The sequence below is a fragment of the Kogia breviceps genome, chromosome 1 (genome assembly GCF_026419965.1).
Source record: "Kogia breviceps isolate mKogBre1 chromosome 1, mKogBre1 haplotype 1, whole genome shotgun sequence".
Taxonomy (NCBI): Eukaryota; Metazoa; Chordata; class Mammalia; order Artiodactyla; family Physeteridae; genus Kogia; species Kogia breviceps.
The window spans coordinates 166,971,322-167,108,572 of NC_081310.1; the positions used below are offsets into that span (position 1 = coordinate 166,971,322).

The 137,251-nt window shown below is 51.3% G+C and overlaps 6 protein-coding genes across 22 annotated transcripts in view; 2 read left to right on the plus strand and 4 right to left on the minus strand.

Moving 5' to 3' along the window:
- Positions 1-6,844: 6,844 nt before the first annotated feature.
- Positions 6,845-9,452, plus strand: HYI (hydroxypyruvate isomerase (putative)). Of its 4 annotated transcripts, XM_059063913.2 has the most exons (9): positions 6,855-7,097; positions 7,175-7,254; positions 7,637-7,746; positions 8,215-8,329; positions 8,545-8,623; positions 8,711-8,760; positions 8,873-8,942; positions 9,040-9,174; positions 9,291-9,452. In XM_059063913.2, exons 1-9 carry the CDS (start codon positions 6,899-6,901, stop codon positions 9,362-9,364), a joined length of 912 nt encoding a protein of 303 aa, XP_058919896.1. In that variant the 5' UTR covers positions 6,855-6,898; the 3' UTR covers positions 9,365-9,452. The 4 variants fall into 4 exon arrangements, with proteins under 4 accessions (XP_058919892.1, XP_058919896.1, XP_066865709.1 ...); XM_059063909.2 differs by lacking the exon at positions 7,637-7,746 and having other exon boundaries at positions 6,845-7,097; positions 7,175-7,286; XM_067009608.1 differs by lacking the exon at positions 7,637-7,746 and having other exon boundaries at positions 7,175-7,286; positions 9,051-9,174.
- Positions 9,443-60,386, minus strand: SZT2 (SZT2 subunit of KICSTOR complex). 6 transcript variants are annotated; one of them, XM_067009551.1, is made up of 73 exons: positions 60,257-60,386; positions 58,053-59,979; positions 50,331-50,456; positions 49,845-50,018; positions 49,365-49,535; positions 45,952-46,083; positions 45,033-45,174; positions 44,522-44,628; positions 40,556-40,766; positions 40,161-40,331; positions 39,504-39,738; positions 39,185-39,314; positions 38,297-38,439; positions 37,876-38,028; positions 37,615-37,729; positions 37,183-37,400; positions 36,870-37,085; positions 36,402-36,480; positions 36,058-36,296; positions 35,618-35,786; positions 35,303-35,417; positions 35,077-35,190; positions 34,706-34,876; positions 34,444-34,538; positions 34,077-34,200; positions 33,806-33,970; positions 33,510-33,714; positions 33,090-33,205; positions 32,733-32,979; positions 31,721-31,862; positions 31,482-31,574; positions 31,265-31,343; positions 30,869-31,162; positions 30,566-30,707; positions 30,292-30,387; positions 30,140-30,203; positions 29,722-29,907; positions 29,206-29,373; positions 29,030-29,117; positions 28,859-28,951; positions 28,484-28,685; positions 27,563-27,662; positions 26,716-26,845; positions 24,672-24,824; positions 24,471-24,573; positions 24,276-24,381; positions 24,078-24,189; positions 23,327-23,445; positions 23,053-23,217; positions 22,689-22,773; positions 22,361-22,525; positions 22,105-22,272; positions 21,592-21,743; positions 20,995-21,161; positions 20,802-20,899; positions 20,581-20,713; positions 20,334-20,464; positions 20,102-20,202; positions 19,852-20,028; positions 19,401-19,668; positions 19,219-19,298; positions 19,009-19,134; positions 18,684-18,883; positions 16,426-16,516; positions 16,103-16,183; positions 15,947-16,021; positions 13,474-13,687; positions 12,897-13,050; positions 12,636-12,758; positions 12,122-12,527; positions 11,874-11,990; positions 10,484-10,552; positions 9,443-10,328 (listed from the first exon to the last, which is right to left on the minus strand). In XM_067009551.1, exons 3-73 carry the CDS (start codon positions 50,424-50,426, stop codon positions 10,185-10,187), a joined length of 10,413 nt encoding a protein of 3,470 aa, XP_066865652.1. In that variant the 5' UTR covers positions 50,427-50,456; positions 58,053-59,979; positions 60,257-60,386; the 3' UTR covers positions 9,443-10,184. The 6 variants fall into 6 exon arrangements, with proteins under 6 accessions (XP_066865652.1, XP_058919872.1, XP_058919854.1 ...); XM_059063889.2 differs by lacking the exon at positions 58,053-59,979 and having other exon boundaries at positions 28,859-28,930; positions 36,058-36,152; XM_059063871.2 differs by lacking the exon at positions 58,053-59,979 and having other exon boundaries at positions 36,058-36,152.
- Positions 60,387-60,426: 40 nt separating this feature from the next.
- On the plus strand, positions 60,427-83,609 carry LOC131762720 (very long chain fatty acid elongase 1). Of its 7 annotated transcripts, none has more exons than XM_067009655.1 (15): positions 60,427-60,466; positions 61,702-61,820; positions 62,842-62,986; positions 63,693-63,909; positions 64,026-64,107; positions 64,471-64,719; positions 65,561-65,621; positions 71,571-71,641; positions 81,412-81,471; positions 81,659-81,849; positions 82,027-82,107; positions 82,233-82,289; positions 82,379-82,484; positions 82,568-82,704; positions 82,881-83,609. In XM_067009655.1, exons 4-15 carry the CDS (start codon positions 63,907-63,909, stop codon positions 83,100-83,102), a joined length of 1,320 nt encoding a protein of 439 aa, XP_066865756.1. In that variant the 5' UTR covers positions 60,427-60,466; positions 61,702-61,820; positions 62,842-62,986; positions 63,693-63,906; the 3' UTR covers positions 83,103-83,609. The 7 variants fall into 7 exon arrangements, with proteins under 7 accessions (XP_066865756.1, XP_066865733.1, XP_066865764.1 ...); XM_067009632.1 differs by having other exon boundaries at positions 60,430-60,466; positions 63,693-63,833; XM_067009650.1 differs by lacking the exon at positions 60,427-60,466 and adding an exon at positions 60,478-60,993.
- A 170-nt stretch (positions 83,610-83,779) lies between these two features.
- CDC20 (cell division cycle 20) lies at positions 83,780-89,177 on the minus strand. Its single transcript, XM_059074367.2, has 11 exons — positions 87,898-89,177; positions 87,582-87,791; positions 87,319-87,467; positions 87,135-87,231; positions 86,824-86,952; positions 86,527-86,723; positions 86,313-86,407; positions 85,935-86,163; positions 85,653-85,778; positions 84,398-84,515; positions 83,780-84,028 (listed from the first exon to the last, which is right to left on the minus strand). The coding sequence occupies exons 2-11, from the start codon at positions 87,760-87,762 to the stop codon at positions 83,850-83,852; spliced, it is 1,500 nt and encodes a 499-aa protein (XP_058930350.1). The 5' UTR covers positions 87,763-87,791; positions 87,898-89,177; the 3' UTR covers positions 83,780-83,849.
- Positions 89,178-91,712: 2,535 nt separating this feature from the next.
- MPL (MPL proto-oncogene, thrombopoietin receptor) lies at positions 91,713-106,076 on the minus strand. The gene is made up of 12 exons (XM_059074362.2): positions 105,998-106,076; positions 105,712-105,844; positions 105,194-105,372; positions 104,374-104,672; positions 103,811-103,973; positions 103,428-103,554; positions 99,037-99,218; positions 98,732-98,874; positions 96,688-96,847; positions 96,397-96,493; positions 94,251-94,338; positions 91,713-94,036 (listed from the first exon to the last, which is right to left on the minus strand). Exons 1-12 carry the CDS (start codon positions 106,074-106,076, stop codon positions 93,749-93,751), a joined length of 1,938 nt encoding a protein of 645 aa, XP_058930345.1. The 3' UTR covers positions 91,713-93,748.
- Positions 106,077-117,748: 11,672 nt separating this feature from the next.
- TIE1 (tyrosine kinase with immunoglobulin like and EGF like domains 1) overlaps positions 117,749-137,251 on the minus strand; it is a 19,615-nt gene continuing 112 nt past the window's right edge. Inside the window, exons 1-23 of one of the 3 annotated variants that reach the window (XM_059074315.2) lie at positions 136,961-137,251; positions 133,965-134,282; positions 133,774-133,884; positions 132,136-132,291; positions 131,841-131,972; positions 131,540-131,680; positions 131,192-131,320; positions 130,223-130,368; positions 129,849-129,993; positions 127,627-127,785; positions 127,299-127,436; positions 126,816-127,112; positions 126,011-126,301; positions 125,469-125,659; positions 122,889-123,099; positions 122,617-122,727; positions 122,213-122,403; positions 121,128-121,241; positions 120,948-121,018; positions 119,756-119,796; positions 119,554-119,650; positions 119,371-119,470; positions 117,749-118,197 (exon numbers count right to left, since the gene is read on the minus strand). The exon at positions 136,961-137,251 is cut by the window's right edge and continues 112 nt beyond it. In XM_059074315.2, the coding sequence (XP_058930298.1) occupies positions 118,126-118,197; positions 119,371-119,470; positions 119,554-119,650; positions 119,756-119,796; positions 120,948-121,018; positions 121,128-121,241; positions 122,213-122,403; positions 122,617-122,727; positions 122,889-123,099; positions 125,469-125,659; positions 126,011-126,301; positions 126,816-127,112; positions 127,299-127,436; positions 127,627-127,785; positions 129,849-129,993; positions 130,223-130,368; positions 131,192-131,320; positions 131,540-131,680; positions 131,841-131,972; positions 132,136-132,291; positions 133,774-133,884; positions 133,965-134,282; positions 136,961-137,018 (3,420 nt within the window). In that variant the 5' untranslated portion in view covers positions 137,019-137,251 and the 3' untranslated portion in view covers positions 117,749-118,125. Of the gene's footprint in view, positions 118,198-119,370; positions 119,471-119,553; positions 119,651-119,755; positions 119,797-120,947; positions 121,019-121,127; positions 121,242-122,212; positions 122,404-122,616; positions 122,728-122,888; positions 123,100-125,468; positions 125,660-126,010; positions 126,302-126,815; positions 127,437-127,626; positions 127,786-129,848; positions 129,994-130,222; positions 130,369-131,191; positions 131,321-131,539; positions 131,681-131,840; positions 131,973-132,135; positions 132,292-133,773; positions 133,885-133,964; positions 134,283-136,960 lie in introns of all 3 variants that reach the window. The other 2 variants (XM_059074326.2, XM_059074306.2) reach the window with 2 other exon arrangements.

Consider the following 137,251-nt stretch of genomic DNA (forward strand, 5'->3'; position numbering starts at 1 on the left):
TTGGGCTCTGGTTGGTTTATCTAGTGGGGAGGCCCAGCAGGAGATTACAGGGCAGAAGGAGAGTCAGGTAGGGTATTTATTTCTCAGGTTTCCTCCCTACAGGCTGCCTCAGGCTGCCCGTGTCCTGCAACTGAGGGCTTCGGTTCCTCGTAGGACAGTTATCACTGCACGACTTTCTCCTCCCGGATTTCAGTCCCCGTGCCCCCATCCCCTTCACCCTTTCAGGCTTAGGAGGAGTAACAGCTCTGCTATAACCAGCCCTAGGTTGCTGCACTATCCCATGTATCTCCCCTATGGCCTGCCCACGCCTTTATTCAATCTTCTGAATTATCCTAATTTGAGTGTGCCATCTGTTTTCTGTTTGGACTCAGTGATACAAGAACCTATTAAGAGATAGGCACGGAAGTATGGCAGATGGAGATACAAATGTTACCTTTATTACCACTACAACTGACAATGGACAATATGGCTTAGGTCTGCTAGGCAAGCAGGTTGCTAATATTTCACCCCTGAGGTCAGCCCTGTGAGGGTTTATTCTTGTAAAACTTATGGCAGGGGGGGTAGAGCGCTAAAAAAGAGTGCTTTTGTACAGAGAGAAGGGAGGATGGGACTGAGCTGAGCATTTTGGCTCCTCCTTTCTGCCAAAGGAGTCACTCTCCTTCCCTTGGGGAAGACCGAGAAGGCGGGGCAGGCACCCAGAGATGTCTATAGTGGGCAGACCTCCTTCAAAACGGGAACGCGAAGCCTGGTAGAAAGGTGGCACTCCTCCAACACTCTGAACAGCAAATGATACTTTAAATAAAGTCAAAGGTAAGCAAAAAACAGCCAAAGACTTAATGTCCAGAATTTCTATAAAGAACATCTACAAACTGATTAATTAAAACATTAAGAATCCTACTGAAGAGTGGACAATGTCTACAGATAAGCAATTCACAGGAGAGGGAATGCTAATGGCAAATAGACGTCTGGAAAGATGTTCAACTTCAGTCATAATGAAGGATTTGATTTGTTAAAATGTTTTTTCCCTGCTTCATATTGGCAAGAATCCAGCCTTGATGAAGATGTAGGGAAACAGGCGCTCAGAGGCTGTCAGTACGAATGTAAACTGATAAAGCGTTTTGAAGGGCAATTTGGCAGTGAATTAGAACTTTAAACGTGCATATCCTTTGGCCAAGCAAGTCCACTTTCAGAGATATATACTGGAGAAACACTCATATTTGTATCCACACCCAAAAAGGCATATACAAGGATGTTTATTGTAATAGTGATAAATTGGAAGCGATCTTTTTGTCCATCAGTAGGGGAAGGATAAAATTGTCATAGTCTGGAATAAAATGCAGTTAAAAGAATGGCCAAAGAAAGGGAGAACAGTAAGATAGATTGAGTGTGTGTATATATATATATATATATATATTCCCCCCCAAAGGAAAGACATCCTACAAGACCTCCTATATATAATGCTAAGTGGAAAAAAAAAACAAGTTGCAAAAAATATATACCTAATACCATGGGTAGAATTAAACAAGGGAAGAATAAGATTCTGTAGTTAGGGTTATTGAGATTTTTCAAAATTCTAAACATGAAAAAAACCCCTTTCTGACTATCCACACTTGTACTCTTTGAGTCATACATTCACTGGTTGTATTTAAGTTTAAAGACTGCATGTGGATGGGTATGTAATTAGCTAACACTCCATTAACTAATATGGCCAAGAGACTTCATGTGTTCCTAACATGCATATGTAGGGGAACGGCACAAGAAGAGTTTCTGGATGCAATCCAGCCACCCAGTAATAGAACAGAAACTAAAGATAAGGGCCAGTTATAGGAGCCTCCTTTTAAAGATAAGGATGTATAACATGGAACAGCAAATATTATATTCTTCCAAGAATATAATGATCGCTCATGCAAGCACAAATTTTGTAAAGTGATTCAATGCTGTTTTGTATAATGATGCTATTATTCAATGTGCTGTGTGTGTGAAATGATTCTGTGTAAATTTGCTGAAATTTTAGTTATCCAGTCCTGATGTATAATAGGTGTATTATGGATATTCCTCTATGACATACTTGGATACAGTAGAAACCTATGAAAGAAAAACTTTACCAAAGGTTTAGTTTCCTTTTTGACACAGTTACAAGCTATCATGAATCTGTGTGATATGGACTATTACTGGTAAAATTGAGTAAAGTGGAAAAGTTAAATTCCGAAGCCTTAGAAATGCAGACTCAATGGTTCAAACAAATAATAAAGTGACACTAGATTCTGAACACATGGTTGGATGTGAAAATATATAACATGATATGTGGAGCCTGATTTGAACAGGCTGTATAAAAGTGATAAACAGACTGGGAGCTCAAATAAGAAAGTTAAAATAGAAATGAAGATGCTCTTGCATTAGAGCAAGGTAGGAAAAAGCTTAATGAAGATCTGGTGAAATAAAAATCATCAGCATAAACTCATGACTTTGAAAGATAAAGATTCCCTCATAGACACTGAGATCCCTAAGTTGCTATCAGTCATCCAGTTTACCACTACCAGCTGTATGAAATGACATAAATTCATGAAATGATATAAATACATAGCCCAAGTGCCCAGGGTCCAGGTCTTCAAATTGCTTCTTACCAAAAGCACCAAGCGTTTTTGAAATGTGCACAATGCTTGGTCTTGGGATGGGAAAAGCGAGTTAGTTCTGAGACATCTCTTTTTTGGAAAGAATTAAGATGAAGCAGGAAGGCTAGCTTGATTGATTACCTTACAGATGTTCCAAGCGAATACAACGCCTCTCTCGGTTTTTCTTGCCACGTCTCTCTGTACATCATTTCTATTCTCTCTGGCTGAATGTACCCATAAGGTATGGTTCTATTAAGAAGGAGAAAAGAGGGAACAGATGTGGGGTAGGCAACCTACAATGTCTATAACAGGTACTCTGGTTGGTCCAGCTTGGGTCAGGTGCCCACTCACTGACCATCACTGTGGCTGGAAAGAGAGGATCATATATGAAGATGACAGCACCTATTCACACTTAAGATGAAGAAGTGGTGAAAGTGATAATTCCCCCAAACAAGGGAACAGTTCCCAGAAGAAGAAAGGGAACCTCTACTAGATATCTATTGCTGCTAACAAATTACCCCACAACTCAGTGGCTTAAAATGACAAATGTTTACTATCAAAGAGTTTCTGTAGGTCAGAAATCTGGGCGTGCCTTACTTAGGTGGATGTCTCTGACTCAAACCTTGTCTGTCATGAGGCTGCAGTAAAGGTGCTGGTCAGGATCACAGTCATCTTAAGGCTCAGTGGGAGCAGACCTGCTTCCAAGCTCATTCACAGGCTGCATCAGCCTCTTGACACAGCTCTTTCCATAGGGCAGCTCGCAATATGGCAGCTGGTTTTCCTCAGAGCAAGTGTGTGAAAGAGTGAGAGAGGGCACCCAAGACACAAGCCAAAGCCTTTTTGTAACCTAATCTCTGAGGTGACATTGGACCATTTTTGCTGTATTCTATTTGTTTGAAGTGAATGTAGAGGTCCAGCCCATATTCAAGCAGAGGGGGCATGGAGACCAGAATGTGGAGATCACTGGGGACCATTTCACAGGCTGCCTAGCATAGGTTCTGAGCAGGTAATACAATCAAAGACCACTAGCTTGAGCAGTGACACATTGAATCCAAAAAGTAGTAATTCTAGTCTAATACAAACAAGCTGAGTCTGTAGAAAAACCTTGAGATTCTCATGATACTACAATGAGGATGTTAATAGAAAATGTGCTAACAGGTGGGAATGATGCATACAGAAAGTTTTAAAATTTTGTTCTTATTAAATATGAAACAGATACAAAATGATATTTATAAAATATATGTAAGACATAAAGAGTAGTGATAAAACAAAGATGTGTGATCACACCACACCAGAGAAAGGGGACACCATTACTCTTGAAGTCTCCAATGCCACTCCCTTCCCTCCCACGCCAGAGGTCACTATCATCTTGAATTTTGTGGTCATTATCACTTGCTCTTCTTTATAGTTTCACCACAGATGTTTGTAGCCCTACACAAGATATTGTTTGGTCTTCCCTGCTTTTGACTTCATGTAAATGGAATCATACTGTATATATTTCTCTGTGATTTGCTTCTTTCACTTACGATTATGTTTCTGAGATTTATCCATTCAATGTGTTCATACTGATGCTTTCAATTCGACCCAAACCTCACTAAGCTCTTCATATATCACTCTAATACAGGAGCAAACTCAATTTTACCATTTGAGTCACCAGCTTTTTCTTCACTTTTGTAAACAACGCTGTAGGACTATACAACAACACATCTATACACGCATCAATGGACATTTGAGTTAATTCCTTATTTTTGCTACATAAATAGTGGTGCTATGAACATCACTGAATTATTTCCTGGTACACTCGTGCATAAGGTTCTCCAGAGATAAACCTGGACAAGGAACCACTGGATCAAAGGTATATGAATGTTCAGTTTTAAGAAATAATGCCAAATTATTTTCCAAAGTGGTTGTAGTGATTTATACTCCTATCAGCAGTGAATAAATGTTGCAGTTGTTCCAGATCCCTTCCAATACTTGCTGTCTGACTTTTAAGGATTTTTTTCCCCCAATCTGGAAAGTATAAAATGAAATTTCATTGAGGTTTTGATTTGCATTTCACATATTAGTTGTAATATTTTTTACGACATTGGCAAGTGCAATCCAGTGGTCAAATGCGACTCTGAACTCTACGTGCAAATGTCAGCCATTATCCATGTAATTATTTACAAGTTGTTGTTGTCTTAACTGATCATCAAACTTGTACAAGTTCTTTGATTAAAAGTTAAATGCAAAGAATCAAGATTTGTAATAACTTAGTGTAATGCTTATGTTGCAAAGTGGGTTAAGATATAGACAAATGGTGACTAAAGAAAATAATTGTCATGGGCATTGTACCTCTCTTGTATATATTTTGATACATTATGTAAAGGTGGTTGTAAGGGAATTAAGGGGAAAAGTGAGTCATGCACATCTAGTTTATACATCATCTCTGCTGCCCTACACGGAATACAAGCGAAAAAGGAGTGGAACCATTGGAGGCTGGACAAATTTTGTTTCTGGTATAGACCCCAGCAGATGGTGGTGCTTTGAAAGTCTTAAATAGAATTTGCATACTCAGAGATTTACAGTGAAGTGTTAATAAGGAATTACTTACCTTAGATGTTACTCTGTATTGCCAACAATGGATCATAAACACGCTGAAGTTGGGACTGATTAAAATGTTAAACTTAGTGAGGTCACATCCTGATTGGACAGTACCCAAGAAACACGTTCCAGGAGGAGTCTGAGTTCCAAGTATACTGCCAGCTGCAGGGGGGCAAGAAATCAGGTGCTCTGAGTTGAGCCTGGACCCCAGGTGTCTGGGTGAGCCTGACTTGGGATGCCGGAGAGCAGTGACAGGAAGACAGTGGACGCTGGCTGCTCCTGATGTTGCACTTCAAGCTGCTTTTTGTCAAAGCTAGTACAGGAAGCAGATCAAGATGACGTCTATGAATGTATTGTCCAAGTGTAAACTGACAATATTTTTGAAAAGCCATTTGGCACAGTCGTCAAGAAATTAAGCATGCTCCTATTTTTTCACCCAACTTGGACTCTGCCCATTCAGTTGGTTTAGTGTGGCTGAAATATTGATAAATTCATTCGAATGATCTGAAGAAACATTAAGAGGCTACAGACACAGAAACCCGGGAAAGTCTAAACATCCTGGCCTTGGGAAGCGTAGACCTGGGAGCTGCCGTGGGTTTGGCCAGTCCTGAGAACTCTGCAGCAGCGGTATCTCAACGTGCTACCCCTACTCATAGTGCTCAGTTCCTACCCCCCCCCCCACCCCACCCCCGCTCTAGCTTTGCTTTACCACCTGATTCCTGCTTATTTAGTTTCTACAGCCACAGTCATCTTCTGGCAAACCTACCTCCTACTTGGCTCTCAGTATTTCCTTGTTTGAACTCTCCAAGAGGGAACCTGATTGGACAGACTATCTTTCCAAATTGGACAAATCAAAGGTCTTGGGCTATTCTATGGATTGGCTGCCCTTGGATCAGATGTCTTTCCGTGGTCCAATCAGCCGGGGCTGAGAGGAGACAGCCCGCCCACAGCCGCTCAGTGCGGAGTCCAGGGGTGAGGGCAGTTTTCCTTATAAAGGACTTCGTACTTTGTTCCTACAAAAGGAACCTAAGAAAACGGTTCAGAGATGGGACCAAGAAGTGCATTAAAGTGCTTTTATAGCGCACGCGCACACACACGTTGAAATCCCTAATGACCATCAACAGAGTAGCATAATCAATTCTGGGCTGTCCAGGTGCGGAACAGTGAGCAGCTAATTCAAGTTTTTCACGGGAAATGCTCACGAAACAATATGCCATAAAATCGCATATACACTATGATCAGGGTTTTCTAAGAAAAGACTGCGCGTGTTTAGTTTTTGCTCTGTACGGGAAAGTTAACGGGTGAGTGGTGCGGCACACACTTTCAAATGCTACATAATGAACAGGTACTCTGGTTATAAAGAAGGAAAACACGAAGCGTTTGCTAGCGTCCACACTCCTTCACGTTAACTGGGCCCGCGCCCCCTCCCCGCGCCGCCCTCTCCAGTCAGGGAAAGTGCACTTTTCTTGCCTGTCAGCGGTTTTTACGACGCATGGCTTTCCCAGCCGGAGAGAGCCGGCACCCAGCTCGCGGCGCCAGCGCGCCCCCGCCCGGCGGGGCCAGGTTCCTCCGCCGCCTCGGCGCCCGCCCCGCCCCGCCCCGCCCCCCGCGCGGGCCCTCAATCCCCTCCCCTCCCCGGCCCCGCCCGCGGCTGCCGCCTTCCGGCTGCACGGACTCTGACCCACGCGAGCTCACGGCCGGCCATGGCTCCGCTGCGCTTCTCGGCTAACGTGTCGTGGCTGTTCCCCGAGCTCCCCAGCCTCCCCGCGCGGCTCCGGGCCGCGGGCAGTTCGGGTTTCGAGGCGGCCGAGGTTGGCTGGCCGTACGGGGAGCCGCCGGAGGCGCTGGCGCGCGCGGTGCAGGAAGTGGGGCTACAACTCGTGCTGATCAACACGCCCCCGGGTGCGCCGTGGGGGCCCGGGCCCGGGCGGGGCGAGCTGGGAGCGCAAGCCGGGAACTGAGGCCTATTCTCTCCGCAGGAGACCGAGAGAAAGGGGAGATGGGGCTGGGGGCCGTTCCCGGGAGGCAGGCGGCCTTCCGAGATGGGCTGGAGCAGGCTGTGCTGTACGCCAAGGCTCTGGGCTGTCCCAGGTATCCTCTCTCCAATCCCCCGCCCCCATGACCCACGAGAGAACAGGCCGCCGGGGCTTGAGAGGCTCAGGGGTCCGAGCGCACTGGCCCTTCTTCGCCCCTTCCGTCCGGGTCCCTTGTAAATTGTCTCCTGTATTTCATCTGTTGTGTGTCACTCTCAGTTTGCAAGTCTTTCTTGCTCAACTCATGCTGGGATCCCATGCTGGGAGCTCAGTCTGACCTGGGAGATAGATAGCACAGTAAACAAACGGAGTGATCCATTTGAGGACAGGTCAGTTGAAGGAGGCTGTGGGAGCAGGTAGGCAGTAACTGTCTGGGATCAGAGAAAGCTTCTTACAGGTAGTAAGTAGTGGGTCTCTAGTGGGCACTTGCTTGAGGTAAGGAGCGTTCCAATCAAGGATGCAGGAGCCAAAGGCAAGAGGGGCTTGGTGTGTTCTGCACAGTTTACGAGGCTGGAAATGTAACCTGCCTGCTTTGGAGGTGGCTGAGAAGGATCAGGTGGTGAAGTGAGGGGGACTCAAAGTGGGGCTGATCTCATTAATGTCAAATTCTGCACAGAGCAACCAGGCTGAGAAGGAACTGGCAACAAGGGGTTATTAAGGGGGTGGAGGGGTGTGTGTGCAGAAAACAGATGGGAAGCTAAGAAACAGATGCAAGGAGGAGTGACAAGCAGCGTGGAATTCCTGAGAAGGGTAAGGGTCAAAGTAATTTTTTGAAGGTGAGACTTAATCATGTTTGTAGGCATGAGGCGAAGGGGCATTGGAAAAGGAGAATTTGGAAGTACAGGAGGGGCTGAGAGACCTGGGGAGATGGGAAGCCGGCCTGATCGGAGAGCAGCTGGAAGAGGTGCATCCAGGGAGCGAGGGAGTGAAGGCTCGCGCTTTGAGGATGGACTCCACAGCCCCCTCCAGGCCCATTTTCCCCACAGGATTCACCTGATGGCTGGCCGAGTGCCCCAGGGGGCTGATCGAGCAGCAGTCAGGAGTGAAATGGAGACAGTTTTTCTGGAGAACCTGAGGCACGCAGCTGGGGTTTTGGCTCAGGTGAGACGGTGAAAACACATACAGACACATATGCTTCATGTGTGTGGAGGGGATGCACAGTGGGGAGAGCAGTGAGGCGCAAGGCTAGGCGCAAGGCTGGGCGCCGGTCCAGGCCGGAGGGATTGATGACGGGCTTGATCGGTGACTGACTGGGGGGGGGGGGGTGGTTACAAACCTCAGGGAGAGCTCTACTCACAGATCCCGCCTGGTGCTAGGAGAACCTTGTGGGGCTGCTGGAGCCCATCAACACCCGCATCACGGACCCCCGGTACTTCCTGGATACGCCCCAGCAGGGTAGGACCCCAGCCCTGTGTCTCCTCCTGTCCCTTGATTCTTGCACCCTCCTTGAGTCTCATGGCCCCCTTCCCGGTTTCCCTCCAGCGGCAGCCATCTTAGAGAAAGTTGGAAGACCCAACCTCCAGTTACAGATGGTAAGTGGGAGAGAGGGATTGCTTCTCAGAGGGCCCATGGGCCTGCGTTCTCCAAATCCAGGCAGAATGGTGTGGCCTGCGGGGTCTGTGACTGTCAGAATCTCTACCCCAGGACATATTCCACTGGCAGATCATGGACGGGAACCTGACAGGGAACATCCGGGAGTTCCTGCCCTTTGTTGGTGAGGGCCCCTTTCTTGGCTCCTTCCTAGTCTGCCATGCTGCTTCCTCTGTCCTCCCACTTTCTACCCCCCCACATCTGCCCACATCTGCCCCCAGGGCACGTGCAGGTGGCACAGGTCCCGGGCCGAGGGGAACCCAGCAGCCCTGGAGAGCTGAACTTCCCCTATCTGTTCCAACTGCTGGAAGATGAAGGCTACAAAGGCTTTGTGGGCTGCGAGTACCAGCCTCGAGGTGAGGGTGGGCTGAGCCCCAGGCCTGGCCCTGGGGAAGGGGCTCTGGAGGGACAGGTGGGCAGGGTCTGTTTTCCTGCTCGTGGGTTGAGATGCCTCGGGTCCCTCTCCCCTCAGGAGACACGGTGGAGGGCTTGAGTTGGCTACGTTCATACTGGGATAAGCGGGGCCGCCCACAGGCTGGCCAGTGAGGTCCTGCACTCCAGCCACACACCTCTGGGATGGTGAGCTGCACATCCCGAGTCTCCTCTGAATTAAAGACAACCTGCTGAAGGTTTCCATGTGTGTATGTTATTGGAGGGGGAGGGGGAGGGACACACAGTGCCCTAACTTTTCAGTTTCTTTGGGTCACTTCCTTCCTGCAGAGAAGGGACATACAGCTCACGTTCAAGTCCTCCAGTCTGTGCCAGCGTTGCTGTGGAGATGGGAGAGCTTTCGAGCTCACCACCTCACGTACAGATGAGAAACCAAGGGTCCGAGAGCAAAGGGACTCACCCGTGGTCACAGATGCTTCAAAGGCAGAGCTGGGATTGGAACCCAGGCGTCTTATCTCAGTGGCAATTGTCCAGCAATGATGTCCCAGTGGGAAGTGAAGACCACAGGGCTCAAGATGGGGGTGGGGGAGGCAGGTGGCTGACAGCAAGCCAAGACTCAGAGGCAGGATTCAGGCAGAGGAACTCTAAGGGGTATACGTGCCACCTGATGTGAAGAATTCCCAGACTCCACCAAGTGAGCAGAGAGGAGGAGTCTTCTTCTGGAAGGGCCCAGGGACCTGAGATGGCATGGGCACCTCAGGGAGGTGACCGGACCTTCTGGATCCCTGGGCTGGTCAGTGGTAGCGAGTGTTTAGGGAGGGCAGCTCCTGCTACCAGGTCCCCAAGACACATTCACACAACCTCTGGCATCCCTCAGTGTCCAGTCTTGCCCGGGGGCCCAGAAGGGCTGGTCAGTCCTACTGCAAGTGGGCAATCCTACAGAGCCATAATTCGAGGACATTCAGTGGTCCATCCCTCAGAGGAGGCGGGTCCAGAGGGTGAAGCAGGCTGTGTTGATGACGGACTCCAGGTGGTGGTAAGTAGAGACCAGCTGGGCAGGGGGGCTCTCGCTGTCCTGGGGCTGTACCGGGAAGGGCTCTCGGAAAACCACTGTCAGAGACTGTGGGGAACACGGGGCGGGGGTGGTGAGAGGAGGGCAGGCTGAGCCCAGGGAGCAGGACCCTCCAACGTCAGCAGGCTCTGGGATGGAGCATCTGGGGTACAGCCTCCCACTAGGCTGACACAAAGCCCCTCACCACCCCCTCCCGTTCTCACCGTCTTTCCCAAGTGGGAATCCAGAAACACTAGCACAAAACAGTCAGTGAACTTCTGATTCAGCACAACCTGCAGCAAAAGACAAAATGAGAGGTGGAGTGAGGCACAGACCCTCCTTGAAGGCATCCTGAAAGTGGGACCAGTCTGAGGAAGGCCCACTTCCATCACCACACCTGACCCCACCTACACTGTACGGTCACCCAGGACGTCCTCCAAGCCCAACCCCGGTCCTCATCCTCACTGGCTCCCGGTTAGCCTGTCCAGCCTCATCAGAATGAGCGAGTGGTACTTGACTGGAAGGCCCTGCATAAGCTGACACACTGAAGCCCATCAGCAAAGGAGCGTTCTCTCCCCTTGACATGAGCCCTCCTTTCCTCCTGGGTTTCATGTCTCTGGCCTCCCTGATGCCTGTCCCTGGTGTACAGCTTTGTGATCTCTCCCTGGGAAGTTTCTTCTATGCCCAGCTTCAGTCAACACCTGTTTGTATAAGCGCTGCCTACATCTCTCTCCTGAGCTCCAATCCCCAATGCCCACATACCTTCTAGACTGTGGTCCTCGAAGGTCCTCCTGGGCCTCAGATTCAATTCTTCACCCCTCCCCCAAACCCACTCCCGCTTCGGCGTTCCCGCCACCCACAGGAGCATCCCCATCTGCTCACACCCACCTGCACTACCGCAGCCTTACCCTCGGCTTCTCTGGGTGATGCTTTGTCACACCTTGAAACTAGTCTTCCCCACAAGCACTACGTCGCAGGACCCCTTACCACAGACCAAGTACCTTTTCTTTTGAAATCTTCTCTTGAATGTCTCCTCTCCTGCCCGCTGCTCTCGTTGGGGCCATCCTTTAGGCTCTCAATCCCCAGGCTTGTGCCCACTGCCATAGCTCTCCTCTCTACCTGTCCTTCCCAGCAACCTGTCAACCTCTACTGTGCACACCAATCACGTGCGGATCTGGCTGAAAGGCAGGTTCTGAGCCAGCAGGTCTGGGGTGGGGTCTGAGAGTCTGCACTTCGGTCTGCTCCCAGCTGGTGCTGACACTGCTGGTGTGAGGACCACACTTTGGTAAAAAGGCCTGAAAGCCCAGGAAGTCCTTTCTGGGACTGGAACCTCCAAGAGCAACCACTCACAAGGTTCCAGAGCTTGGCCCTCAGGATCGCTAGCCAAGCTTTGTGCTTTTTGTGAGTCCTGAGGGCACGGCTCTAGGTTATTCTCAGTGACTCACATGCTGTGGCTTGGTGCTTGAAGGGTTTTACATCCATCTACCGGTGTGGTCACTCCATCTCAGCCTCCCTGTTTAGTCAGACTGGGGTTCTTTGAGGGGGACCCTGTCATCTCTCTGATGAGGATTTCTGCTGTGTCTCCCCTTTCAGAGGAAGGTCAAGGAGACTTACCAGGTACTGAGTTCCCAAGTCTGGGCTCTGGAAATGGCGACAGCTCTGGGGAAAGCGGCTTAGGAGAACCTTGATCAGGCTCTGGTACCAGGAGACAGTCATAGACAGGAAGCAGTCCTAGGGGAAGGTCCACAGGCATGGATCTGCTGTTCCAGAACTACCTCTGAGACCCTTGCAACCTCTACCCTGGCTGCCAGTGGAATTCCTAGCATCCATCCCAGCCCCTTCTGGAACCCACAGCTGCTTACCAGCTGGGGGTCGATGTCCCCAATGGATTTGGCATGGACTGCTTCTAGGAGCTCCTCCAGCTCGGCCAGGGCCAGGCGCCCCCCTAGTCGCAGCCGATCAGGTCCTGGTGGTTCCAGCAAGAAGAGGCGCTTCCAAAGGGTGTCCCGACGGCAATGTCCTCCAGCCAGCCGTACCAGCTGAGCCAGCCGTGCCCGTGCCACGCCCACCTCTGCAGCCAGTGGGGGGAAGAGGGGAGCCGGTCCAGGGGCCAAACCAACCCCTGAGGCCTCCCCAGGGCTACCGGCTGAGCTTCCAGGAGCCTCTGGCTCAGGGGGCAGTCTGGGCGGCTTCCGGAACCGGCGCATGTCAGCAGTGAGTCTGGGGAAGAGCTCTCGTTGGCTGGTGAGCACCACGAAGAACTGCAGCCTAGGGTGGGGAGGGGGCAGGAGTGTGACGGTCACAGCAGGAGAGACACAGGGAAACAGCAGGGAGCGGCTGGGCAACGGGCAAGTTCAAGGCGGGAGATCTGCTGACCGCAGAACGTGCCGCTCGGCCTCTCCTTGCTCCTCAAAGGGTGCGGCACAGTGACAAACAAGCAGAGACACGTCGAAGTCGTCCTGGTGACGAAGTCCCTCAGAGTCCAGGTAGGAGCCAGAGCTGTGCGGTGGGGGTTGGGGAGATGTCAAGCCTGAGGTTCTGACGAAGCCAACCCCACCCCTTCTGCCCAAGAAAACGCGGGTCCCCCACGGCAAGGATGGCCCTGACTCCGACTCCAGGCATCCCTTCCCGCCTTACCTGTGCCACGCCGACACCAGGGCGTACTCGTTATGCTCCGGGCCTCCTGGCCGGGCCATCCGCAGTGGCTTCATGTGGTAGGAGCTGGCATGGTCGGCCACGTAGTTGTACAGCTGGTGGGCAGCAATGAGCGGAGTGGGGAGCTCCAGGGTCCCTGAGGGGCGAGTTACAGGAGACACTGGGTATGGGACAGACACAGTCATCTGCTGGGGCCCGAGGATGGGAATCCCTGAGGCTCTGATTGGCAGGCAGGCCGATTCTTTTTGGGGAGCTCCTCAGGGACATGGAGATGGGACAGAAGTGGCTCAGGACACACAGGGGGCAGGGTACACACGACACAGGATCTAAACTTTGCTTGCTATGAAAATTAAACCAAACTTGCTATGAAAACAGACTGGGAAGAACTTAAGACAGAGACATGGGGACAGGGTCCAGGTGACATAAGGCGACCTGACCATATAGGACAGGAGAGGCAGAGATAAGGTCTGGCCCCCGGAAGTGGTCCCCCCGGCCCTGCCCTGAGACACCTGGTGGCCTGTTCTTTTTCGGGTTCACTGGCTTGCCCCTGGGCACCGACCTTGGTAAATGTGATTGCGGCCGAAGTGGGGCCCATCAGGGTGGTGGGCCAGGAAGTGTCGCAGGAATGTGGTGAGGTGGTAACCGTGCCGCAGCACCAGGTGGGCGCCCAGCACGTGCTGGTGCACGAGGCGCAGGTGGAAGTCGTAGCTAAACGAGTGCACATGCATCAGGTCCCGCACCTTGTCACACTCCTCCGTGAACAGCATGGACAGCTGGGGAGGTGAGGGGGCAGGGACCAGGTCAGGAAATGGTGGCAGGCTGCCCGCACATCTCACTTCCCTCCTCTTGCCTGGGAAATGGCAGCTCAAGATTCACCCCGTCGCCGGGGGCCCCCTCTGCCAGAAACACTTCTATGAGAAGCCCTCCTCGTTACATTATACAGTGTTGTAACTCTGTTTACATGAACTGACCATTCTGAGACATGAACCTTTTTGCTCTGTATCCCAGTCTCCACTCAAGCCTGGCACAGATTCACTCATGCAACAAATACTTGTCGAGTGCCTACCATGTGCCTACCTGGTACCGTTCTAGTTGCTGGGGATACAAACCCCTACCCTCAAGGAGCTTACAGTCTAGTAGTGGGGAGATAAGACAGTAAACGTTAGGCAGAGTAAATGAGTAAACAGCATGTTAGTAGATGGTTATGGAAAATCAAGCAGTAAATAAAGCAGGTGTGGTTTTAAACAGGGTGGTCAGGGTAGGCCAGGTGTGTAATTACTTACTATTAGAAAGGTTTTCCTAGTCGCTTCCCATCTCTCCAGCTTTATCTTCTCATCAAATTACTTGCTCTTCCGAAGTATACCACGTATTTTCTCTACACTTTTGTACCTGCCGTTCTCTTTGCCTGAATGCTGCTCCCCCTGATCCCCAAAGCTGGCTAACTCCCACTCATTTGTAAAGCTTCATCTGGGACATCCTGCCAAGGCTAGTCCAGGGCTGGCCTCCTCTAATTCATCTGTGAATGAATGAATGAACGAACGAACCACTGACGGAGGAAGAAAGGAGGGCAGAGACACAGAGGTGGTGCTTCTCTTGGTGTAAATCAGCGTTACTAGGAGTGTGTTAACAGTTGGATAGGTGATGCTAGAATGGCAGAATCTACCTGACCGTGCCCTTGGGGGCACCGGGCATAAAAATTAACAGGAAAGGAAATCAATGACTGTAGAAGCAGCAGTTGCCTAGGAGTCAGAGTAGCTGTATGACCTTGGGTAAGTCACAACCTCTCTGCTTCAGTTTCCTCATTTACCATGGAGATAAAGGAAAGGTCCTCATAAATTTAGAGCTGTGTGATAAACTGCAGTAACCAAGGATGAGCCTCAGAGTCAGAGACCCAGCTTGCAACCCTAGTACTGCCAGCAACTAGCTGTGTGCCCTGGGGCACATCACTTAACCTCCGTGAACCTCAGTTTCCTTATCTGTACAGTAGGAGTAAAATTCTCCTCTTCCCTTAGCATGTATATTAAGCAGTTAATAAATACGTAATAGCTATAATAAAGCAACTTAGAAATCTAAGTAAGGTTAGAGATTAGATATGTAGGTGCAGAGAGAGCCAAACTGGATGGAGATCAGGGGGCAGGGCAGCCAGGACTTCAGGAAGCTCAAGAGAATAATGGGGTGGGTCCTTCCCACCAATACTACAGCAAAGTGTGAAAGAGTACCTGCCTGTCCAATCTCCCTTCTGTGCCCTGGCCCAGGTAGGTTCCTGCACTAAAGTCACGAAGCTTTCCCAGATCTCACTATCCTGTGATGACTAGAACAGGCATCCACACCCAAGTCAAAGGCAACCACCTGTGGGCTGGATCTGAGCTGTCCAGATCGGGGAAGAGTTTGTGCCATCTGTACTGGAGGGCGACAGACCGCACCCAGTCAGACCCTGATGTCTCAGAAACTCAACTCGAGGCACAAGGAAGGCAGAAGCCTAACAACGAAGGGGCCGAACTCACTCAAGGCTGGAGGGCTTCGTGTCTCTGACCACACTCAGTCCTGATTCATTCGTTCTGAGCCTTCTTGAGTGCTCAGAACCTCATGGGGTGCAAAAGCCCTGCCTTCAGGCAGACAAGGACAGAAATAACAACTGAGTGGGGGGCGCTGTGCTGTGTGGGTGGGGACTCCAGTCCACATTCTAAGTGTTACTCACTATATGGACAGTGCCAGGTTGTCCCCAGCCCTAGATTAGGCCAGGACTGCCCATGGCACCGACCAACCCATGTGTCAGGTTACCCGCTCTGCTCAAATGTCCACCCATCTATGGTCAGTGCCAGAATGACCACAGGGCCAGACCGGCCACTGTGCTGCACTGCCTTCTGCCCCCGGTGCCATGGCTGAATACAGCTCTGGACTACCACAGCGTAAGACTGGTGCCCGAGGCAGTCACAGCACTGGAATGGCCCAGATGCTTGCGGCACCAGATGGTCACTGAGGCTGCACTGACTACACCTGAGACCCCACGGCCCTCTGTCCCCACCACATACCTGGGAGTTGACAGCTTGCCCCATGGGGATTCGGGAACATTCCAGGGCAAACTGTTTGACACAGAAGTAACAGCCCTGGAGAGAGGATGAAGATGAGGTCAGGAGGGCAAGAGAGAGGTGGGCCTGGCTCTCGCCAGCAGCGCTCCTCCTGCTCACCTGGAAAGCCAGCTCCATGAGGATGATGCCCCCAGGCAGTGCCCGCTGCAGGTGGTACGTGGTGACTGGAGAGCCAGTGCTCTGCAGACAGGAAAAAGACTGGGGCTCAGGGGCAAGGGCAGGGGGCTCACCAGCCTGGGACCATCGGGGAAAAAGTCCCCCGGGGTCAGTGACTTTAATGGTGTCAGGCTGGGATCAGTGACCTCAGTCATCACCCAGAGCCCCTGGCTTTAGGCCTTGGGCAAATAATTCAGGCTTAGTGATGCTGGTGTCTGAGGTATCACTGATTTCACTCTTGGGGAAGGAACATGACGACGTGTTACCTTGGGGCTCCCTTCAGTCTTGGCTTTCGGGCAGGAGAAGGAGCCCCGGCCTTCTGTTCCAAGGATAGCCATGGCCCGCAGCCGGCTGGTGCTGCAGAAGAGGAAGAGGGACAAGGGGGTGAGGCAGGCCAGTGGGGTGAAGGGTTATGGTTCTCAGACCCAGAACCCATTTCACGTGGAATAGTTCTGCAGGAGAGGAGACAGGCCCAGAGAAGGGAAGAACCTGCCTGCGGACCCACGGTGGGTAAGTGGCAAGGCTAGGCCAGGAGTCCAGGGCTTGATTGTGGGGCGGGGCTCTCTCCACAGCAGCTGCTGCTCTAAGGGGGGAGGTGGAGACCAGGCCCCTCTCTTCCAGTGACAGGGTGAGGGTAGAGCCGCAGAGGCTGCTGTGATTGGGGGGAGACACCTATGAGCGGATGGAGATACCTGCTTACTGTGGACAGCAAGCGAGGGGAGCGGGTGATATGTGTCTAAGATTTCATGGGGAAAGCACAGATGCTTGATGCCCTGGTTAGGGACGTTCCCCTGAGAGGGGAAAATGGGTTCTCTTTTGACCCGGGAAGGGCATTTTCAGTGTTCCACAGGCCTGCTGTTCTTCATTTCTCAACTCAGAGGCAAAGGGAAAAGAGAAATACTGTGAATGAGGACAAAGTAGAAAGGGCCAGTGGGACCCACTCATACTCAGTAGCTATAAACCACTGGAACTCCTGCTGGGGTTCAAAGCCTCTGGTGAGAAATGTCCCACTTAACCCTCAAGGAAATAGGGACCAGACCTAACTAGTAATTGGTGATGGTTAGAGACTAGAGAGGAAGGAAGGCCTGACTTTAAATTTTCCTCTAAAAACATATTTTTAACCGTTTTTTTTTTTTTTTTTTTTTTTTTTTTTTGCGATACGCGGGCCTCTCACTGTTGTGGCCTCTCCCGTTGCGGAGCACAGGCTCCGGAGGCGCAGGCTCAGCGGCCATGGCTCACGGGCCCAGCCGCTCCGCGGCATGTGGGATCTTCCCAGACCAGGGCACGAACCCGTGTCTCCTGCATCGGCAGGCGGATTCTCAACCACTGCGCCACCAGGGAAACCCTAAAAACATATTTTTAATCCTAGTATCTTTGGTTTTAAAAGGGAATTCTGATTTCTGGGAAGAACATAACTGAGTGGGAAGGATGCGAACTCCAGAGAAATCTCTACAGCTGGGAACTGGCTGTGGAGGGCAGTGAGCAGAGAGCTCCTCCTGGGCTCTGTCACTGAGAAATGAGAGGGGCGCTGAATGAAATGTCCCAGAGGCACAGGCCTGTCCTCTCTTCCTAAGGCCTGGAAAAGAGAGGGAGGCCTGGGAGGTAGAGAGCTGGTTACAAAAATGCTAAGGAGTTGGAATTGGCTTTCTGGGCCAAGAGGGCGTCTTGAGTAAGGAAGTACAATTTATATATACTAGTTTGAAAAAGTATCAAACTGAAAGCAGAGGAGGGAGAAAACAAACCCACACATCTGGATACATGAAAGCAACGGCATAACACGAACAGGCATTTTCCCATGCAGCCACCGGGAAGGAGCTGGGAACAGAGAATCTGGAGGCTCAGATGATGAGAGGGGCATAGGGCACGGGCTACAGAAATGGGAATTTGAGACTTGACACAGGATGGGAAAGGCGGTTGCAGACTTTTCACTGCATTCTGGGGAGATGGAAGGTGTTGCCAGAGGAGCTGTCTACTACTTCCCAGGACTCAGACCTCTCACTACTGGCCAGTGAGTGAACATGACCAAGAACAGGCCAGAGGGCAGAGATGCGAGTAGGCCCATTGCAGGGGTCCTTGGTGAGAAAAAAACAAAACAACAAACAAACAAAAAAACATGGTGAGAAAAGAACTTCCTGGGCCAGGAACCATGTAAATCTCTGGAGAGGTCAGGAGGTGATCAGGACAGCAATCATTAAGACCCAGGTCCAAGAGCTGGTACAGGACTGGTGTGTGCGGATGGACACCAGCGTGAAAGCACAGAAGACACACGTGGGCAAGCAGCTCTGTGAAAATGTACCCAGTTTGTGTATGAACGTGGCCACGAGTTCCACGAGATGTGTGAGGCTCACGGAATGTGCTTGAGGGCTGCAGGTAGGTGTCCCAGATCCTCACGTGTGTGTGCGGGCCTGATGAGATGGATGTATGCAAGGCCCAAATTACCCAAATAGGACCCAAGAGGAAGGGTGTGTGGGGCCTCACCTGCTGTGGAGGAGGAGAAGAGGGTGGGGAGACAAGACGCGCTCACCTGCGGGCGGGCGAGGGGGGCCGCAGTGGCACCAGCACAAAGCCCATGCTCTGCAGATACTGCACGTACTGCTGCAGGAAAGCCAAGCTCAGCTCCTTCAGCCAAGGCTCCTCCCGGGCGCCTGGTGGAGGCCCATCCGAGGAGTCGCAGCTGGCGGAGGCCTCTCGGCTCCCAGACCCTGACTCAGGGCGGTGGCGCCGCTGTGGGAGTGGAGATTAAGAAAGGCTCTACCCACCGTCAACCACCCTAGCAGGGGTGGAGGAATGGAGGTCCCCATTGGGTAAAGGGAGGTCCCACAGGAGAAATCCAGAGTCCGGAGCCTCACCTGCCCCTCCGAGGGCCCAGAGGTCTCCGGGGGCCCATGCAGCCAGGCTGCAGGGTCGAAGAGCAAGGCCGTCGCACAGTAATGCACCAGGCGGGATGACTGTTTCAGGGTCTCCAGCTCCCCAGCCTGGGGAAATGGGCAGTGAGCACTGGGGCGGTGGCCAGGGCAGGGTCATGGGATGCTCCCAGAGGACGCAGGTTGGCCACTCACACTGATGGGCATGCTGGCTGGGGCGGAGCGCTGCTGCCACGTTACAAACAGGTTCTCCATCTTCATCTGGCGCTCCAGTTCTGGGGGTCGGAGGCATTAGTAGCGGACCCCAGGAGTGGCCACCCCTCGCCCTGCCAGACTCCACAGATTGCCCTGCCCGCTGCCCGGCTCAGCGCCCTCACCTTTGCGCTCTGCCATCTTGATCTCCAGGAACTGTTGTCCATGGTAGGTGACAGGATCGGGCGGTCTGGGCACAGGGCCGAGGGAGGAGCTGGGGCGGGCGGCCGTGATATCCCTTAGGGCCTCATCGAAGGGGAATGTGTCCAGGGGAAGGGGGCCCCCACCCCGAGAGGACCCACTCAGCCGTCCCTGCTCGCGGCTCAGAGGGGGGCTTGCACTCCGGATGAGGGTCTCTGCTTCCATGGTCGGCAGCAGGAATGGGTTTGGCTCCTAAGAGAGACGGAGCCTCACAATGGGTCCATGGCCTTTGCCCTCAGACCTCCTCTCCCACCGCCCCCGTGGCCTCCTCTCTCAAACTGTCCCTCCCCACTGCCCCTGCCTTCAGCCTGTCCCCGAACTGCTACTTCCTTTAGCTGACCACTCAGGAGAGGAGGGAACCTGAGCAGCAGGCACCTTTTCGTCGCGCACTGGGAAGTCCACCTGGCCGTAGTGGTGGAAGAGCCCAAGCTTCTGGCTGAGGAGGCAGAAGATGAGATGGGCGCGTGCGTTCTGCCACTGCACGAGGCGAACCAGTGCTCGGCCCAGGGCCGCCCCCAGGTCTGGAGCCCAGTTGTAGGTCAGCAGCTGCAGCTGGAAGTCAGGGCTCAGCGTCAGTGGGATCGTGGAGCCCCTCCTCCCAGCCAGCCCCTGGCCCCACGTCTACCTTCTTGTCCATGACCTCCAGCAGCAAGAACCTCTGCCGGGGAGCATTTCGCCCCAAGTTCCCGTCACCTCCTGGCTCGAAGCGCTGTATGGCTTTGGCAGCTACGGGGTCGGGGAGGGGCAAAATGAGGGTCTGGGGGCCGATCCCTCTCGATCCCACCCTGCCTCCCACGGGGTCAGCGGCTCCAGGGTCAGTCACTCTGAGCCCACCCTCCTCCAGGCCATGGCCTCACCCTGCTGGGTGGGTCTCCTCCACTGCGAAAAGTTCCTTCCCAGAAGCAGCAGATGCCGCTCAGCTGCCGGGCGGGGAGTTGGGCCCAGCTGTCCAAGGGAACAAGGACTGAAGATCTCTGGCTCAGAAGCCCTAGTGGGAGGGATGGACAGAAAGCAGACCATCCATGGCCCCATTCCTTGGTTATCTCCTCCTGGGCCCAGGCCCCCACCTCTCCTGCCTCAGCTTCCGTGAGACCCCAAACTCACAAATGCTGCTCAAAGATGCGGACACTGGTGTCTCCAGCCATTGAGGTGACCAGAGTGGTGAACTCAGACAGGACAGATGGGAGCAGGAACCGGGACACCATGTGAGTGGAGCTCCTGGACACCGAGGCACATCCTGGATCCAGGACACAGAAGTCACGGTGGGGCTGTGGCATGGGGACCAGGGCAGGAGCTTAAGGGTGGGAGGGGGGCTGGGGTCTCACCCATCTGAACCATGAACTCCATCCAGCGCTGAGCGACAAGAGCAAACACAGGCTGCAGGGTGCCCGCCTCACCCTCCTCCAGCTGTGTGGTCCTGCGTCTGAAGACACAGCAGGAGTAACAGCCTTGCACCCACATACAAGACAGCTGTGTTTACACGCACTCAACATCCCCTGTGACTTCACACACACACACCTTTGTCTCTGGGCTCCAGACTCCGGGCCTCCTGCCCGCTCAGTCCCACCGGGAGTCCGGACACTCTCTGTTTTGTGACGCCTCCGGCCCCGAGTGTCTTCTGGCCGATCCAGGACAATGTCATCAGTTGTTTTAGGGGAACCCAAGTCCCCACATTCTGTTTTACTCTGGGAACAATGCGGTGAATGAGGAGGGGCTAAAGGGAAGGGGAACGGGGCAGAGGACGGAGGCATCATGGAATGGTAACAAGAGCCTGGAGGATTTGGAGGCCCGGGTTCAGGCCCTGGAGGCTGGCCAAGCAGCCTTGGACAGGCTACTCAACTTTCTGGAGCCTCAGCTGCCTCACTGGTGAAAGGCCTGCTGCAATCATGCAGGCTGTGAGGATCTGACAGGAAAAGTGGAAGTGAAAGCACTTAACAAGCTGAGGCTCTCTCTGTGTCAGTGAGAACTTGCCATGATCTGCACACTCCTATCCAAGGCACAGAGCACTTTTACACAACAGGAGATCTGGGGCAGGGCCTGCAGGGGCGTGTAGGGGTGACAGGAGGCAGACAAGAAGGCAGATGTCAACTTCACCACCTCCCTTTCTCCCATTACCAGCATATCCCAGAAGCTACGTCGGCCAGCTTTGCTTGGCGGTGTCACAGGCTCGCCAGGGCCAGGGCCAGGGCCAGGGCCAGGGCCAGGGGGAAAGATGCTAGCTCGGCCTGCAGGGCTCTTGGTTTCCAATGACCCGCTCTTGAGACTTCCTGTGGGCACCAGACATTACAGACTCCTGTCACTGACCATCAATCCCCATTTCAGACAATCCAGCCCTAAGACTGGTAAGAGAGTGATGTGCCACTTACTCTACCTGTTCCTGAATGGCAGTATATGCAATTGAAGGTGCATGGCTGTGTGTGTTTCTGTGAAGGGAGTTCCTGACCATATATGCCCCCTCTCTGAGTGAGTGACCAGCATGCATACATTTCTACCAAGGCGTATCACCTTGCTGATGCAGGGAAGGTGACAGACAATTGTGAATGTGTATTTCAGATGGGGCCTCTGCGACGTCTCCCCAGACTCTCACGTTTGCACCTAGACCTGTGAGGTTCTCCAGACCCTGCATACCTGGGGACGTGTCCTCTGTACATAGTGAAGCTGGCAGCAGCCGGAGCTCCATGATGGCATCAGCCAGGGCCTGGCGAGCTGCTGCTCGGAGCTTCTCCTCCAGCTGCACGATACTGATGTTCCCCTTTTCCCACACATCCAGTCGAAGCCATGGGGCCCCGTTTGGAGCTGGAGGAGAGAATGGGGGCCACTCGAGTGTGTCCCTGGTTTCTACAGCATTAAATGAACACCCCCTCCTCTGACCAAGCTTCCCTACCTGAAGAATTATCCGGCACGACTGGGCAGCGAGTGACTTGAGTCAGCTGCTCAAATTCCTCCTCCTGCAGTGGGTCTGGGGGCCCCGGAGAAGAGGGGGGCCATGATGCCAGTGAGATGGGAGCTCCCTCCTTATCCACAAAAGCTAGAGTGATGCAGGCGACCCCTGGGTAGAAATCCACAGGAAAGCTCAGGTCTGGGACTTCCAGGCCCTGCCCCACCGCACCCAATACCCCTCAGCTGCAAGGCTGGGAAAGGCCCTCAGCCACAGGACAGGAACAGGCTTTCCCATGCCTGGTGGTGCCACAGGCCCAGGCCCTGCACTGTACCTTTGCCCCCAGTGCCTTGTCCTCCAGGCTTGTTGTACAAGTAGATGTCCAAGTCGGGGAGGCCACCCTGTGGTGGGAGTGGATGCTGGGGAGAGAACGGCCACCGAGCACTAAGACCAGGCAAATGGACAAATGCCATCAGGGAACGGGTAACCACAAGGGGAAGTGGGGGACAGCTACACGTAGAAGCACAGGAAGACACAGATAGATAATAAAGGCCGGGGAAGGGGGTCTGGGTGTACACAGGTCCATGGGCAAAGGTACATTGGCGGGGGGCATCTGTAGCAAAGAGTTACACAGCAAGGGTGTGTGGTGGGTGGAGGGCCTGGTGCACCCGGGTGGGGAGAGATGCGTGCAGTCTCACCTGGAAGTGGTTCTGGCTATTGCTGTCTGTGTACTTGGGTGAGTGCAGGAAGATGAGCAGATTCTGCCGCAGGTACCAGGCCAGGGCAGGAAGCCAGGGCCTGCAGGAGGGTGGCAGCGCCAGATGCAGCACCTCCGAGGGCAGACTTCCTGGGGGCTGGATGAACTGCAGAGAGAGGGAAGGAAGGGGAGTCAGAGATGAAGGAAGAGGTTCCCGCGGAGACCGTCCCTGCGGCTGCGGCGGAGCCATGCAGGGAGCCTGGGAGGGAGCTGACCTCCACATCAGCCGGCGTCAGCTTGCAGTTCCGAACGAGCATGACTGTGATGACATCCAGGGTGGCCTCATCCAGGCGCCGACGCAGAACACGCACCAGCTCATCTGTGATCTCGGGACCTGGACATAGCCACGGTGGCAAGGTGGGGACACGGGCGCGGGATCCAGCTACCCCCATCCCAGCCCTTAACCCCAGACTCAAACAGGCTCCCATGCACCAGAGGCAGCCAGCACCAGGTTCTGGTTCTGCCAAGCTACTCGTCATGTGACCGTGGACAAGTGAGTCTAACCTCTCAAAGCCTCGGTGCCCCCCTCAGTACAATGGGGATAATAATAGCAACTACCTCATATGTCGCAGTCTTAGCCCAAGACTAGTGCACACTTTTGAGCCATAAATAAATTAAATGAGCCAGTTGCCTACTGGATGCCTCAGGCTCAACGTATCCCAAACCGAACCCATCATCTTCACCCCAAACCTGCCCCAGTACCCGGCCAGTGGTACCACCATCTATCCACACAGTCACCCAGGACAGACACCTGGGTGTCAACTTTTATAGCTCCTCTTCCCTAAGCTGCATTTCAGTCAGCGACAGGTCCTACCCCTAAACATCCCAGGAGCCTGTCCTTTCCCACCCAGCTCCTGCTAGAGAGAAGCCCAGAGCACAGCATGAGCTGGCATAAGAAGAAGAGAAGTCCCAGAGGACTTCGGAACCTCATCTGGTCACTCCCCTACCCCTCCTCATGGCCCTCACCTGCCTGCCCTACGCCATGCACCAGCAGCTGGATATGTCTGTCCACTTGGCCCACAGGACGAGCAGCATCTGAACCGCGGCTGGAGGCCATGTCCAGGGGAGAACGAGGACCCTGCAGGGGAACTCTGGTCAGGGCCCGGCTCCAGGGAGCAGAGTATGAGGGAGCACGGGGGCATCAGGGAGTGGGGGGATACATGCCGAGGCTTCCTCAGAGTAGATGGGCTCCTGGCTTCGGGACAGAGCTAGGGACGGGGGCAGGGCATCGCCGTCCCATGGCCGCTCACTGCAGGATGTCTCCAGGAGCCTGGGAAAGAGTGGCAAGGGCTTTGGATATACCTCCTCCTGCGCCAACCTTAACCCATGCTGTAGCCCATCTTCTCAGGGCCCACATACCGCAGATAGTACACAGCCTTCGTTGCTCGCTCCTGATAAACAAACATATTCTTCCGGTTCACCACGGAAAAGGCATTGAGCACAGAGCGCAGGGCCTGGATGGCTGTGGGAGGAACATGGGTTCAGGAAACTCCCTTCTCCAGATCTCCCCCTCACCTCGACCCCCCGAACTCTACCTGCCCTCTCATTGCAATCACATACCCCGAGAGACCCCCATGCTGGGCCCCATTTTGAGGCGTGAGTGGACTCGAATCACGGTTCCCCACACAACGTCACAGGAGAAATGGCCAGGGACAAACTGCATAGTGGCTGCTAGGTACCCTCGGGGTCCACAGGTCTCATCAGCAGTGTAATCTGGGGGAAGGGAGACACTGGATCAGAAATGGGACACAGCCCTCTGCCCTCAGAGACTTCTCACCTGTGAACCGGCCTACCTGTCCTCACTCCCCCTACTCCTCGGGCCTATTACTCTGCAGGGGGGATAGATGGTCATTCTGGGTAATAAGATAGGATCATGCTTTTAGGAAGATAAGTCACAGCACAAAGGTTTTCAGAACGATGTCAGGGAGATGTGGAGAAGGAGCTAAGAAAAGGTGTCAGGCAAGGCAAAGCATTAGAAAATCCTGAAGATAATGCCAGGACACTCTAAGCCTGTCAAAACATATACATATACACACACATATACATATACATATACGGGGTACACAACATACATCCCACTTGTGTACTCATTGGGAGTTGCACCAATAACCCCATTAAAACAAAAAGGGTGTGACTGCTTACACACATGTGCAGCAAAGTGGGGGAAAACTACGTTTTGTGCTTTGGAGGACAGCTATCCCAGAGAACCCAAAGGGCAGTGTGGCTCTACTCAAGAGCCCACGGCCATAGCCCATGGCCTCAATCTACCCTTTTTAGGTTTCCAGGTCGATGAGGAACCTTCCGGTAGGTCAAGGTGGCAATTTGGTTTCCCAGAGAAGCTGCTGTCAGATGTGAGCAGCGTACAGGACACCTGGGAGGCTGCAGAGTCTGGAATGGAATGCTGGTTGCTAAGGGTTTCAGCAAAACCATATGGAGAGACTAATATGAGGAAGGGCTGGGTTTGGATTCTGACTGATCTTACAACCTGGGCTGCTGGGAGCCATTGTGAAGTAAAAGTGCTCGGCTGTCACAGCTCATATTCGATTTGCAGAAGATGCTTCAAAACCCTGGGAAGTCTATCAATTATGGGGATTCTGCTTTGATATGGAATACATCCCAGGATGAGCTGAGAGATGTACTCTCCCGGAGCTGTTAGGAACGTTCGTCCACAGACTTGCTGAGAATGTTAAAGATAAGGAGTGATCTGACTTTTATAACAGAGAGACAATGGCAAAGGAATGGCATGATCCGGCTTTCCTCTGTGAGTTGGGGTGAGAGGTCATGAGGAGTAAGAGAAGGGAGCAGAACTGTGGAGACTTCAATTACCATCTCAAGTAGAGTATCACGTTTCCTAACCACGACCAGAAATCTCAGAAACCCCGAAGGGTTCTGTGCCTGCCTGCCTGTCTGGAGGGACAGCCAATCAGAAGGCAAATCCTTCTACCGGCCCTCAGGCTCTACCCCTCTGTTTTTCTCCCCCGTGAGCTGGCCCACTTGTCCACGATGTCCCTGCCCCCTTCTTCGGCCCTGTCTATTACCCTGCAGGGGAAAGACGGTCATTTTGGAAAACAATGTAGGGCCAGGCAGAGGTGTGCATTTAGGAAGACAGGTCACAGCGGGGGCCTCTTCCGTGTACCTTCTCTCCTGTATTTCTTCACCCTCTGCTGGCTCTTTCCCGTGGAACATAAGGGTGCTCAAGTCTCTACCTTACTTTAAATTCCTGCCTTGCCTCCCACCTTCCTTTAGTTTCTGCCATATCTACTGTCTCCTCCTTCACTGCCAGGCTACTTGAAAGACTAATTAATTAGTCCCAGCTCCTCTTCCCTAACATCCTTTCATGTTTCCATTTCCTCTGGTTTCTACTCCCGTCTCTCCATGGAAAGCATTTTCACTAAAGTCACTGCTGAACTCGCAACAGCCAAACCTGGTGATACTTTTCTGTCCTCTCCTCCGTGCCCTCCCTGTATTACCTGGCACTGAAGGCCAGTTAATGGTGACTCTACCCGCAGCTTCTCAACAGAGTCTTCGATAAAGACAAGGGCAGCAGCATCCCCTGGGGAGGGAGGCTCCTGGGTGGGACCCACCATCACTGGGCAGGACTCACCATCACTGGGCAGTGGTACCCGCTGACGGGAGTGGAAGGGGGTCTCGCTGCGCCATAGATCTTCTTCACTCTCAGCCACCAGAAGAGAGTTACACACGTGACTGTCATGAAGGTCCTGAAGAAGCAGCCGCTGGGAGAAGGAGGAGCAAGGTCTCAGGGAACTGAAATATTCCCCCATACAACGGTGAGGGTGGTGAGGGGTGATCAAAGGCTGGAGAGAACGCCCATTATCACTGGGGCTAAGAAGTCAAAAAGAGCATTTGTAACCACTGGGAGCTCAGAGATGATGTCTGACAGTCACTGGGCTCCGGGCTCGAACATCTGTCCCTCCTCTTTGCCAGAATCTGTTCACCATCTTTCAGGTCTGAGCTTAAAAAAAATCTCTTCTTCCCAGCTTTCCCTGACACTGCAGGTGGTCAGATCCCTGTTATACGCTCTCACACCAGTCTTTGCTTTTCCTCTGTAGAAGCCTTCACAGTTGTAGTGGAAACAGTTAGTGTGTTTTAGCTGTTCCATGTGTATCTCCTCCGCTTGACATAAGCTCCAGAGAGTCAGGGTTTCCCTCTGTCTTGTTCACTATCATGTCCCAAATGGTAGCACAGTGCAATGAGAGGGAGCATCTCACAGTCACTGGGAGGGGACGAGAGAGTAACCCACTCTGGGGGTGGGTTAGGGAGAGCTCCCCAGCTTGTAGGGAGCCTGGGGAGTAATAGCCTCCCAGTAACTAAGGGTCAAAGAAAACATCCAAGATGGATCAACAGCCTCTGAAGGTCAAGTTCCTGGAAACCCCTTCCTCATCTGGGCTGTGCCCCATGCCTGGAAAGCCCTGCCCCTGGCCGCCTCTTACCTGGTTGACCTCCCTGCAGATCTCCCCAACTCGCCTCACCAGGAGCTGCTGCAGGTGGCGACACTCGGTGCCGGGCCCCCCATCCTCCCGAATCAGGCTCCTGGGAAGGATGGATCAGACACAGAATTGTAGTGGGGAGGGAGTGGGGGGAGGGTGTCATGGGAGTTGGCTCCAAGAGGAACCATGAAAAGGGGACAAAGGGAAGTAAACAAGATGGGAACTGGGAAAGATGGAACTCTCGATAGCAATTCTGGAAGCCTGGGTTCCATGCTTGCCTCACCAGCTGCCATACTGAGGCTTCCATCATGCAGCTCACCTTCTCTACCCTCAGATCTTCTTCCTCAGAATGGTGGGTCCTCCCTTCTCTCAACACCCCCACCCTTCTCAAAACTGTGACTAGAGCAGTACTGAACCAGATACCTAGGTATGGATCCTGGCGCTGCCGCTTACTAACTGAGACCTTGGGCAAGTATTTAACTTATCTGTGCTGGAGTTTCTTCATTCAGACCACGAGGATAGTAATAGCTCATAGGGCTGTTACAGATTAAATGAGTTGATCCGTGTAAAAACCTTAGAACGGTGCCTGCCGCATAGCAAGTACTTTTAAAATATTATCTATTATTCCTTATTTTTATATATCTACAGCTCCTGAAGCTGCTGTGAACTACAGATGCTCTTAATGCTCGGCTAGGAACCAAAATCCTCATCAGCTTTTCAACTCCATTAGGAAAGCAGAGTGATGTGCTTTGCTACAATCTGTGGGAAGTGGTCAGGAGCCCCCAACCTTAGAACACAAGTCAGACCCCTACCCAAACCCTCAGTCCCAAGTCTAGCCTTCTAACGACACTGAAGAGGGGAGACGTGGGACCAGGGAGAAGAAGCTAACATCAGAGTTGGGTATAGGGCCCCGCTGCTCCTTACCGCGCGTGTGCGTACACTTCCACACGGTCCTGCAGCACCCGGACGATGAGCCAGAAGTCAGGCAGGCAGGGCCCAGGGAGGCCCGCAAGCGAAGGCTGTGGAGGCGCCGGGCCGGGTGGGGTCCGCAGCGTGAAGGGGGCCTTCTCACCTGGGGTCTCACTGGGACCCTCACTGTCTGAGCCACTGCTGCCACCGTCATAACCTGTGTCAAACGTGAAGTTCAACCCCATCCTGAGGCTCATCTGAGCCCCAAGTGTATCAGCTCAGTGGGCCCCTCCAGTTAGTCCCTTCTGATGGGCCTGCCCACACCTTTCACTGTGCAGCCCTGAGTCCACTTCCCATCAGCTTAGTCTTCCGTGCCCCGCCCCAGCTTACCTAGGTGGTCTGAGTCCACACTGCCCTGACTGGACATGAGGCTGAGTCCCCGGCTGGGCCCAGGCTGGCTCCCTGGGAAGAGAAGGGAAATGCCTGGAGCCTCTCTCAATCCTGCCGAGGATGCCCTCTGAACATGGAAGCAGGGCCAGGGAGGTGCAAGACCTCTCTTACCTCGCTGGGGCAGGCTGGGCAGACTGACGAGCAGGGGGCCCTCAGAATCCTCTGGAGAGCCAGGGGCTTGGGGGCTGGCTGTCAGGGCCTGAGAGGCAGGAGGTCAGGATGGAGTACAGGCCCCACACTTCCACCACCACCCGCTCCGTTCCCAGGTCAGCCCAGGAAAGACTCACCTCCCCTTCGACTCCTTCTGCCCTGTCCTCCTGGCTGTGCCAAGCCCAGGCCGCCGAAGGGGGCTCCCCATGGGACCCACCTGGCTCTTGCCCAACTGCCACAAAGAAGAAGCCACTGTCAGCGTCCTCAAGAAGAACATGCCCAGGGAGGTGGAGGCGGCGGAACTCCTGGGGAGCAGGAGCCAAGGGCATAGATTAGGCAGGAGCAGCCCTCCCTATTCATGGCACCCCACACTTCCTCATCAGATCCTCACAACTACCTGGTGAAGCAGACACTAGTGTCCCTACTGCTGAGTTACGAAAAGGCTCAGTGACTTGCCTAAGGTTCAAGAGGCCCAGTGGCAAGGTTGAGCTGGGTCTCTTCCCACTGAGCTGGGCTGCCAGGCATGGGGTAAAGGTCAGACAATAGGGTGAGGAGGTGAACTCAAACCAAGGGAGAGCCTTCCGGTTCTGTATGTGGAGTCCAGGGACGGACGGGCCCCCAGTTGACCAGGGAACATTCTGAGGGCAGCATACCTCCTTGAATTGTGTGAGGGAACGCTCTGGCCCGAACACAAAGCTCAGTGGCAGGGTTTGGCGAAGGCAGGTGGAACGTCCAAGAGAGCTATGGATGTGGGCAGCTGCACGGTGAAGGGCAGGGCTCTGGGGGAGGCCCCCTCTTCGGAGTGCCCCCACCATCTCATCCTCTAGCAACCAGCGGATCTACAGGCGGAGAGCAATCCAGGAAGTGGTGAAGGGCACCTCCCACGCTGACTGGGACATCACTGCACTCTTAGATTAGGAGATACTGGAAGATACTCCACCTCACAGACTGAGAGAGGCCTCACTTGGACCCCAGCATAAACAGGGTGCCTTACCTCACCATCTGATGGAAAGGGTGTCAGTTACAGTGTTGAGGGGCTGTCACTTAGGTTGGGGGAGGGAAGGCCCTCACCTCACTCATGGTGGTCTCAATAGCCAGTCTGTGGGGTGTGGCCAAATTAGATAGTCCTGGGTGCCTAATTGGAAGAAAGGTTTAGATATTGGTTTCCAGAAAACAAAACCAACAGGGAACAAGGAACTCAGAGATGGAACATAAGGAAGAACCTGTCTTCTCCTGGAGGTGGCAGTGGGGGCCCCAGGCCATCATCGGATGGTTGCCCTGGGGATCGTGGGAAGGATGTACTGCTCTCAGATGTTGACCTGAAACAGGGTAGGAGCAAAGGTCAAAGGTCAGCAGCTATTACCCTCCTAGGGCCTCCTCAGCATTCCTTTCTTGGAATCCTTAAGGTACCTTTAGCCCCCAGGTGCCCACAGATTCCTCAATGGTCCCCCTACTCCAACAAGACCCCAGATCCCCCCACCAAACTTGCTGCCCCACCGATGGTGTTGAGGGTCTGAGGTCGGGGGGAGCTCCACTTCCAGAGGCAAGGTCAGCACAAAGACGTCCAGAGTGACACTGAGGTCCCGCAGAGGAACTCGGCCTCCAATGGGGGGGCCTTCCAGACTAGAAAGCACCTGGCCTGGGAGAGGGGGGAAGTCAGGGGTTACTGCAGCCCTGGGATGAACACAGCTTCCAAGTCTCCAGGGCTAAAAAGTTACACCCGTAGGCTCTCCCCGACCCCCAGGCAGGCAGACAGGCTGTATCGGACCAGTGGCCCTCCCCTAGGTACCCCAAACTCACCCAGGCAGGTGGGCAGGCTGCACACGGGTACTGAGCTGTGCTGGCCGCGTAGCCGCACGGAGCATGTGAGGTGCAGGAAGAGTGGTGGCAGGTCATGTGCCAGGCTCTCGGGCCCCATGGGTGAGTCGCCCCCCAGGATGCTGAAGGAGTCTTCATCGGGGTTCACGGTTTCTGCATCTGACAACGAGGCAGAGTCCAGCCCAGCAGGCCCCAGGTCTGGTTCACGGCTCTCGAGGTATTCCACCTCCAGCTCTGGGTCACTCTCGGTGACCACACAGCAGGCAGATGTGTCTCCTAGAGATACACGTCATGTGGTCAACGGGATAGGTTGGCAGCAAAGGCCCCCAAATCCTGGCTTGAAGCAGCCTCTCCACCTCTACCCGCTTGCCTATATACCTTCTTCTCCCATAAGCTCAGCCTCTGAAAACTCCAAGTCACTGACTTTTCTGTCTCCTGTGTCCCGGGGGCCCTCATCCTGGGCAAAAGAAAGAGACAGTATGATCCAAGGCAGGGCCTCAGGGAACCGAGAGTTAAGAGGATGCGGGTGGGTCAAGCGGGGCCTCTGGGGCTACAGGTTGAGGGCAGGAGGGAGGTAAGGGAGAAAGCCACTCACCTCACGTCTGCTGGATGGAGGGCAATAGAAGAAGTAGTGGGGATTGGAGGGCACTGTGCGGAAGTAGAGACCGCTTATCTCCAGGAACTTCTCCTGTTTGGGGGTTAGAAGGAGGCTACGATGTCAGTCACTGCTCGGCAGGACACTGCTCCCACCCAGAACAGACACCTATACACCCCCAACCCAGGAGGGACCACTGCCCCCCTGTGCAGGCAGGACTCTGCCCTCTCTACCCTCACCTGGATGAGGCTATGAAGGGCATCATGTGCCTCTCCTCTGAGCTGGCAGACTTCTGTCAGAGATATCTCCAGGCCAGGGTCTGGATGGCCAGGGACACGGGTGCTCTGAAACTCGGGCTCGCTTAGGTCCTCGGTCTCTATGCTGAGTGGTCAGAGTGGGGTGGGGGACAGTGAAGTGTTAGGAACCATCAAGGCCTAAATGAGCCTGCTTCCCGAGTGGGAGCAGCACACACCTGTCTGTCTTTGCCTCTAGGAAGGGTGCTTACTAGCACACGACACAGGCAGGAGGAGGCCTGGAGAAGCAACCCACCCGTCTTGGCTCTAACCTCCACATTTCTTAGTGGCTGGACATTTCTGTGAAACAGAGGAATGAGTAAGGCTGACTCCCAGTTTTCTGACTTGGACCAGTGGGTGGAGGGAGAGATCTTTCACCGTGCAGGAGGGACACAGGCGGAGAAGCAAGGGTCGGTGGGAAGAAAGTGCACTCATTGAGGAGGCATGACAGGTGTGGGATCTAGGCCTCTGGAGAGAGAACTGGGCTGGACTTGCGATCTGGGCATCACCAGTGTACTCATCCTTCCGCTCCTTCTGTTTCCCCAGTGCTGATCCACTGCAGACACCAGACACGTAGCCAGCTGTCTGCGTGCCTCTCTCCCTCCCTTCAACAGTTTTTGCCTCTATGAAACTCACAGTTTGGGGGATTATTACTATTATGTGAATGTCCTCAGAACAAACTTCTACTTTCACTGATGGCCACTGACAACTCCCCACCCCTAATCTAGCTCAACACTCCACCCCAGAACAGGAGAGCCAGGAGAACAAGGAGAGTAGGAGAGGAAGACCGCCGTGGGTGCCAAATGGGAGAAAGAAGCCTGGGCAGGAGGGCTAGGAAGCCAGGACAAAGCACGGCTGGGGACTACCGTGCACAGCCACTCCCCCAGGTCAGAAGGCCCCTGCTTACAGGGGCTTTGTCTGTGTGCCCCCTTATACGTCATTCAAGGACCATCCCAACCTGGACTCAGAAGCCAAGACAGCTCGTTCCCGAGGCTCGGGGCCCTCCTCCACACTGCTGCTGAAGGGCCCAGGGCTGAGAGGACCAGGGCTTGGGGGTGCATGAGGCAAACCCCGAGTGTGGCCACACAGTGCGAGCAGAAAAGGGGTGATGTCTACTTCCTGTAGTAGCTCCTCACAGGCATCCACTGCTATCAGCATGTCCTGAGAGGTCACGCTCTGTGCTTGCTGCAAGCTCCGGAACAGCCCTGGTGGAAGCGGAAGGGGCCACGAGGGTCAAGCTCTGCAAGGGCCTCTCCAGTCCCCATGCCTGTAATCCTGCAAAGTGGGCTCCTCCTTGCCACGGCATCACACTCACCACGGACGTAACATCGCTGTGCATGCTCCTGCAGCAAGGCACAGTGGGTAGCTGCCTCCTTGTGCCTGGGCTCCATCCAGGCTGAGGAGAGGGAAGGCTGGTCGAGGAGCTGAGTCCTAGAAACAGGAGGAAAGAGACGGCTTGGCCAGCTCCCCTGGTGACACCTCAGATTCACCATCCCCAACCTTCCGGTGGATCATCCCTAGGTCCCTACCAAATGTATCCACGGCCCAGCAAGCTCAGCTGATGTGCTGAGGAAGTCCAGCATGAAACAGGCAGGACATGGCTCAGAAGCTGAGTTCCTGCCACTGACCATCAACCTGTCTGTCCGTACCCCTGAGTATGTATCTGAGCCACAGTTGGGGGCCACGGTTGGCTGGAGGTTGGGAGAGGACCTAGGTCAACACTGAGGGCACTCACCGGAAGACGAGGTCTCGGGGCGCCTGAGGGGGCTGAGCACCCACCATCTGCTCCCTCAGCGCGTCCAGGGAACAGCTATAGATGTAGACAGGACACCGGGTCCGGGGCCCATCTGCACCCTCTGTCTGTGAAGCCTGGCGCCCAGTGTAAGCTGGTAAGTCCCGATGGAAGGGTGGGCTCAGCTCTCCTGGATTCTGGGCACTGTCTGTGGGCAAGAGGTGGCACATGGCTTTGAGCCCTCTTATCTGTTCCCATTCCCGCTGCTGCTTAACTGACTTAAGAGTCAGCAGCCTTACCGCTGGCTGGGGTGACACTGAGGATGGGGACCTGGGACTTTGTTGCCCTGACCCCAGTTCCTCCCAGATCTTTCAGGCTGGGAGCCCCACTCCAGTCCTCGAACTTAGACTTTGTCTCCTCTTGAGAGGGTCCCTCCAGGCCATAGGCAGCCAGACGCTGGACATCTGAAGAGGAGAAGCAAGACATAACTCAGGGCCGCCTGCTGGGCTGGTGAGGGAGCTCCAGGGCTTGTATCTGAGGGGGTTAGTGAGAGAGGTCAGTGGTTGGTACCTGAGAAGGTCGCAGGGAGGAAAGTCAGAAACACATGCTGGGGGGTCACAAGCCTTGCATAGCAGCGCCACTGAGGGGGCTGGGCAGAGTTGACAGGCCCGAGAGTTTCAGAAGGGTCTAGACTCTGTAAGAGAGAAACAAACTTAGAGCCATCTATAAGGGACCATCCAATGCCCACTCTCTTCCTCCGCCCGAGACTCCATCCTCAGGGATAGCTTGCAAGATCGGGAACCAAGGGGAATGATGGCATCCTGTCAGTGGAGGGAGGAACTTACTATCCCCAGTGATGGAAAGCTGGGATGTGAATATGTGGGGACGGCAGGAGGTCACTATGACAAAGGGCTCAAGGGGATGCACCAGTGCTGACCCGGCTGGGAAGAACTGAGTCTCCGCTGGCCTGGGCACTGCCGCCTGCTTGATCCTTCAGGATCCCACAGTCCCCCACCAGTGGCCCCTCTGGACCTACAATGGGGGTAGACGGGGGGGGTGGGAGAGAGCAGGGTCAGCAAGAGAGGCAGGGCTCTGAGGTGAAGGGAAGGGGAGCCCAAGACCCAGACAGAAGCCACCCTGTGGGGTGGGGGAAAGCGGCTGGGCCGAAGTCCAGGGCCGGGAATGAGGCGGGGGCTCACGTGGACTGTGGCAGCTCCTCCGCAGCACTTCACGCGGGAAGGCGGCCTGGTCGGCGGCGGGGAGCGGGATCTCCCGGTCACTCAGCTCCTGCCCCAGGCAGCTGTGCAGCAGGCACAGCACCATGTCGTTGGCGGGACAGGGCCCCTCGGCGAGAGGGACGCCCTCTGGCTCTGCCCGACACACACTCTGCTCAGCACCAAGGGCCTCCTGCTGCCCGGTGCCCCCGGCTCCGCCCCAACAGCCCGGCCCCTCCTGCAGCCTCCCAGCCCCCTCCTGCCCCCTCACTCTTCTGCTCATTCACAGACTCATCTGCCCTCTGTGTTCTAACACTCCCTGGCTGCCTGGCCCTCTAGGTACAAGGTTCACCCACCTCTGGAAAGCAGAAGGAAGAACATCTGGATCTGCTGGCACTGCGGCAACAGTCCCATTAAGTCAAAACGGAAAGGGATCTCGTGGACACAGGCGTCTCCTCCCTGGTCCAATCCTGGGAGGGAGGGAAGGAAGACAAGAGCGCAGTGAGGCCCACAGTCCCTGTCTGTGGCTGCTTTCTCCCCACCCGCTCCCCTGCTCCTCCCCAGGGGCCCCTCCCCACTGACCGTCAGAGACCCTCGGCTCCAGGGACAGGGGACTCCACTCCTTGCTCTGGCACAGCTGTATCAGGTACTCAAAGCTCAGCATGGAGCCTATGCAGGCAGCATCCCGAGGGTGGAGCTAGAGGAGGAAGAGCAGAGGGCAGGTGTCAGCCCCTCCTGGCCAAGAGGACCCCAGCCTCCAGCTCTCAAGGAAGCCCTCACAGTCACGGACATTCAGAACACAGAGACTCAGGGGGACCAGGAAGCCACCAAGCTGTGCTGCTCCCAAGGGGATGCACCCAACCTGGTAAGTGGTGGGGTACTCCTGAGGCCACTCACAGCTCGAGGGATCTCAGAGTATGCCAAGTCCTGGAGGTGCCTCCAGCTCTCAGGGCCAGGTCCCACTCGTCCATACTGCGGCTCCACCCACACCTCGGTGACCAGGTTGAGCTCCGAGTCTCCCTCCAGGGCCTCCACCTCCACATCATTGTCATCATCTGTTGAGAAGCTAAAGGAAGAAGGGCTCTGAGCCTAGAAGAAAGGAGAGTCCAACCTACCACCACCTGGTTGGGATTTGGTCCACGGAGGGCGGGAAGGCCAGGGCACACGGGACAGCCACAGTTCACACGTGGTCTCTCCAGACCTGCGTCTGCCCAGTAAAGAATCTGGAGACAGTATCCCCCGCCCCAACTCTCAGCACTGGGAGACAGAACTTCAGGGGACAGTAGGAGGAAGGGGGAACGTGGAGTAAGGCGGCTCAGAGAGGGGCTGGGCCTCACCTGTCCTTGGTGGAGGTAGAGTGCGGGGGGAAGAGGATGTACTGGACGACACACGTGTGCCTCTCTTCGACTGCAGCCTGCCCCGGGGGCTCATTCTGGGACAGGATGGGAGAGCTTGGCCCTGCCCCAGCCCAGGCAGAGATCTGGCCTGGCCCAGCTCTGACCCTCAGCACTTTAGTCCTCTCGCCACACTGTCCTGGGACTGGCCTCAGGCCTTGGGTCCTCTGGCCACAGGGTCCCTGTGAGGCAGCGTTTCCAGCGGTCCCAACCCAGCTCAGAGGTGAGTATCCCTGGGATGACGATGATGGACCTTGGTGGGAGGGGTCGTGAGGGACAGCACATACCTGAATTGGAAGCTCCAGGACCATGTTGATGATTCCTTCCCCGCTGCAGGCAAAGTGGAACCCTTCCGAGAGCCGGACTCTGAAGCCCCACAAGAGTGGGGGCGGGGACAGGATGAGATGGGGAGAGACACTCAGTGCACAGCCCCTGCTTCCCACGCCACTTACACACCCACTTTCCAGCAGCCATCCAGGCAGACTTGTCTGCTGGTGGCCCTGCCCAAACGACTGGTCCCTCAGGGGTGGCAGGTCCAGTTAGGGCCAGAGGCCAAAATAAGCTGAGTCTGGGGAGTCGTGGTGGGGAGGGCAGCAGCCCACACTGCTCTGTGCTGGATCATCTGCATAGCAGCGGCCACAGCAGAAACTGGGGCTGAGAGGGGGTAGTACCTGGCTTAGGCTTTCTGCCAGCTTCCAAACCCAGAGTCTACACTAGACTCTGCCCCAAGTTGCCCAGCAGGCTTGGTGACGTACTCAGTGAGGATGGAGAGGAGCTGGGCGATGGCGCTGAGCGGCAGTGCGGGGGCCAGTCCTGATGGGATGCTCCAGAGCCAGCGCTGATGGTAGAGGTAGCGGGATAGCGATGCTAGGCTAGAAGAGGCTGAGCGGCCCGACACCAAGGGCAGTGGCCCTGGTGGCTCCAGTGTCAGCAAGAAGGGTGCCCGGTAGTCCAGCGGTAGCTTCTCATACCTGAGCAACGGGCAATTCCCAGTTGATCTCTACTCATACCCAGCTTAGCCGCAGCCCCCCACGTGCTCCTGGCCCTGTCCCCACTCTCTTTACCAACCTGATGAGCAGCTTGTCCAGTGGCTTATGCAGGACCACAAGGCAGGGCCGATCAGACAGGGCCTGCTGTGGCCCCAGCAGGTGGGGGGACTTGGAGGGAGAGTTGCCCCCACCGGCGCCCCCCAGCCCTTTTCGTTTCACCTTGGGTGTTGGCTCTTTGCTTTGCACCCGGTGGGGGAAACGTAGGCGCAGGATTTCTTCCCGCAAGTCCGACACGATCTGAGGGAAAAATGTGATCAGACCCTTCTACTCCCGTCTCCTACAGATATGGAGAAGGTGCCCACAGACAAGGTGAGAAAGCCTTGTACCCCAAGCCTTACTTGGTCTGGGGGCTCCTCCCTCTATTGGCTCTGGCCCTGGGGAGTCTGGGGAGAAAGAGCTAGTCAACATTCCAGGGCTCCTTGGTCTGGGAGTGAGTCGGGGCCCAGCTCACCTTGTGCCGAGCCTGTGCTGGTGTGCCGATGGGGAAACCCAGGCGGAGCACCATGCACGGGGCCTTGGAAATGATGCGGACCATGTAGAAGGAGGAGGGGGGCTGGTCTGGGGCACTGGGGAGAAACAGGAGGGAGTCCGTGAGCAGCCCTTGGCTGGGAGAAGATGGGTTTAGGAGGTAGGAGGGAGAGGGTTCGGGGTGAGAGGAGGAGACGTGGGAAGAGGGGGAGGGGGAGGAGTGAGGGGACATCACTTTGCCCACCTGGAGAGCAGCTTCACATAGGAATAGCCCTCGACTAGCACGAAGCTGCTCCAGTCACGGAGCAGGGAGGTCAGCGAGGAGTGTGAGATCCTGCACTGGACGGTGCTGTAGCGGCCATTGCTGCCCGGGGTGTGCAGGTGCTTGGGGATTGGCCTGGGAAGAGGGTGCGGAGGGAGGGTGTGGAGGGAGGGCAGCCCTGCCAGCCCGTCATGTGGCAGAAGAACAGACTGCTACCTCTCTCTGCTAGGCCCTGTCTGAGGATCTGAAGGCTCATGAGCAGGAGGGCTAGGACGGCTCGGAGTTTTCTTGGCCAAGGTCGGTATGGGCTCATCTGCTGCTTCCCTTCTCCATCAATCACTCCCTGTCCCCCTCACCCCAGCCCCTCCACCCCAACGATGGCCCAACTATGGCGGATACCCACGTGTCATGTTCCAGGATCAGCACTAGGCGATGCATGTGCAGCCAACGCTGCCATGAGTTAGCATCCATGGACAGCACTGGCTTCCAGTAGGCAGCGAACTGGGCGTGGGAGGAGTCGGAACCACTGTGCTGAAGGGAGAGCACCTGGGGACAGGAAGTACAGCCCTATAGGAGCATTCATGAATAACCTCCACGCAGCAAACAGAGCCGTGGGGCGCAGGAGGTCAGAGGTGGCACTGGTGTAAGGCTAAAGGAACCCATGGCCCAGCCTGGGACAGAGGCAAAAATGGCCTCCAATACGAAGGCTGGATTAGGATGAAAGAGCCCAAGGACAGGCTGTGTAGCCCTTTAAAGCTGAATCCAGGCAAAGGATGGAACTTCCATCACTGACTTTGGAGGAAAGCCACTGAGTGATGGCAGGACCCCAGGATGAGGCCACTGTTTGCTAGCATAAGCCTCTTGCTTGTCAGTGCTAGGCTGACAGCTGGGGCTGAGTGTGGCGAAAGCACAGGACAAAGGGAGCCATGGTCTTCAGGAAGTGCACAGTTCACGGTGGCTGGCTGAAGGTGCTGGGGGAGGCCAGAGTATGCCACGTGGAGATGGGCAAGGGGGCCCGCAGTCGGCTGGGAGACAACCACCTAGACATTCTGCAAGTCTTTACCTCTGACACCCATGGTCTGCTGAGGACAGCCTCTCTCTATAGACCCTTCCTTCCCCCGGGGGTGTGGAAGGAGGGAGGGGGCTCTCAAGGCTAAAGCTCAGGGTCCTGGTTTGGGGGCCTCAGATTTGAGAGGAGAGGAAAACGAACGTGGTTCTGGGATCTAGAGGCAGTGCCAATCCAAGTCTGGGTGGGCACAAGATGGGGAGAGTGAGCGTTGGGGCCCCTCACCGGGGTGGTGGAGCCGGGTGGGATGTAGAAGAGAGGCACTCCGCTCTTGGTGCTGTCGGGAAGCGTGAAATGTTCCGGGACTGAGGAGAAGGACTGAAGGTGGGCTAGCATCTGGTCCGTCTGATTAATGCTGCAGAACAAGTGCCAACCCTGAGCCTCACCGGACTCTGGTGAGTCAGAGGAGGGGAGCCCCAGGGGCACAGGGAGCCCTGGACACAAGCCTAGTGCTCGGGGTGACCCTCTCTAGCCCCCAGTTTCACACATCTGTCCCTCCACACAACAAATGGGGCACCCCTCACTGAGCGGTGACCTCACTCACCTCTGCAGCGTGTTCCAGAACCGCCGGATAACGTGGGTCCGATACAGTGAGCGAATGGGTTGCCTTAGCGCACAGGACACATCATGCAGGATGTCATAGCCACCTTCCATTGTCACTTCCACCCGGGTGCCTCGAGGGCCCTCAGGCTCCAGAGGCCAGGGTGCCACAGCCACATACTCGATGCGCATGTTGTGTTTCCACAGCAACACCAGCTTCACCTCCAGCTGGGACCCTCCTTCAGGGGAAGCAGGAGAGCTGGTTAGGGCAGGAGGGCATGGGACTCCAGGCCTGGTACTGAGTTCTATCCGAAACCCCACCTACCACATGGAACTCTAGCCTGGCCAAAGGTTCCAAGCGTGGTTCCACAGAATGCAGGCCCAGAGCCTGCCAACTGACACAAACTGAAGTTTGTAGGAGTAATCTGAAAACAAAGCTAAGTTCAGGACACCACATCATCCTCAGCTGACTCACCTGGGGCAACAGGAGATGGAACTGGGAAGCTAAATGCTATGAGAACTAAGCCCTGAAGGCAACTCAGAACCCACTTGTCTCAAATGACAGGCAGAATCTGTCACTGAGACACCCTTTCATGCACGGTACATGTGTGTCTTCTGCTTTGTTCAGACCTGTGGGATACAGCAGGGCCTAAACCCTTACCTTTGGCCAGTGTGACCTCTCGGACACCGTAGCCCTCTCGAAGCCGCACAGACACGGTGCTGACCAAGTCAGCCAGCACCTCCTTCTCAGTGTGCTTCTTCCGGCGCAGGGCCAAGGCAGGGTTACTGCTTGCGGAGACCAGGTGCTCATTAAACAGACGGTGCTGAGAGCCTAGAAGACCAGTGAGGATGGGGAAGGGGAAAGTGTTTTATCTGTTAGCTGACAGAGGCACAGGAGCAGAGGCTACACTGAGTCGCGAGAGAACAGTGCCAAAGCCGTCAGCCCCAGTTATACTGCTCGTGCCCCGGGAACGCAAGCCCTAGATGGATTCCTGCGTATCTCTAGGTCCACATTATATTCCCCCGTCCCCACACCTGCCCCAGTCTGCCACTCACCGCAGTAATATTCAGGGTTCAGGGCTTCCCCACTGCGCAGGAAGGAGTAGAGGAGAAACGCCCGGTGGTAGACAGTCAGACCCAGGTTGCCTGGCTCGGGCTCAGGACAAGTGGACAGGTAGGAGCCAAATGTTGCCATCGCGATGAACTTCATCAGTTCCACGTTGGGCACATGGCCAAAACTACAGTCATAAGAATAAACTCCTCCTACCTGAAGAAAGTGAGCAATTAGAGACCTAGCTCCAAAAGAGGCACCAGGCTGGGTGGCTGCTCCCATCCCTGACCCACACAGTGGGAAGTGGGCTAGTGTTCTCCCAAGAAAGACCACTGCTCTGCAGCTTTCCTTCCCTGAGCCCTTCTGTCTGAAGCCCATGCCATCTAGCCACACCCCTCTTGCTCCACATCAAATACCAGCCAGCCCCCATTCACTAAAGATTTTGGCCACTGGTTCACTGGATTCCTGTCATCACCTCAAGACTACAGTGTCTAACAAAGTGCTTCTCAAACTTTAGGGTGCACACAAAACACCTGGGGATTTTGTTAAAACGCAGCAGGTCTGGGGTGGGGCCTGAGATTTTGCATTTCTAACAAGCTCCCTGGTGATGCCAAGGCTGCTGGACTGTGGACCATATTTTGAGCACCAAGTCTAAAGACTGGAGGTTGGCAAACAACATATATAACCTGTGGTCAAATCTAGCCTATCATCTATTTTTGTAAATAAAGTTTTATTGGGACTTCCCTGGTGGCGCAGTGGTTAAGAATCCGCCTGCCAATGCAGGGGACACGGGTTCAAGCCCTGGTCTGGGAAGATCCCACACGCCGCAGAGCAACTAAGCCCGTGTGCCACAACTACTGAGCCTGCGCTCCAGAGCCTGCAAGCCACAATTGCTTAGCCTGCATGCCACAACTATGGAAGCCCGCAGGCCTAGAGCCCATGCTCTGCAACAAGAGAAGTCACCTCAATGAGAAGCCCGTGCACCGCAACGAAGAGTAGCCCATGCCTGCCACAACTAGAGAAAGCCCCGCATGCAGCAGCAAAGACCCAACGCAGCCAAAAAGATATATAAATAAAATAAGTAAAATAAATAAATAAATAAAGTTTTATTGGAACACAGCCATGCCCATTCATTTTCTTACCGCCTGTGCCTCCTTTCAGGCTATAAGAGCACAGCTGAGTATTTGTGACAACCACATGGCCCACAAAGCTTAAAATGTTTACTAGTTGGGGGGACTTCCCTGGTGGTGCAGTGGTTGAGAATCTGCCGGCCAATGCAGGGGACATGGGTTCGATCCCTGGTCTGGGAAAATCCCACATGCCGTGGAGCAACTACCCTGCGCCACAACTACTGAGCCTGCACTCTAGAGCCCACGCGCCACAACTACTGAGCCCGCGCGCCACAACTACTGAAGCCCACATGCCTAGAGTCCACGCTCTGCAACGAGAAGCCACCACAATGCAAAGTCTGTGCACCGCAACGAAGAGTAGCCCCTGCTCGCCGCAACTAGGGAAAGCCCGCGTGCAACAACAAAGACCCAATGCAGCCAAAAATAAATAAATAAATAACGTTATATTTTTAAAAAAATATTTACTAGTTGGCCCTTTGTAGATGTACTCTAGATGGTTCATTCAATTCCCTGGCCTCTATGCCCCTTAACCCTTATCACCAGGAACCTTATTCCACTCACCTGCCCACTGACTACACATTGGCCCTGGGCTTCACCTGGAACCATTTGTTCTTTGCAAATTCAATTGCCACATCTGACTGATTACATAAAACTTTGTCCCATTTTTAGGTTCCTTCCATCTTCCTCCTGCTGCTCTTTGACTTCATTAAGGCTCCCAGGCCTTGAACCTCTACTCTTTTCAAATCTATCCACGTCCTCCTGGCCCTCCTTTCTCAACCCAGCCTGGACCCCATGGTCAAGCAACTTCTTATGCATCATTCTCAACTCCCTGGCTGTCTTCACCTTTTCTCTGCTTCCACGTGAAAACCCCAACTAGGATCACAAGTTCTATACCCAGATCCCAAATGAGATCCCAATGAATCCCAAATGGAAAGAAAAAACTGCATAGTTGTGTAGGTTAGCACCACATCAAAACATATGACACCCAACCCGGCCTTCAGGGCTGTCCTCAGTGCCACTCTTCCTTCCCGGCTCTGCGTCCCACCCTCCCTCCCTCCCTCCAGTACACATCCTCACCTTCTACTTCGGAGAGAAATCTGAGGCCTCCTTGGTAGAATTTATCTACATCTTCACTTCTATCCAGTCTCAAAGAAGAAGTGACACTCTCCTGCTCCTAAAGAGTCAGTCCCTCCATCTGTTTCTTGAGCTAATGCCCTCCTGTCAATTTAGGGACTTTACTCCATCCGGCTTCCTTTCCTTTCCCTTATTTTCAAACTCAGCTTCACCATAGCTCCTTGGAAACATGCTGAAGTCTCTAGCTTAAAAAAACAAAACAAAGAAGAACATCCCTCTCCTTCTACCCTGTACTCCCCTCTGGCTGCCATTCTCTCTCTCGCTCCCCACTTGATCTGAACAACCAAATTCTGCATGTCAACACTTTTCTCTACTTCTTTCTCTTCTAGCCACTCTTCAATCCACTGCAATCATTTCCCTCGCCACCTCTTCACTGAAATGGCCTGGAAAAAATCCCCATAACCACCTCCTAATCGCCAAACCCAAAGGGCACTTTTCTTCTCTCTCTTTTTTTTTTTAACATCTTTATTGGAGTATAATTGCGTTACAATGGTGTGTTAGTTTCTGCTTTATAACACAGTGAATCAGCTATACATTTACATATATCCCCATATCTCCTCCCTCTTGCATCTCCCTCCCACCCTCCCTATCCTGTCCCTCTAGGTGGTCACAAAGTACCAAGCTGATCTCCCAAAGGACACTTTATTATGTAATTATGCATTATGCTAAGCCCTTTAAATGCATCATTTCACCCATTTACAAATGAATCCAGCCAAGAAGTGACAGTGATGTGCCCCATGTCACACAGCCAGTAAGTGAAGCCAGGATGCCGGCCAGGCATGCCTAACTCTAGGGGTGATGCTTTACAGCTACCCTGTTGACCCACAGGCACCTCAAACACAACATGTACACACCTGGATTCATCGTCCTGTCCTCACTCCACCCCAACTGCTGCTCTCTGTTTGCTCTGCCAGATACACAGTCATCAGCAAAGTCAGAAACTTGGAGACATCCTTAGCCCCTCTCTCTTGCTCTCCCCTCACATTCTGCTGATCATAAGTTATGTTGACTCTACCGCTTCATTTCCTCAATCCTACCCCGCTCTCTCTTACCCTGAATTCCCCCAGTTTAAACCCTGATCCTCTCTCACCTGACCACTGCAATTAACAGCCTCCCTGCCTTCTCTCCTGCCCTTCCCCCAGCAACAAGAATGACCTTTATAAAACATAAACCCAGCTAGTGGTTTTCCTTCTATGTATCTGCATCACCCGCAGAATTATGTTGGAAAGCCTAACACAGCAGAAGCAGCTTTCCATGCTTGGCCTATGCCTACACTCCAGCCTTGTTTTCCACAGCTCTATGCCTCTTATCCTATAGTCTGTCAATCCAAACTGGCTGCAGGTCCCTGAATATACCTACTCCCTCCTCTGCTTAAGCCAGTTTGAGCTGGGTTTTCTGACCCTTGCAACCAAAACAGTAATAATTAATCTAATAAGAGAGGCGGGACTGGAACTGACTGCCAGACTGCAAATTCTGCACTCTTCTTACTATAATATGCTGTCTCTCACATCCTAAGGAAAGAGGACAAAGATGAGAGTCCTCTCCCACCACAGTACCTACCCTGTTCTAGACATGATACGCCCCCCACCCTCCAAAACTATGTCATTGGCTTTACCTGGGAAATCATTGCCTGCAAGAAAGTAACCAGCCACAACCCACTTTGTGATATATGACACTTCCCTCTCCTCCTTCCCAGAAAGTCCTCACCTGCACAAAGGAACAAGCCACAGTGCCACTGCGAAGCTGGTTCAGCAGCGTCTCACAGACAGCAACATCAGGGACACTGGTCACTCCATCTGTGATCACAATGATACCTGGAGCAGGAAGCATCAGACTCAGACCTGGGGACCCTGGCCTGATCAAAGTCATGGGGAGGCATCTGATGGACGGGGCCTCAGTATCCACCAACCAATGTGTTTTATAATCCTCCAGCACCTTTCCTTCTCTCCTTCCCTCTTGTTCCTTCCTCCTGAGGGCTGGATCCCAACTCCCTCCTAAGTGACGACCTTGGTGCTCTACTCCTCCCCACTAGGGTCCATGACGGTTGTCAGAGCAGGGGGTACTTGAGATATACACTAATAAACACTTACCTTTTACAAACAAGGAAACAGACACTCTTCCCTGGGGCCCACTGATCCCCTGGAACCTCTACCTTTGCTGATAATGCCCCCTTCCCTTCCTGTATTCCCCCAATCCCACCAACATTCCTTCTACTGACCTGCACTAGAGTTTGACGGCAGCAACTGCAGTGCCAAGATGCCCTGACGGATCATACTGACCAGTCCAAGATCAGCTGTCACCACGGAGACTCCCACTTTCCGGCCCGGGGGCTCCCCTGAGTCTGGGGACTGGTCCTCTGCCTGGCTCAAGTGACAGAAAAGATAGAATGGGACAGATGGCACTGCTGCCCCCTCCACAGCAAAACCAGAGTTTATAGCCCAGCATTGCCCAGGCCAGATGGGCCTAATCCTGTGAGGACCCCAATTCCCCTACTGTGCGGCCAAGTCCTGACTATGCTCCCTCCCCTAATGTGTGCTTGGATACTGACCCTCAGATGGGCAGGGAGTCCAGCACCAGATGAAGCACCACACTGTACTGCAGCAGGGCTGGAGTACAAGGCTCCAGCCTTGTACAAGGCTCCTTTTCCATATTTTTCCCATCGCCATTATGAAATATCTTACACATCAATCAGATTAAGTCTTCAGACATACAGAACTGCTATCTGCCTGGCTACTTCTAGGATATCTAAAGGAACGAGAGAGTGCACTGTAGTGAGCCCAAGCAGCTTTATCGCTGATGGTACAAAATACTAGAGATCAAAGTCACCCATGATCACCTTCTCAGAGCCACTTGGGGAGAAGATCCAGGACTGAAAAAATACAAGCAAATGGCCTTCACATTTTCTCCCAGCAAGAACGTGTGTGTCTTGGGGAGTGTATCCGAGCTCTCTTCAACAGGAAACCTGTTGTGTGCACTCACTAGCACTTCTTTCCTTGGCTCCCTCTGTCCCTGGCTTTTAGCCCTTTTTTCTGCTGTCTTTTCCCTCTATAATATTTGGCTTGTCCTTCTTCTCTCCTCTCCGTCCCTTAACAGCTCCTCTTTCTAACTGGCCTCTATCCACTTTCTCTCCCACATACCTGGCTCTGGGGATCATACTGCTGCTGCAGCATGGTGGCCACCTTATCCTCAAAGAGACAGAGCTGCTCATACACCTGCTGCAGGAACATTTCCCGCTGGGAAGGGTCCAAAAGGCAGCCCTGGACCAGCACCTTAGAAGCACAATGGAAAGAGCAAGACATGAAGGTGAAGGGGGACACTGGGCAGTACCCCTCTGGTCTCCCTATTTATTCTCCACACTGGGCTTCCCCAAGCATGGAGGCACCATAAGATCTTCCAGTTTCCTCCACCTTGGCCTCCGGAACACCGTCTATAAGCTGCCCTATCTGGCCAGGCAAAGCCTTTTTCATTGACTCCTACTTTCTTATTCTCGTTGATTTCTAAGCACTGCACACAGAAGCTGTTCTGCAACTTTTCTCCTTTTTAAACTCAAAATCTTATTCCCCCAGTGAAAGCTCCTTCCTTCCTTTTACCCTCAGCAGATAATTCCCACCTCCCTCTTCACAGAGAAAGGAAACAAGTCAACAGGAACTACCCACTCACCCTAACCCTGAGGGTGTACTACTCTCCAACCCATCGAAAATGTCCTCAGTGTTTGCTAGACGTTTATATCTATCTGTGTTCTAGTTCTTCCTTTCAGGCTCAGAAGAAAAGACTCCTCTTCCTCCTTTTCTCCCTAAAGTTAATCGTTCCATCTTCTCTTGGATCTTTTATCTAATAGCTTCATTCTCTCTCCATGGGGTTTCCTTCCTTCTACTCTCGACATAAATAAATGCCCCCATCCTAAAAATTTTTATAAAGGCCTGGTGGTCCCTGTGGTGGCCCTCGGGATCTCTCCTCTCTCCCTGCCCCCATCAGACTCCTACAACCTGCCCACTTCTCCCCAACCCCTGCCCTCCCATGCAACAGCTACTTCTCTCCGTTCAGAACTGGGTGAGTGGGTGGGGACAGCCAGAAGAGGGCAGAGTGTGACTGGACCACTAAAGGCCTGACTGTGAGAACAGAAACAGAATCAGAGGAATAGTGGGAACTGGGGCTGTGAAAAGGTGAGAAAGATGCTCAGAGCTGTATTGTTTACAAGAGTGAAAACTGGGTCAACCTAAGGGTCCAACAGTAAAGGTTTGGCTAAATATATAATGACAAAATATGATAAAATATTAAGACAAGTGGTCATTAAAAATTGTGTTTTCAAAAATATTTAGTGACACGGAAAAATGCCCATATCATACGTTAAAAAAGCAGGATGTAAAACTGTGTGTTTAGAACGAGCCTGATGTTTCTCCTCTCTCTGGATGGAGGGGTGGTGGTGAGGGAAGTAAACACAAACTCAAAGAGAAGAAACACAGTCCACAACATGTCAATAGTAGTTATTTCTGGGTGGTTATTATGAGTGAGTTTTGTGAGTTTTTTATATTTTAAGTATTTTTCAAATCTCCTTCACTGGGCATGTATTATAAACGTGACTGTTTGTTTGTTTGTTTTGAAAAACAGCAGGATGCATCTTGAGGGAGCTACAGAGACAGCGAGGAAGCTGTCTGACTTCTTAGCTGACTTAGTGGCAAGTGGCCCTGGAGGCTTACCTAAGTTCTCAGTCCTTGTTCAGGACTTATCTCCTCTCCCATGCTGCAGTACTCTTCTGCCTGTTCTCCCCAATCCAGAATTTGTCCCCCATCCATCTTTCTCACCAGCCACAAATAAATGTGATCTTCCTAGTGTACGCATCTGATCCTGTCACTGACATTCCAAACCTCCAGTGGTTCTCTACCCATGGCTAATAGTTTTAACAGCTAACATTTGCATGTTTTCTATGTGGCAGGCACCGTTTTAAATGCTTGACATGTATTAATTCAACCACCATGCAATACTGGTACTGTTGACATCTCCATTTTGGAGAAAAGACCCAGATGCACAGAGAGGTTAAGTAACTTGCATAAGAGCACACAGCCAGTAAGTGGTATAGCCAGGAAGCACATAAGGCACTGTTATTCCAGATCCAGCGCTCTTCACCACCACACTAAACTCCCCTACAGAATAAAGTACAAGTTCTTCGCCATGACATTCAAGGCCTTTCATAACTCTGCCCCAACTTATCTCTCCAGTCTCCTCTTTACCACCCCCCTAACCCTCCCGCCATCATTCAAACTTCATTGTGTCCAACTGAGTAACATGTAGTCCCTAGAACCCCTGTGATTGAGAGCACAGTTTCATAGCCCTGTGTGTTTGCTTTTGCTGGCCCCTCTGCCTGGAAAGCCCATTTTCTCTTCTTTGAATAGTTAACATCAATTCATCCTTCAAGATTCAGTTCAAATGCCTCTTTGTCCAAAAGTCTCTCCTGTTGCTGCACCAGGCTTGGCTGGGTGCTCCCATATCACGAGTCAAAACTTATCGGTGCCCTTATCACATTCAACTGAAATTACCCCCTTTAATATCTGTCTCTGCAACTAACTCTCAACCTCTCCCCATCAGGATAGGGACAAGGTCTGATCCATCTGTGTCTCCAGGACCTAGCCCAGGCCTGGCATAAATCAGGCTTTAGTAAGTGTTTGTCAAAGTGAACCAAGTGTTGAGTGATTACCTAATATCCAAGCTTTTCCCGCCTTGACTGTGAGCACCTGCAAAGTCTGGGGATGTAGCCCACAACCAATGGTCCTAACACCCGCACTAGGAGAACACTTTAAACCAGGGCAGAGGGCTGGGATCCAGGCGTGTACCAATTGCCTTGTGTATATTGCAGCCCCTCAGACACTGTTCCTTGCATCCCCTTCTCTCAAAGCCAGTTTGATAGCTAAGGTGACAATGAAGCCATCAGGGACAATTTCAGGGTAAGCCTCTACCAGTGAGTTGAGGGTGGTTAAGAGTAGATGAAGAGAAACTGGACCAATGCTTATCTAAGCCCAATACAGATATTCCAGTAACAGACTTGGCCATTCTCCAAAAGGAGTGCCTTCTGATGGCCTGCTTGGGTGCTGGATAAGCCCTGTAATTATCTGTGTGGTCAGCATTACACCCAACAGTTCACAGGGCTCTAGGAGAAAAATGACCCTCCTCTGTCCTTGGAAGAAATTATGTTTCTGGGTCTTTGTTTCTCCTGCTGGTAGTGCAAGGAGTTAGGAAATTAGCTAACCTTCTGATGGAACTTAAGGGAGTGGGGAGAGAAAACAGTCATTCAGTGGCCAGAACCAGAGACTTAGAGGAGGAATGAGAGGGGCATTTGTCCAGTCAATACCAACTCACCTAATGCTATGGGAAGGCTCTTTAAGACCAGAGCAATGGATGCTTCTCAAGAGGAGAGAGACTCACAGAGATGACTAGAAACAGGTTCAAGGAGAGCTGGGGACTTTGGCACGGAGAGTGGAGACAGGAATAAGGACTTGGTAGGTGGACTGTCTGAAATTAGGTCTGAGGATACAAACTTGAAGAAAGGATGCAATACCTGGTGGGACTGCAAGCCAATGATTGAGGAGTAGGCCTGGATAGTAACGTAGATCTCAGGTTGGAAGTCGATGCAAGATCCAGGCACTCGGAAGGGCCGGAGCAGCCCGCCTAGGCAGCGGGAGAGGGCATGGAAAACTTCATCAAACAAGATCTCCCCTGTGGAATCATCCTGAGGGCAATGCAGAGAAAGGTCTCTCAAGGGTAACCAAAGGCAGCCCTGAGCAGAAGGCAGAAACAAGCAGCTTCCATGGGTCAGTGGGACTCTTAAGGTTGATCACACATCCACATACAGTGCCACAAATGAATGGGATCTGTCTTCAAACACCCACCACTCCTTCCATTGTGTAAAGGAAACCTGTCTCCTTTCCAAAACGGTATCATTGTGGGATCATTCTTCACTTATCCCAGGCCCCTCCTCTTCTCCTCACTTCCCACCCAATCCTTTCTTCCCACTGTCTCCCCTCAACCAACCCCTTACCACAATGCCAGTAGATGGGCTGAGGTCCAGCTCAATGACAAACCGATACTGCCAGGCCAGGAAGGTGACCCGCGTGGATGGTACAAGGAGGAATGGCCTGGGGACCACCGGTTCATCTAGCTGCCACCCAGGAGGCAGGACACTGAGGACTTCCAACTCCTGCTCAGACTGAAGCTGACAATTAGGAATGGGGAGGAAAGGGAAGAGTCAGGAAGTCACCCCTTTCTTTCCAGGACCTGACTTCCATATCCAAAATGACACACCACTGGTTCTACCTTCCGCAACCCAACCAAGCACTCTTCCGAGCTGGAAAAACAATTAAACAAGATTTCCCCTGGGGAATCATCTTGAGGGCAAAGTCACTTGCCCCTCCTAGAATCAGACCCCCTCAGAGTTAGTCTCCCCTCCTGTGTGTTTCCAGCACCCTCCTAAAAAAATAGATCCTCAGGGCTAGCCCTTCACATCCTGTGCGTCTCTGGGCCTCACCAGCATCTCCTGGGGTGTGGCCTGCACAGTCTGATGCAGGTGATTGAGGAACCAAGCCAGGCGAACATTTCGGGATATTCGATAATCCTTTTTCATCAACAGGAACACCTGCCCAGCTTCTTCCACCTGGGGACAAAGAGACATTTAATAAATCCATAAAAATTCACTAGTTCCTAGTACATATAGATCATGGTGCAAGTAACTTGTCCAAAGAGCTCAGAATCCATTAGTGAGAGGCAAGGCAGCAGAAGTGAAACATTTACCCCCACCTCAGTGCAAGGGCTTCCCAAGGATTCAATTCTCAACTCTTGGCTCCCATTCCCCCTATAAAGACCTCTATGTAGACCAAGTGACCTTTGCACATTTCAACAGATATGTGAGTTTCTCCTATAAACTCTTAAGTTCTTTGAGGGTGGGGATTGTGTCTTGCTCTATTTTTGTGTCCCTGTGCTTAGCAAATTGCTTAAAACAGAGCAGACAATAATGCCTGGCAGTTTCTCCTAATAAGGCTTGACAAAAGCAGGCACTAAAGGATCTTCACTGGGTGAATGGTAAGCCTACTAAAGACCTCAAAGCCCAACTTCTGAGGGTCACAGTCTCCCACCCACACCCTTCTCAGATGTCAACGCTCTAGTTCCTTCCTTCCACTGCCTCAAGGGCAGTCGGCTCAACTGTGTCCCAACAAGTGTCAGTTCCCTTGCCCGTGTCCTCACCTGTCACTACACAAGCCCAGCTAAATCCTGACTCAGGATGAATCTGACTTTCTTCCTTATCCACACAAATACCACACCAGCTGTACTTTGACAGAAAGAAACTTGTCACCTCGCCAGTGGTACCACTTCTAGTGGCCTTTACCAATCCTTTTATTTCTCCCTGGTCGGTAACCTTTCCTTATTCCCCTCAGGTTTTCCAATCTCTCAACCCCCGCCATTCCGGCAGATAAATTTGCCTACTGTTTCACAGAGAAAATAAGGGTCAACTGGTCTGAACTCCCCCAGTGTTTCCTCCAGATTAACCCTTATCTGTAACATTCCTATACCCCCTTACTCTTGCCTCAGATGAAAAGATTACTCTCCTCCTGTTTAGACAAACTGCAAATTTCTCCTCTGGCGTTCCTAGTGAGGGGGAAATGACAGGCTGTGCGGAAGTGAGCAGAAGTCAGTGACTACCTGTTGAGAAACGGGATGTTGAAAGGAAGTGAAGATTGTTTTTTTTTTCAATAATGGGGAAATATGCATGGAGAAGAGATGGGAAAAGTCCTGGAAAAGCAATAATGAAGGGTGCCTGATGTAGGAGAAGAGTGTGGAGAGCAGAGATGCAATGACTAAAGATGAAGGAAGTCTTTCTTCCTCAGAAGGCAAGCATAAAGAGGTATAGAAACAGATATTAGGAAATGACATGGATGAGAGGAGAAGGAAGAAGGGGGAAGGAACTCATATTTATTGAGCACCTAAAATACATTCAATAGTACACTGTAAAAGTTAAGTTCAAGAATTTCAGATTCAAACAGCCTGGGTTTCAATCCCAATTCGGCCTCTTATTAGCTGTGAGACTGTGGAAAAGGTACTTAAACTATTTAAGCTTCAGTGTCCTCATTTGTAAAATGGAGATGAATCCTAATACCAATCTAATTGTGCTGTTCTACAGATGAAGGGAAACCATGCATGTGAAGCGCTCAGCACGGTGCGTGGCACTTCTAAGAATATAACAGAAGTTAACTATTACAGGTTATTACCAGGCCCAATACTAGGCTCTTTACCTAAGTAAAGAGCATTCAGTCTAAGTAACTGCATTCAGTCTTCACACAAAACATTTAATAGAAGAAAGCTGAGGTCCAAAAAAGTTAAGTGACTTAGCAGAATTCGTAGGCATAGGGTCAGAAGTCAAACCCAGGCTTGATGAGCTGCAAAACCCATCTACTGAGTGTGACAACTGGATCAAACTGGGGACTTAAGAGCAGAAAAGATTCAAAGTGGTTACAAGAAGGAACACGATGGGGGTTTATAAATAGAAAGGATGCTTTGAAATAATCAAAAAGACAATTTAAACATCAATATGATGTGATTTAGTATTATTTTGTGTTTTGCCTCTACACCACCTAAAATCACATTTTGGGAAATACTACTCTCTGTTGTACTGTTTCCCTGCACTGGCCTGAGGCAGGCCCTGGCTAGGATTTTGGATTTTATCCAAGAGTTAGGTCAAGCTACCAAACTCTTTGTTCAGCAGGGCAGTACTATTATATCTGCATTCAAAAAAATTCCGTCTGGGGCTTCCCTGGTGGCGCAGTGGTTGAGAGTACACCTGCCGATGCAGGGGACACGGGTTCGTGCCCCGGTCCGGGAGGATCCCACATGCCGCGGAGCGGCTGGGCCCGTGAGCCATGGCCGCTGAGCCTGCGTGTCCGGAGCCTGTGCTCCGCAACGGGAGAGGCCACAACAGTGAGAGGCCCACGTACCGCAAAAAAAAAAAAAAAAAAAAAAAAAAAAAAAAAAAAATTCCGTCTGGCTACCACATGATTTAGAAAGATCCCCTAACAACCAGGGGAGATGACAATGGCCTAGACCAGAGCTATTCAAAGTAGCCATTCTGTGAACTGTTTGAGACTGTTCCTGAAGAGACAAGTAGCTGTGCCAGAATGTAAAACCAGCACTGCCTTTCACTGAGAGAGTCTTGGAAAAGTCAGTTGAACTAACCTTCAAGACAAGTGAGCAAGTGAAGTGAGCTCAATTGTATTTTAAGGAATGTTTAGAATATGATGGACAAGAACTGGTGATTAACTGAAGTAGGGAAGAAAGTAACCAAAAAAAAAAAACAAGGTGTCAAGGATGACTAAGGCAACATCAGAAACCAGTAAGTTGCAGGATGATTTCCGTTAGCTAGAAAAATCAGATATAGTTATTTCCCATCATTTCTAACCACCATCCCCCTCAAAAGGTCCCATCAAATGGAACGCTCTTATTGCCAAACTCTACTGGCAAAGAAGGAAACTGCAGCAATTACCTGCCCTCTCTTTCTCTGATCCTTGGTCTCAGGAGATACTCCCATAAATAAATAAATAGAAAAGACAGTCTTCTCCCTGATTAACATCTCGAAAATTCTGCCAGATTGCCTAATTTATTTCCCACAGTGTTAGTCTATTAACTTGGGTATACTTACACATTGTACTGTAAAACATTTAATATTAACTTTTCATTGTTATTTTGTCAACACCCTTATAAGAAATTCAAAGCCTGATGGCTTCCATATGTATGATTAGAGCACCAATAAACACCATAAAATATATTCATTTGTATTGGGCTTTGGCTTTCTCAGATAAAGAGCAACTGTGCTCAGTGCCAGTAGGCAACCTCTCCCTCAGGACTGGCTGAACTGGTGGGTATGATATTAGTGAACTCTCTCGTCTACAAGTTGACTATGCTGGATCCTTGCCAAGGTTCTTATCTAAAAAAGGATGGGCTGGGCTCAGTATTATCAGAATAGGAAGGATATCCCAGTTCAGCAGCCCTTTCTGTTTATCACTCTATCCCCAGAGCCTGGTGCACTGCCTGGCAATAGGATGCTCAATAAAATTTTGCTGAATAAGTGAATTCACTATATGTTCTAAGCTAAGCAAAGCAAACGCGGCATTTAAAATGAATCACAGGCAGTACAACTCTTCTTAAGGTAAGGTAATCTTAACACTAGTCTCCATATTTTTCCTTTTGTTCTTCTTTGGTGCTTAGTGAAGACTTTTTCAAATGCCAGCCTGTTTCAGTTATGCAAGGAAATAGCCAGGAAAGGAGTTTGGGCCCATATTGAGCCAGGGTTAAAGGAGGGAGCACCATAAGGACAGCTGGGGACACTTGGTCACTTCATCTTCTAGGACTAAAATCTTGGCCACTCTGGGTTTAATAAATGAACCTTTCCATAATTCCCTACACTGTTTGTTATCTCTGCTAGGCATTCACAAAGCAGTCTGGACTTCTTAATAGCATCCACCACAGTTCATAATGAAGAATTTGTGTATTTTTTAATGTTGGTTTCCTCTACAAGTGTAGAAGCTCCAGGGAGGTAGGGGCTGCCTATATTGTTCTTTGTTGTATCTCTAGTAACTAGCGCAGTGCCAAGACACACTAAGGGTTTGAATATTTGTTGAATGCACGTATGAATGAGGGAAATTGCTCTCGCAAGCTATATTTATTCTCTTCTCTAGTTCAAGCTATGTTCTTAGTATCTTACCAGAGGTTCCTAATTTTTCATTTTTATCAACATCTGGCTTTTGTTGTTCAAGAGTTCTCATCCTTCCTCATCTGCTTTATGGAAAAACTAACCCAGTCTGTTGTTTGGACTTTTCCTTTGCCTCCATGAAAGTTGTTTTTACCAAGTTTTTTTTCACTAGTATGTTCTTTACTGGTATTATCTTCTTTTCTACGATTCTGGAATCGGGGGAAGGGGAGTTGTAGTGTAAACGCGAATAGATTTGTTTTAGACAGAATTACAGTATTATGGAAAGAAAATGTGATATGATAGCTGAGACTCTGGGCTTGAATTTTAGTTTCCTCCTCTATAAAATACCACCACTTACCCCAATGATGGGTGAAAGCACATTGTAAAGTTAAAAGTGCCATATAAATGCACATAGTAGTAGTACAAGGTGCTGCTTCGAGTCTGGAGGAAGTCCTGCACAGCCATTCCCTCCAGCTTTTTTGGCTCACCCCCACTTAGTTGGCAGAGTTGGAAATTTCTTCACAATGAGCCAGAATCTGTCTTGTTGATATTACCTTGACCTGCTCCTGAAATCCGTTCTCTTGAACATATCTAACTCACTTTGGGTTTTACCTCCTGAGGCCACACAGGGAAATCTGACCCTCTGCTAAAGGAGAAGCTATCAAACATCTGATGATGGTTCTGAGTCTTTGATTCTCCATAATAAACATTTCCAGATTCCTTAAACGTATCTCAAACGGCATGGTTTCAAGTTCCCTCACTATTTTATATCTTAGATCACGTGCCGACAAATGAACTCTGGCTGGTCTACTTTTCAACTTAAAATGTGGGGGCCAGAATAGAGCACAATACCCAGGTGAGGTCACAGATTCAGAATCTCCTAGATTCTATTTACTTCAGGCGGAGCTTTACCATGCTACTGACCCGAGAAACCTCTCTGACTTCCTCGCTTCTGCTGCTGCTTAGACACATCCCCCATTCTCTCCTCATGCAGCTGGCTTTTTTGGGACACGCACAATTATTCAATTTGTCCTATTACATTGGATAAATCCAGCCTATTTTCTATTGTGAAGCTTGACTGCTGTTTTGTCTTCTAGTAAATCTTTTTCCAGCTTAATTTCCCTGCTAATTTGATCAGGATGCCATCAAGTCCTCATCCAAGTCCCAAGAGGACAAAGGCAAGGTGAGCATACATTCATTTATCAGTCAACAAATTTACGGAGAGCCAGATACATGCTAGCACTGGGCTGGTCCTAAGGATACAATGGAAAGCAAAAATTGGTATTCTCTGCCCTCACAAGATTTACCCGATAATGGAGGAAAAAACGAATCAAAGAATCACTCTAAATACGATATTAATACAAACTAAGTGTGCCAAGGATAAGAATGTGATTGTATGACAGCATGTAACGAAGTAACCTGACTCAGGCAAGAGTCTTAAGAGAAAGTGTCCCTGAAGACTGAGCAGGGTTGGCCTAGTGAGGAGGGAAAGGGGAATACACCAGATGGAGGATATAAACAAGCACTGTCCTATTAGAAGATTTTCTTCACACTATTTGTTAGTAGGCTGCTTAATTCCACTGCTGTGCAGCTTCCATTTCTCCACCTTGTTTCGAAGGTTATTTTGAATGACAGACTGACTCTTCAAGGCCAAACTGAAGTCTAGTTCACCAATCAGTTCTTATAGAATCCACTCTCTCGAAACCAGGAACATTTCCTGACTCGAGTTTTCTCGCAACATTCCCCCCATACATGATCCTTCCAAGTCAACAACTACATTTTCACAAACATCATTTCTAAGTTTTCTGCACATTCAAGAGGTGATTTAACAGAACTAAAGACTCAAGAATTAATTAAAGCAGTTAGAATGGTATTTTTCCAAGTGTGATCCAAGGAGCAGCAGCATCAGAAACACCTGAGGTGCTTGTTAAAATGCAGATTCCTAGGCACCATCTGAGACCAACTGAATTAAGAGATGAGAGAGCTTGGGAAGCTATACGTAACAAGCTCCCTCAAGTGAGTCTTCCTCTTTACTGTTTGAGAATCCCTGAATTAGTTGTGTTCTCCCAGCACCCACACTCATATGGAGTTTTAATCCCTGATTCTTAATCCTTCTGAGTCTGAAGTGTACTGGAGCAGTCTGGCAAAGAGAAAGCAGGGTTTCGAAGTCAGAGATCTGGATTTAAATCTGGCTCTACTACTTGTTATCTAGGTGAGCTTGGACAAGTTAGTTTTTCCAGGCCTCAGTTTCTTCATCTATAACATGTGGATAAGAATGTCTACTTCAGGGACTTCTTTGGTGGCGCAGTGGTTAAGAATCCACCTGCCAATGCAGGGGACACAGGTTTGAGGCCTGGTCCGGGAAGATCCCACATGCCGTGGGGCAACTAAGCCCGTGTGCCACAACTACTGAGCCTGCGCTCTAGGGCCTGCGAACTACAACTACTGAGCCCAAGTGCCACAACTACTGAAGCCCGTGCTCCACAAGAGAAGCCACCGCAATGAGAAGCCCGTGCACCGCATCGAAGAGTAGCTCCCACTCGCTGCAACTAGAGAAAAAAGCCCACGTGCAGCAACGAAGACCCAATGCAGCCAAAAATAAATAAATAAAATAAATAAATTTTTAAAAAAGAAAAGAATGTCTATTTCAGAAGGATGTTGTGGCAATTAATCAGGAGAGTCAGAACAATGACAGAGGAAGCCTATCATTCTTTGGAACATTTATTGAGGCCTATATACCATTTATAGCAAGATGAATAAAACATTATCAGACACTGTGTTGCATACCATGTATACCAGGATGCAGCAAACATTGTCCATCTCGTTAATTTGTTGTTTGTTCATTGCCCCTGTCCCTTGGTGGTTAAGGTATAAATTATTCCTGGAGACTTTTCCAACCCCTGTGCTGTTTTCTGTTAACAGAATCCCACAAAATAATGTAGTTTCCACCTGCCCTTGAACCACTGTACTTATGCCAAAGTCCTGAACCTCTAGCACGGCTTCAACCTGAATCTTCTTCACCAGCCTTCTCTCTCACCCACCTCCATCTGAGTTCGAGCTCCTTGAATCAAACGCTGGTTCTGCTGCTTATTAGTATAAGGCCTTGGTGAAGTTACTTAAACTCTCTGTGCCTTAATTTCCTCATCTGAGAAACAGGGATAGTAAGACTGCTTTTTTTTTTTTTAAGATTTTTTTGATGTGGACCACTTTTAAAGTCTTTATTGAATTTGTTACAATATTACTTCTGTTTTATGTTTCGGTTTTTTGGCCGCGAGGCATGTGGCATCTTCGCTCCCTGACCAGGGATCGAACCCGCACCCGCACCCCCTACACTGGAAGGCTGTCTTAACCACTGGACTGCCAGGGAAGTCCCAACAGTGCCTATTTCACAGGGGTTTTCCTAGTATTAGATGATACTCAGTAAGCACTCGTATTAGCTATTCTCATTGCCACTGCACCCACACTGGCAGCTGCTTTGTGGTAGTTCTCTGAAGGTTCTCAGCTCCTCCTCACCTCAGGATTTTCACTGTTCCCTTTGCCTGTAATGCGCTCTGCCTCTTCTCACAGCCACCTTCCACTCCTTCAGGCTTAAATGTCATTCCTCTGAGGCTTTCTGATCCACCCCCTCCACTGAAAAATTAGGTTAAGAACCCCTGTTAAACACTCATTCATTCTATACTTTTCCTTTGAAGTGCTTATTATCATAATTCAACATGTGCACTCCATTAGGATAGGGAATGTATCTTACACTGCTCCGTATCTACCCTGATAATCAGCACAATTCTGAGTGCATAGCAGCAGCATAAAATAATTTAAGTATCTGAGGAATGAATGACTTCTTAAATCTGACTATGCCCAATATTTCTCTCTTGGAATTGTAATAACCTCTAACAATCCGTCACTTTTCTGCTCAGGGGCAGAACTCTTCACTCCCTCTACCTTCTGAGATAAAATTTTCAGAAATGTAAATCAAGAATTCAACAAATGAACTTTTGGCTGAGTGAGACTTCCAGGAGCGTATGTCTTGACTCCAAGTTCCTTTAGATTTGTACTGCTCAATATGGTAGCCATTACCACGTGGGGCTACTGAGCACTTGAGATATTGCTAGTCCAAAGTGAGATATGCTGTAAAATACACTCTGGATTTTCAAGACTTGGTACAATAAAAGAATGTTAAATATCTCATAATTTTTAATATGTATTACATATTGGCATGATAATGTTTTGGAAATATGGGGTTAAAGAAAAATATATTATTAAAATTAATTTTACCTGTTTTTTTTTTTTTTTTTTACCTTTTTAAATGTGGCTACTAGAAAACTGACATATATGCCTTGCATTGGATGCAATGCCGTTTTAGACTACCTGCCTAAAAGATATGTTGTATTTCACCACAACATCCCTCCATTTCTTCTCATTTTAATCCATAACAAAACACACTCCAAATTCCTTCATCGGTTTTTCTCAATGATATTTCTGATGCATAGGCTACTCCATCACCCTTGTCGACACATCTGATCCTTTTTAATAGGGTAGTTTCCTACAACCATATTTAATCTTGGGTCTCATGACATCAAATTGGAGATTTACCATCCTGTGGCTACTTTATTATTTATACTGTAAACATTATGACTAAGAACACAAGATCTACAGCAGACCACCAGTTTTGGAGTCTTGGCTCTGGTACTTACTAGCTGTGCAACTTTATTACTCTTAATATCTATCTCTGTGCCTCAGTTTCCTCAACTGAAAAATGGGGATGGTAATATTGTCTACTGCGTAGGGTTCAGAGTATTAACTGATGTGGGTAAAGTGCTGAGATGGTCCCTGACACACAGTAAGCATTCAATAAGTAATGACAACTATCTGCATCATTATACACATCTCTCACCCTTCCCATCTACTCATATATTCTCTTGTAAAACTGGGCCCCTCTCCTAGTGACGTTGTTCTTTCCAAATCCGAGATTTTACACTCAGATCTTCTAACTCCAAAACTCTGCTACACCCCAGCTGAGAGTAGCACTCGGGTAAGGTACTTCTCTCGATTTTCAGTTTCTTACCTGTAAATGACAGTGGGTATTGCCACCTTAATTTGCACAAGTTTGAATGACACAATGTATATAAAGTTCCTTGCATGGTCCTTAGCACCTTATGGATACTTTATTTGCATTTTCTGATTTAAAACATGTGACCCTAACAATACACCAATGATAAGTACTTTATGAAGAAGGAAACAGGCCGGGAAGTCAAGACTTGCCCGAAGTTGCACAGTTACACGGCAGCGCCAATACCGGAACGAGGTTTCTCTCTGAGTCAAATGTTTTTTCATGAAACCAAAGCTGCTCTCCAAAAGCATGAGCGATAGGACTAAATTCATGCTGTTTATGGCATTCCAATATTTGAAGAAATGCAGCAACTGGCAAAGCTGCCCAATGAAACTGCAACGGAAAATCAAAATACAGGTTTTCTTGATACGATTATGAGGTCAAAGAACCCGAGAGCCCTACAGTTGGCGTCGCGGATGAAATTTCGGCAAACAAAACAGCGACAAGTTCCTCCTCTAGCCCCCCAGGAAAGTGCGGGTGAGGAGATACGATTGTCTGGGCTTCGGGCTGGCCCGGCGGCCCCGGACCCGGAGGAGGCCACGGCCGCGCCCGGCCGCCGGACCCTCACCCTCGGACCCGGGACCCAGCGCTGCGCCCGCCCGCCCCTCACCTCCGGCTCCGGGCGCTCCGAGGCCATCACACAGCCCTCCCGCGCCGGCCCGGGCAAGAGAAGCTGCTCCGCTCGTGACCCCTGACCCGGCGGCCTGGAGACCTGCGGGACAGGAAGTGAGGGGGAGGGCCGAGTCCTGAGCTTTCTGATTGGCTGACTTGGGAAACGGAAGAGGAAGTCTTTGACACCGACCCCGTTGCCGCAATGCAGGTGAGGGCGAGGTTGGCGCTAGTGACCGCTAGCTAGTTTCGGGTATCGGGACCGAGAGTGGGCTGGCGGAGGAGGGAGCGAGGAGTTGGGGCTGAGAGGAGTGGGTAGAGCCCTCGACCGTCGAATAAGGGGACGCGCGATGGGGCAGAGGCCCACTGGCGAGGGAGAGGCGCAGATGAGAGATGGGGGTGGAGCCCGGCTGACGGGAGACAGACTGCGGTTAAGTCGGGAGGGAGAAGGCAGCACTGACTTGCTAGGGTGTTGGAAAGGATCAAGTTGTAATTTGGGAAGGTTGAGGTGTAGTCCAAGGAAGACGGCTCAAGAAAGTGGTGGATCGGCTCAGGCCCCGGCCTAGGCTGTTGGATGGCCGTTGTTGGATGCCGACAGAATGGGTAATCTGTAATTGGAGAGAAGCCCGAGGGTGGAAGGAATTGTGGGACCGCGGTGGCCAAAAGCCAGACTAATATAATCTGAGACTGTGGGTGGAACCCAGGATCAAGGTTGCTGTCCTGCACGTTGGCAATTTGGTAAGACAGTTTTGCTTCATTCTTCCTGGTCTGTGCCCGTTTCTCATTTGTCACTTAGTTTCTTGCAGCTGGTAGCCTCTCCGTAAGTTTTTATAGGTTGACTAAGCTTGTGCAAGGGGCACAGGAATATTGGCTCAGAGATAAAATGAGTGCAGATTAATTTATCAAGGAGGAGGTTGAAGCAGCAAAGACTGAGGGCAAATGAAGGTGGGGGGTGGCAGCGGTGGTGGCGGTGGCAGTGGCAGTTATTCAGAGGAGCCTTCATGTGTAGGTAGATTTTCCAGAGATTGTATCATGGGCAAGAACGGCTAGACTCACCGGCAGGTTTTAGAACAGAGGAAGTCAGAGTATGTATGCTGCGGAGGTGCCCAAAAGATAATAAATCCCAGGCATTAGGTCTGGTGAAAATTGCTCAGTGGGAGAGAATAGAGTGTACCTAATACAGAGAAAAACCAGGCCTGGATTAGCAATGAGAGAAAGGAATCAGTAGGTAGGAGGAATTGAGGTCAGATGAATGGGTTTAAAGGTCTAAGGGTTGACACTGTAACCCTGATACCAAAGAAAGTAAACAACCCGGCTCTCCCTATGCCAATGAGATCCTGTGTCACTGGACTGGTGTTGCACACTGTCATCCTGGCTTTTCAGCCTTCCTCTGTATGTGTCATCCTCACACTCATCTGAGTAACCAACCTATTCCTATTGGTGCAGAGGGAGGAGAAGCAGCTTGAGGCATCATTAGATGCACTGCTGAGTCAAGTGGCTGATCTGAAGAATTCACTGGGGAGCTTCATTTACAAGTTGGAGAATGAATATGACCGGCTGACCTGGTAAGGGTTGCTAGGGCAAGCTGGGGAGGGCTCCATGGGTGGGGGTCCAGGCCACCTGCTGGATAGGACATCTCCAGTGACGTAAGCATTCATCAGTTTGCAAACATCTCTTGATTTAGAAAGAGTTGGGATTCCCAACATTTAACACTGAAGTTGGCTTTGGGCCTCCATGGTAAGGAAGTAGAGAAATGCCCAGATTCCCAGCCTAGCTTCTCACTAGCTTTTGATTCTCATCCTTTGACATCTCTGGGAGGAGGTCCTCCCCCAGTGGGTCCTCCCACTACACTATTCATACTGGATCTCTTGCCATGGATGTTGCTGAGTCTTTTAGGTCCAATCTACTCTGGAAGTGTGGATACTATTTTTAGGCCAGAAAGGAGACTTTTACCCAGTTTCTGAAGTTTTAGTGAAAATAGTGTAGCCATGGTTCCTATTTTGCCATTGTCCTCACCCCCATTCAAATATAGTAGTCCCCCCTAATCTGTGGGGAATAAGTTCTAAGACCCTCTGTGGATGCCTGAAACTGTGATAGTACTGAAACCTATACTGTATATACTATATTTTTTTTCTCTACTAATGGGGTGGGTAGCGTATACAGCATGGGTATGCGGGTCAAAGGGGTGATTAACGTCCTGGGTGGGACAGAGCAGGATGAAACAAGTTTTCATCACGCTGCTCAGAATAGCGCCCAGTTTAAAACTTATGGATTGTTTTTTTCTGGAATTTGCCATTTAATATTTTTGGACTGTGGTTGACCACGGGTAGATGAAACCTCGGAAAGTGAAACTGCAGATAAGGGGGGCCTGCTATAATGACTTGCCTTTCTTCTCCATCTGTATCAGAAACTGAAAATGTGTCCCTCTTTCTTAACCCCATAATCCCTGTGAGCCAGGCTAGTTCCTGCCCAGGCCAGCCGTAGGGCTATGAGTGTTTTGGGGGTGAGTCTGGGTATTCCTAGTCTGAAGGACCCCTTTGAGGCTCCTTTACCGGGAACATTCTGACACCTTCTTTCCACCACCAGGCCATCTGTCCTGGACAGCTTTGCCTTGCTCTCTGGACAGTTGAACACTCTGAACAAGGTCTTGAAGCATGAAAAGACACCACTGTTCCGTAACCAGGTCATCATCCCTCTGGTGTTGTCCCCAGACCGAGATGAGGATCTCATGGTAAGAGGAGGAGAGGGGTGCAACTTGGGAAATTAAGTTCTTAGATGAGGACTGAGAGTACAGTGGTTGGTTGGCTATTCTAGAAGTTCTGAATATGCAGTAGTGTGTAGCAGTAAGAAGTGAGGGCTGCATTTTAGAGGCCTTGCTTTTTGTCCTTCTGGAGTTGGGAGAGCCACTCCCAAACTGAATTAATCTGAGGCATATGTCACCAAGACAAAGACCTTTTTCCTCCAACACCTGTCTTGAGCAGAAAATATGTTCTTTTGTGACTTTCTCTATTTCTTTCTTTCTTTCTTTCTTTCTTTTTTTTGGTTTTGTTGTTGTTGTTGTTTTTTGGCTGAGCTGCACGGCATGTAGGATCTTAGTTCCCCGACCAGGGATCCAACCCATGCTCCCTGCAGTGAAAGCACGGAGTCTTAACCGTTGGACCACCGGGGAAGTCCCTGACTTTTTCTCTTTCAATCTTTGATTTAAATGTGGCAGAGAGAGGTTTATCCTTAGGTCTGGTAGAGATAGGGAAGTGAGCAGACAGAACTGAAGGATGGAGTGAGGGGGATAGTGTCTTAGGAAGCCAGATATTGTTAGTCTCAGGTTGTGTTTTCCCTGAAAATGCACTGTTTGCCTGTGGAAGGAACTATGTATATATCAGGCCAGATTGAATCTTCTCGGAGTGCACAGTCGGATCGATAAAATCTGTGTGTTACAGAGGCAGACTGAAGGACGGGTACCTGTTTTCAGCCATGAGGTGGTCCCTGACCATCTGAGAACCAAGCCTGACCCTGAGGTAGAAGAGCAAGAGAAGCAGCTGACAACAGATGCTGCCCGCATTGGTGCTGATGCAGCTCAGGTTGGACTGAGTCACTGCCCTGCTGCCCCCACCCGGAGTTTTATCATGAGAAGCTGGGCATTACCACCTCTGTATGGTAGGGATGCACAGCTGGTTACCCCTCAGTTGCCCCTGGAATAGCCCAAGGAAGAAACTTCCCCGTAATCATTTCTTGCTTGCCCTGATCTCTGCACAAATTTATGTGTGTTGCAGAAGCAGATCCAGAGCTTGAATAAAATGTGCTCAAACCTTCTGGAGAAAATCAGCAAAGAGGAACGAGAAGCAGAGAGTGGAGGTATGGAGGGATTGGTGGCAAAACGGAGGAGGAAAGAGGGATAAGATCAATAGGAAGGGTGGTGTTGGTAGTGGTGAAGTGAGGACGTAAGGATGTGCTGCTTAGGAAAAGGTATGTGTCCATTCTGTTAGCCTTTTGTATTTCTGGCCAGCCCTGGAGCAGGTGGGGGAAACGGGCAAAGGGAGAAGGGAGTATTCTGAGATAGTCATGGGCGGGGGGTGGTCCTCTGGCTCTTCCTCTGGGCTGCCAGGGAGCCTAGATTCTGCTGAAGTCAGAACTCCAAGCCCTGGTACCCATACTGCTGGTAGGTTCGGTCCAGGGCCAGAGGCATACCTCGGGGTCCCCACTTACCTTTATCTTTAGGTCTCCGGCCGAACAAGCAGACCTTTAACCCAGCAGACACCAATGCGTTAGTGGCAGCTGTTGCCTTTGGGAAGGGGCTGTCTAATTGGAGGCCTTCAGGCAGCAGTGGTCCTGGCCAGCCGGGCCAGCCAGGAGCTGGGACAATCCTCGCAGGAGCCTCAGGATTACAGCAGGTGCAGATGTCAGGAGCTCCAAGTCAGCAGCAGCCAATGCTCAGTGGGGTGCAGATGGCCCAGGCAGGTCAACCAGGTAAGGTGACAGGGATTGGCATGGTGGCAGGCCTTGAGCAGGGAAGTGGGAATAAGCTGGGTTATCTGGGGCCCCAGCATCCCCAGAGCTGGAGATATTCTCCTTTTCTCCCTTTGACTGTGACCCAGAAAAAAATCTTTTGGAGTAAAAGTCTCATTTGAGACTCTTAATAGGCACCAGACAATGAGGAAGAACTTTGACGAGCAGAAACTGCCCTCGCCTCCCAACCCCATCTCAGACCTCGGTCTCAGCTACCCCTCTGTCCCCTTTAACTCTGGATATTAGGTGTGTTTTCACTGTCTTGTCTTAGGTAGAGAAATGAATGGTCAGACCTTCATTAGGACCATTGGGTAGGTGTGTTGGGAATGGACAAGCAGGCAAGTTTCCCGGTGCTGCATGTATTCCTTTCTCTGTATCCTGTCTCTCCTGCTCACTTTTAGTAATTATGAGAACAGCCTGGCAGAGTTCAGATGCAAACAGCTAGAAGAGGTATTTTCTTCCAAGCTGTCTAGGCAAAGGGACAATTAAAATAAGAGAGAACATAGCACTCTTTTACCTGTGACATTAAATGGGGGTCCCACAGATTTAGTTCTCTTTTTCTAGGAGGGGATGAGCGGGAGCTGGGTGTGTGCCAACCCCTCCCACTATTCCTCCTCCTAGACACCTTCAGGGAGAGGGCTGGACCAAGAGCCATAACGCTGAGCCTTGCCGTTTAGGGTCAGATGCCACAGAGATTCTGAGACGATAGCGGAAGTGTAGAAGGGAACCTGAGGGACCACATTTCTGATTTACCATGAACGTCTTACTGTGCTTCAGGTGTCTTCCTTCATGTTCCTTTTAGGGAAAATGCCAAGTGGAATAAAAACCAACATCAAGTCGGCTTCCATGCATCCCTACCAGCGGTGAGTGTGGCCGACAACCTCCACTCCCAGGTGCTCTTTGCAGAGGTGGGCAGTGAAACTGCCTTTTGCCCAAAGCTGACCTAGATGGGTATAATAAAAAGAATACGGGCTCTCAGCCACAGACAGATCCCATCTCCACTGCCGACTAGCTGTGTGACCTTGGGCAGGTGACCTAATTTTTCTGAGCCGGTTTTCTTGTTTATAAATGGTGATAATACCTACCTCATAGGGTTGTTGTGAGAATTAAAATGGGAAAATGAATGTAAAACACTTGGCACAGTCTATGAAATAATGGGTATTCAATAAATGAGAGTTTCTACAGCCACTTCTCCCCACTGCCCCCTCTTTAGTCCTCGATCCAGAACTTATCCTGATCTGATACTGCTTCATGTCTGTGGTGAGCTGATGGACACAAGATCATGGACTGCTCAGCTCTGTTTGAAAGCCTGTGCTTATTTCGTGCTGCCAGAAACGGTGACAGCCTCTATGTCCTTAGAGGCCTACTGTCTCCACAGGCCTTCCTGCCCAGATTCCATCCTGGCCATCTCTCCAAGCTGCAGGTGACGAGGCTTCTGGGCTGAGACAGACCGTCCACTTGTGGCTCTGGAGAAGCTCAGGCCTTCTCTACTCTCCATCCTCTGAGAAGCCAATTCAGCTCTTATTTGGGAAATAGTCACAAAGTACCCTGTCCTTTACCTTACCCTTCACACACGAAGGAAGATGTTGAAGGCCTGGTATATGGGGGCTTCTTCAGGAAGTGGCTCTACTAGGCAGGACTATGTGAGAAAGGGTTTTTCTTAGCAGATGAAAAAGTCCCTTGTTCCCTAGACTCTTTTTTTCTTATTTTAGAGGGAGAGAGGAATTGCACCTCACACCATCTTTCATCATGGTTGAGTTATCCTCATAATATGCCTGGTTCCTGGGCTCCAGCCAGGATGGTTTTTCTCCAGTACACCGAGCCTGTGGTTCCAATAAGGGCCAGGTGGATGGCGGGAGGTGGCAGCTGCCAGTACTTTTGCTTGCTTTTATAAAGCTGAGAGCAGAGTGGGCTTGGGTCCCCAGCTTAAGCTGCCTTGCTTAGCTCTCTGTTGTGAGCTAGGGCAGGGGTTGAGTCAGCAGAAGTGGACCAAAGGGTTTCTCTGAATAAAGTTATTTAAGTTGATGGCCACTGTGTCAGAGTTAATCTGACAGCAGATAAATTGAGAGAGCTACGTAGGGATTGGAGACTACATGTCAGACTGTCAGGGTTGGTGCAAGGCAATTCTAATTTGTTTTCTAATAAAAAGTTTTCTTAGCTTTGATTAGCTTTGATCTAAATGTCCTGAGAGGTAATAGGAGGCCCTTCTCACACCTTCCAGCTGCCTTTTTTCTGTTCTCTTCTGTCACACATTAGTACTTTGGCATTTGTTCGGTGCCAGGCAGAATTCTGCCAGGCTGTGGCAGCAAAGGGCTGGAAAAGTGGTTGCAGATGTCACATCCATTCCTGTTCCATCAAGACAAGAAATGGTATTCACACTGCTCACTGATCATAGTACACAAGAGCATGGAAAGTCCTGCCATCAGCTCTGAGGCAATGTCAGACGTGCCCCCCACTTCAACAGTGCTCCCTTACTGGTCTATCAGCCCACTCAGATGTTCCTTATCTTCTCTTCCCTTCGCACTGGAAACGTCAGAGCTAACTGTCACATTGGATAGAGTTCAAGGTGTGCTTCTCTAAAACCCCTGGAGCATCTTTTGGTGACTGCCGTCCTTTATTCTGCCAAAAGATCCCTTCCTATTGAAAGTTTCTTGAAAACTTTTTGGACCTATTGAAACCACCCCAAATTTCTTTGTTGTCCCAGGCTAATATCGACGTCATTCCCAAAGTACCATCTGAAATGGATTCCTTGTCCTCCCAGAGTGGAAATGTCCTGCGCCAACAGGGACATATGCAGGACCCCACCTACATCTTGTGCCCTTAAACCAACAGTCATTACTCTGCAGGCAGTCATGTCTTTATATTCACTCCGGGAGCACGTGCTCTCATTCCCAACCCCTCGACCCCAGATCCTCTGGAGTGCACAAACCTATGGAGCACTGCCAACTTTGGGGCCCATACAGCCCAGTAAATGCCTCAGTGGAGAGTATCTCCCATCCCTAACACACTCATTCCCAAAGGAGGGAATACAGAGTTTCCTTTCAAGAAGAGGACCTGCTCCCTTGCTCAGATTTCAGATTTTCAGAAGATGGCCCTCTTGCTCCACTCTGGTAGTGTTGCTCAGTTTCTGATGGCTCTGTTTGGCCTGGGGCCTGTGTTTTCTCCTACTCCTGGGGCCCCGGGAGAATGAGATTAGGCCAATGAGATTAGGCCATCGTCTCCCAGGTGTGTGTCTGGGATGGAGAAAGAAGCAGCAGCTGTGAAACTTCAATCTTCTGTAGCACAGAGGTCATCCTGCTGAAGACGGAAGCTTACCGCATCAGTGTTCGCATGACATCCATTGCTAGGACCACTCCCTCTCCAGCTCTGCCCTGAGGCTGGGACTCAGTCATTGTTGAATGTCCCTTTTGCTCATTGCCCCAGTCACCCTGTTCTCTTCCCCTCCTGGTGTCTATTGCTGCCCTACCTAGCTAGGTCACCTAACTTCACCTTGCATTTTCTTGGGAAACAGCCAAGGTAGATAGGTTCTAGCTAAGTACTCCTTCTAACTCCATTATCAGTCCTGGCATTAGGACTGAGCTGCAGCGGGTGTAGCGCCCACCTCCTGTCCTGCTGTTGAAGGGAAGAAGCTGAGCTCTGCAGGAATGCTCCAGTGCAAGGCCGGTCCCTTTCCCACCCCCTTCTCACCTCCCCCAGGCAGCTGGGAACAACCTCTCCCTTTGTCTGAGCTTCTTGTACAGAATAATCCTCCTTATGGACAATGTATTCTCTGTGCCCTGTGGACACAGGAGCCGTGTGAGCTGATCCCAGCACCAGGCAGGACGGAGGCGGAATCCTTCCAAATGCCCACCCTAGGTCAACTCTTGATAACTGTTCAGAGAAACTACCAAGGGATATATATTTTCTTTCATCTGTTCCAGATTTGGGGGGCTAGCCTATTGAAGTTTAGCAATGGGCCAGGAGTAGGGTTGGGGGCTGTGGTCCCTTTTGGTTCAGTCTGGAGGGTTCACTACCAACCTATGGAGGCTCAATGTGGCTCTGGCCCGTCAGCTTTGAACACGCAGGAACACTTGGAAGGGGTTTTCCACCCTGCAGATGGGGCTTTCTAACTGGAACAGAAGGTGAACTCCAATCCACCTGACAGGGCCATAGCATCCATTGCTTCAACATGTGTTTTGTCCCACAGGACAAACTTCTTCTTTTCTTCCCTTTAACTTATCTCTCTTTTGTTCTCGAGCTCCTGTGCATCTCTGAGGCAGGTCCTGGATCTCTGTTGTCATCTCTTGATGAGTTCACATGTTCTCAAGATGTCGCCTACCATTTGGACATGGCAGCTTCCCCAAGTACATTATGGACAAAGCCCCTGACTTCCCTAGGCCTCAGTTTTCTCGCCTAGGTGCTCCCAGTGATCCTTCCTAGCTTTAAAGTCTCTGGCAATGATTCTCCAGCCTGTTTATCCCTGACATTTTTCATATTCCTCATTGCATGACTATGTTAGTATAGGCTAGGTTTTTCCTAGATCAGCCCGCCAATCCCTTGAACCCCTCCAAACTGTTCCTAAAGTTCCCTGTCACCCGCAGCTTAAAATACCCACATCCCTCTAGATCACTTCCCTAAAATTGTTTTCTAGCTTTCACTAGTTCTTTAGTGAAAATTCATCAAAGAGGTAGTAAGTTACCACAGAGATAAATGCATTGAATGCCAGAAGTCACGTCCCCACTCAGGTATCCCCCTCTCTCCCCTGGGCAAGATATATGTACCAGAGAGACTCCCCCATAAAAGCAGTAAATTATACTTTTCCATGTCATGATAACCTTCCCTACTAAATCAAATCCAAGGAGCCCTAGGCTGCTTCCCTTCCGGCTTTCCCTCTGCCATTCCACTGCCTTCCCTGGCTCTCATCCGAGTTTCCCTAGTTTATGGTCATTTTGATTCCTCATCTTCTCTGGCCCACACCCCAAAAGTAGAGCATCCTTATTTCTTTTTTTGTACTAATTTCTCTGGGCTGCACCCATTTTCATGGCCCTGGTTAGTATCCTTCCATGTTAGTCCTTGAGCCCATGTCCCCACTCACTGACTCACAGCCATGCTCGTGAAATACAGAGCCTACCATTTTCCTGCACACCTCCCATTCACTCTTTAGCCCCACTTCCACCCTTCCTTGGGAACTGCCCTGTCTCAGATCACTGCTGACCTGATGGCTAAATCCAGACTTTTTTCAGTCCTTACATTTCTTACTTATCTCCATGGTGTTCAACAGTGCTGGCCATTAACTTTTCACCTCTTGCCCTTCTCCAGCTCCCACCTCTCTGGCCATTCCTTCTCTGCAGCTTTAGGCCTTTTGTCCCTCTGCCTGCTGCTTCTTTTTTTTTTTTTTTTTTTTAAAGCATTTATTTATTTATTCGGTTGCGCTGGGTCTTAGTTGCGGCAGGCGGGCTCCTTAGTTGTGGCATGCATGTGGGATCTAGTTCCCTGATCAGGGATGGAACCCGGGCCCCCCTGCATTGGGAGCGCAGGGTCTTAACCACTGCGCCACCAGGGAAGTCCCCCTCTGCCTGCTTCTTGAATGTTGTTACTCTCCTGTACTCTGTCCTTAACCCTCTTTTCTTATTCTACCTGCTCTCTTTGTGACCTCCACCTTTATGTACATAACTCAAACAGGTTTTATTTTCAGCCCAGACCTCTTTGCTGACTTGCAGATGCCTATTGGGCATCTCTGCCCATATGATCCACAAGTACCTCAGATTCTGAATGTCCAAATCCAATCATCTTTCCCTTCAAACCTGTTTCTTTTCTAACATCCTAGGTGTGACCTAAGCCAGGTCTGTGGAAGCCATCCTACACCCCCCCACACCCAACTCAATCAGATACTAAATCCTGTCAATTCTGTCTCCCCAGGATCCTGCCCTGCAGTTTAGGCCCTGGGCCTCTCACCCTAAAAGTATTGTTCAGACTCCCTGTATCCAGTCTTGCCCACTCCAACTCATCTTCCATATGGCTGCCAGATACACCTATCTAAACTGCAGGTCTGATCACATTACTCCCTTGATTAAAATCCTTTTGATAGTTTCCTTCCCATGTTTCTCAAACTGGGGTCCACATACCTGGCAGGTTGGTAGGGGCAGTGTGCCAGGCATACTGAAAGTCACAGGATAAAAATCATCTTAGAGGGACTTCCCTGGTAGTCCAGTGGGTAAGACTCCACGCTCCCAATGCAGGGGGCCCGGGTTCGATCCTTGGTAGGGGAGCTAGATCCCACATGCATGCCACAACTAAGAGTCCGCATGCCACAACTAAGAAGTCTGCATGCCGCAACGAAGATCCCACGTGCCGCAGCTAAGACCCGGAGCAGCCTACATAAATAAATAAATAAATATTAAAAAAAAATCATCCTAGAATGCCCATTTACTCGAGGGTAAATAATTTAAACAGAATGCAGAATTATCACACATGCAGTAAGAGAAAATAGACTTCAAAGAATTCCTACTAGTCTGAAGGGCTTCATAATTAGCCATTAGATTCTCTGGGGATATTTCTTTCTTCTTCCTTTTTTTTTTTTTTTTTTTTTCACATTTACTTCAGTGGAAGTTTGAAAAACAGCTTAGATTTCCTGGAAAGGCAAGTAGGATTCTGTGTGATCTAGCCCCTGACTTCTGACTTATTTTCTGTATTGTCCTGACACCCACTTCAAACTGCTTGAAGTTTCCTGAATGTAACAGACTCCATTCCTTTAGTCCCACTGTTCCCTCTGCATGGAACATTTTGCCCCATCGTTCTGTGATGAATACTCAACATTATCTTTCAAAATTCAGCTCACGAGTCACTCCTCTGCGAAGCTTTCCAACAATCCAGTCTGTCTACAACCCAGTGCCGCTCCCACCAGGTAAGGTCAATGACCTCCTATTTTCCGCTCCACATTTGTACCTTGTATTCTAGCTCCTGCTGCTCTTTTTTGTCCCCCAAGTTCAAGCACCGTGAACTGCCAAGGTTTGAATCCAGTTCTTCCGTCTGGGAGCCATATGATCTTTGGCAAGAAATGTGCATGCCTGGCATAAGTGGTAGTTGCTGCTATTATTATTATTATTAGGTTGACTTTGGAGAGAGAATATAATGTAGCATTTTGGTTAAAAGAGCAGTTTCTAGTGCCAGACTGCCTGGGTTCAAATTCTAGCCGTGCCACCGACTAGCTGTGTGGCCTTAGGCAAGTTGATTTACCTCTCTGTGCCTCAGTTTCCTTATTTTGGGGGATGCTGTGAAGTTCAAATACATTAATACATACAAAGTGCTTAGAATAGCATGCCTGACAATAGTAGAAACTCAATAAATATTAACTGTCTTCAGGGTAGTGTCTAGAAGTCTGCTGTCCGTAGTTGTTGCTTAAATCAGTGATTGACCAGTCCCTCTATGAGGAGGTAACTCTTCCTCCCTCTGCAGCTCGTCTGTGCATACAGCTGTGCTCACGTGTCAGGAGAGACCCTCTGGGCACGTTTTATCCCCCACGGTGTGCAGAGCAGGCACTGGAACATTTTTATGTTAGTTTGCCTGACGTGATAAGTCATTTTCAAGTCTATTTGTGTGAACTTTCTCACACTTAGTTGTCACCTACACTCTTCTATTAAAGCCCAGTTTGATCTCTTAAATGGTGGGATTTTGATTTGAGATCAGATGACAAGCTCCCTCACTGGCAGTGTTCCTTTTCCTCCCTTCTAAACTGTGTCTGTTCCCTGTCCACACCAGCTGAAGACTCAGTTCCACAGTCTGCCTACATCCCATCTCTAAAAGAGGCCCTTCACCACTCAGAGGTCTCTCTGTGCAGCTGGGATGTGTTCTGTCCTCTGTCTGTGCTTACTCAATCCGGGCTCAGGTCTCCCCGGGTGGCTGTGTGATTCACTGGGTATCACAAACCAGAGCTCCACGCTTGCCTCTTCCTCACACTCACCACCAGTGCTTTAGGCCTTGTTTTGCCATGGCAACTTCCTGGTTCTTGCCACTGTACTCTAAGCTATCGGCAACACCTGCAGGTCAGGTGCTGTCTCACACCTCCATACCTTACACATGCTCTGCCCTTTCCTTGGTATGTCTGTCCTCTCCTTTTCCTGCTCCAAACCCCTGTTCACCTAGTGAACAATTCATCCTCCCAGTGGCACCTACTTCTGTAAAGTCTACCACCTCCTCCCCTGTACACTTGACCATTCTTAAATTATACCTGACCTGGACACTTATCCATTGTGTGACCTTAGGCAAATTACTTCACTTCCAAGAACCTCAATCTCTACCTCTGTAAAATGGGATTATAGCACCGACATCAGAAAGGTACCTTCCGCCGAGCATATTTAAAATTCAATTTAAACCTTTAAATAGCTCTTAATTTTCTACAGGATAAAGTCCAAGCTTCTTAGAAGAGCACACAAGGGCCTCCAGTCATATAGTTAGCACTGAAATGCTAATACTATTCTCGTCTTCTCCTACTCTCTCCTGAGCAATCTCGTTTTTATCACATGGTATATTTGATTGCAACATATTACAATTAAACTAGCTTAACTGAAAAAAAAAAAAGAGAGAGAGAGAGAGAGACCCAACTGGATTTGGGTTATGCGGATGTGGAGTTGAAGGGTGACCAGCTCCAGGTGGGTCAGGGGCTCTAGTGTCATCTAGTCTCTCTGTCTCTGCATTTCTCCACTCTACCACATATAGCTCCTCCCATGAAAGAACTCTGATTGTTGCTGCTTGGATTCTGTGCCATTAGGAGCATTGGGGGAAGTGGAGGGAACACCATGATTAAAGGGCCAGCGGAGTGGGACAGGAATTCCTTAAAGGAAATGAAAGCAGGGGGATGGGACAGTATCTGTATACGACCAGACCTAGAGCTACTACAGTCCACTTTGTGTGGTTTCATCTCTACAAACAATCCGCAGATATTTTTTCCCCTGAACCCCATCCTTTCTCCTAAGCTTACAGTACTGTGTTTCAGATTGCCTGAGGAATGTGCCATCCTTCCCCAAACTCCGGATGTCCCAGACTGCATTCACTTCCTCCATCCTGCTCCACCTGCATTATCCAGCGTGCCAACCTTGCTGTCAGTTCTGGGTCCTCTCTCTGCTCTATCCCCTCTTCTTCCTTGTCACTTCGTTGCTCTAGGTTAAGCCCTCACTGTGTCACACCTGTGCCTCTGAGCTGGTCTCCCACCTGCTCTCCCTTCCTCTGCTTTCCTCTTGATAATCTCACTCTCACCAGGTTTTTCTTTATCAATAACAATAGGGATCATACCAACCCCTTAAAAATCTTCAGGGACATCCCAGTACAAATAAAAGTCCTCAGTCTTTCATTTAAAACACTTCATGATTGGGGGCCAACCTCCTTTCTAACCTAGCCTATGAAGGCCTTTCACTCACCATATCCTTTAGCCAAACAGAATCACTTGCAGTTCTCTACTCCCGTCCTGTACTTCCCTCCATCCACCCCTTTGTCCACACTTTTTCCTCAGCTTGGAACATCTATGTTGCTTCCACCTCACTTGCTGTGGAACCTTGAGAAAATCCTTCACCCTTTCTGATTTTGTTTTTTTTTTTCCATCTGTTAAGCAGTGATAATAGTACTTACCTTACAGGACTGAACCATAAGAGCATATGGAAAGCAGCTGGCCCTACACTTGCCAGAGACAGTTTTGAACAGTAAGCTGCGTTTCCTCTTTTCCCCTTTTGGCCCTTCTCCCACATCTTCCAGATCTTGCTAACTCTCTTTCTTCCATCTTGATAACCTCCCCTGGATTGTCCCCTCACCAAAAGCCTTCCCTTTGCTCTCTCCAGAGCTCTTCCTGCACATTCTATCACAGCCCTCTCCCCCCAAGCTGAGTTTCTTTACTTCAGTTCAGTGAACACTGAATGATACCCATAGTGTGTTGGCATTGGCTCCCTACGATGGATCAGACCTTGCCCCGACCTCTCAAGGGTCCAGGCAATCCCCAAATTCCAGATGGTGTGATGACTGTTTGCATGCAGTCTCTCTCTTCTGCTGGCCAGATGTCTTTCCTTCAGCCAAGGTCCCAGCCTTAGGCAGAGGACACTAGTGAGCTAAGGCCCAGGGACATGCAGGATGACTCACTGATGAGCCCTTCACCCTTGTCTTTACTCCCCTGTCCTCACGGACTCAGCCCCTCTGTGTGGGTACTGTGTAGAAAGCGCCCTTTGCCCTTTACAGGATGGGGAAGGGGGAAACTTGACACAGGCCCTGGGAGGCTGCCTCCCCTTCTACCTGCCACTCCTGCTGTCTCTCAGCCTCGACCCTCAGTGCCTGTTGTTCTCAGCCAGTTCCCCTGTGTCTCCCATGCCCTGTTCCCTCCACGGCTTCACCCGCTCCCTCCCTCACCCACTCATGCACATACAGGCATACCTTCTCCCATTTTCCCCTGCTTCTGTGATCCCATGTACCTTTAGTTCTTCTGCAGAAACATATAAAGCTGCATAATCAGGGAAACAGAGTTGTTAGTGTTCATACAGATGGTGGTTCTCAGGCTGAACCTTGGAGACGGTAAATCAGTAGTTTATCTTCTGGGGAAAGAGGATGGAGAAAGGCCCCTCAGAGAGCCGTGAGTGAGATGTGAGTCAGAGAGGATGGGGCCAAGGGGAAGTTGTCACATCACTTCCCGTTAGTCAGGAAGGAGCCAGGTATTTCAGGGGGAGTTTCAGCTGTTGGACTGCCTATTCTTCCTTACCCACACACACACCTGGCCTTTATCCTTATCAAGACAGTTCCTGGACCCCTTCATCTTCTCCAGTTCACCAGCCTACCCCTGGTGTAGGTACCCTTCTGTGGACCCTCTTACCTCCCAGGCCTTCATCCTAGCTTCTCTGCAGGTCCCAAATGGTCCCATTTCCTCCCAGTCTACTGACAAAGTTCTCCTTCTTTTCTGTATATTTCAGCCTGTGGTGAGCCAAAGGCCAACCCCTCTGGGTGTGCTGGATCTCATTGTCTTCCACACAGCACAGAAACACGCTCAAGCCTCTTCCCATTAAAAACAACCCTTAGAATCAATCTGGAGGTGAGAGCCAGGCACCGATATTTTTAAAACTTCCCAGGTGATTCTAGTGTGTAGCCAGGGCTGAAAAAGGTAAACAATTAAATCCAAACTTCTTACCAAGCGAGGCATACAGGGCTCTTCATAACTGACTCTTGCTGACATTTCCCCCTTAGCTATACGACCTTTGGCCTGGAGCCACACCAAACTACGCAGAGCTCCCCAAACCTGTCACATCTCCTGCTTCTATGCCTTCACACACATGCTTCCCTCTGCCTGGAATACGTTTCCCTGCCTTCTAGAAAGCATCCTTTAATGCTCAGCTTTGGTGTCATTTCTTTGAAGCCTTCAAGAACTAATCCCCACCTTGGGGTAAGGTGCCCCACCCCCGGTGCTCTCTTAACTCTCTGGGTTTATCTCTATGGGAATACTCACCACACGCTTCTGTAATTGTTAATTTATATGTCTGTCTTCTCGTCTAGACTGTATTTTGCAGTAACCCCAGGGCCATGGAAATACCATTTGGTAGGACCTGGGTAGGTGGTCTATATCAGATATTTGAAGACGCTTTCTCCTACGACTAGGACAGGAACTGAAGGAAGTGAATCTTTGGGCATGTTCATTCATGTAGTCAGCGGGCATTTACTGAGGGATTGCTGTGGTCATTTACCTGTGTGGTCCAGGTGAGCAATGGATAGCTGAAGTTCTCTATCTCTAACGGACCTCTGGAACTGTTTCATCGTTTATAATAGTCTACTTTGTTCATCTCTAGATGGACACTTAGTCCAAAACCTCTCAATAGTGCTCTCTGAACAGTGCTTTGCACACAGTAAGCATTTAGGAAATGTTTGTTAAATGAATGCTCATGAATCTACATACAAGTATATACCTTCTTGCTTCTCCCCTTGTCTGTGATATGTGAAGAAAGAAGCAGTGCTGAGCACTTTACATGGGTCATCTCCTTGAATCTTCACAACAATCCTATGAGACAGGTACTGTTGTTCACATTTTATGGAGGTTCAGCCACTTACATTAAGTCATATAGGTACTAACTGGAAGATTTAAATTCAGGCCTTTGGAGTTAGGTGTGACCCCCAAAGCCACTGAAGTATACCTAACACAGTAAATATTTATTGACTCAACAGATAGTGCCACCCCAAGGGAAGTAGAAAGTCTTTTGAATTCTTAATGTTTTCCCCACTTGATTCTGGGTCCCCAGACCTCTCTTCCACTTCTCACATTTCTCATTCACTCTAATATTCCACAAACATTGTGGAGGGTCAAATGAGTCTGACATTAGGCCAGATGCTAGAGGTACAGAGACAACTAAAACACAGTGAGGGGGCATGCAGATAATTGCATTGCAAGGAGACTGTGGAAGCAAAGGCAGGGACTGATTTGTTGCCTGGGAGAGAGGCTTGTATCCTGTGTTGAGACAGGAGACAAGGCTTGGAGGGTTGAGGGGATATGAAAGACGCTGATATCCTTGGGGAACAGTTGATGCATAGGACGTGGCCCAGGAGAATAGCACTGGTAGAATGGGAGGCTGAGGGCCAGATCAGGTAGCCCTTCGTGTACCATGCTAAGGAAGTTTGAGCCTTTTGAATAGTTGAATTCTTTTGCCATTTCCTTTCAAGCGTAGGTGCTAATGGGCTAGATCATAGCTGTACTTTGGCTCTGACCTCTTAACTCTAAGACCAAACTTCCACATAGCTAGATCCCACCACCGATGAATACATTGTTTCTTCCAAACCACCACCTCCTCTGAATTCCACGTGTACATCATACAATCCTGTATGCAGTTATTAGCACTGTTTCAGGAGCTGCTGGAGATACAGATTTCATTTCGCAGAAACCTAGTCCTCACCCCCAGTAGTTCAGTCTAGTTGGTGAGTGTGTGGAGGAGGGAGGGGAGAAGGCACGGAGCCAGACACACAGCTAAGTGTACAGAGAGGGTCCAGCTGTCTTGGGGAAATCTCCAGTGTCTGCTTCTCCAATCCCGTCAGTTTCCAAACCTTCTTAGGTCAGGGTGCTCTCTCACCTGGTCTCCCCTCCCCCAGTACCCTCATCTCACTGGATGCCAAAGCAAAGTGATTGGGCTAGACAGTAAACCCCATGCAGGGACGGCACCTGCCTTGTTCATTGATGTGCCACCAGCACTTAACCCCGTAGGTGGTCGCAAAATATGTGATGAATATTTAACAATACAGGTCTGATTGTAGCCTCCTCAAAACTCTTCAGTTTCTCCTCTGCTTCCAGAAGAAACCAAACTACTCCATTTGGCCTTCAAGACCTGCTACATTCAGCCACAGCTGGCTTCACTTCCCTTTTTTTCCTTTTACTACCTTGAAGGCCAGTGTGGCCAGTGGCTCACTAACTGTTGCTGCCCCAGTCTACTTGTATTCTCCCACTTCCAGTCCACACGATCCTCTCAGCAACTCCTAACGCTATAGGCTCATCCAAGTTTATGGGCTGGTAGGGAAGGCTTCCCCGCGCAGCCTCTCCCTCGGGCTCAGACCTCCCCGCTGCCCCGAGTCCGCTCTCCGCACACACACAGGCTGCCGGCAGCCCACCCCACCGGTCCCACCCTCTAGAGAGGGAGGCTCTTTGCGGGGAGGGCTGACCCTGGAACTTTTCCCAGGATCCCAGGCCGGGTGGACCGGCCACGAAAGAAGCCGTGTTGATCTTGTTGGTGGATAAACCCCCAGAGGGCCCAGAATGACGCCATGCGCGGGCTGAACGTCAGGAAGGCGCAGGGTGCAACTGCGGAGGGCCGGGTCCAGGCAGCGCGAGCTGACGGAGACGGGAGGCGATGCGGCGGGAAGGGATAGGGAGCAGGGGCTGGGCGTGCTTCCTGCCCCGGCGGCCCGCCCCCGCCCCCACCCTGTGGGCCCAGCAGAGACGGGGCTGGCCGGCCCCTCCTGCCTCAGCCCGCGGCCCAATCAGCGGGCGCCCCCCACCCGGCCCGCCCCCTCCCCCTCTGGTGACAGAAAGTCGGCCCAGCAGATGAGGAAGTGGCAGGCAGCCTGGCCCTGGGGACACCTCTCCGGCCCTTCTCCTAACGAGCCCTCCACGACTGCCCGCCTGGCCCCCACTGGTGAGTCGGGACCTCCCAGGGTGGGCTCGCCACGTGCCCAGGCCCCTGCCCTGCTGGGCCGCCCGGCCTGCCCTGCCCTGCCCTGCCCTGCCCAGGCTGTGGGCGAGGCCGTTCCTGGGGAGGGTGGGTGGGAGGTCCCAGCTCATCGGGGCTGGGCCTCCCCAGCAGCCTCCCTCCCGCCAGGCCCCCATTTGCTTGAACCTGGGCCTTCCTTTACCACCTCCTTCTCTTGCCCCTCTCCCCCTCTTACTCCTTCCTCCCCTTGGCGCCCTTGTGCACCGCCACCGCCCCCTTCCTTTGCCTGTCTGCCTTTCCCTTACATCCATCTGAAAGGAAGGACCAGACTGAGTTCCCCCACTGGGGACACACCCAGATTCTGCTCAAACTTGGGGAGAGGTCCTTCCAGAAGCCTCGAGCCACCCCTGACCTCCAGAGTGCATGCGTGTGTAGGCTGGGGGGAGGTGAACTTGGGGATGGTGGCTGAGAGAGCCTGGGAGATAACAAGCTGGCAAGCTCACATGGGTCGGGGAGGAACTGTGTGTTAGAGCACGTGCCTCTGGGTAGACCCTACCCCAGAATAAGCAGCCGACAGAAGTCTGTTTGTGAATGAATGAATGAATGAAGAATGATGACTGCCATCGGTGAAAAGAGAGCTGTGGGTGTGCCTGACCCAGGACAGGTATATGTTTGCACACGGTGTGGGTGATGTTGGGTTTGTTCACCTGCAGGTGGGCTGTGTGAGTTTATGTGACCACATTCATCTGAGACTCAGGCGTGTGAGGAAACCTGCGTTTGAGCACAAGCACTTGCACATGGTAATGCGGGTCCTGTGAAGGAGTGTGTGTGTGTGTGTGTGTGTGTGTGTGTGTGTGTGTGTGTGTTCGCCAGTGTGAACGTAGCTAGGAGCAGGCCTGAGTGTTAGAGACCATGCATGTCAAAGTCCATGAAGACTTGTCCGGGTGGTCAGAGTGTCAGAGGAGGGCACTTGCAGCCTGCAGGAGCCAGCTGGGCTCCGCCTGCACGTGTGTGCTATAGCCCCTGGTGAGTTGTCGTTGGAGGCGGGGAGCTGTGACAGGGGCTGTGTGTATGGGAGGACTTGGAGCCTGACCTTGGTGGGGCAGTTGTGGGTCGGCATGGAAGTTGGGGGAGCGTCTGTGACGTGTGTGTGAGGGGTGTGTGTGCAGCCTCTGTAGCTGTGTCAGAAGGTGTGTTCTTCACTTAGTACCTGCACAGGTGCTTCTCTGGGTAGAGGGAGCCTGGCTGACCAGAGTGCAGGCAGCTCGCAGAGCATCTGCTGCCGTGGCTGTTCGGGGAACGCCTTGCCCCTCCGGGACTGCTTCGAGTCCCAAGGCTGTCCTCTGCCTGGGCCAAGGCATTTGTGTCGCCGTGAGCCCTTCCCCGACATTCCTTCAAGCTCTGAGGGGAAGAGGGCCTAGCCCATTACGACCCCCTCCTTCAAGGAGGGGAAGATTCCTGAGACCTCCCCCACTCCCCACCTCCTCACATGCCACTCCGTGCCCCTCCCTGGGAGAGAAGGGTGATGGTACCCATTCTGAAGTAGGACAAACTGAGAATTTATGGCTAATTTAGGAGGGGATGCTGGGTGTGGGTTTTCAGCAGTTCTCTTTGGGCCAAGGGTAGGCCTGGGGCTGGCATCCTGGGAGGTTTCTAGCCAAAACCTAGAAGCTTAGCTCATCTGACTGGTCTGGGGTGGGTGGGTGGTGAGTCCTGGGCTTTACTTGGCTTTCTCAATCCTGGTGGGTCCCCCAGGTACTGACCTGTGGCCTGGACCCATCCTCCAACCCATGTGCAGTACAGCGGGGCGGGCAGAGGGCGGGGCTGCTGCCAGATCTAGTCAGACAGGTGGAGCCGCCAGGGCAGGAGTCTCAAAGAGCCAGGCTCCTGGAGAGGGAGGGTGAGAGGAGAGCACCGGAGAGGAGAGGAGAAGCTGGAGGTGAGAGCCAAGGAGGGCAGAGGAGAGCCCGAGGGCTGACTCAGCAGGGGAGAGGACAGGAGGGACCATCCCGGGAGATGTGCATCCTGAAATGGGGCAGGAGAAGTTGAAGGGGAGGACCCCTGGAGAGAAGGAAGACCCCAGGGCTGGAGAGGTGAGGGACTGGCGAGGAAGGGAGAGGAGGTTCGTTCTGGAGGTGAGTTCCCTGTTGGTAGGAGGTAAGACTCTCTGGAAAGAGACCAGAAATTGAGAGTCCTCTTGTGGAAGAAGGGAGGGCAGGTCAGGAAGTAAAAATCTCTGGAGAGGAGCAGAGCGTGAGGAGCGGAGAGGAAGGTGTGGAGAGGAAGGGCGGAAGAGCCCTTCCCAGGCAGGCAGGGTATGCGGGAAGCAGATCCCGCCCCCCACCCTGAACGGCCTCCTCCTCACCCTAGTCCCCAGCAATTCCTTCCTCTCACTGCTCTGTCCTTTCTGCAGTGAGGCGTTGGGAGTTGTCCCGTCTGGTCTGTGTCCTGTCTGTGGGTCAGGGGTGAAATTGGGGGGTGGGGGGAACACAGACGGCCCTGACACCCATCCTCCCTACCTCGCCAGAGTCCTTAGCCAGGATGGAGGCTGTTGTGAACTTGTACCAGGAGATGATGAAGCACGCAGGTGAGATGCTGTCCTCCAACCCTTTCTCCCTCCCACCCTGGGATCCCTGGATCTAGGGCTGTCTCCTAATGGTGGAGAGTCCCTTCAAATCTCTTGACCCTTTGTGACCTGACCTCATGTCTGCACACCTGGTGGGGACCCTTTGGACTCTGTGACCCTTCCTGACTCCTTTGACCCTTATTCACAGATCCCCGGATCCAGGGCTACCCTCTGATGGGGTCCCCCCTGCTAATGACCTCTGTCCTCCTGACCTACGTATACTTCGTTCTTTCACTCGGGCCTCGCATCATGGCCAATCGGAAGCCCTTCCAGCTCCGCAGCTTCATGGTTGTCTACAACTTCTCACTGGTGGCATTTTCCCTCTACATCGTCTATGAGGTGGGCCCCCAGGATGCCTAGGCTTTAATTCCTGTTGGCAGGATAAGGGGCAGGCCCTAGGGCCAGAGCATGGCATCTCCTTCCCAGAGAGGCTCAGCTCTATTTCTCCATCTAGAGAACAGAAGAGATTTGGGGGAGGGAGGGAAGTCTGGCGGTCTAATCCACACCCCTTCATAGTTCCTGATGTCTGGCTGGCTGAGTACCTACACCTGGCGCTGCGACCCAGTGGACTTTTCCAACAACCCGGAGGCACTGAGGGTAAGTGGGGATGGTGGCCAGGTCCTTAGCAACCTGGGGATAGGAGCAGTTTGGACATGCCCTGTGCTCATGAGCTAGTTTAGAGAGGCTCTTGGCGGTCCTGAGGCTGCCCTGACTTCTTACAGATGGTTCGAGTGGCCTGGCTCTTCCTGTTCTCCAAGTTCATTGAGCTGATGGACACGGTGAGTAGTTACATGAGATCCGAGAACTTGTGGGGAGAAAGGAGTGAGAGGCCCTGGCTCTGAAACCCCTGACCCCACTCTTCTCTCAGGTGATCTTTATTCTCCGGAAGAAAGATGGACAGGTGACCTTCCTACATGTCTTCCACCACTCAGTGCTTCCTTGGAGCTGGTGGTGGGGGGTAAAATTTGCCCCAGGTGAGTGGTGAAGACCACTGGGGGAGGAGGGATGGGCACTGGGGACCAGAGGCCCAGCTCAGGTCCCGATTGTCCATGCACAGGAGGAATGGGCTCTTTCCACGCCATGATCAACTCCTCTGTGCACGTCGTCATGTACCTGTACTATGGATTGTCTGCCCTTGGCCCTGTGGCTCAGCCCTACCTTTGGTGGAAAAAGCACATGACAGCTGTCCAGCTGGTGAGGGGCCTGAGCCTGACCTACAACCGTCCCCTCAACATTCTGGTCTGGATCCTACCTTTAGCCAGCCTACTGCACCTTTGACCCCAGCCCTCCCTGCTCTGCATTCTGTTTCTCTACCCCCTTTCCCTCCAGTCCTCTCACTGTGCCCTTTGACCCTTGCCTTTCTGTCCTAGATCCAGTTTGTCCTGGTCTCGCTGCACATCTCCCAGTACTACTTCATGCCCAGCTGTAACTACCAGTATCCAATCATCATCCACCTCATCTGGATGTACGGCACCATCTTCTTCTTGCTCTTCTCCAATTTCTGGTATCAGTCTTACACCAAAGGCAAGCGGCTGCCCCGTGTACTTCAGCAAAATGGAGCTCCAGGTACTGCCAAAGTCAAGGCTAACTGAGAAACATGGCCTAGCTAGGCACCCACCTAAGTGCCTCAGGACTGCACCTTGGGCAGCATCTGTCATTGTCCTCCCCAGCTACACCTGTGACCAGGGCTTATGTGGTCAGGACTGAGCAGGGGACAGGCCCTCTGCTCCCCACAGCTGGTCCACAGGGACCACTGCTTCCATTCCTCCTCTTCTGGCCAGCCCCAGGGACATGGCCTCGTTGCCCTCTGCCACTCCAGAGCCAGGGGCCGAAAGGGCTGGACACTTATTTCCCCCTCCCTGCCTTACACGTGGGAGAGGAGCACTCAGGGCTGGCCCCCACCAGGGTCTTGTGGCCTTTTTCCTCACACTGAAGAGGTCAGCAATAATTTGTCACTGTGGACCCAGGCTCCCTCCTTCTCCACCCCACTGAAGTAGGAGCTTCTTGGCCAAAGGTCAGGGTGGTGGGGGCCTGGGAATACAGCCTGTGGAGGCTGCTCACTCCTTTATGTCTTCATTAAAAGTGACAGAGGAAACCGCTGAGGCTGTGTGTGTACATGTGTGAATGGAGGAGGTGGGTACAAAGCCTGCCAGCCTGTCTGCAAACAGGAGGGATGGTCAAGGAGCCCACAGGATGGATGTTTCTAGCTCTCTGATCACAGTAGAGAGGAGCCCCTGGGAAGGCTGCTGGGACAGAGGTCATGCCAGGAGAAGAGGGAGACGTGACTTTATTAGAAAAGTAAAAAAAAAAAAACGCAAAAAACTGAGATGAGTTGGTCCTTAACGGATGCCTTGGTGGATGAGGCTGCTTTTGGCTGCACTGGCCTTCTCCCGCTCCCGCCGCCGGGCAGGGTCCAACTCAAAGCAGCGCCACAGCCGCAGGGTCTCATCTGCTGCTGCTGATGCCACTGTAGCCCCATCTGGGCTCATGGTCAGACTAAGGACCCGGGCTGTGTGACCTGGGGCATGAGGAGGGAAAAAGTGAGAACAGTACAAATGAAGGTAGATACCTATAGCCTTCCAATTTTGAGAGCTTGTTTATAACAGTCTGAGATAATTAACAATTCACACACTATAAAGTTCATCCTTCTAAAGTGTACAGTTCATTGATTCCTAGTATATTCACAGAGTTGTGCAACCATCACAACAATAATTCCAGAATTTTTTCATCACTCCATAAAGAAAGTCCTCATTACCCTCTCCCCTCAGCCTCTAGCAACCATTAATCTGTTTTCTCCCTCTCTGCATTTGCCTCTTCTGGACATTTCATATAAATAGTCATACAATACGTGCCCTTTTGTTTCTGGCTTCTGTCACTTAGCACCTACCTTTCAGTTCAGCCACCTTGGCCATGGTTGGGTATTTCCAAATAACCAGCTGGTTCTGGGCAAAGCCGTGGCCTGAGATGAGCTCCTTGTAGTGGGGAGACCAGAGAATGGAGCACACCTGTGGAGAGGGAATGGCATGGGCATGACGTACAGAGCCAACAGTACTCAAATCAGAACCAAGTCCACCGTGGTGTTAGCCACCCTACCAGGTGCTACAGACTCAGACTTGAATGACTGTAGTCCTTATAAAAGCCTTTTGAGAGTTACAACTGTTATTCACTTTAAGATCAGGAATCAAGCAGAAGGAAGTTCAGCGAGTTGCCTAAGATCACATGCAAGTTAAGTTAGTAGGAGGCAGAGCCAGAATTTGAACCTGAGCCCAAGGTTAGAATGAAGGCTGCATGTGCTAGGCAGGGGGTTGGCAAGAGAGGAAGCTGCAGTGCTTGCAGGGAGATACACCAGCAAGGGCCTCAAATATCATTCTAAAGCATTTGGATTATATACTGTAGGTGATAGGGAGCCCTTACAGGGTTTAAAGAGGACAGAAACACACCCAGACCAGTGTAGAGGACAGACTGGAAAAGATATGAAAAGACTAGTGCTGTGAGCCTCCACTGGGGAGAAGGATGAGGCCGAGGGGAGGGGACACGTGTAAATGATATTCTGAGGTAAAACTGAGATGTCTTGGTGACTAGGTGGGGAGGATGAAAGAGTCGAGGTTTTTCAGATTTCTGAGTGGTGTCCCTCACAACAACATAGGAGGAGGAGGAACACATTTCAGGGAGGCAAGGAGAAGTGACAAGTTTAATTTGGGACATATTAGGGTGGTGCCAACTATAGCACATGGGTTTAGAGACAAGCTCTCTGTGGACTGTTGGAAATGTGGGTCTGGAGCTCATGAGTGAGAGCTGAGTTAGAAGTTTGGAAACCATCAGGGTATAGCATCAGTGAAGCCACTGGAGGGGACGTGGTTGCCCAGGAAGGCTATATAAAATTAAGAACACATCTGGGGGCTTCCCTGGTGGCGCAGTGGTTGAGAATCCGCCTGCCGATGCAGGGGACACGGGTTTGTGCCCTGGTCCGGGAAGATCCCACATGCCGCGGAGCGGCTGGGCCCGTGAGCCATGGCCACTGAGCCTGCGCGTCCGGAGCCTGTGCTCCGCAATGGGAGAGGCCACAACAGTGAGAGGCCCGCGTACCGAAAAAAAAAAAAAGAACACATCTGGGAGTGAGAGGCTGGAATAAGGAAGACTACCTGGGAATGGGCATCCACAGCACTCAGACAGGCCCCAGAGCAGACGTTCCAGATACGAATGTGTCGATCGCTTGTGCCCCCTCCAGTTGCCAGGACATTGGGCTGCCAGGGACACCAAGCTACAGCCTAGGTGTGATAAAAAGTTGGGGTCAGTAGGTACTAGAGCTAGACACAGAGCTATAGGGCTCACAGATTAACCCAGTCCAATGCCACCATCCCATGTCCCCAGAGATTCTGAGTGAGAGTCTGCAGAGGCCCAGCCCAGCCCAGCCCCACTCTCACCTTGACAGCCCCTTGATGCTGGGTGAATGTCTGCAGAGGAACCCAGCCACCTTCTCCAGGAGCACTAGGCCACACGTTGACCAAGTTATCGTTGCCGCCACTGGCTAAATGTCGTCCATCTGGGGCCCAGCGCAGCCCACACACTTCCTGGCTGTGGCCACTCAATGTGGCCACATGGTGTTCTGCTACCCGAACATCATGGTGGTGGATGTGGCCAGAGCGTGAGCCACTGCAGGAGGGGAGAAGGGAATCAGGTCCTATAGCAGTGCCAAACGCCACCAGCAGGCCAGAGCTGCTTCAGTTCAGAGGTGTACAGTCCGGGGAGAGGGGGCCAAAATCATAGACTGATTTTGTAACAGACTAGCAAAAACCACTAACCTGGACAGAATATAGCTATTCCAACAGAGGGAGCCCACTCGGGCAGAATGACTGGTCATGTTTCGAAGCCGTTTCTGCTGTTGCACATCCCATAGCTAAAAAGAGAGAAGACCATGAAGATCAGGACTTGGCATCAACATCCTCCTGCTGGGCAAGACCCCTGGGGGCCTTGTTCTGGGGAACAACAGAGCTGCAGCACAGGGACAAGTCTCACCTGCACCTCAGCACTGCTGGTGCCCACAGCCAGGTAGTTGCCCTCTTTGATCCAGGCCACAGAAGATATATAGTCCCCAGGCTGCTCCAATTGCAGCAGCTGCAGGATGTCACCAGAGCTAGCACTCCACAAGTACACACTGTTGTCCAAAGCCACAGCCAGTACATTCCCAGAGCTCCAATCCACAAGGTTCAGGTCTGCCAGAGGGGGAAGGGAAGAGCATGAGCTTTCTAGTTTGCCTAGTCCCTCTCTCTCCCTTTTTCTCCATCCACCGGACAGGGAGAAGGCTGCACTTACAGTAGTCATTCCGGATTTCAGGGGCGTCCAGGATCCGGTCTGGCAGGGAAGGAATGTAACGGCAGGTCTTCCTGCTGGAGCTGGGCGTGGCCTTCTGGCTATAGAGTACTTTCAGTCTGTTCTGGTAACCTGTGGCAACGGAGTGGGTCTAGACACTGGAAGAATTGAGACCTCCCCCTGCCCCTAACCAGGAAGTCCAGAGAAGCACCTTCCCTCCCCTCAGTCTTAGGTGGGAAGAGCCATCTCATCTATCCCGAGCCCTGGGGATAGAATGACACCTCCCTCCAAGAGCTGAAAACTTCAGGTCTTACCCTCTGGGGCATTTTGTGGTTTTCCACTGAGCCGAAGTATCTTGGCTTCCTCCACATCAAAACCGTTCAGGTTCAAAGCCCATGCTTTCTGATGTTCCTGGAACATAAGGGTGGTGGTGAGGTAGTGGTATCATCCAGATTATACAGATCGGTTTCCTGTCTTAAGCCCCCCTGGGACACATACCTTCTTGGTGGGCGTCTGACTGTCTTCGGGCTGGTTCTCCTTGCTCAGGAGGAAGCTAGCGACCTCCATCTGGGAAGCACTGCGATGGGGGATATAGCGGTCACCGCCAGGTTTGCTGGGAGTGGTCTGAATCTTGGAGCCGGATTTGCCTGGGGCAGGGAGAGGGAAGCCAGACTGTCACAACAGGCTCCCATGGGAGCAGTCGTGAAGGCTGTTCTCAGACCTTCCCTCTTCCTGCCCGCGTCCCGTCGCACCCCACTGACCGGGAGTTCGGCCCGGGGTCCTGCCGGCGCTGTGGGATCGGTTGGCTGCCCGCATAGGCGAGGGGGCCGGCCCCGCGGCTTCCTTCGCCTTGCGCTGCCAGCGAGCAGGGGGTGCATTGGGGATGGGTGTATCCAGCTGCAGCAGCGAGTGCAGGTCACTCTCGAACACGAACTGGGCCATGGGAGTGTCTGGAGGAGGAGGGCTGCCCGCTGAGCCCCGGAGGAAGAAAGGTGACCGTGCTCTGGGACGGCCGACCACACAGGGCCACCCCGGCCGCAGCCCCTCCCAGCCCGGCACCCTCGGCCGCGACCTCACCCCGGTTCGCTCGGCCCAGCCGCCTCTCACTGTCAGCTCAAAGCAGTCTCAGATCCCAGACCGGCCTTAGCAGTGCGGATTTACGCTTCTTAAACTCTCCGCTCCGAGCACTCATTGGCTCCTTCAAAACCCAACCGTCGCAACCGTTGCCCTTGCCTATTGGCCTCCACGGCACAGGGGGCGGGTCTTCCGGGGCAAGTCGCAGATCTCACGGGAGTCCAGCAGTGGAGCGGGATTTGAAGGGTGGGAGAGAGGCAAAGGCAGGTCCTGAGCCACCCAGGTGTCGGAAAGCGGGGCTGGGAGGGGCGGGGCGGGGCGGGGCGGGTCGCGTCGCGTCTGGGGGCGGGGCCTGAGCTGCGTGCATTCCCCAGTCGCTTCCATTCATTCCTCAGCCTCCCCGCACCCGCCCTTCACACTTAACTCTGCTTGTGGATCGTGTTTGTGATACAAAGTGCAGGACTCGGCGTAATGACCTAAAGCAGTTGAGCCTTTTTAGTGAAGGTTACAGGCAGTGGCCGGCCAGCCGGCCCGCGGGCGGGGAGGCAGGGGCAGGAGTTGATTGAGCAGCTTAGAAACAGAAAGAAGGCGGGAGTGTCCACTGTTAGCTTAGTGCCTGCAGAAACACTGCTAGGAAGGAAGTAGCTCATTTGTTTGTTTTTAAAAACTGTTTTGTTTGTTGTTGTTTTACAAACAAAATGAGGCTGAAAGAGGGGTGAATTCCTTATGGCCAAGAAAAAAAAGATCAGGATTCAGATCTGCCTATCTGGGAGATAAGATTGGACTGCCCTGTGAGGGAAACAGGGGCTCACCCCCATGGGGCTTTAGAGATGTCAGGAATTTTAGAGATCCGCTAGTCTAATTTGCACGTGGTGCACCCTCCCCATCCCAGCAACATACCCATATTTTACAGGTGAAGAAACCGCGGCCCAAGCAAGGATTTGCCCGAGGTCCCATGTTGTTAGGAGTCCAGGCCTGACTCCCATTCAATACGTGCTCTAATAATGACTTCAATGAATTATATGATATGCTTGGAGGTGAAGCAGCAATAATAAAAATAATCATGGGTACCATTTACTGGCCATCTGCTAACTGCGGTGTTTAAACAGTTTACATACATTACTGTGTTTAATCCTTAATCCCATAAAGCAGATGCTTTATTCCCTTTTTACAAAAAAAAAGAAACCTGGTCAGGGAAAGGTTTGAAATTTGCCCAAAGGCACACAGGCCATAATAATTAGTGGAGCCAAACTATCTAACTAACCTCAGCAATCTAACCATATGCTACACTGCCCCAAAGAGAGGCTAGAAAAAATCGCGTTTTCAATCATTAGCCTAAGAGCAACTCTGATGATGACAGAGAATATTTGGGGGCCCTTAACCCGAATGATATTGTTATTATTTTAAATTTTGAAGCATTCATGCTGTCTCTTTCCAATTACTTTGGGAAACAAGGAGTTAGATGTCCTGGGGTTGGAAATGGGGAGTCCCTGAACCCCAGAGGACATAGAAAGGTCAGGCTGGTCAGGGCCTTAAATGTTAAGCTAAGGAATTTGGACTTTATCTGCCAGGCATTGTGGAGTCTGTGAGAGTTTCCGTGCAGGTAAGGGCCAAACAAAACATTTCTGAGGGCAGAACATAGCAAGCAATTTGCAGCTTCTGGTGTAAGGGTCACTGTAGAGGAAAAGAACAACAGGGTAAATGAGAGTACAACTTCAGGGAATTTGAACATTTAAAAATAAAGGAATGGGCTTCTCCCGTGGCTCAGTGGTTGGGAATCCGCCTGCCAATGCAGGGGACACAGGTTCGAGCCCTGGTCCAGGAAGATCCCACATGCCGCGGAGCAACTAAGCCCGTGCGCCACAACTGCTGGGCCCACATGCTGCAACTACTGAAGCCTGAGTGCATAGAGCCCGTGCTCTGCAACAAGAGAAGCCACCGCAATGAGAAGCCCGCCCACCACAAGGAAGACTAGCCCCCGCTTGCCGCAACTAGAGAAAGCCCAGGGGCAGCAACAAAGACCCAGACAAAAATAAATAAAATAAATAAATAAATAAATAAAGGAATGAAAGAAGCCAGTGGAGATTATAACTGACATGGACCTTGAAGTTGGAGGGATTCTAATATGATACAAAATGGTCAAATAGAGTGATGACAGAAAAGGTCAGAGTTGGCTATTGGGAAACAAATCTTTGGTGACCTTGGAGAGAAAGGGGTCAGGCGAGGCGGTGCTTGGGTTCCGTTTGGAAGGGGTTGCAGAAAGAAGGGTGGGGAGAATGTGGAGAGCAAGCATGGGCTACTTGTATAAGAAATTTGGGAGTGAAAAAGAGGGCAGTGCATGGGAGCTGGAGGGAACGCCAGCATCAAGATGCCTATGCATCTTTGGGCTTCCCTGGTGGCGCAGTGGTTGAGAGTCCGCCTGCCGATGCAGGGGATATGGGTTGGTGCCCCGGTCCGGGAAGATCCCACGTGCCTTGGAGCGGCTGGGCCCGCGAGCCATGGCCGCTGGGCCTGCGCGTCCGGAGCCTGTGCTCCGCAACGGGAGAGGCCACAACAGTGAGAGGCCCGCATAGCGGGGCGGGGGGGGGGGAGATGCCTATGCATCTTTGAAGGTGAAGAGCCAGAGGAGATGGAAGAGCATACAACAAGCACCTTGCCCAGGAAGAAAGGGGATAGAAAACACAGGGAGGTTTTTCAGTCTAGGGGAGAAAGATCAGTTCCTCTTAGGCTGGAGGGAAGGAGAGCAAGGCTTTAGAAATAAATAATTAGAGGCTGAGGAGCTGCTTGGATTGGGGAACTCCCACCAGGAGGACCTGAATGTAGGGAAGCAGAGGGCATGGAGGGAATAAAATATAGGTGATATTCAGGGGGTGGAACAGCCCAGTTGAAATAAAAATAAAGACAGCCCTGTAGGGACTACCCTGGTGGCTCAGTGGTTAAGAATCCGCCTGCCAGTGCAGGGGACATGGGTTCGATCCTTGGTCCGGGAAGATCCCACATGCCCGCGGAGCAACTAAGCCCGTGAGCCACAACTACTGAGCCTGCACTCTAGAGCTCGCAAGCCACAACTACTGAGCCCGTGTGCCACATCTACTGAAGCCCACACACCTACAGCCTGTGCTCCTCAATAAGAAGCCCACGCACGCACTGCAACGAAGAGTAGCCCCCGCTCGCCGCAACTAGAGAAAGCCTGCATGCAGCAATGAAGACCCAATGCAGCCAAAAATAAATTTAAAAATTGATTTAAAAAAAAAGATAACCCTGTAAACACTGACTATTTACTATATGCATGGCATTGTGTTAACACCGTTAATCCTCACACAGGGAAATAGTAGAAGAGAACGAGATCAGTTCTGAAGAGTCAAGCTAAGATTTAGAGGTAAGGAGTGAGCAAGGAGTGAGATGAACAGGAAGATCAATCTGGAGGCAACATACAGGTTGGATTTAGGGAGAGAGACTGGAGGCAGAGATATTAGGTAGAGGCTGTAGTAATAGCTCAGTGGAGATGGAGAAGAGGAGGCCGAATTTAGGAAGTAAAAGGGGTCAGGACATGATGGCTGAATCGGTGTAAAGGTGAGAGGTTCAGTGGTTTGGATCTCAATCCTAGTTTTGAGTCCCTAGGAGTAGAGTTGGAGCCTTGAACGTGGCTTGGGGAAGGAATTATGGAAAGTGAGTATACCAGATGTCATCTATTTGTCCCATCCAGGTCCACTCTTCATCATCTACTCTGCCCTGTGTCCTGTGAGGCTGACTCATATGGCCTGCGTCAATGGATTCCCTTGGGCTCTGGTTTCTGTTTGTATTCTACCAATGGGAGGATGTTATGGGTTAAATTGTGTCTCTCCCCCCCAAAATTTATACGTTGCATACTTAAGCCCCAGTACTTCAGAGTGTGACCTTACTTGGAAATAGGGTCACTCCAGGTATAATTAGTTAAGTTGAGGTCATTTGGGTGGGCCCTAAGGCAGTATGACTGGTGTCCTTGTAAAATGGAAAAGTTTGGACACAGACACACACAGGGAGAACACCATGTGAAGATGAAAGCAGAGGTGTAGGTGATGCTTCTACAAGCCAAACACTGATGATTGCCAGGAAACCCCCAGAAGCTAGGGGAGAGGCATGGAACAGATTCTTCCTTACAGCTCTCAGAAGCAACCAACCCTGCTGACACCTTGAATTTCTAGCCTCCAGAACTAAGAGATAATTAACGACTGTTGTTTAAGCCACCAAGTTTGAGTACTTTGTTAGGGCAGATGGAGGAGATCAGGAGATCAGAGAGTGAGGGTTGGGGGAAGGGGAGGGCAGACATGAGCTATTTGTTCCCCTGGCTCCGTCCCCCGCATATCCCCAACAGGTTGGCTGTAGCTCTCTGCCACAGCTCCTGCCAGGCGGCCCTCTCTGTAGCTACTCTCTCCCTGTCTCATAACTACTCTCTCCCGCATCGAGGGAGAGATGCCCAGGGTGGGGTGCGGTGGGTACCAGCTCCCAGCTGTTGTTAGCCCTGGGGTACTGCACTATTCCGTGATGGTTTTCCTAAATCCTGCCTCATCTTTATAAATATGCCCTTTATTAAACTCTCATCCAGATACCCAGATTGAGTGCATCATCTATTTCTGCCAAGACCGACTGACACAGTGGGTATATTTGGAGTCAGCAAAAAAATACTGTTTGTTTGAGAATTTGAATGGGTCAGGGGAATCCATAATCAGAATGGCCTAAGCACATTTACTGCTGCATATGAATGGCAGAGAGGATGAGAGGCATGGGGTTAAGGCAGCATTGTCCAGAAAGATTTCCTTCATTTAGAAAACATTTATTGAAGGCCTATTACCATGCACCAAGCACTACTCCAGGTGCTGGGGGGTGGGGGTTGGAGGGAAGACAAATAAATCACAGCCCTTGCCCTCAAGGAGCTCACAATCTAGTAACAGAAGACAGACATGTAAACGGTTACTTGCATAAACCATTACAGGTGCTGTAGTAGAGGTCTGGGCTGGAGATAAGAACTTTGGAATGGTCAGCATATAGGAAAGGCAATGAGAGCGGATGGTATTGGAGACTGTTAAGAATGGACTCTTGAGGGACTGCAGTAATTAAGGAGTGGAAGAGATTCCAGGATAAGATTAAGAAGGAATAATTACCATAGTTTAGACATGTCAAACACTTACTATGTCCTAGTTACTGTGCTTTACTTAGATTATCTCACTAAATGCTCTTTACAACTCTATGGGGTTCTGTTATTATCCCTGTTTTATAGATGAGAAAATTAAGGCTCAAAGACTTTATTTGCTCAAGGCCATACAGCTAGCAAATGGGAAAGACAGGAATTGAACCCAGCTCTGACTCCAGAGCTTATGCTCTTAACTATTAGTATACTCAGAGAGACCCGAGCAGAGCCAGGAGAGATGGTGATGTCTGCAAGCCATGGAGGAGAGAATTTAAAGGAGAAATGAGTAGTCACCATGACAAATGACAACAGAGAGATCAAATGGATTGAGAATTAACAAAATCTGATTGGATCTTGTGATGAGAAAAATTTGAGGTGAGTTTTGCCTGAGTAGTTTCATTAGCAGAGTGGTAGTAGGGGAATGAATTGAAGTAGTCTGGGGAGCAAATGGGAGTCAGGAAGTGGACACTCCTTTTCAAGGAGTTTGGCATTAAAGAGGAGAGAGAAAGGAGGTGAAATTTAGAGGAGCTTAGTGAAATGAGCCTTGTCCTGGATTTATGTCAGCAGCAGTACTGAAAGATCAGTGTTATGAAGCCCAGCTAGGAGGGTAGACAACCGGGAAGGACATGAGGTCTGAGATGGTTGTGTTGTTGGGATGGAGTGGGTAGGGAAGTTCAGAAGGAAGGACTAGAGGGTTTGGATCTGTCCAGGGTACTGGGAGCGAGGGGCCTGCCAGCAGCTGAGTGGTAAGTAGGAATGGTTGGCGATGTGAGTGGTGCAGTAGGACCCTGTCTCAGCCATGCGTGGGCACACAGACAGGGGCATGGTCCCCAGGCAAGAAGGCTGCAATCCTCGGTAGTCCATCTGGGCCTGGGAGGAACATAGGGGCAAGGGAGTCTTCTCTGAGGACCTAGGTAGAATTTCAAGGAGGCTGGGCTCCACTTCCTCACAGGCATCTGAGACTGCAGCCTTGGACTTGGAGAGATGGGAGAGGGGGGTAAAGGGTCTGGATTAGAGCAGGTCCTGTGGGAGCAGGACCTGGATTGTGTAGAAAGGAGGGTTCGGCTGGAGGTAGGGCCCAGGGATGGTATGCTGGTGGGCAAGGGCCTTGGAAAAGTTGTGTGGTAGGGCAAGGATCCAGCTCCACACAGGGCTGGTGGTGGGTGGTGGAGAGCAGGGGTGCACTCACCGGACTCAGGGCTGCAGTATCCCTAAGGTACTGGCCTAGGACCCGGTGCAGGTCTGGAAGTGAGGGCCACAGGGCATGCCTCAGGCTCCTTGAGGAGAAAGAAGAGAAGGAGACTGAGTTGTGGGAGTGAGTTAGGAGGGGAGCCCTGAGGGGGGGACTGTGGGGGGAGGCAGTGAGGTGGGGCAGCAAGCTTGGAGAGGTAAGAGTGTAGTCAAGGCAGTAAAGTAAGGTAGTAGAGCACAGGTGAAAAGGAAACCTCTGGTGGCAGAGGGAACTCAGTAGTGTGGAGGTTCAAAAAAGGGATTTGAGTGTCCTCAAACACTCCTGCCTCGGGGCCTTTGCACTTCCTGTTCTCTCTGCCTGGAACACTTGATTTGTTCCCTCACTTCATTTAGGTTTCTGCTCAGACGTCATCCTGACAGAGAGGCCTTCCCTGACTGCCCTAAAATAGAACCACCTCCCTTCTCTATCACTCTCTGTCTCCTGCTCTGCTTATTTTTCTTTATAGCACTTGACTTATTGTGTATGTATTAGATCCTTATATATATCACATATATGAGAATGTAAACTCCATGAGAGCAAAGAGTTTGTCTATTTGCTCACTCCTGTAGCTCCAGGGTGTAGAACAGTATCCGGCCCATAATAGGTTCTCAAGAAATTAGTTGAATTAATGAATGGAGAGAACCAATGGGGCTTTTATTAAGTTACTGGGGAAGGTGGTCTCTCCAGGAAGAACATGGATTAAGGTATGTTGGGGGAACCTCCAATTCCTTAGGCTCCTATTTCCACATGGAGGGACTTTAGCTGAACATTTCAGGCCTCCTCTGTGACCTCACTTGTATCTCTCCAGGGAAGGAGGAGTGACGTATCTGGTAAATTGGGGAAAAGGAACTGAGTACGCCTGGTTCAGTAGCACCACCTCCCTCTTCTCTCCCAACTTTTTTGTTGGATCTGGCTACTTGCATAGAGGCCGCATTGCAGTCTGCTCATACATGTGAGTGGATTAAAAGCTCAAAGACATGTTCAAGGAGAGATGCGAACACAGAAGAGGGGAATCTAATCTAGCCTAGGGCCATCTAAAGAGGCCACGTGCAGGAGTTACCTTCTGAGCTGAGTCTTCAAGAATCGAGAGATGTTACCAACTGAAGGACTGAGGTGGTATGGATTCTGTCCTTTATGTTTATAACTTCCAATGACATTTCTCCTTAGCCTTAGTCTCCCCACATAAACAAGTCATTCATTAATAACATTTATTTAAGTCTGTGCTATTTAGCAGGCCCTGTGCTGCAGATTTAAGGATGACCAAGTAAGGCATAGGGAAGACATAAAAAGAAATGAATGCAGTAAAATGCTTCTGGTAATATGGAAGAAGTCTGTATTGGGGCACAAAGAAAGTAGCCAATAGGGGAAGGTCAGGAAAGGTTTCCTAGGAGTTGGGGAAGAAAGTTATTTATAGATAAATGGGTATTAGTCATCCAGGGAGGATATTCCTGGCAGACGGGACATTATGTGCAAAGGCACTGAGAAGTAAAATCTCTTGACTGGGGGAGGAAATCACCAACAGTCTGGCCAGGCTGATGCACAGGGTGGGAGGGTGGAAATCCTGGCAGGGGCCAGATTTTGCACAGCCTCCTTGTCATTCTAGAGTCTGGACTTTATCCTGTGGAGCTAATAATGTGACTTAAGGAGGCGGAGTGACAAGTTCATGTGTGCATTTTTAGAAAGATTATTCTGGTGGCTGCGTGAGGCTAGATTGGCGGGAGAAGGGGCTCCGTTTTGGTGAGCCAGGTAGTGCCTGTACCGCTAGAGAAAGAGGGCTATTGTTTGAGCGAGCTTTAGGAGGTGGAATGACCGGACCAGACTGGATAAGGGCGAGGGTGGCGCCTAAGTGTTCCGGCTTGGATGACAGGGGGACAGTAAGTAGCCTTGTTACTGAGATGAGGAATCAGAAGGTGGGCTTGTTTGGGGTGTCCCGTATAGTGGGCATGTTAGAGTGTAAGGAGGCAGTGCGACTCCCGGGGAAGACGCGCTGGGAGCAGCTGACACCACAGGAGAGCGGGTGACAGAGTGACGCGGGGATGCTTCTTTAGAGGCCGCTGGCCTCGCCCGGACCACGGCCCCGTCTCCCGCCTGACCGAAGCGGTACCTGTAGTGCGCAGGAAACTGCCACCTCAGCAGCAGCAGGCCCAGGAGGGCGCTGACGCCCAGCACCAGGAGCAGAGCGGTCACCAGGAAGATCCAGGCTAATGGACAAAAGCAGTCAGATCTCGGGGGGGCCGCGCCTGGCAGGAGCCCCGCCCCCAGGTCCACCAGGCCCCACCCCTCGCCGCCCCAGGGCGCCGGGTAAGTCTGCCCAGCCGCGGCCCCGCCCCTCGCTGAGCCGGCGCCCCTCCGCTTGCGCAGCCGCTGACCGCCTTTGCTCTGGCTCGGCCCTCACCCGTCTCGGAGGCGGTTTCCACACTCACTGGGTCGGACCAGGCGCTCCAGGGCCCGTGGAAGGTGGGGCCGTGGAGCCTGGCGCGCAGCTGTACACGGTAGCGCGAGCGCGGGCGCAGCTCCAAGGTCTCTCCCTGGGCCCCGAGAGGCGGCTCCAGCACCTGCGCAGAGGAGAAGCGAGCGGGTGGTCAGGCTCCCGGTCCGGGTGGGCCGGTGTCGGGGCCTCTAGAACTCGGCATCTGTTTGACCGAAATCGTACCGCATTGAGTCCCCGGGGATTTCCCCCAGAGAGCCTCGCTGGCAGAAAACGCTCATCCTGGAGGAAGCTGGCTGGAGAGAACACCAGGACAGAGAGCCTCGCCCTGCCTGCGGCCTCGCCCTGCCTGGCGCGGTACACCCCCGACACACAGACTCGTCTACACAGAGTACTACTCATCCTGACACATATACATACGATAAACCGACAGAGATCTGGTACACACACAGTGACCAGGCACGCACCAGACCAGGTCGGGCGATGGAAACCCCGGACACCCTCAGATACTCGGAGCCACATAGACCAGGCCACAAATAACATCCTCTGAGTAGAGGATGCCAGCACTGTGCTAGGTGCTGGGGGTACGAGGAGGGATGCCAAGCACAGGGAACAAGAATCATGTGTACAAGCAGGGAGTCATTATTGATCAGTTAGCAAACATTTATGAAGAGTAAGACACCCAAACAAGTAAATAGTTACAAGAAATAATTAGTGCAATAATAATGATATAAGCAAGGTACCACGGGAGAGTGTAATGCTGCCTGAGTTGCTTGATTGGAGGTTACAGAGTGTTCTGTGTACTAAGAGCGTGCATGGGCCGGCTGGATGGTCGAAGGTGAGGTTAAGCCAGTGGTAGTAGGGACATGAGACCTATTAGTACAATAAACTCAACTAATTTGTTGATAAATAGAGGGAAGGGAAAAGGGAGAAGAGTCAAAGATAATTCCAGACTCGGGTAACTGGGTAAGTGTTGGTGCCACTGTCAGAGACAAGGAACAGGAGAGGTAAGTCTGAGGAAGAAATGCTGTATGGTTCTATTTTATTAGTTCAACAACAGTCGGAAATTATGAGTGGTAATGTCAGAGTAGTGGTTTCCTTGGAGGGTGTGCGTATGTGACCTGTGGGCATGAGACACTTCTGGGGTGCTAGAAATAATCTCTGTCTTGATCTGGGTAATGGTTACATGGCTGTATACACATGTACAAATTAATCAGTGGTATATTTAAGATTTGTGTTACTTTATGTAACTTATACCTCAGTAAAAAAGTAAAATAAGTTTGGGGAAGAAGATGAGTTCAGTTTTGGATATACTGAGTCTGAAATGCCCTGGGGGCTTTTAGATAGAGCTGTCTGGTAAGAAGTTGTATATACATGTGGTGAATGAGAATAAAAGTAAAGACAGAGACTAATATTTAATGTATATTGAGCATCTTCTATCTGCCAGGCAGTATGCTAAGTATTTATATATTTAATTTTTACTGTAACTCTCGAAAGTACATAGCTTTATCCCCATTTCACCAATGAGGAAACTGAGACTTCAAAAATTTAAGTAATTCGCCTATGGTACAGAAGTTCCTTTTCATATGGGTGTTGGAATGGTTAATGTATATAGTCATTGAAACCACAGAGTTGAAGCACTCACTTAGGGAGAGCGTATATATGTATCTAGAGGAGAAAAGAGTCTAGGATGGGACTGCTGGAAGTGCAACCTATTAAGGAAGTTTGGAAAGGAGGCGCCAGGAAAGAGCGAGGAGGTTCAGTCAGAGAGGTGGTACGAGAATCAGGAGAGACTGATATCCCAAAAGCAAAGGAAGGCGAAAATTTTAAATAGGAGTAGTCAGCATGTCAGATGCCAAAGAGAGATTAAGACACCCGTTGAATCAGATAAAACATAGAGAAATAAGCTCAGACATGAATACATAGACACCTTCACTCCTGATGACAGATACAGTGAAACTCAGGGATACCCTGATTATGAGGTCTGGGGGCATTTGTTCCTTGACTGTACCTTCCAGTCCTGATGGCCTTCTCCTGTGTATCGGAGCTGATAGCAGATCTCTTGTGCTGTCCAGGGTGATGGATGCTGCCATTCCAGTTCCAGCTGCCCGCTGGAGACCTCCCTCCAGTGTAAGTTTGGAGGGGAGATGAGCACTACAGGGACGTCAGCAGGGACTGGCCTAAGCCCTTCTGTGCATGAGACATCATGTCGCCAGGGCCACGGGTCAGAAGTATCAGAGTTGGTGATCCTGGGTATGGGGTCAGATATGGTAGAGGTGGGAACTATGTGGGAGGAGAAGGGGAGAAAGTTCTTACCAGCCTGATGGATCCAGAAAGGGGAGCCCAGGTAGCTGTGAATGGCACCCTGGGCTGTGGTCACCTCCACAAGGATGTGAATAACACTGTCATTTCGTGACTTGAAGTGGCAGCGGGAGAACTGGGAGGGCTGTGATCCTGGATTTTTCTCCTGCTCTTCACACTTCTCCCAGACGGGGTCCCTACGAATCAGTCCCATCGAGTCATTGAATCAGGCCTGCCTCAGAGACTAATCCTGATATCCCCCATCCCACAGGGGACTGGATTATAATCTAACTTGTTCTTTGGATGGGCCTACAGGGCTTTCTCTCCCGTGTCATAATGTTTTGTTTTCTGAGGTTTGTTTTGGTGTCCAGCCTCTTCTTAAGAAAAGAGCTAGATGAGATAGGAAAATAGCATGGGCTATAGAGTTCAGGTCTTGGCTTATTGGCGTATAACTCCAGGCAAATTACTTGATTTATCTCTACCTCAGTTTCCTCATTTGTGAAATGGGTTAATAATGCCTACTTTGAATGGTATTTCAGAGATTAAAGAGCTTTCATCTTTCTGGAGGAAAACATGTTTTTAACCTGTTCTCATTAGGCGGCCCTCTTAGTCACCTCTAAATGTTATTTTACTAATAGATTATTACAACAGCCTCCTAACTGGCTTTTCTGCCTCCATTTATGTCACTCCCTTCAATTTACTCTCCACGCAGCAACCAGATCCAAAATGTTGATCTGATAATGTCCAGAATATATGACAAATCTGTCCATTTATTTTGATCTTTACCCCTGCTGCATTAGATGAAACTATCATCTGTTGCCTGGATTAAGGCAAATTTCTAACTGGTGATCCTGCTTTCCACTCTTCTTTTTCATTGCACAAAGAAACATCTTTTCGAAATGTAAATCATATCATGTCACTCTTTTGCTTAAAATCCTTCAATGGCTCCCCATCCCCCTTGGAATAAAATCCAAACTCCATACCAGAGGCTATAGGACTCCATACGGTTGAGTTCCTCCCTACCTCCCCATTCTCATCTCCTACAATTCTCACACCAGTTTACCACCCTTCATGCACACAGGCCCTCTCTCTGTGTAGCAGATATACCAGATGAACTGTCTTTGCAGCTCACCTTGCCCTGGGTTGCCCTGCCTCTAGATCTCACGTGACTCACTTCTTGCCACTTGGGTCTCAGCTCACCTGTCACCTCCTTGGCAAGGCTTTCTCCGACCACTCAGTTGAAATTAGCACCCCTCCCCGACCCTCCCACTTCGTCTCTATCATATAACCTTGTTCCTTTATTTCTTTGCTTGTTTCTCACCGCCTCTTCCCTTTTCCCAACTAAAATGGAAGCCCCAACAATGCCGGAAGCTTTTCTGTTTTGTCACTCTATCCCCAGTGCCTGGTACATAGTCACCTTCAATAATTGTTTATTGAACAAATAAATCCTGTCTCCTTCCTGATTATAACCCTTAAATGACTAGCTAGTACTAAAATTATTTATCATTTTATATATTTTTATGTTTACTAATTTATTCAACAAATAATTGATACTATGTGCCAGGCACTGTGATAGGCCCTATGAATGCACAGAGGAATAATTTTCAAGAACCTGTCATTTCAATGGGAAAGGTAGAAAAACAAACAGATGGTATTTTTCTGTGATGTGCACGGGCTAGCTTGGGAATATCAAGGAGGATCATCTAACTCAGATGGGGAGGGTCAGAGGATAGTTCCCGTGCAAGGCAGTGCTTAGACTGAGTCCTGGACTATAAATAGGACAGGCAAAGGGGACAAACAGACATCCCAGGCACATGCTTGTGCACAGATAAGAGATATGGTATTCTGGGGGAAATTCTAAGTGGTGCAGAATGCTTTTAGCATAGAGGGTCTGGGGGGGAGTGGTAAATGTGAGCAGACCAAGGTCATGGATGGCCTTATTGCCTTTCAAAGGAGCTTAAACTTAATCTTGCAGTAATGATGGAGACATTTAAAGGTTTGAAACAGGAATTGTCATCATTAGCTTTGTACTTTAGGAAAGTCACTCTAACTGCAGTTTGTAAGAGAGGACTTGTGAGGGTGGACTAGAAGCAGAGAAATTTATTAGGACAATGTTATGGTATTTTACATGCAAAGTTATGAGGATCTGAAAGTGGGGTTGTGGTAGTTGGGGTAGAGGGAAATAGATGGATTCAAGGGATACTGTAGAGGTAGAAATGACAAGCATTTCGGATTGGATATGGAGGGTGTAGAAATGGCAGAAGTTCAAGGTGGAAAACTGAGTTGATAGCAGGATGGACAAGAAGAGGAGGAGCAGGTTTTGGTAGGGAGTATGTGAATTTGGTTTTGCCACCTTTTAATCCATTCATGGCCCCTCCATACTATAGAAATCTGTGCAGTTATTAAAGAGAATGAGTTACATCTTTTTGTAATGATCTCCAAGACATATTTTTAAGTAAAAAAGTAAGTTACCAAATCATACATATAATGTGATCCAATTTATATTGAAAATTGAATATTGTGTATAGACATATGTAAATGCATATAAAAACTGGAAGAATACGTAAAAACTGTTAATAGTGGTTTTTTTCATTATTCATTCATTCAACAAATTTTTTTTTACTGAGCATCTACTGTGTTCCAGGCACCATGTGAGTTGAGAACATATTGGTGAGTAAAAGCAGACACTGACTTTGCCCTCATGGATCATGTATAGTCAAGATCAGTCTTTCTCAACTGGAGCTCTGAGACAGAATTTTGTTATCAATCAAATAACTATGGGACTTCCCTGATGGCGCAGTGGTTAAAAATCTGCCTGCCAATGCAGGGGACACGTGTTCAATCCCTGGTCCAGGAAGATCCCACATGCAGTGGAGTAACTAAGCCCATGTGCCACAACTACTGAGCCTGAGCTCTAGAGCCCATGAACTACCACTGCTGAGCCCACGTGTCACAACTACTGAAGCCTGCGCGCCTAGAGCCCGTGCTCTGCAACAAGAGAAGCCACTGCGGTGAGAAGCCCTCGTACTGCAACAAAGAGTAGCCCCCGCTCACCGCAACTAGAGAAAGCCTGCGCACAGCAAAGAAGACCCAACGCAGCTGAAAAAAAAAAAAAAACTATGTGAGGTATAAATGTAAAATTGTAACTATGATAAGTATTTAAGAAGGAGAGGTACGTGGTACAACAAGGATGTATAATAGTGCCATTGGACCTAAGGAGGAAGGTCAAGGGAGGGCTCCCTGAGGAGGTGACATTTGAGTTGAGATCTGAAGGATAAATAAAGGTTAAGTAAAGATAGGAGAGTTGGGTAAACAGCATGTGCAAAGATCCAGAGGCAGGAGGGAACATGGCAGGTCATTGGGGAACCAAAATAGGCCAGTACTGGAGCACAGAGCACAAAAGGCAACATAGTATAAGATGAAACTGAAGGCATTGATAGGGGCTGAGCCTTTTAGAACTTTATATGGTCACAGTAGTGTTTTCTTTGTCCTAAGATCAATGGAAGCTATGGACCTTGGAAGAGTTTTAAGCAGAGGATGTTGTATTTATTTTTGCACTTTTATTTACTTATTTATTTTTAAAGGTTTTTTTGATGTGGGCCATTTTTAAAGTCTTTATTGAATTTGTTACAATACTACTTCTGTTTTATGTTTTGTTTTTTTTGGCCACGAGGCATGTGGAATCTTAGCTCCCCAACCAGGGATCGAACCCATAGCCCCTACATTGGAAGGCGAAGTCTTAACCACTGGACCGCCAGGGCAGTCCCAGTTTTTGCACTTTTAAAAACTCGCTCCAGCTCCTGTGTGGAGAATGTTTTGGAGGATCCAAGAAGTGATCAGTTAATAAGTCTTCTCAATAGCCTAAGTGAGAAATGATGATGGCTTGTACTAGGATGATGGCAGTGAAGAACAAAAGTGGACAGATTCTAGAGATGTTTAGTAGGTAAAATCAGCAAGACTTGGTTATATACTTGATATGAAGGAAGTGACAGATCAGTGAGGTGTTTGGTGGAAATTCTTAAAGGCCAGGTGAAGTTTTAATTGGATCTGATAGATAGTGAAAAGCTGCAGTACATATTTGAGTAGGGAAAGGCCATGCAAAGTTTGAGTTTAACAAAAGTCAGTCTGTCAGCAGCATGGGGTGTAAATCGGAGGTCGATGAGAATGTAGGCTGTTGGAATGGTCCAGGTGACATGATTGAAGCTGCATGAAACCAAGGCATTCCCAGTGAGTATGAAGAGAGGTTGAAAAGATACAATACCCATTGGAGGATGAGAGCATGGAGGCTGTTTGGTTTGGCGGACAAGGGAGGGGAGTAAAGAGGACCAAGACAATCTCTCCCTTCTTTCTACAAGGTTGTGCTTCTCTCCCATGACATCAAGCTCAATCAGCAGTTCAGTTCTCACCTGTCTCTGGGGCAGCACCATGCCCTGCTGTGGTAGAAGAAGCCTTGGGAGCTAGCATGGTCCTGTTGTTGCCACTGACAGGTAACATTCTTCAGGTCCAAGGTAAAGCATTGCAGTCCAATTTCCACTGGGGTCAGAGAAGGAAGTCCCATCAGGGCCCACGTGCCCCTACTCTACAGGGTACCCAGATCATCTTTACACACATAACTTGGGACATTTACTCCTATTCTTTCTTCTCTCCCTGAACATAGTTCATTCTGTCCAGTGGCAAGTTTGAGGTCATCAGGAAGGACCATGGTTCCCAGAGCTTCCATATCCAGCCCAGGCCTCTCTAGAGATCTTTTCTATCTCCTCCCCATCTCCCCATTCCTTTGTTGACTCACCTGCATCCCCAGGCAGGTCCACGGTCACAGGGTGGGACCAAGATCCCCAGAAGCCACGGAGGGAGACCCCATCAGGTTGGCTGCGTAGCTGGAGCCAGTAGGAGTTACCAGGCTGGAGCCCTGAGATGAGGCAGCTTCCACCCTTCACTGTCAGAGATGGAGCCTTGGGAGAAGAATCCCAGCCTCAGAATCTAGGTCTGCCTCTCAGCCAAGAGAAGCTCCACCTCTCATATTTGAAGCCCCACAACATGCCTGTGGAGAGGCCCTCAGTTCTTCACTGGATAGATATGCACACAGACTGGGAGCCAGGTCAGTGGGTTTCAGGTGGAGTTCAGGGCTTTTTAGGGAAATCCCCATCAACTTGGAGGCCTGAAGCTCTCAATTTTGTTGGTATGAATGACCCAAAGTGGGAGATCCCTAAATAGACATGGCTCTAATCAGAGCCTATACTAACTCTCTAAGGACCAACCCAGTCTGGAATCCCCAAAGTATGGCCTATCCTTTCTTGGGGGGAAAAACTGGGGGTAGGAGATAGCAGGTGGAGAAGAAGGAGGCCAGGATACTTCTCTAGTTGTGGAGGTCTGCTCTGGTACATCCTGTTGGGGCATCATGGGCTGAGCACATGGAGACTGGGCCAGAGCTGGGGCTAGGTTTGGTCTCCGCAGAGCTGGGCAGCAGGTTTCTGTGGACAGCAGCAGTGTGACTGTGGGACCAGTGGAGTTCCTTGTATCCTTAGGGCCATAGCGGAGTTCATGCCTCAGAAATTCACTGATTTCGGGAGCTGGGGCCTCCCAGCTGATCTGAAGTTCCCCTGGCTGGCTCCCTCCCATGGCCTTGATGAGGCTGGGGGGAGCTGGCAGGCCTGAAGGTGAGACAGGGCACATCAGAACTCTTTGGGGGCCACAGTCGACAGCTCAACCCATGGACTGTGGAGAGGGGATACTGGAGGCAGGATTGAGGGCAGCTCCTGGGGCAGGGCAGGGAGGCTCCTTATCCTGTTCTCCTGTCCTCGGGAGAACAGTGACCTCACTGCAGGTTTGTTAGGCTCAGTGCTCCTCAAGAGCAGGGATCTCTCTTCATCTGTGCATCCTTTTCATCTAGCACAGTGCCTGGCATATGGTAGGTGTTCTGTAACTGATGAATGAGTGAGTCAATGAATAGGTTAATGATGGGAAAGTCAGGGTGTCTCTGGTGTGAAACGAGGTCTAGCTCTGGATGCTGAGGCTAAGAGGAATGAGAAGGGGGTCTTGAGGTGCCTCTGGGGGTCTGGTAGTGGGGGGACATCCACATCGTCTTGAAAGAGCACAGCTCACTCTGATTCTAGGAGCTGGCCTGAGGGCAGCAAACGGGGGGGGGGCAGGATGACAGGAGGATGGTCCGTACCCACACTATCCACGGAGAGCACCCGCTGGGTCAGATTCTGGTTCAGAAACGCGTTCTTCACCCAGAGGTGCAGTTGAGAGAAGAGGCGAACTTCATCCTGGGCTGGAAACTGGCACACATACCGGGTTCCAAAGGGCGGCACACGCTGGGAACTCAGGGGGCAGGCACGGGGCTTCTCCCTGTGGGCACAGGAGAAGTCCATCCTACATACACGGCCACCTGTTCAGCCCCGAGGACCCAGGTCTGGGCCCAAACCCGATTTCTATTTTCAATACTGCCATTTTTCTTCTCAGTGCCTGGGTTGGATTAGGGGTTATGTAGGGGTGTGAGCTGGGTATATCCAAAGCATATCTGTTCATTAAGTGGCTACTTAGGGCATGTACTTGGAGTAGTCCTCTGATAGGGCCAAAGGCAGGGAAGCTACTGGAATGGGGCTCAGCTGTGGTATGTACAGTACAGATACAGGGGAGTGGTATATACATGATACATATATATGATATATATGATGCAGCACATACCCTGGGTAGGCATACAGCAGCTGATATATTTCACTGGGCGCTGCTTCTTCCTCATCCCAGAAGCAAGTGAGGTCCTCAAATGTTCGGGAGAAACAGTTCAGGGACTCTGAGTCCGAGGCCAGCAAGGAGGCATCTGAGGAATAGCTGGTGAGTTGGGCTTTGGGTCCTCCCTGGTGTGTTTGTGGGCAAGAGTCGGGGACCAGTGGGAGCCTCCTACTTTGCACATCCCCCTCCCAGGGCTCCCTCTTCCTGGGTATAGGTGATCTCCACCCTCCACATACCTCACCTTGGCTGGTGACTTGTGCCAGGTTTTGGGGGGCCGGGAGGAGGCAGGAGATGACCACCAAGAGGGCCCAGGAGGGCATCTTCTCCGGCACTGTGTGCCTGCCTTAGCCCATCCTCCCTGCAGGAAGCTGGGCCCCAATCCCCTCCCGGGCCAGCCCCTCAGGTTCCTGTCAGATACAGCCCCACGTCCTGTCCCTGTCCCTGCCCCTGTGGGGCCCATCCAGACCACACTGGGCCGGGGGCCAGGGGAGGGGGTGTGGGAGTGGGCAGGAGGGTAGGAGGAATTTGAAAGAGAGGATACAGGCCTTTGGTGGGAGGGAGGTGGGGGGGTTACAGTTTTTTGACCATGTACCAAAAGCAGAATAAGCCTCTATGTGTGTCCATGTTCACTGCTGTAGAAGGGTGTATTATGAGCATGGAGAGCAACATTTACTGAGTGCTCCTTACAATGCTGCCATGTGTTAAGCACTTTATATCTACTGACTCAGCTAATCTTCATAATAGTCTTATTATTTCCATTAGAGTGATGAGGAAACTGAGATGCAAGTAAATTAAAGACTTGCCTAAGATGGCACACCTCCTAAGAGGTAAAACTCAGGACATCAAGCTTTAGAACCCAAGTGCTTAACAACCATACCAGTGCCGCTGGAAGGTGTAATTTGCCAAGAAATGACTGTCTGCCTTGCAACTGTGACAAAATGGTGGCTATTTCCACTTTAATAGGTTCTGTCACTTTGTGCACAAATAAACACATTCTCCTTGGAACTAGACAACACCCTCCTTTGTGGGGACCCTCCACAGCTGCCTTTCATCCTTTGCTACTCAAAGTGTGGTCCATGGATCAGCAGCAACAGCATTCCCTGGGAGTGTCTTACAAATGCAGACTCTTGGGCCCCGCCCCAGACCTTCTAAAACAGAATCTGCACTCTCTCCAAATTCCCAGATGAGGCGAATACATATTAAAGTTTGAGACGCTCTGGTCTTCAGTACTTTTATCAGGTTGGCTCAGAATCAAGGGATGGTTGGTCTCAGTCCTCCAGCTTGAGCTCATCTTCACACTAGTAGCGGAAGAGTGGGTGTGATCCCTTCTCTGCAGCCCAGGTCCCCTCCTGGGACTGCTCTGACTGCGGTAGCTTTTATGACGATTCTCAGGAGCTTTGACTCTTGCAGGGCATGGGGCCAGTGTGGACCATATTAACTCCTACATTTAGCCCCTCTGGCTTCAGCTGGGGCTCCCCTTCCTGGCTCTACAGAGTTAGTGTCCTCAGTATCAATTTCTCTCTTCCTCCTGAATTCATGTTACTAACAGAGAATTGTGGGGAGGGGTAGGAGGAGGGACATGGAAACCTACAGCTCCCCTGTGAAGTCTTAGCTTCTCTCGCACCATTTCTCTGCAAGAAGTCCCCGAGGCTAGGTTTGTCCTGATTCCTGTTCAGTTCTCATGTTCCAAGGACCAGCTTCCTTTGCCCAATGGGGGTGACTTTGGATGCCTCTCCCAGACCCCAATCAAGGGCCACCCAACCTCTGCCGGCTCAAGTGAGAAGGGAAACAACTCTAATGTTCATGCAGTCCCATGGCTTTGATGCTGTGTATGTGCTGATGGCTTCAAAATATCTCTAGCTGCGACTCCCCCTCCTGGGGTCCAGATTTGGATCACCAACTGCCTACTTGGCATCTCTGCTTATGTGTCTAATGGGCATCTTATACTTACGATGGCCAAAATAAAACTCTTGATTCTGGTTCCCACCCCTAAACCTGTTTAGTTTCCTCTAGTCTTACCCACACTGTAAGTGGCACCACCATCTACTCAGTTGATCAAACCAAAAACCTCAGTGCTCCTTGATTCCTGTCTTCCTCCTACCCTACATTCAATTCATTAGCAAGTCCTGCCAGATAGTCTTTCAAAATGCACCCTGAACTTGAACCACCTCCACTGCTACCATCCTAGTCTGCCCAAGTCTGGATCGCTGAGTAACTTCCTAACTAACTCCACTCTTAACCCCTCCAGCAGATCCTCCACAGAACAGACTGAGATGTTTAAAATGCAAATCAGATTTCTTCACTCCCCTGCTTAAAACCCCTAACGGTTTCCTACTGCACTTAGAATAAAATCCAAACACCTCCTAGAGGCACACAAGGTCCTGCCTGATCCGGCCCCTGCCTACTTAGATCCCATCTCCACCAGCCACAATAACCTCACTGTGTCTCTCGTCTTAATCCTTACCATGCTCAACCTTTCTGCAGTGTCTGATACTCTCCTCCTTCCTTGTGTTCTGCAATGTGTCACCTTCTCCCGGTTTCCTCCTACTTCTGTAACGTTCCCTCCCAGTTTCTTTCTCTCTTTGCTCTTTCTCTTAAATGTTGGTGTTCCCCAGATGTCCTTGTTTCCCACTTCATGTTCTCCGAGTGGTCTCATGGCTTCAATTCCATCTATATACCAGTAACTCTCAAGGTTTTATCACTCTTTTGAACCTAAAGTTCTCACTTACCTATTAGACATCTTGAGTTGTTGCTCCATGAGCACTTCAAGCTCACCGTGTCCCAAACAGAGCTATTCCTACCTCCTATGCATCCTATCGGATCTTCCCTTCCTATGTTTGCATCTCACCATAGGCGACCTGGGCGTGTAAGCTTGGAACCTGAACGTTATCCTCAAATTTTCATTCTCCCTCCATGCCTGCATCCAGGTCTTACCAAGCCCTATGACCTTTACAGGGAGGCAGCATAATCGTGTTTAGGGGTGCAGAGCCCACAAGACAAGGGGCTTGTTTACTACTGTCACAGAGTTGAGTTGGGGCCTTTCTGCTTCTGTGTGGAAGGATGACCAACTACCTGTCCCTGTCATTTTGCCATTTTTTTCTGCTTCCACACAACTGGAAAGGGATGCCTTCCCCAATCCTTTGCTTTTTTTTTTTTAGAATATCAGACAGAGACTGGAATAGCCCTAGAGGCAAGGAGATCACTTAGATCTGCTACTCTCTGGTCAGGGGCCAGTGGGTCCAGCCCAGGTCAGCAGGCCTAGGCTTTTCTGTTGGGATATAAGGCTAAAGCCCTGGCATATAAAAGTCTGTATTTGATCTCTGTGCAGCTGCTGCTGAGAGAACTGAAGGGGTTGCTGGGTGAGGACTGGCTCAGGCAGTAGTATGCTGTTGGACTGCTCTCTGGGGCTGGGGGATGGGAGCCCCGTTGGGTAGCATTTGCTGCTCTTTGTGGTATAAATACTCCAACACAGCCAATTTCAAGCTACTAATGTGATATCCCTGAACAGTGAGTGGGAAGAGAATTGGGCTCTCAGGGGCCCATGCCTGTGCCCTTGCCCTCTTCCTCCCAATTTTCCCAGATTTCCCAACATCTGTCATTTTTACCCAGTCAGAAAGCCCGGGAGAGGTAGCTCTGGGCACTTGGTTTCTCCATCTCCCCATCTCTTTCCCAGCATTGCCAAGCTTCTCTCCAGAACCATTGTTCCATTGACGCCTGGAGCAGTGTGTCAGAGCACTGAGGTTTCCCCACCCCTTTTTCAGTGTTATGTTTGCTATTCCCATAGTTGACAAATGGTCTCTCCTTACTCAGTACTTTTTCTGAAGCTCAAATGTGCTTTTATTCTTTCCCTGCTTAAAATCCTTTTGTGATCCTTTGGACCAAGGCTCATCTCTCGATGCTAGAACTAAAGTCCTTAAACCTCTCATCTTCCTGTTCCTGGACTCTCTCCCTCATGATGCTCTCTTCACTCTTTCCCAAACCCTGCCACAGGCCCTGCTTCCTTGCTTCCCCAAGCACAGAACCCTCCAAACTCTCAGCCTGTTGGAGCTGTCTTTGTGATTCAAGTCATTACTTCTTGGGACTCTTATCCCCCAGTTATATGTAATGGGGAAAAAAGCCTAACTTAAAAAGAAAAATGCAATTTCACATTCCTTTTAGAGGCCTCGTAACTGTTTTTTTTTTTTTTTTTTTTTTTTTTTTTTTTTTTTTTTTGCGGTATGCGGGCCTCTCACTGTTGTGGCCTCTCCCGTTGCGGAGCACAGGCTCCGGACGCGCAGGCCTAGCGGCCATGGCTCACGGGCTTTGTTGCTCCGCAGCATGTGGGATCCTCCCGGACCAGGGCACGAACCCGTGTCTCCTGCATCGGCAGGCGGACTCTCAACCACTGCGCCACCAGGGAAGCCCGTCGTAACTGTTTTGTGATCAGAAGCAACCTGGTGACACTTTGGGCATAGGAAGGAGTTAGAGAGCTAAATTTGCCAAATATGAAATTAATGAGAATTTTGGAGTGTATTGTGGTAACTCCAGAGGAAAAAGGAGGAGGGCTAGTAAGTGAAAGATAGCAGCCTGAGGGAAAGAAATCTTCACCAGTGAGAATTTCCAGTAGAAGGGCTGTTGGAGGAAAACTTCAGAACAGTGATGCTTAATACTCAGTTTTAAGTTTACTTCCTAGTCTGTGAAAGCTTAGCTTCCCTAAAGCATTCCCAAACACTCAGCAGAGGCCTTCTGTAGCAAAACCCTATATTCATGGTGTTTTAGGAACAAAGGGAGAAAGGTAACGATACCTGTGGAATCAAGAGAGGATGGCAGCCACAGAAAGTGAACAATCCAGTGATCAAGAATTTAGCAAGAGCAGGAATTCAGATTGAGGGGTGATCATGAGGATGTACTAGAATCCTAGTCAGAATAGATGAGGAGGCATGGACTTCCCAGAGGATTGGAATAGGGACTGGGCTATTCTGATTGGATGTAAAGGGAAAAGGTGACCCCAAAGCATTGCAAGCCTTGAGGACATTTGGGTTACACACACACACATAATCTTTCCTTGCTCTGAGTCCCCCCAGGATTTTGTGCCCCTGTGAGGGTGCTTTTATACATAAACAGCTGTGCACACCTCCACCTTAGCGAGACAAGATGTGAACCCTGCCAAGAGGGGCCTCTCATCTTAGCTCACTCATCCTGGGGTAAAACTCGGGTGGGAATGGGCCAGCCTCTTCCTCCCTGATTCCCTGTCCCACTAGGTACCATTAAAGAGCACTTGCTATTTGCCAGCCCCACGCGAATGCGTTGTCTCATTACATCCCACGAGGACTCCATTCTGGGCCCTTGTTCTTACCTTACGGAAGAGAAAACGCAGGCTGAGATGGATTAACTGAGGTGTCCAAAGTCACTATTAAGGGGAACTGAGATTTGAATTCAGGTCTGTCTGACTCCAAAGCCTGTTCTTATAACTACTACATGGACACCTCTGACTAGGACTACTGTTTTCTCCACTTTATTCATTTATTTAACATTATGTGCCTGGCACAGGGCCACACCAGGCCAGAGTCTCTCCCACAGGATGAGGCTGGGTTCAAAACAGGCATCAGGAGAGGTTTTAATCAAGTAAATGGGAAAAGGGCCCCTAGGTGCCCAGCAGCGATCCCAAGCGAGAGCTACAGGGGACCCAATTTGGTCAGTCCTCTGTCCTCCTGAGCTGCTGGGCTCTCTCTGACCCCTGAATCCATGTTTCCTGCTGAGGAAACATGAAGACCAGACCACTCCGGCCAGACTCTGGGAGCGGGCCTGGGGTGAGATAAGAGATGCACAACCCGTGGGAGGAGCCTGAGCTGCCCAGAGGGCCAGGCAGGAAATCACCCCTTCCTTGGGGCCAGAGGGGAATGACTCAGGGCTGACGGGTGGGAGTTCCGTTTTTGCAGTCCGGGCAGGCTGCAGTGAGGCCTCTTGGACAAAGCACTTGGGTTCGCCTTTCCCACAGCCGCCAGCCAAATGAGGCTTCAAGAGGCGTGCCTCGGCCTTCCCTCTTCCCTTTTCCATCATTTCCCTGGAAACAAGTTTGTGCTGCTGAGTTGGTCTCTTGTTCCAACCCTTGCCCAACCCAGGTCATCCCCTGTGGGAATACAGCTGCCGAGTGAGGCAGTGAGGACTGCAGCTAGACAGGGCTGGGGCAGGTGAGGCTGAGAGTTTAGGGGCTTTGGCCTGAAGTTCTCTGCCTTGTTTGTAGTGGCATCCTGGGTCCTATGGTGCCACGGTGGACGTGTGAGCTCTTCTGTTGAGGGAGAATGCCCTTGGGGCCCGCCCTTAGCCCAGGACCTGGCGTGCAGTATGCAATCAAAGTATTGGTGTTGGATTTGCAAGCTGGTATTATACCCCAGTTGGGCCCTTTCCCCTGTGCCAGAGAAGCACCACAGCACTGTGGCTACGAGAAGGATTCTGGATCCAGAATGTCTCTATTTGAACCCCAACTCTGCCATTTATGAGCTGCCGGACTCTGGCTAAGTTACTTAACCTCTCTGAGCCTGTTGTCTCTTTTGTAGAATGGGAATGATAATAATAGTACCTACCTAATAGGGTTGTTGAAGATGAAATTAATATGTGCCACGTGCTTGGGCCATGCCTGGCAATTAAGCACCATGTATGTAGCAGCTGTTTTTGTTCTTTCAGTGACTGGCACTTCCAGCAACCCAGACATCTAAACAGAAGTGTGGCAATAATCCTAGACTCTTTCTCTTTCCTTCCATGCCCATATTTAACCCCTGGCCATTCTTTCACCTAAGTATTTCTTCCAGCTCACCACCACACCATCACTTCTTCATTCTCTCTCTCTTTTTTAACAGCTTTATTGGAATTTAATTTACATACCATACAATTCACCCAATTAAAGTGTGCAATTCAATGGCTTTTAGTATATTCACAGATATATGAAATCACAGTCAATTTTAGATCACTTTTATCTCCTCAAAAAGAAATCCTGGGGCTTCCCTGGTGGCACAGTGGTTATGAATCTGTGCTCCCAATGCAGGCGGCCTGGGTTCGATCCCTGGTCCGGGAACTAGATCCCACATGCATGCTGCAACTAAGAGTTTCCCTGCTGCAACTAAAGAGCCCACGAGCCGCAACTGAGGAGCCCGCCTGCCACAACTAAGAACCGACGCAACTAAATAAATAAATAAATATTAAAAAAAAAAAAAAAAGAAAAGAAATCCTGTGGGTTTTTTTTTTTTTTGCAGTACGTGGGCCTCTCACTGTTGTGGCCTCTCCCGTTGCGGAGCACAGGCCCCGGATGCACAGGCTCAGTGGCCATGGCTCATGGGCCCAGACGCTCCGTGGCATGTGGGATCCTCCCAACCCAGGGCACGAACCCGCGTCCCCTGCATCGGCAGGCAGACCCTCAACCACTGTGCCACCAGGGAAGCCCAGAAATCCTGTATTTTTTATCTCTTGCCCTCCTATCCCTCCATCTGCTAATCCCAAACTCTAAGCAACCTGCAATTTACCTCCTATTTCTAAAGACTTGTCCATCTGGACATTTCATATAAATGAAATACAAACAAATACAATATGTGGTCTTTTTGTGACTGGCTTCTCTCTTAGCATGGTATTTTCAAGGTTCATGCATGTTGTAGAGTGCATCAGTATTTCATTCCCTTTTAATGGCTGAAATAATATTCAATTCTATGGATATACCACATTTTGTTTATCCATTCATCAGTCGATAGACATTTGGGTTGTTTCCACTTTTTGGCTATTATGAGTAATGCTTCTATAAATATTCAAGTACAGTTTTGTGTGGGCATGTGTTTTCGCTTCTCTTGAGTATATACCTAGGAATGGAAGTGCGGGGTCCTATGGAAATTTTATGCTTAATTGTTCGAGGAACTGCTAGGCTCTTTTCCAAAGAGGCTGCACCATTTTACATTCCCACCAGCAATGTATGAGGGTTCTAATTTCTCCTTGCCAACACTTGTTATTATCTGACTTTTGATTATAGCCATCTTAGTGGATATGAAGTGGTATCTCCTTATAGTATTTTTTTAAAAATTATTGAAGTATAGTTGATTTACAATGTTGTGTTCATTTCTGCTGTACAGCAAAGTGATTCAGTTACATATATATATTCTTTTCCATTATGGTTTATCACAGGATATTGAATACAGTTTCTTGTGCTTTACAGTAGGACCTTATTGTTTATCTATCCTATATATAATAGTTTGCGTCTGCTAATCCCAAACTTCCAATCCTTCCCTCCCCCACCCCAACTCTCCTTACAGTTTTGATTTGAATTTTCCTGATGACTAATAATGTTGAACATCTTTTCTTGTGCTTATTGGCCGTTTGTATGTCTTCTTTGGAGAAGATAAGTTCTAAGAAGATAAGATTGAGTTGTAAGTCTTCTTTATACATCCTAGATACAAGTCCCTTCTCAGATATGTGATTTGCAAATATTTTTTCCCATTCTATGGGTTGTCTTTTGACCTTCTTGATAATGTCCTTTGATATGCCAAAGTTTTCAACTTTGATGAAGTCTAATTCATTTATTTTTAATTTTGTTACTTGTGCTTTTGCTGTCATATCTAAGAATTCATTGCTAAATTCAAGGTAATGAAGATTTACCCCTCTGTTTTCTTTTAAGGGTTTTATAGTTTTAGCTCTTGCATTTAGGTCTTTGATCCAGTTTAAGTTTGTTTATGGTGTTTGTAAAAGGTCCAATTCATTCTTCTGCATGTGGCTATTCAGTTATCCCAGCACCATTTGTTGAGAACCATTCTTTCTCCATTGAATGGTCTTGGCACCTTTGTTTAAAATTAGTTGATCATAGACACATGGGTTTCTTTCTAGACTCTCAGTTCTATTCTATTGATCTATCTGTCTGTCTTTATGCCAGTACCACACTATCTTGATTTTTATTGCTTTATATAATAAGTTTCGCAATTAGGAAGTGTCAGTCCTCCAAATTTGTTCTTCTTTTTCAAGATTGTTTTGGCTTATTTCGGTCTCTTGCAATTCCATATGGAGTTTAGAATCAGCTTGTCAATTTCTACTATGAAGCCAGTTCGTATTCTGACAGGATTGCGTTGAATCTGTAGACCAGTTTGGGAAGTATTATTATCTTAACAATACTAAGTCTTCCAATTCATGAACATGAGATGTTTTTCCATTTATTTAGATGTGCTTTAATTTCTTTCAATGATGTTTTGTAGTTTTCAGAGTATAAGTTTTGCATGCCAAATATATTCCTAAGTATTTTATTATTTTTAGTGCTATTGTAAATGGAATTTTCTTATTTTCATTTTCAGATTGTTCATTGCAGGTATATAAAAGAAAACTGCTTTTTGTATATAAATCTTGTGTCCTGCAAACTTGCTGAACTCATTTATCAGTTCTAATAGTTTTTTAGTGGATTCCTTAGGATTTCCTGGATACACAATCATGTTATCTGCAAATAGAGACAATTTTACTTCTCCCTTTCCAGTCTGGATGCTGTTTGTTTATTTTTTTTGCCCATCTGCCCTGGCTAGAACCTCCAGTACAGTGTTGAATAGAAGTGAGGAGACAGATATCTTTGTCTTATTCCTTCCTGTTCTTAGGGAGAAAGCATTCAGTCTTTCACAATTAAGTATGGTGTGGATTTTTGTAAATGCCCTGTATCAGGTTGATGAAGTCTCCTTCTATTCTTAGTTTTAGTTTTTTTTTTTTTTAAACATGAAACTGTGCTGGATTTTGTCAAATGCTTTTTCTTTGTCTTTTGAGATGATCATGTAGTTTTTGTTTTTCATTCTATTGATACGTTGATTACATTATTCGGTTTTTGGATGTTTAACCAACCTCGGCACTCCTGGGATAAATCCCACTTGGTTATGTTATGCAATCCTTTTTATATGCTGCTGGATTCTGTTTGCTAGTATTTTCTTGAGAATTTCTGTGTCCATATTCATTAGATATATTGATCTGTTGTTTTGTTTTCTTGTGATGTTTTGTCTGTTCTGTGTATCAGGGTAATACTGGTCTTACAGAATGAATTGGGAGCTATTCTTTCCTCTTCTATTTTTGAAGAGTTTGTGAAAATTTTGTATTTATTCTTTAAATGTTTGGTGGAATTCACCAGCAAAGCCATCTGGGCATGGGCTTTTCTTTGTAGTTCGTTTTTTGATTACTAATTTAATCTTTTTTCTTGTCATAAGTCTATTTAGATTGCCTATTTTTTCTTGAGTAGTTTTTCTTTGGTAGTTCCTGTCTTTCTAGGAATTTGTCCATTTTATTTAAGGTATCTAATGTATAGGCATGTCACTTTGTTCCTCTATAATCCATTTTCCACAGAGTAACCAGTGATCTTTTCAAAAATGCAAGTGTGATCATGACACACCCCTGCATCCAGCTCTTCTACGGCTGCCCTTTGCCCTTAGGATAAAGACCCATATCCTTAATATTGCCTATAAGGTTCAGTACGGGCTGGCCCCTGTCACCTCTCTGCGGTCATTACCCTCATGGAGCTATGTTCTCCCTTTGTTCCAGACACAGGGAATTCTTTGCAGCTCCTGAACATACCACATGTCACAGGTGCTGTTTCCTCTGCCAGGTGTTTTCTTCTGTCAAGCTCCTGCTTCTTCTTCATGGCCCATATTAAAATGTTACTTTCTCTAGAAAAGTTTTCCCGACTGCATCTCCTTTCTATGTTTCCCACAGGTCCCGTGTCCCTCTCTTATAGCATACACCCCTGTATTTTATTTTTTGTTTACATACCTGTCACGCCACAGGGGCATCTTTGTTTATATATTGGTCCCTACCAGAGAGAACTTTTTAATCCCCACATCCAAGGCCTGGAAATATCCCTGCAGTAGATCTGAAATGGAATTTCATTCTAGCAAATCCCATCTCCCCTAGCATGCATAGCCTCCCCTTTACTCCAGTTAATTTCTTCTTCTTAAATTCAGCTCCACTCTCTAACCACTCAAGTCTTTTGGAATACAGATTCTGATAATCACCCCCTTCCCCAACTTCCTGCATTTGTGTATAATGATATCAGCTGACACTTGCTGAACACTATGTCCAAGGTCATAGTTGTGAAAAATGTCCCCGTGTAATCTTATTTAGTGCTAACAGCAGTGAGGTAGCTGTTACTAACTTCATTTTTCAGAGGAGAAAACTGAAGCTCAGAGAGGTTAAGTGAGTTGACCAAGGTCACACAGATAGTAAAGTGATATAGCAGGGACTTGGACATGGGTCTGTGTGATTCCAGTATCTGTGCTCTTAACCACAATACCATCCTATCTTTATGTCTTCTTCAATTTTATCTGATTCGCTGAAAAAATGTGAGAAACAAGACAAGTCTTGTTTCTTAAGGACCAGTGGGAGAGAAATCTGAGGCCAGCAGTGACAAATCAAAAGGATGGGCAAACTTGAAGGCCACACAGCATGGGGTAGTGATTTGGGAGTAACTTTCAGTACAGGGATCACCTCTCCACACAGGGACTCTGAGAAAGGCAAAGGAATCCTACCGTGGCTGGCTGAAGTTGAAAGTGACCTCTGCTTTCTTCATTTGGGGCCCACAAGCTGGGCAGTACCAAGCCAGGGAAGGCCTCCTAGAGACATAAGGAAAATGGGAGCTCAAGACAGGCCAGAATCTGTCCGGTGCTGAGGCATCAGTCTGAGCTGAGGCTGGCCTAGAGCCGATCCTGGGAGGGACTGTTCGGACAGAGCAAAGAGTCCTAGGCTGGCAGCTACCTAGGGAGACATATTGGTGATAGAGGCTGGAAAGCTGGGAGGAGACCAGGGGAGAACTGGACTTCTCATTATGATGGAGATGTGGGGGCAGTGTATGTATAAAATGGGTCTTCAAGAACATCTCCCATCATGGAGAGGCAACCCCCGTAGAGGGCTTGAAATAATGACAGTGTAACCAGGGATAGCATTTCTTTTCCTGGAACGTCCAGTTTCTCCCTCTTTGGCTTAACTTTTCCCTGGGATTGACCAGCAGTAAAAGGTAGACATCGGATGGAGCTTCTCAGAGCATTTATTTTTCCTGATTACAAGGCTGGGAGTGGGACGCAGCTGAACAGGGCATGTTAGTGGTGTGAGTGCTGGCTTGAGTGGAGGGAGGCTGAAGCAGGGGTTTGAGGGCAGGGAACAAAAGAGCACACACGTGGGGCAGCTGAACTAGAACGAAGGGCGTGAGGGTAGCCGTCAGTAATTCAGGAGGTACTGGGAGCAACGGCAAAGGATGAGGACCCACCCCCCCAAGCCCACCCCATCCCTGGATCCCCTTTTTTCTTCCTTAAGTTAAAAAACAATTCCTTGAGGCAGCTCAGGCGACAAGGATCAGAAGTCACAGGTTGAAGAGCCGAGGTTGCCACGTTCTGGCCGGATGGCAGCTCAGGCCTCCTCAGCTGTAGCGTCGATGCCCGCGTACGTGAAGTTCTCAAACAGCGACATGTTCACGTAGGCCTGGGGAGCAGAGCAAGCTTTAGTGGGGGCCAGGGATGGGGGCGTGCCTGCCCTGGAGGTCCTTGACGTCCATGTGGTCGGGGTATTTGAAGTGACACGGATTTGTTTTGGAGACTTAACGTGACCCCGTGGCCAAGGGTGGTCCTCACCAGCCCAGAGCAGCGAGGTCATCAGACCACAGCTGGGGGCTCACGTGAGACACCCTTGACACAATTGTTCGCTAGGAGTTTTTTCATGCCCTTATCCAATGAATTGATTGCTAATGCATTCATCCATTCATTTACTTATTCATCTATTTATAAGGCTATTTTTGATGATTTACCCATTTTTCTGGTTATTTGATTATTCCTTCATTCTTAAGATAGTTTTATAATTAATTCCTTTTTTTTTTTTTTTTTTTGTGGTATGCGGGCCTCACTGTTGTGGCCTCTCCCGTTGTGGAGCACAGGCTCTGGATGCTCAGGCTCAGTGGCCATGGCTCACGGGCCCAGCCGCTCCGCGGCACGTGGGATCTTCCCGGACCGGGGCAGGAACCCGCGTCCCCTGCATCGGCAGGCGGACTCTCAACCACTGCGCCACCAGGGAAGCCCTATAATTAATTCCTTTAACTACTTAGTCATCAATTAATTCATATGATGAACTCTTCACATTACTCATTTTGATGCATTTCTTCACTTATATTTATTTGATAATTCATTTATTTATGTGGTTACTAGATTCAGTTATTTAATTACGTGTTTATTTGAATGATTATTGTATCATCCATCCACTAATTCGATTCATTCATTCATTCAGTTATTGGGTCATTCATTCATCCTCCATCCATTTGGTGAGCTGATCATTCATGATTCCACTCTGGCTCTGTGCCAGATGAGGTTCCCAGATGAGAGTGGGCTGATGGCCCCGGCAGAGGACAGGCAGGGAGTCTGGGACCGGGGACCTGGGACGACGACTTGCTGCTGAGGCTAATCAGTGGCCTTGGAAGAGTTTAGAAGGGCCTAGTGTCCAACCCAGTGAGAGCTGGAAAGGGGGGCTGCATGCCAGGGCCCAGCCTAGCTGTGGTGCAGCTAGTGGTGGGGACAGGGACACAGAGGCTGCTACTCTCTGGCTCCTATGAGAGGGCACACCTGCGAGCTCGGTGAGACCAGCCTCCGTCCCCCCCAGTCTCCTCACCTTCCTGGCTTCCAGCATTCGGCCCAGCTGCAGCGCGATCTGGGCAAAGGGGGGTCGCTCGTACGGACGGTCCCGCCAGCACTGCCGCATCAGCTCGTACCTGCAGGAGGGGGATCGCTGAGGTGAGGGTCAGGGCCTGCTGGGGTGGTGGGGCTCCCGGGGCTCAAGGCTGAGGGGACTCACACTTCATCATCACAGTTGCGAGGCTGCTCCATGCGGTAGCCCTGCGGCAGCTTCTCATAGAGCTCGGCACATGTCATGCCGCAGTACGGGGTGCCCCCTGCGGGAGTGGCAACGCTCTCTCAGCCCAGGGCCCAGGAGGGAGGGTGTGGGGGGTGTAGGGAGAAGGTGGGGATCCTCTCGGGAACAGGGGTCAGGGACTCACCAAGGCTCACGATCTCCCAGAGGAGGACCCCAAAGGACCAACTGAAATGAGGAGGATGTACTTAGTTACCTTCTAGGCCCCAGGGCCCAGCAGCTGAGTGTCTACCTACCCCAGGTGTGCAGCCCCTCCCAGCCCCTGTGTGTATCTACTTTGCAAGGGTCTGGCCTTGGCCAGCTGTTGTCTCTGCAACTGAAACTCCTTCACAGCCTCCCAGGCTCAAGGTAATCATAGCTAACATTTTTACTGTGCCGTAGGTGAGGCACTGATCATTTAATGTATATGTTAATTCATTTAACCCTCACACCAACCGTATGGTATAGGTACAATTATTATCCCCATTTTACAGATGGAGACACAGAGGCACTGAGAGCTTAGCTAGCTCACCCAAGGCCACACAGCTAGTAAGTGGCAGAGCTGGGATTCAAACCCTGGCAGTCTCGCTCGCTCCAAAGCCCTGGCTCTTAACTGCCTCTTATATTGTAACAACAGCTGTGCAGGTTAGAAGCAGCTGAGGCCAGGGTGGAAGTTCTAGTGGGGGGAGGGAATCTCAGGGGTCTTGGGGTAGAAGCAGGAAGTAGGCAAGTAGTGATCAGAGGGGTGGTGGTGTGGTGGATAGAGAGCCGGGGAGGCCAGGCCAAAGGGCTTGGGGCAAGGGGCAGAGCCAGGGCTGGAGCGCTGGGCAGGCCAGGCTCCCTGGAGAGAAGGGCAGGGGTGTGCCAGGGTGGCTGTTTGGAGGAGGGAGCGCAGAGAGGGCGTCTTGGGGGTCATGCTCTGGTTAGGTCCTCGGGTGGGGATGACCTGCCCTTCAGAGAGGAAGATGAGAACATTCTTTGAGTGGTCTCTCCATTCACCCAGGTGTTATCCACCAGCATCCCCAAGCCTCTCCAAGGCGTCCTCCAGTCTCTTCGTCAAATATAGCCCTAAACCACCCCTACACCAATCCTACTCCTGACACACCTTCCAAGTTGAAACTTCCTTCCTGCTAGCCCCATGCCTTCCCACTAAGAAGACGGGCATGGCCAAGGTATACCTGAGACACATCTGTCACACCTGTGTCACACCTGGAACACACCTTAGGGATGGCCAAGTCATGCCTTGGACTACCTGAGACATCTCTGAGGTGCGTCCAGGTTACACCTACAAGCATCCTCAGGGGACCAAACCCTCCCGCCCCCCCCCCCCACACACTCACACATCGCTCTTGGTGGTATAGACACTGTAGTTCAGAGACTCAATGGCCATCCAGCGCACGGGGAGACGCCCCTGGGAGAGAGTGGGTTTGAGGGGTCAGGTGATGAGAAAGGGGCTGTTTAGCAGGTTCTGGGAGGCAGGGCCAGGCCTGGCCCTGAGAGGGGGACCCAGTGAGACTTACCATCGTCTTCTTCACATAAACCTCCTCCCCCCGAGAAAGGCCGAAGTCTGCAATCTTGGAGGCCAGGTTCTCTCCGACTAGCACGTTTCGGGCAGCCAGGTCCCTGTGGATGAACTGCAGGCATGGTCAGAAGTCAGGAAAGATGGGGGATGAGTGAGCCCCAGACTCCGGGGCCAGCGAGGGGTCTGGCCCTGCGGCTGGCTTTGTGAGCCCCTCCATGCTTTAGTAGCCCCTTACTCTTCTGTCCCCCAACCCAGGCCTCATCCTGGATCAGAAACTCCTGCCTGAGAAGAACCACAGTGCTGGCTGTCATTCCTTCCTTCTTGTGACCTGGGCCACGGCCAAGTTCAGGCTGTATCCCTCTCCTGGGACGAAGGTGGGCTTTTCCCCCGTGACCACACTGCACCTTCTCCTCTTTGCATGCTCCCTGGCCCCATCTTTCCTGACCTCTCCCCGACCCCCACCCCAGTGATGAGCGTGGAAAGGCCCTTCTCTTGCCCAAAGTGACCTCTCCCTTGAATTCCAGATCCTCCCCACTGGGCTCTCTACCTTCCTCAGAGACCTCTCTCCATCACTCCTCCCTCTATCTTGGTCCCTTCCCCTCTGCTTTCAAAGATACTCAAAACTTTAATAACTTCAAAATGCCTCCCCTCAGTCTCTGGTCACCCCCTGCGACTATCCCCTCTCTCCTTTCATTCAAGTGGAGTGTCCTCGAACTTGGGCTCGGGCTTCCCCTGTCTGTTCTAGCCTCCAGCCTCTCCTGGTGAGTCTCGCCCATTCCCTGGCCACCAGTGTCACCATCTGTGAAGTGACAGCTCCCAGACTGTCGTCTCTGGCCCAGGCCTCCCTCCTGAGATTTAGGCTGGCTTCTACAACCGCTAAGCCAACACCTCCACCATGATGTCCCTCGGATGCTTTATCAGACCTGCTTCTTGCCCTGTGTTCTCACCCACTCATCCAGGACAGGATGGGGTCACGTCCCTCTTTATTCCTCAATCCCATATCAATTAGAGCCTGCCGATTTAATCTCCTGAAGTCCGCTCGATGGTCTCCCCTCACCTCCCCCAACACACACTCACACACACCTGCTTCTCACTCAGGTACTGCATGCCATTGGCGGCATCACTGGCAAAACGCAGCAGCTGCCGGGAGCTGAGGGTGGAGGCCGTTCCATGTTCTCGGGCAAAAGCTGGGTCAGTTTCCAGGACCCGGCTCTTCCTCAGGAAATCGAGCAGGTTCCCATAGGGGGCATATTCAATGGCGATATACAAGTAACCTGGGAGGTGAGGAATACAGGGTGGTGGTTTATACTCAGGCAACCTGGGGTGGTAGCAGGCACCCCACGGTACTAGACAGGGAACCTGGTGCACAGAGGAGAACCGATAGTGATGTTTCGGTCTCCCAAAGCTTCCCACAAGCTACAGATGCGAAGGTGACGGCTGATAATGGGGGTTTGGAAGAAGGGGTAGGTGATGAGTTGGGGGCTCACCTCGGTTCTCACAGGCCCCCAAGAGGTTGATGATGTTGGGGTGATGCCCCAATTTGCACAGAACTTCCAGTTCTCCCGCGAAGTCACGATGGTCATTTTCAGAGGCATACTCTGTGTAAAGAATCCAATATCACTTTTGCTGAAAATAACCCTGGAGAAAGGGTATGGGCTGGTGAGGGCTGGTGTCAGTTTCTGGTGGAAGCCAGGTGGGGCCTGGGATCGTGGGACAAAGGAGAGGTTCAGGGCTTGGGCGGGAGTCACTTGCAGCGGACCTTTCAGCATCTTGATGGCTGCATTCATCTTGAGTCCGTCCTTCTTGATCATGGCCCGGATGACCTGGCCGAAGTTCCCCTCCCCAATGAGATCTTCAAAGGTGATGTCCTCCCATTCCAGCACTGGGTAATTCAGGGGCTCGGGCTGTGGTTTTGGCCGCCGGGTCAGTGTCAAGGTGCCCGAGCTGAACTGCAGGATGGTCTCCTCACCCTTCATAGAATGGGACACGTGGGCAGACAGTCCACACAAGAGACAGGGGCAGCAAGATACACAGATAAGCAGACAAAGAGTGGTTAGACAAATGGACAGAGACTCAGACAGAGGGCACCCTGGTGGCCAGCCAGGCACAGTAAGACACAGGACACATACTGAGACAGAATCACATGAGATGGAGCCATAGGTGGGCTATTGGGTGGACAGATGTCCAAGGAGAGAAATGCAGAGGCTGCCACCTGGGGATCAGGTGTGTGGGGCTCCGGAGGAACAAGGAGTGGGTAAAATTGCTAGAAGCCACCGCATGAGTCTATGGAAGGATGATACTCCTAACATTTAAAACTGAAAGGAATTGGAATGATGGGGAGTAATGAGCTTCCCCTTATTGAGCTGATCCCACAACCAGTTTTTTTTTTTTTTTTTTTTTGTCACCAAGGATGCTCTGGAGGGGATTCCAGCCCTGGGCAGTGGGCTAGGGTACATTTACTGCGCACCTACTCCATGCTAAGCCCTGAGCTGCTGGGAGCCAGTGGATGGGTTTTCTTCTCCACAGCAGTGGAAGCAGAGATTACCCCCGTCCACCCACTTGGTGGCCACCCATAGCTCTCAAATCACCCCAGGACCTGAGGATAGAAAGAGCATAAAAAAGAGGAACATCCACTCCCCCCAACCAAGTAGGAGCTGGGCCACCTGCGCAGGGCTGATAGCAGGAAGAGGAAACCGCTGAACAGGACCACGGGCGCTGCTAATATGAGAACCAAAGAAGGGTTAAGACAGACCTGGTGGTGGGTGTGGTCCCTACGTGAGCTGCAGCCCAGCTTGAGGGGCGAGGGCTGAGGACACAGGTCACATGGATTCACACAAAACATGGACAGCTGAAGGCATGCATACGCATGTCCTAGTGGTGGCCCGTATGCAGGGCATCCATGAAAGCTACACGTGGACATGTGCTCAAGCAGGAGCACAGGCAGAGAGACACACATATCAGGGACACAGGCACGTACAGATGGGGGTACTCACGGGGACGCACACGTGCACTCACTCCCGGCACACGCGCTCATGCATACACGCACGCATACGCACACGCGTGTGCAGGTAGCAGGGGTACATCTTGATATATATGTCAGGGTGCTATACCCACTTAAGGCTGCTTTCCTACTCCTTCGCTCCACATTCGTACCTGTGACCCTACCCTGCCACAGCCAGGGCCACTTTCTGCACACACTGACCTCAGAAGGAGGCCAATGCAGCCTGAACAAAGAGGCCGATTGAATCTCTGAAGGGAGTTTTCTAAAGGCATGGCAGGGACAATAGCCTCGGACACTAGGCTTTCTATCACAAGGATCAGCCCTTGAGAGAGAAGTTTTCTGTTTTTGTTTTTTTCGAAATGCCAAAGCTTGGCTGTAAATATCAAGAGCCCAGGCACAGAGGACCAAGGTCAGAGTTCAGATCATAAGTGACAACAGTGCAGAAGATCCCAGAGGAGACAGAGTTGGGAGGAGGTGACAAGATGAGGGGATGCCTGGTCCCTGAAGAGGAGCCAGCACCCCACCCCCACCCCCAGCCCCTCGGTGTAGGCCTGCTGGCTGGAGAGGCATAGACAGGACAGAAAACTCAGCCAGGTTTACAGGGAAGCCAAGAAGAGTGGAGGCCTGTGCTTCCTGTCTCCAGGAGTGACAGGTGAGGCTGCAGGCCCAGCTCAACAGCTGTAGGAGGGCCTGCAGCAACGGGTCTGAGGGCCATAGAACACGCTGCCTTCTGCAGGGCACAGGGAAGCCCTTTGGAGTTCTTAGGTCTCCCCAAGGAGGCCCTGGGATTTGCAAGGATGGAGGCTGGGACGAGGAACTCACAGCGCGAGTGCCCTGCCGGCAGGAAGGAGGCTACGGAAGGGCTGAGGACGTGAGTCACAGACATGTGCAGGCGCAGGCTGGTTCCCAAGTGCGGGACGGCCTGCCCAGACAGAGGCCGGCACGGAGCCCAGGCGTTCCCTACGTTATCACCAGGCTTCCCAGGCTTCCATCACCCCTCGTGAGGAGGGGGAGAATCCTTAATTGACCGTGGTGCAACATGGACATAACCGAGTGATTCTGAACTGGGGATATTAAACATGTCACCACGAATATAAATGGGCTGTGAGTTGAGTTCACTTCTAGAGAAATAGAGAAAATTATTGATAAGTATTGCACCCTTGCACATTGTTGAGTGTAGTCTTATACCTATGACACAAACACCCATGTGCGCACACACACGCGCGCACACACACACACACACACTCGCAGTGTACAAATAATCATGTGTGTATAGCTAGGAACATATATACACAAGGTCTGCACACATGTGCCCTGAGAAGGGTACAGGTGACTGACCGATCCCGACTGGTAGGTGAAGGTGCGTCTGCGATGCAGGCAGCTTCTGCGGATGCATGCCAGGGTTAAGAGGGCAGCCAGGATGGTGAGGCAGGTGGCAGACACAGAGCCCACCACAGCCAGGACCAGCTGTTGATCCAGACCCTCTTCAGCTGCCTGGACCTCTTGGACCGGGCCCTCGCTCTGCAGCCCTGGATCCAATAAGAGGGGCAGATCATAGGGACGCCTGGGTCAGCGAACCCAGAGGCCACCATGGGGTCACACAGAGGGAGAGGTCAGAGATCCCAGTTCCAGGGAGGGAGCAGGTATATCAGGCCCAATGGGTCTAGAATGACATGATTTTGCCAGCACTAGGACAGTGGGTCATAGGAAGGGAAGGGTCAGGGTCTCCAGTGCCAGGGCTTGTGTCGTTTGTTGGGAGGGGGCCTAGGATGCCCTAGCCCCAAGGCAGGGGATCACTTCAAGTGATCTCTCCTTCCGAAGGAGAGAGCATTGAGACTGACCCTGTGGCCCGGGAGTCCTCTTGGGCCCCGCCCTCTCACCGTTGCTTAGGGTGGACTCTTCTACCATGTTGCTCCAGTCACCGGGGCCCTGGACGCTGGCCCGCACACGGAAGAGGTAGCGCGTGCTGGCGTTGAGGCCGCGGACGATGGTGCTTGTCTCCTCGGGCCTGTCCACGTCCATCCACAGTGGGTCTCCTGAGCCCTCAGCCACCTGCACCTCCACAATGTACTTGGATATAGGCCCAGCTGGAGCCTCTGGGCGCTGCCACACCAGCTGGATCTCGGAGTCTGAAAGGGCCTGAGCGTGGAGGTGTCGGGGGGCTGGGGGGCCTGAGGACACGGGGTGAGAAGGCAGGGCTCAGATGGGACCGGGCTGTGTGGCTATGGGGTCAGACAGATCCACGCTAGCTGTGTCCCCGGTTCCGCGAACCCGGAACGGGAGGCACCCTGCCGACCTCCTCCTTCCTTCCTGGGCTGAATCCCTCTCCCTGCGGCTTCCTTTACCCCTGAGCTTCTGCTGCCCCTGGTTCTCCTTACATACATTCTCTTCCTGGTGGCCCAGACCCTCCCAGTGTCGTAGGTCCTCCCCATGTACCCCCACACCCTGTGTTCACACCAAGTCCCATGTCCTCCTGGTATCCTGTATTCTTCCCTGTGTCATGTCCTCCCCATGCTTGTGTCTGCCTCACATCCAGGGTCCTCCCTATGCCCATGTTTTCAGGCGCAATGCTCTCTGCATGTCCATCCAGGCTCCTATAACCTCCCATGTCCTTTTGGGTTTCCTGTGTTCCCTGCGTCCCTTGTCCTCCCTCGTCTTGAGCCCATCACCCCCTCCCCAGCGTACCGCTGGGGGGCAGAAGCACACGAGCAGCGGGTGAGGCTGGGCCCAGGAGGGTACAGTGGTAGAGCCGCACGTCCAGCTGGTAGTGGGTGCCAGGTGTGAGTCCGGTCAGGAGGGCGGTGCGGGCCTGGGGGGACGAGACGTTCTCCCGCCGCTCCTGTCCCCGGGCCCCGTCCCACAGGCGCAGCAGGAAACCATCGCCCACCAGTGGCCCCGGCACCGAGGGTAAGGACCAGCTCACTCGCAACCGGTCGGGGCCCTCCACATGCCAGCCCTCCAGCCACGGCTGCAACAAGGGCTCTGGGGCCAGAGGTCGGGGGTCAGAACGGTCCGGTGGGCCCCTGGGGCCGGATGGGATAGTGATCCCCAGGGGACAACCTCCAGTGGGAAAGGCAGGGACCCCCAGGGTGGACAAGCCATGACAACCCTGAGTGCGTAGGACAGTAACCCCTGGGGGGCGGAAAGGGACAACTCTTGGCCTCTCACCAGGACAGTCTGTGGTCATGAGGGTGGGAGGCCCCCAGGCCCCCTCCCCCCCTTCCCCTGGCCGGCTCAGCTGCACGCGGACACTGTATCCCGTCTTCGGCCTCAGGTTCATCAATGTCACGTTCTCACTGGGGTCCACTGGGGGCGGAGTGTGCAGCACACACTATTCAGTCCCAACCCCTTCCAGAAGCCACCACTCTCCCTTCAGTCCCTCTCTTCTCCACCCACTTCTCCCTCCCTTTCCATCCCCCCCACCCCGTTCCCCTCATCACTGCCTGACTTCCCATCCTTCCCCAGACAGCCCCGCCCCTGCTCTCTCCCCGCTCACCCACGATGGTGGACCAGGCCATGGTGCTGTCCTGGGGCCGGTAGTGCAGCCGTACAGAGGCAATGGGCCCGTCCCCAGAGAAGGAGACCAGCGGGGAGACCACGAGCTGGCGGCTCTGCTTGGCCAGGAGCCGAGGGGCAGTCAGGGGCACCGGGGGCACTGCCAGGAGACTCGGGGTAAGGCATGGCCCAGACAGCACCCCCAGTCGTTGGAAATAGGAGCAGACTCTGTCTTCTGGGCATCAAAGACAACTCTGGCTTTCGGTTTAGATCTGGGGACCCCATGGGTTGGGGAGAGACCAAGTTCAAAAGATGACCAGAGTGTCCAGGGCCCAGGGAGGACAGCTCAGGGTGCAGGGACTCGGCAATAAGGACATGAGGATGTCCCAAAAGATGTGAAGTGAGAGAGTGGCATGGCTGGACAGGGGTTTGGGGGAGGGCCCTCTGCCCTTGCAAGGTGGGTGCAGACGGAGGGGGTTGAAACCCAAGGCAGTGTCACCCCACTCTCTGCCCCTGCCCCCATCATCCATCACTCTCTTAATTTAAAAAAAAAAAAAAGGGTAGCAGGTGATGAAGGACCTGCTCTACCCAGATGCTTCACGGGCATGGTCTTCAGGCAGGGCTCATCACCCCTATGTTATGAATGAAGAACCTGAGGCTCAGAGACATGGAACAACTTGCTTAAAGACACGGAGCCAGGGTTTGAACAGGGTCTATCTGACCAGGCCACCTAAAATCAGCCCATCCTACTCCAAACGGCTTTTGTTCCCCTGCTCAGTTTCCTCACCCCATGGTCACTGCCCTTTCTGCCTTAGCTTTTCTCTCCGGATTATTGCATTAATGCCTTAACTGGTTCCCTTGCCTCTTTCAAACATTTTCCAGATGGATTTTCTAAGAATGGATGGATGGATGGATGGATGGATGGGGGTATGGGGGAGGGTCAAGGAAGGTGCAGGAGTGTGGCTGAGAGGGTGGGAGGGAAGAGTGGGGTCAGGCAGGAAGAAGTATGTCAGGAGGAAGTGCTGGTCTGGAGGGAGAGAAAGGTCCAGTTTGGATCCTATGGAGCCCCTGGGCCTGTGGGGTTAGATGTGGAAGCGGCTGGATAGAAAGTGGGCCCTTGAGTCATGCACCAGGTAACTTCCATGCTGACTTCAGAACCAGACCTCCACTAAACAGAGGTCCCGCCAGTTGGGTATGGGGCCCAGGAGAGGGGTCCAGGCTGCAGATCATATCTGGGAGTTGCTAGGGAACATTTGAAATCTTAGGAATAGTTGACATTTTAACAAATAATAAGAATAAGTGTCAACATACATTGAGCACATACCCTGTGTCAGGCACTGTGCTAAATGCTTAAAAGCATCATCGAATTTAATCTTGACGGCAACCCTATCAAGGGAGCGCTGATATCCTCATTTCACAGAGAGAGAAACACGCTATGAGGAGATAAGTAACTTGCTTAGATGATGGAGCTAGAGTCTGTAGTGAAGATTCAAAGCCAAACTGTCTGGGCCCAAAGCCTGGGGAGAATGAGAAGAGAAAGGCTGGAGGTGGGGCACCGGGGTGGGTGACAGAGTAGTGGAGAGAGAATGGGAAGCAGAGTCTGACAGTGAGAAAGAGGAAGATGAGCAAGAGGTCTGGGCTTATGTCAGGGGAGGGCGGGGTCGGGAGCACAGGGAAAGAGAAGCCAAGGGGTGGCAGGGGCTGTGAATGTCTGAGGCTTATGGTGCTGGAGAAAGTGAGGGACACCTATACCGGGGTGTGGGTGCTCTGCTCTGAGCGATCCTGGGCACTGGCAGCTACCTCCTTCCTCACCAGGAAGCACCTTTGGAAATGAAGCAGGTCACCCTCTGAGCTCCACAGCCCCAGGCACTCCCCTGTCCTAGCAATGAGTGCCCTGTGGTGTGACTCGGGGTTGGGGGGTGGGGGGATGCAGCATCCCAGAGGTGGAGTGAAAGGCACTGTGTGTCTGTGGGGTGGGGTTTGGGGGAGGTAGAGAGGGGAAGCATCACCCCGGGCAAGGCTGCACGGTGTCCCATTTCTGGGGCATGGGATGCCCTCTCCAGATGGGACTGAGCTGTGCTCCAGCCTGGACGATGCCCTGCCCAGGCCTCAGGTTGACGACAAGCCCTCTTCTCTGCCTGGTGATGGGCTGTGACCTTAGATGCCCTTGCCCTTCCTGCTACGATGCCCAGTCTGGGCAGCATCAGGTAGGACATCACTGACCTTTGACGTTGACCCTGAAGCGTCGGCTGTCTTGGCCACCAGACGTGGACACGCGGCACTCCCAGAGCCCACTGTCCCCAAGAGCCAAGCGGGGCACCTCGAACTCGGCTGTGGTCCTATCTGGCTCCACAATGGCCTTGGTGGACTGAGAGAGATAGGGGAAGGGGACAGACCACAGAGAATGTGTGCCATGTGGCAGATACAAGTGTGCTCGTCCAGGCTGGTGAGGGGACAGAGCCTGGGTGGTGGTCCTTCAACCATCAGCCTGACCCCATTTGAGCTGTGGTCAGGCCGGTGGGCAGAGCCCGCAGAAAGCCCCGAGGGGTCAGAGGTCTGGAGGGGCAGGGGCCCTGGGCTGGGGTCACGGGGCTGACCAGGAGGACCGTGCCGTCCGGCTTGCGGAGCTCCACGCTGCCCCGGACTGGGAAGGGGTTCCCCGCGGCGGCACAGTTGATCCGGGGTGTCGTCTCTAAGTTGAACTCCAGTTCTGAAACCATGTCCAGGATCTGGGGGATCCGGTCTGGGGAGAGAGGGGACACGCATCCTGGAGGTCCCGCTAGGGCAGATACGTGACTGCCACAGAGCCCCTCCTCCGGAGTCCTGCATCTTAGCGGAGGTACCGCCAGCAGCCCAGTCACCCAGGCTTGAAAGCCAGCAAAGTCCTATGCAACTCCTCCAGGGCCCTCACGCCCACCTCTGACTGTCCCTGAGTCTACCTCCTGCACCCTCCACCTCCTCATACCCTCCCACACGGAGACCAGACCCCTTGCCAGCCTCACAGTCGGAACGCTGGTTCAGGCCTCCATCGTTTCTGGGCCTTGGCGACAGGCCTTCCAGGCTCTCCTGCTTCCAGTCCCCACCCAGCAGCCAGTGTCCTCTCTCAAACACAAACCTGAGAGCCCCGCGCCTCTTCAACAATTCCCTGCTGGCCTCTCATATTAACTGCAAATCCTATAGCCTGTCATTCAAAGGCCCCGTGATTTGACCTCCTCTGATCACTCTCGGAGCCTCCCCTCACGCCACTGTCCTGGTACCCGAGCCTGAGTCCTCAATCCCCCGGCCATGGCCCTGCTCTCTCTCCAGCCATCTTTCTCTTGTCCTTCATATCCCATCTCAGATCGCACCTCTTCCCAGAAGCCCTCCCTGACTCTCTCAGGCTGGTCGGGGCCTCCTCTGGGCTCCCACCCACTCTGGGATGCTGCCCATCCCTGTATGGATGATGTGGGCTGGCGGTGAGGACTTCCAGACCATGAGCTCCCTGAGGGCAGGGCTTTGAGCCAGGGAGATGCGTCTGGTGAAGGCTGGCCTGTTCTGAGGGACCTCAGAGCCCCCCGTGCTCGTACCTGACTTCTCACAGTGCACCCCATGCCACCCGGAGGGGCAGACGCAGCCGCTGAATCGGTCACAAGTGCCACCGTTCTGACACTGGCACTGGAGGTGGCAGTCAGCCCCAAAATGACCTGGGGCACAGGCTGGGAACAGAGGGGGTGAGATTAGAGGGGCACGGGTCAGGGGGCAACGAGGGTCGGCTGGGGCCTGGGTAATGACAGGCTGCGTAGAGAGGGCACTGGCCCAGTGAGCGGGGACCATGGAGGTCTTGGTGTGCAAGTCAGGGCCAGAGTGAAGGGCTGGGGCCAGGCTTGTAGCAGACTGCCTGGGTCAGGGGGCACGGAGGGTGAGTTAGTCCGTACCTTCCTGGCACTGGCTTCCTCTCCAGCCAGATCCACAAGAACAGCCATAGGGGTCTGGGAGGCAGAAGGTGAGGCCTCGGCAGCCTGATGTGCCTGGGCACTGTTCCTGGCAGCTCTGCCCAAAACGGCCCTCTCTGCAGGCTAGAAAGAGGGCATGTGGGTGTAGGGGCCTCTGCTGGGCCCCAGGGTTCAAGACCTACTTGGCATGTTCACCCTCCAAGGTCCATGCCCATGGTTTGAGAGCCTTCCCCCAGCCAGGCATCCTCTCCTGCCCAGGTCCTAGTGCCCCTCTCCTCCTTACCCTGCTCACAGCGGGTCCCAGTGAATCCAGGGGGGCACACACACTCGCCATCCTGGTCGTGGCAGACACCTCCATGCAGGCAGCCTGGGCATTCCTTGGTACAGTCTTGTCCCCAGTGCCCTGCCTCACAACCTGCAGGAATGTGCTTTCAGCAGCTGACCCTCACCCACTGGACCACTGCTGCTGAGGACTGGGGCAGCCCTGGGGGGACCAGAGGATGCAGGGGGTCCACAGGAAGTACCATAGGGCTCCCAGCCTCCCACACCACCCACCACCTCTGCCCTCCGCTCCTGACCCCGCACGATGAGTCGAAAGAAGGCGCTGCCCAGTGGGCTGGCTTCCAGGTAGGTGGCACTGTAGATGCCGCTGGATGACGGCTGCACGTTTGGGAGCTGAAGCAAAAACCGCCCTTCCTGGGCCTCATGCCAGTCCAGGGTGTAGAAGTAGGATCCTGGGGGCATAAACGGGTCGGGGGCCTCACCATCACACAAGAGCTGGTGTTCCCTCACTCTGCCCACCTCGGCCTGAGTCACACCAACGTGAGCCAGGGAGGGTGAGCAGCCCTGGGGGAGGGCACCAGCGAGTGTCTAGACCCAAGCCAGAAAGCTGGGAAGCACCCTCCTTTCCATGCTCCACCAATCACTCAGTAAATCACCAAGTCCGGTTCAATCTCCCCCCACCCCACCCCCACCCCCCGTCTCCTAAAGCTGCCCACTCCTCTCCACGTGCACTGCCACCACCCTGCTCCCAGCCTCCCACAGCCTTCCAAGCAGTCTCTCTGCCTCCAGTCTCCCCCTTTCCTGTCCGTCCTTCACTCAGCAGCCAGGGAGATTTTTCTCCACTAGGTTCCGCAGTAGCTCCCCTGCTTAAGCTCTTCCATAGTTTTCTCCACTGCCCTCAAAACAACATCTGGCTCCTTAGCAAATCATTTTCACCAGTTTGGCCACTGTGTAGCCCATACCTCTCCACATCCTGCCTGACTCCTAACATTCTTGAATTCCTGAATCGCTTGTATCTCTTCTAGAAACACTGTGGTATCTCACAGCTTCCTGCCTTTGCTCTTATCAATCCTCCTCCTGGAATGTTCTTCCCCTCTTCTTCGTGCAGCTAGTTCCCAGGAGCCTCTCCCTCCAGGACGTGTGGACCCTACTATCAGGGTCCTTGTCCCTGCCCCACCCCTTCTTGCCTCCTTGTTCAGGACGGGACAGAGATTCTAGGGAACGCAGGTCTACCTGACTCTCCTCATCTCTCATCAGTTCGGGGGGCCTGGAGCTCAGGAGGCAAACCCCTTGACCCAAGAGAAGGGTCCTCCTCCCTCAGGAGCCCAGGGACACATGAGTCAGCCAAAGGGCTGTGGGTGTGAGAGCTGAGGCAGGAATCTTTGGGGCCACACAGGAAAACTGCTTCCTTCTATGGGGTGGCCAGAGGGCCTGATGAGGCCAGGGTGGGGGCAGGCCTGGGCTGAGATCCCCAGGCTTGCCCAGGCCCCTGCATGTGTCTTGACAAATCGCTGGAAGAGGCCAAACCTCCCTTGCCTGGTCTGGGACTTTGTTACCCGTTCTCTTCTTCAGCATGGGGACTGCTGCTCTCTACCTGACAGGCTAATGTGATAGCACCTGCTAACTCTCAGAGGAGAGTCCAACGTGAGGGGTTAACATAGCGCTAATTTAGGGGTGACAGGGAAGCAGGTAGCTGACCACGAGGCTGCTGGTCCTCTGGGCGCAGTAGGAGGACATCTCACAGCTAGAGATGAGTTGGATGCAGGTGCTTCCCATGGACCTGGTGCAGGAGAGAGGGGGCGCCCCGGAGGTTGGCCAGTGGGGGTAACAGGTGCTGTGTCAGGGGCCAAAACTGGGAACACTGAGGGCCATGGAGGTGTTGGGGTGTCAGAGCTATGGGTTTACCTGCCCACCCAGTTCACAGCCCCTCTCACCGTTGCTCTTCCAGATCACATCTGTCTGCTTCTCCTTGCGCACCCACGCGGAAAGTACTGCCGTGTCGCCCTTATTCACCGTGTGTGTGACCTTGTCCGGGAGCAGGTGGGCTGCGAGGCGGATAGAGGGCGGGGTCAGGGGTCAAGGGCAGCCCCTCCTGCCCCTCCTCCCCGCCGGCGGCCGGGCTCACCTCCTGGGCTGTTGTGCACGTAGAGGACGCGCGTGCGCCGCGCCCCCGCGCCGCCCACGCAGGAGAAGACGCCCACCAGGTCGGAGGGCTGCGAGAAGCCGCGCAGCGTCACCTGGCGCGAGCCATTGCGGGCCAGGTGCAGCGGCTGCCAGGGCCGGGGTGTGCGCACGATGCGGTCGTCCTTCTCCAGCAGCAGCGGGGGCCCCCAGGCGTCCGAGCCCCTGCCCGCCCCCGCCTCCCCGGACACGCAGGTCAGGAAGAAGCGCTGGGGCTCGGTCAGGCGCAGGTCGGCCAGCAGCGTCAGGTCCACCGCAGCGCCTGGACCGGGATACAGGGCTCCGTATCTGGCAGGGTCCCGCCCTCCCCCTCTTGCCCCTCTCCTCCCCTCCTCTCCCCCCCCTTTCCCCGCCCACCCCCCAGACACTGAACTTTATCAGGCACGTCCACCCCCGTCCCTTCCTGTCCCAATCCCCTTCCCGGTGCACTGGCCCCTTTCCTTCAAGTCTCTTCATCCTAAAAGAACAAAAACAAAAACAAAGCCCCTTCTCTGGCTTCCCCATCCCCTCCCTTCTCCTGCCAGATGGCTTCCCTTTACAGCCCAGCCTTCGGAAAGAAAGAATGATCTATGTGCCCCGTCTCCATTTCCTCTATTCCCGTCAGTCCCCTTTCCTGACCTGTCTCTACAGCTGCTCTGCAAAGGGGAGCCGTTCTCCCTGCCCACCCCCCCCGCCCCCCCGCCACCGAGTGCCGGCTAGGAGAGCCTTGGAGATCAGAAGTGTCTTGGAGGGACCCCTCCCCATCACTCCAGAAATCTGGACCTGTTTGTTGTGTTGGGATTGAAGGTGGGAGAGCCTGGGCTCTGCAGCCAGGTGGTTATGGGGCAGAAAGGAAGAGAGCTCTGGGCCCAGCAAAAGGCCAGAAGCAGAGAGGGCAGACCCTAGGGCAGAGTTGGGGCTGAAACACACACAGACACCAGGTGGGCCTTGGTCTTTGCCTTCCAAAGGGCTCTGGGCCCCATGGGGAGACAGACATGGACCTACCCGTCAAATGCAGGGCACTGTGTGGGGAGCACAGAGAAGGGATACCTAACCCAGCATGCGGGAGGCAGAGGATGAACAGGTGCCTTCTGGGAGATAACAGCTTGAGTGTCTTAAAGCTGAGCAGGGTACGGTGAGGGTTCAGAATGAGGACAGGGAGAGGTCAGTGGTAGGAAGGGCATTCTAGACAGAGGGCACGGCCTGAGTAAAGGTGTAGAATGAAAGGCTGGGGCACACAATGTGAGGCAGGAACCAGGAGGGACCAAGCAGAGCTGGAGTCCAGGCCTGGCTGAGCCCTGCCAGCCTCCTCAGCCCCGGGGCCCACACCTTCCCGACCCCGTCCGACTCCGTCCCTGCCTGTTCACTGCCAAGTGGGTAGTTGGTTTAAGTGCTACTTGACTTATCAATGGCTCTTCTTTGAGAGGCTGCCTTGAGTAAATGAAGCTGGCTGCCTGTCCTGTGCCGAGCACCAGTTTTCCTTTGGGTCCTCACAGCCTCCAGAAGTTGATGTCTTTCCATCCACAGAGGAGGGTCATGATAATTATTCTCGACGCTTCCTCTAGCAAGCTCATCCCCTCCCTGGGCTTTCCCTATCACTTCTGAGTCAATAACCCCTGGATGGCCTCTCAGCTCGGGCCTGCTTTCCATCAGCTCTTCCCAAACCTGCTCCTCTCTGGGCTCCCTGCCTCAGCAGACGACAAAACCCGCCTGAGATACAAGCTTTGGAGTCATCTCATACCCCCGCTGTCATAGTAATTAATGTTTATTGGAGGTCAATGATATGCCAGGTACTTGACTTATGTTCTCTCATTTTATCATCCCAACTCTCCTGGGAGGGGGGTGTTATCACCCCAATTTTATAGCTGGCAAATTAAGGCTCAGAGAAATAACTTGCGCAAGGTCATACGATGAGTAACTGGCAGACCCTGGTCGTCTGACTCTAAAAGTCTACACCTCGGAGCACTACTCTGGCTGCCCCAGTCGGTCACAAAATTCTATTGCCTCAAAGCCTCTTGGCTTCATCCCCATCCCCGAGCCCGCCCTTGTTAACCCTCATCCTTACTCCCCTGGACCATCGTGACAGCCACACTCCTCCTTCCTCAACTCATCCTCCAAAGTGATCCCTCTAAGACCTTGTGACTCTCTGGCCTACGACCTTCCATGGCTCCCCATTGCCCTCAGGATGCAGCCCTCTGCAGCTCACACTGCCCCCCCGCTGCCTTCCCTCCAGGAACCCTCTCTCCTGTGCACTTCCCCGCCTCTGAGACTTGCATTTATTGTTCTGGCTGCCTGGAATGAAGACCACCCCTCTTAGTGAAGTATTTCCGAATCCCTTTTCATCTCCTACCCTGAAGCAGAGGAAGCTGACTCCTCGGTGCTCCTCTGAGTCTATCTGTTCAGCACTCACCTGGTGTCCCGTGTCCCCCACTAGACCATGAACCACTCTAGGCGGCCTTTGCGTTCTAATCCTCTTTGGGCACCATGCTGAAGGAATCGGCTACCGCTTATTCAGAAGCTTTTACCAAGTGCTCTGTGTAAATTACCTCCTTTAAACCCAGTAACAGCCATAGGAGGTCCGCACCATTTAATCTGTTGTACAGATCTAGCAGCTGTCTGCCTCTCAACTAATGGCCTGTCACTTAGCGCAGCTCCTGGAATATTGTTGGTGCTTGATAAATGCTTGATAAATGAATAATTGAGTGAGTCCCACACACTGACCATATGAGGCCCCACTGAAAGCTTCACGGGCCCAGCGGCCCTGCTCTTCCCCACTGATGTTCACATCCAGCACAGTCAATGGCTGCTCCCCTCCCCCAGTCCCTAGTGTCTGCCTGGGTTTTCCAGGCCCTGATCCCACTTTCTAGTGGGTCAGGGTGCAGAGGAAAGTGATGATAGGATTTTCTCGGGGGGAGTCAGGGCTTCGGGGGTTGGGTGGGGGGAGGTTCAGGGCAGACTTACCAACATGAGAAGCCAGGAAGAAGATGGGGAGCAGCAAAGGGGGCCCCAGCCAGACCATAATCCAGAGGCTGACCAGGCCAGCCGGGACAAGCGGGGCCCACGGTCAGTCACTCTGGGTCTGGCTGCTCAGCCAGGGCTGTCAGTGTGTGTTGGTATTGGGGAGGAAGAGGAAATGAGTTAGCTTGGGTGGGAGGCGGGCTGGGGAGAGGGGTGGGGAGGAATTATCCTGCTTCTGGGCCTCTGGGCCCCCCTAGTCCGGCCCCTACAAGGCTGGGGATGGGTGTGGCCTGG

Bases quoted from the DNA above. Each gene is read 5' to 3' on its own strand.
- CDC20 (XM_059074367.2), bottom strand. From the start codon at position 87,762: ATGGCCCAGTTCGTGTTCGAGAGTGACCTGCACTCGCTGCTGCAGCTG. The intron at 85,779-85,934 runs GTGAGAGTGGGG...TATCACACCTAG, and splicing joins AGCATCAAGGGGCTGTCAAG to GCTGTAGCTTGGTGTCCCTG. The intron at 84,516-85,652 runs GTAGTCTTCCTT...CCCTCTCCACAG, and splicing joins CTGTGGATGCCCATTCCCAG to GTGTGCTCCATTCTCTGGTC.
- SZT2 (XM_067009537.1), bottom strand. From the start codon at position 60,283: ATGGCCTCGGAGCGCCCGGAGCCGGAG. The intron at 29,118-29,205 runs GTGAGTCTTTCC...CCTGCCTCTCAG, and splicing joins CAGAAGGAGTCGAAGGGGAG to GCCCTGACAGCCAGCCCCCA. The intron at 13,051-13,473 runs GTCGGTGCCCAG...CTCGCCCCTCAG, and splicing joins CCGCAATCACATTTACCAAG to GGACCCTGGAGCTCCCCACT.
- LOC131762720 (XM_067009632.1), top strand. The intron at 61,821-62,841 runs GTAAGGGTTGCT...TTCCACCACCAG, and splicing joins GAATATGACCGGCTGACCTG to GCCATCTGTCCTGGACAGCT. The intron at 63,834-64,025 runs GTTGGACTGAGT...TGTGTGTTGCAG, and splicing joins TTGGTGCTGATGCAGCTCAG to AAGCAGATCCAGAGCTTGAA.
- MPL (XM_059074362.2), bottom strand. From the start codon at position 106,076: ATGCCCTCCTGGGCCCTCTTGGTGGTCATCTCCTGCCTCCTCCCGGCC. The intron at 105,373-105,711 runs GTATGTGCTGCA...CTGTGCCCACAG, and splicing joins CTGCTGTATGCCTACCCAGG to GGAGAAGCCCCGTGCCTGCC. The intron at 104,673-105,193 runs GTACGGACCATC...TCTCACCTTCAG, and splicing joins GCTCTCCGTGGATAGTGTGG to GCCTGCCAGCTCCCCCCAGC.
- HYI (XM_059063913.2), top strand. From the start codon at position 6,899: ATGGCTCCGCTGCGCTTCTCGGCTAACGTGTCGTGGCTGTTCCCCGAG. The intron at 7,255-7,636 runs GTGCTGTACGCC...GGTAGTAAGTAG, and splicing joins GAGATGGGCTGGAGCAGGCT to TGGGTCTCTAGTGGGCACTT. The intron at 8,943-9,039 runs GTGAGGGCCCCT...ATCTGCCCCCAG, and splicing joins GGAGTTCCTGCCCTTTGTTG to GGCACGTGCAGGTGGCACAG.